The sequence below is a fragment of the Thalia democratica genome, chromosome 1 (assembly GCF_965202585.1).
Source record: "Thalia democratica chromosome 1, ktThaDemo2.hap1.1, whole genome shotgun sequence".
NCBI lineage: Eukaryota > Metazoa > Chordata > Thaliacea > Salpida > Salpidae > Thalia > Thalia democratica.
In genome coordinates, this window is record NC_139165.1 from 60,094,257 (window position 1) to 60,210,765 (window position 116,509).

The 116,509-nt window shown below is 25.8% G+C and overlaps 2 protein-coding genes across 4 annotated transcripts; one reads left to right on the top strand and one right to left on the bottom strand.

Moving 5' to 3' along the window:
* Window positions 1–8,855: 8,855 nt before the first annotated feature.
* Window positions 8,856–35,926, bottom strand: LOC145834108 (negative elongation factor A-like). Its single transcript, XM_082941459.1, has 13 exons — window positions 35,647–35,926; window positions 33,164–33,332; window positions 32,411–32,572; window positions 29,679–29,799; window positions 26,375–26,456; window positions 23,177–23,305; window positions 19,438–19,576; window positions 17,096–17,144; window positions 14,410–14,459; window positions 12,852–12,973; window positions 12,193–12,354; window positions 10,267–10,401; window positions 8,856–9,053 (listed from the first exon to the last, which is right to left on the bottom strand). Exons 1-13 carry the CDS (start codon window positions 35,845–35,847, stop codon window positions 8,916–8,918), a joined length of 1,659 nt encoding a protein of 552 aa, XP_082797585.1. The 5' UTR covers window positions 35,848–35,926; the 3' UTR covers window positions 8,856–8,915.
* Window positions 35,927–55,250: 19,324 nt separating this feature from the next.
* LOC145830662 (uncharacterized) lies at window positions 55,251–116,205 on the top strand. Of its 3 annotated transcripts, none has more exons than XM_082938282.1 (21): window positions 55,251–55,505; window positions 59,206–59,286; window positions 62,198–62,344; window positions 64,116–64,250; window positions 74,372–74,533; window positions 74,794–74,937; window positions 77,883–77,969; window positions 79,191–79,262; window positions 85,752–85,913; window positions 86,405–86,553; window positions 91,363–91,492; window positions 97,931–98,094; window positions 98,501–98,618; window positions 100,681–100,854; window positions 103,266–103,446; window positions 105,531–105,685; window positions 106,492–106,556; window positions 108,960–109,153; window positions 109,612–109,696; window positions 112,478–112,645; window positions 115,341–116,205. In XM_082938282.1, the coding sequence occupies exons 1-21, from the start codon at window positions 55,336–55,338 to the stop codon at window positions 115,721–115,723; spliced, it is 3,126 nt and encodes a 1,041-aa protein (XP_082794408.1). In that variant the 5' UTR covers window positions 55,251–55,335; the 3' UTR covers window positions 115,724–116,205. The 3 variants fall into 3 exon arrangements, with proteins under 3 accessions (XP_082794408.1, XP_082794409.1, XP_082794410.1); XM_082938283.1 differs by having other exon boundaries at window positions 115,352–115,518; XM_082938284.1 differs by having other exon boundaries at window positions 112,478–112,671; window positions 115,341–115,448.
* Window positions 116,206–116,509: the final 304 nt, after the last annotated feature.

Here is a 116,509-nt window from a genome sequence, read left to right on the forward strand (position 1 = left end):
TTATACAACTAATAACTAATAGCACACGAATAAACCTTAACGATAACGATTTGTATTTACTCACAACAGTAGTTAATCCACGGTATCGACTTGACTTTTTCCCTGCTAATCTCAAACAGAAGGTTGTAAAGCTACTGAAATAAGAAGTAACAAATCATAGTTGTCTGTTAAAATGGTCAAGCTTCTCTAGTACCGCCTAATAAACCTAAAGCTCAACTACCTATACATTTTATTGTTGTTCTATTCAACGGTTATGTCGGAAATAAGTGCAACACTCACGAAAGTGAGCAACAAGATTTAGTTGATCAAGAGATTGAGATAGAAATTATTTCTTTTTTGGCTGAAAAAAACTATCTGCTGAAGAAGTTGAAATGCTGAAGTCTTAGTGGAACTAAAACAAGAAAAATAAACATATCTTGCCAGGATTGCAAGAAGATATCTTTCAGCACCACCATCTTCTGTATACTTTCACAAGCGGGTAACTTGTACGAACAAAAGCGAAATCGAGTGCTTTCAAAAACCGGCGAAAAACTTTTATTTCTTCATCACAACTTGAAAAAGCAAAAATAGGTTTCTTTGTAGCTTATTGGCGTTGATATGAGTAAATGTTGTTTTCTAAATTACTTACTTTAACTTTACATATGTAAACAGTTGTCAAAGAAGTTATTGTTCATCTTATAGTTGGAACTTTTGTGGAAAAAAGTATAAGGTAAAGCATGTCATAAAAAAATTAAGTTCCATATTTTTTGAAGCATTGTAACATTTAATTTCTTTCATGTCATACAAGGTAAATAATTCAAGTTTAGTCGTATATGTAGCTTGAAATTTAATATTTAAACACAGGTTTTGTTTAGGTAATATTTTTTTTACAACTTTCTTTTTCCTAGGTTTTAAATGAAATAATTAGACAATGACATTGTGTTTTTTTAACAAGATATTTGTATTAAACAGTTTACACCAATTAATGGTATTATAATTATAAAACTTTATAAGTTGTTCTCTATTGAAACTACACAAAGCATTTAGGATCCGACCGGATCCTAATTTTTAAATAAGATCCGGATCTTAAAAGAAATATCCGGAACCTAAATAGAGATTCCGGTAGATTACTACTTATAACTTAGAGTGTAAAGTTTAGAATTATTGTACCTCTTTAAAATAAGTTGGGCATAAAACATTGCATTAGACATTTTTATTTGGCTCTGCTCTAATTTAGCTCTAGGTTTCCTCTTAATTTAATCTATATTGAGTTATAAAATAGGTTTATATTGACTGCCTTTACATGGGTATACTAACATTTCCAACCCGCGCTCAATTCCCACCCACACGATTCCAACCCGATCAAATCCCACCCAAATCAATTCCAATCCGATCAAATCCCACCCGAATCAATTCCCACCCGAATCAAATCCCACCCGAATCAAATCCCACGCGAGTCAATTCCAAACCGATCAATTCCCACCCAAATCAAATCCAACCAGATTATTTTCCACCTGAATCAATTCCCACCCGATCAAATCCAACCCGAATCAAATCCCACCCAAATCAAGTCATTAAATTCTTTTGTTTCTGAAATTGGTTAATAATGTTTATAATTATAAATCATTGGTTAATTCTCATACTACATTCTTAATGAAGAAAAATTTATTGAAAGTACTTTTAACATACATGTTTAAAAATCAATATTTAAAAGTCCTATAGCGGTAGATATTAAGTTATAATATTTTTTAGGAGGTGTTTAAAAAAAGCATAAAAGACAATTGATAAATATGCATTTAAACATACTTTAGATTATTTTGATTTTAGATTATACAGTAAGACAAATGTATTTTACCCTGTATTATTTTAAACATTTACATCAGTCTTTGTGTAACTGTAAGTTTTTATTAGTTGTTTAATTTTTTCTTTTACTCATAAAATTTCACATAAATAATAAAACATATGTACATATAGTACAAAATTAATTTAGTTGGTTTAAAAGCTAAGACTTAAAGAAAAAATTGAATAACAACCGAATAAGAACTTTTTTAAATAACAAATATTTTTTTAAAAAGACCAATTTTTCTATAATAAGTTATTCGCGCCACAGGCATAAAATACTTAATATTGTTGTAAAATTAAACTTAGGAAGTATTGTTTAAAAAAAGAAATACGAAACATTAAGCTTAATAAAACAGAATATTTTCCAAAAATTGCACTTAAAAAAAATTATGCCGAGCAATATTAATTTATATAGGTGTTACAAAGGTAGATTTAATTGGACATAAATCAGTCAGCGTAGAATACTTTGTTATAAAAAATAGTTCGGATACTAAAAAAACTTGAACTTGCTTTGAACCTGATTTGGACTGAATTGTATTAGCCGGAAAAGATAGGCCAATTTTCCTTGCCGGCCGTAATTACTTAAAAAAATCTAGTAATCAACGAACAAAAGTAATTTAGGTCTAGAGTTTAATAAGATAAGCATTAATATAATTTTCAAATTCTAAAGTTCTTATTAAAGAAAAATATGTTGTACAGTACTATATTATTCTTTTGTTTTAACTAAAATAAAATTAAGTGTCAACGTCAATTGTTCCAACTCGTACAAAAAAAAAATAACTGGACATAAATTAGTTACCATGATAGAAAACGGTTCCAATACTTAAAACTTATTTATTATTAAAACCTGATCTGGATTAAACTTTAGTAACAATGATAGCATTTTACAAATAACAGTAAAACTTTCTGTTGCTCGCAAGTCGTAATTATTTAATTATCGTAGTTATCAACAAACAAAATGACATTAAACTAAAAACATGATAAAATAAGCAATAGTAACAGTTTTAGATTAAATAAAAAATTCGTTTTTACCTACTAATTTCATATTTCAAATTATTTTTAAAAATACAAAAACAAAAGTTCTAATGTGAATTCCAAACGTATTAAATTTTTTAATTCGTACAAGAATAAATATAATCGGGTTTGATAATATACTGGGAATTGAACGGGTAGGAATTATGTGGATGGGAATTGACTTGGGTGGGATTTGATCGGGTGGGATTTGATTTGGGTTGGAATTGATTGGGTGGGATTTGATTCGGGTGGGATTTGATTCGGGTTGGATTCGATCTGGTGGGATTTAATTCGGGTGGGATTTGATTCTGGTGGAAATGATCGGGTTGAATTTTATTCGGGTGGGATTTGATTCGGGTTGGATTTGATCGGGTGGGATTTGAATTGGGTAGGATTTGATCGGTTGGGAAATGATCGGGTGGGATTTGATTTGGGTTTGAATTGATCGGGTGGGAATTGTGCGCGGGTTGGAACTGAACGGTTCCCCTTTACATGACATTAAATCAATGAAAATGCAAGTAAAAAAAGTTTAATTAATGAAAGTAATAATTCATTAGTTACTAATTAAAATCTTCTGTATACTTTTTTTTAGTGTAAAAATAATGCAATTTACGTTTTATATTCTATTAAAAATGTTAAAAAACTAAAATTTAAAAAAACCTATGTTTTTTCAAAACTTTGAAAAATTCCAGTTATTTTGGCCACCTTGCAGCAATTTTTGAAAAGTTTTAATTTGAACTAAAGTTATACTTAGATTTAAAATTCAATATCTTTTTGTAAACATAGAGTATTCAACTTTTACTTGATAGCTTATACTTAACATTACTTCTTTATAATATACTTTTTTTCGTTAAACAGTTTTCATTCAATTTTTCTGACGATACTTAGTTGAAAGCAGTTGCGGCGCGTGGTCTTTTTGTTATGGGGCGCTGCAGATTGACAAATATGAAGAAATAAGCTAATTTTTAAGAAAGAAAAATTTTAATAAATTTGTTAAAGTAAATCTTAAATCAAACATAAATTTACTAAAAAAATCTCAGTCCTGTATATATCTTCACTCTTTCTTACATCTATAGCTACTTTTATTAAAAACCATGATATTCACATTATTTGCTGAAAAATAATTTTACTAAATTAAAATTAACACTTAACTAACTATTATTTGAAAAAAATATTTTATGAATAAAATTAACACTTAACCAACTAGTACTAAAATAAAATATTTTATGAATAAATTTAACTTTGTGCAAGTAATTTGATATATAAAAAATGAGGTTATTAAAATCGAATTGAAAAAAATACTTATCTAAAACATTTTTTATAAATAACAATATAAAAGGTAATGAATTATAATTTCAGACTTAACATTATAAAAAATTGAACGATGGTTTAAAATCTACAAGTTTATTGCATACTTTAGTTTAAATAGATTTCGGACAACAGTCTTTCTTCAGTGAACTCATTATTATGGACTTTACAATATAATTATACTTTTGTATGTAAAAGTAAATCCAAATGAAATGAATATAAAAACGAACCTTATACCAATATAAACTTTAAATTAAAAACTATCTTAGTAAGGAAGTGTTTGGTGAAAGTTAGTGTTAATAAATAGTTACTGCTATCGGTGAAATAAAAACTTTTCCCAAACAATACTTAAAGTAATTACAGAACCTGTATTAATAAGAAACTGTATCTTACAAACTTAACATAAATAATTTTAAACAACTACAGGTAATATAATCTAACAACGAAAAATTATACAAAAATTTCTAAGTTTTTTTAAATAACTTATAAAATACTAAAAAGTAATGATTAGTTAGTCTTAGCTTTTAATGTAGATAATTAACAAATAAAGCAACATTTGTTAAAAGGTCTTTGTTTGCCAAACTAAAATAACTAAGTATTGTAATATAACTTTAAAAAATTTATATCTATTATCAGGTAATATTTACCCGGAACAACTAACTTTTACTACAAACAAAAAATAAAAAGTTAAACCAGAATTAGTATTAACATACAAAATTAACAAACAAAACCAATCTATGTAATAGATTTATAATAACTTATTATACAAATGATTTAAAATCAACAATACAGTAATCATGAAGTAATATAAAAGTTCTTTAAAAATATAACTTTTAGTTGCTTTGATCAGAATTAAATAAGTACTAAGAATAAAACTTAGTCAACAAAAGGTTGTTTATGCTTATGTTTTTAACAGAAAAAAAAAGACTATCTCTATAAAATCCTACCTTTTCCTTCATTTTTAGTAATCGTAAACAAAGTTTTTCAGCAAAATATTTAAGATTTGTAAAGTTTTGTAGGAACAGATTTTTTAATTATGAGTAATTTTTCATTTTAAAGAAAAGTTTTGAATAACTTTTGTCATAATATTTTCAAACTAAGTCAAGAAAACTATGAAAGAAGAGTATACTATTATTTCCTACCCGCGCTCAATTCCCACCCACACGATTCCCATCCGCTTAATTCCCACCCGGATCAAATCCCACCCGAATCAATTCCAACCCGATTAGATCCCACCCGATCAATTCCCACCCAAATCAAATACCACCCAATCATTTCCATTCCGAATCAAATCCCACCCGAATCAAATCCAACCAGAATCAATTCCTACCCGAATCAATTCCCACCCAAATCAAACCCCAACAATTCCAACGCGAATTATTAACCGACCAAATTAAATCCCACCCGATCAATGCCCTCACGTTCAATTCCCATCCAGGTAAATTATCACTCGAATGAATTCTCATTCGACTTAATCCAGTTCATAAATATTTCAAATAAAATAATTATCAACCTTTATATATGTTATACGGTTAGTTCAGATCAATAGTTTTATGCATAAATTCTAATCCGTTTAATTTTTGTACATGTAAAGTTTAGAAGAAAGATTGATTATAAGTTTCAGTCAAGTTCCATTCTTTTTAAGTTTAAAATTTCATTTTACCTCATATATTTCGACCAAAACTTTTTTTTTTAATAACGTTTAACAATTTATGAAAGAGCAAAAAGTCAAAGCAATCAAATCGAAAGATTGAACTCGGGTGAACCTCATAAAAAGAAACAGAAAAATACAAAAACCTAGACGAAAGATTAAAATTGATTGTAACCGGGCGCAATCAAAGAACTGTTATGGAATTCATCAGAGGTATTGCACATAACCTTAATTGATTATCATCTGTATTAGTTTTCGTTTATTTTTCGTCTTAGATTCTTTTTTTTACAAAATAGTTTGATAATTATTTTATTTATGAATATATAGTAATCTTTTCGTTTTTATTAATGTTGAAATATAGTTGTATTAAAAATGTAAAACTTTGTAAAAAATATTTGATCGTTAATGCTATGATCAAATTGAATCAATTTTTATAAGAGTCATTTAAGCCCATAACTTTAACTTATAAGTATCTGTACAAGTTTTTGTTCGTTCAGAAATTCTTTTGTTTACAAAGTTTATTGATAATTTGTCTGGTTACTAATACATATTCAATTTTTCATCTCTACATTTTCAATTATGTTGATATTTTAGTTATTTTAAAAATGTAGAACACAACGTTAAAAAATATTCTAAGTTCTTTAGTGGGATTGATTCAGTTGAATCAATTTTTATATAAGGCATATAAGCCAATAACTTAAATATTGTAGTTTTTGTTCGATATTAAATTTTTTTATTTTTAAAATTGGTTAATAATATTTATAATTATAAATCATTGGTTAATTCTCATACTACATTTTTAATGAAGATATTTATTGAAAGTGTATTTAAGATACATAATTAAAAATAATTTTTTTAAAGTTCTATAGCGGTAGATATTAAGTTATAATATTTTTTAGGAGGCGTTTAAAAATAGCATAAAGACAATTAATAAATATGCATTTAAACATATTTTAGATTATATTTATTTTAAATTATACAGTAAGAAAAATGTATTTTACCCTGTTTTATTTTAAACATCTACATCAGTCTTTGTGTAACAGTAAGTTTTTATTAGTTGTTTAATTTTTTTTAACTCATCTGTTTTTACGTAAATAATAAAACATATGTTTTAGAAAAAAAAATTTAATAGTTACAATCAAAATAAGCTCATTTTTAGGTAGACTTAGTACACAATTAATTTAGTTAGTTTAACAGCTAAGACTTAAAGAAAAAATTGAATAACAAATATGAAAAAAAAAATTCTATAATAAGCTATTCGCGCCGCAGGTATCAAATATTTAAAATAGTTGTTAAATTAAACTTAGAAAGTATTGCTTGAAACAAGAAACATTAAGCTTAATAAAACAAAATATTTTTCAGAAATTACACATAAAAAATTATGCCGAGCAATATTAATTTCTATAGTGGTTACAAAGGTAGATTTAATTGGACATAAATCAGTTACCGTAGAATACTTTGTTATATAAAATAGTTCGGATACTAAAAAAACTTGAATTTGCTTTGAACCTGATTTGGACTAAACTGTATTAGCCGTAAAAGCATTTTACAAAACAAAGGCCAATTTTCCTTGCCGGCCGTAAATACTTTAAAAAAAAACTAGCAATCAACAAAAAAAAATAATTCAGGTCTAGAGTTTAATAAAATAAGCATTATTTTAATTTTTTAATTCCAATTTGGGATTTGATTTAGGTTGGAATTGTGCGCGGGTTGGAACTGAACGGTTCCCGAAAGAAGAGATAAGTTTTATAACTTATTATTTTGTTTCCTCCTCCAATAAGAGTCTCTTACTTTGACTGGATTTATCTAAATGGTTTATTTAAATTTTTAAAATGAACTTGTAGGCTAGCTAAAGATTTGTCAATTAACCTCAAAAAAGTTTTTTACCACCCCACCTTAATAAATAAAAGGTTGTGGATATCAACTTTATTTTTTACATTAAATTTATAATACTAAGTGAATGCCAAACTTGTCTATGACGACTATTTTTCAAATTTGAAATATTATTATACACAAATTTTATTATCAATATAGGGCAAATGCATTTTAAAGTTTCATGTAACTTGTTTGCTACATAGTGCTTATTTCAATAGTAAAATTATCAAAAAACGTTATTAATTATCTTTAAAAAAACTAAGTATCATATGTAAATGAGATCGGTAGCCTTGGTTTTCTTTTAATTTTAAATTTATCTGAAATAATTTAAAAAAAAGATATGTGAAAAAATTGGTTAATTTTTATTATGCACAATTACTAAAATAATTGTCAATAAAATAGAGATAAAACTATAAAGTTTTGTAATTTTATTAATACATAATGCTTTTTAAAAACTTGTTAAAACTTTTGACTTTGATTTCTTTTTTCGTATATATGTTAACCACTTGGTTTCGCTCTTGCAACATTCAACTCAGAAACTAAACTTTACATTCAGTATATCAAGTTTGTTTACATTTAGTACTTTTTCCAATATATTATGTTCAAAAACTATTTTAATTCACATAGTCCTGTAATTCAATGCAGCTCCAATGCTTTTTTTAAAAACTATAAGTATGGAAAATTGTATCTTTAAAATGCAGCTGACACAGATTGAGCTTGCAGCGACATTTTACCGAATACTTAAAGATTGAACGTAAAACTTGAAAAACAAACGAATTTATCTTTTAATTCAATAAAAAGCAAAAACTGAAACTAATGGAATTTTTATTTTTTATTCTTTTTTAATTTTGAATAAGTGGATCAGCAGCTCAATTGTGCCGCCCCACGCGACGCCCCTGGTTGAAAGTACATATATAAGTGTTGTTGTTTACCATGCAGTCTGTCATTTTTTAAGTTTGTATGACTATAAAACACTGGCATAAATCTGCTACTATGTCTTTATGAGACAAATATTTAACTACCATCAATTTTGGAAGTCATAAACTTTTAAATAAAAAAACTTGTTTTAAAATAATCGAAACAATAATGACTTGCCTTGTTAGTAAATTAAAAACTAGTTACAACTTAAGTATAAAATTGATTGTTCTATTTTATTTAATATGTTTATTTTTAAATTAGCATGACAAATGGTTCGATTTAGATTACATTTTATTTTTTAGTTAAATTAAATGTTCATGATATAAGTTTATTCACTAGGAATTTGTCTTCTTTTTGTTAGCATAGATCCAGTTTCATAATGAAGTTCAAGTAAAGTTTGTAAAATTGAATTATTATTTTTACCCTCTTCTATATTGCTTTTTACTCGTTCTTCGTTAACAAGAATCTGTATCAAATTTTGATAAAACAGTCTATTCAAAAAAAAACATTTCACGTAATTTTGATTAGAATATTTTTGTTAGAAAAATGCACTTTAATTTAATAAAAGTTCTTTTCACATAGTTCATGAATACTCAAAATTTTAATTAATTATGTATTAGTCAAGAAACACTTTTCTACAAAAATAAAAGGTAACACTTTTAGTTTTACTATTAAAAGGAACACGGGTTTATGGCTACGGTATGATTAAAACTATCTAAAAGAAAGATTAATAATAGAATATCAGTATAAAAATCGTTATGTAAAACTACGTTTAAACTATAAGTCCTTTTAAATTTTGAATATACTAGTACTAAACAGTAAGAGTAAAGCGCACATTTAACTTAAAGTTTAGTAGCAACAATAAACGTCGGTATATATTACTTGTTGAACTTAAAATTAATAAGATCAGGGTTTCTCAAACTTTTTTTCATAAGGCCCCCTTAAAAAAATACAAAATATATATGGCTTCCTCCGACAAGATTTTTCATTAACTACCCTAAAACACGCCTGGGACCTTTTTTGATCTTCATCATTAACTCTAGGATATCTAGTGTGAGTTTCAAATTAAGACCTTTTGGCTCCCCCTTTTGCAGCTTATGATTCTCTAAATTTGTGAAAAATTCCCATAATATCCAGTATAAGTTTGAAAACTACTTTTTTTTGCTCTTCACAATCAACTTTAGAATAAATATGTTTCAAACTATGGCTCATGGTCCCTATCACTACTATGAATATAAGGTACAATTAGCTTGCGCCAGAAACAAAAAAGAATAAGGACTTGAAAAAAAAACTCAGGATGAATCCGGGTAGTTTTTTTTTGACTTAAAGAGTGACAACCCTGAATTATTTAAACTGAAAAAAAGTCTTTTTAATATATATAGGAAAGCTTCTAATATTTTTTTAAGAGTTATTTTTATTTACACAAATCTATAGTTTAGCAATCCAGGCAGTTTATTTAGCGTTTATTTAACAATTAAGGCTCTTGTGTTTCATATATCTTATTTGTCTAAAATATATAAACAAAATAAGTTGTTAGTTTTTCTAAGAAAATTCTTACTTAATCAATAAATTTCCGATTAGAAACTCTTAAGCAAGCTGGAATACAATCAAACACTTTTACTTAGAAGTATATATTAAAAGAGAGAAAAAAAAATACAAAATATTAACTTAAAACTAACAGTAACAACACTGCCTTGTTCAGGATAAGGATTTTTTCTACTGCCAGCTATAAATCCGAGAACAACTGCCTTTTCAGGTCTTGAAAGCTTGTTAGAGTGTTGAAAAATTTTTCGAGCACTTTCCATTTGCTCTTTCTGTTAATTGAAACTGACTTTTATAAAGTTGTAAAAAATTAGTATATAATTTCAACTAAAAGTTGTAAATGATTTTGGATAATTTGTTCAATTAACATCTAGTTAAACTGTATTTTATTTTTATACAAATTCAAAATTCTATGTTAATATATAACTTATCAAATTGCATTTATAAAAAACACCTAACTAACTTAATTTTAATAATGTAAGTATTGAATCTTATTATTAGCTTTAAGCTTACATATTTCTAATTTAATTGTACTAAGTACATCTTTAGTCAAGGAATCGACAAACTGCGGACTATGAAGGGTAGAAGTGAGACAAAGGAGCATGCAAACTGGCCCGCAAAATAACTTATAAAAACTAAATTATATATTCTATAATAAAATAAAAATAATAAATATAATTAAGTGATCCTTTTTCTATGCATAAAAGTTTTATTATTTATCTAATTATATAAAAACTATAATTTAAACAGCTGTTTCACACATTGAAATGTAAAATTCCATGTGATCATCAGTAAGTTACAGTTTATTATAATAGTGAACAGAAATTTCGTTTTTAAAATTTTTATAATAATTGTGACGTAGTAATGGTACAGTTTATTGTACGATTAGCTGAATTTGAAATACGCTGTGAATGTTATTTTTTGCTTTTTAGGAAAGTTTAAAAAGGTTATTTTGGAAAAATGTTTTAAGCTATTAGAAAAAATTTTCTAGACTCTTGGGAAAAATGTTATAAAATACTCGTGTTTGCCGCTTCGATTTTATTTTGTTTTAATATTTAGTTGGTTTTAATTTTGTTAAAAAAGTATTTTTGATAATGGATGCATATGTTTTGTCTTTCGCTTTTCTTGTTTAGTGTTACGTTCTTATCTGATTTTTCGATTTCTATTTTTTCTAAGTTACAAAGTTTGCAGCCAAATTTAGTATTGAATTTTAATTTTGTCCTGTTTAATATTTCCCATTTAATTTTGTAGTCTGTGTTGTTATTTTTTAAGTTCCATATGTAATTCGCTAGTTCTGTTGTGTGTCTTTTGTTAATATTGTTGAATGATGATTTGTGGTTGGTCAACAATATTAACAAAAGACACACAACAGAACTAGCGAATTACATATGGAACTTAAAAAATAACAACACAGACTACAAAATTAAATGGGAAATATTAAACAGGACAAAATTAAAATTTAATACTAAATTTGGCTGCAAACTTTGTAACTTAGAAAAAAAAAAAATCAATTAAGGACGTAACACTAAACAAGAAAAGCGAAAGACAAAACATATGCATCAATTATCAAAAATACTTTTTTAACAAAATTAAAACCAACTAAATATTAAAACAAAATAAAATCGAAGCGACAAACACGAGTATTTTATAACATTTTTCCGAACAGTCTAAAAAAAATTTCTAATAGCTTAAAACATTTTTCCAAAATAACCTTTTTAAACTTTCCTAAAAAGCATAAAATAACATTCACAGCGTATTTCAAATTCAGCTAATCGTACAATAAACTGTACCATTACTACGTCACAATTATTATAAACATTTTAAAACCGAAATTTCTGTTCACTTTTATAATAAACTGTAACTTACTGATGATCACATGAAATTTTACATTTCAATGTGTGAAACAGCTGTTTAAATTATAGTTTTTATATAATTAGATAAATATTTAGCTCCAATTTAATTTGTCGTTCACTATCGATCAGAACTTTTTATAAAACCTTAAATAAAAGTTTTATTATATATATTTCTCTGCTGTATATATAGAAAATATAAATTCATCTTACCGACAAGCTTAGCCTTTGCTGAGGCTCTTCAACTTCGTTGGCAACTGCAGAAGACTTTGACTCATTTTGTAAAGTTTGAAGATTATTTCTTATATGGTGATGATTTGCACTAATAGTTGCTTGAAAATATTGCTGTTCGTTTAAAACTTCGTTGGTCTGAATCTAAGTACAAATTTCAAACGTTTAAGTTCATGAAGAATATTTTTATTAATTTTAACTTAAGGTACAAATTTAAAATTAAAATAAGTGATTATTAAATTTAAAATTATTTTCAACTTCTACAAATTTTAAACTTAATTTTCTAAAAAAAAAACTCTTATTTTTAAATCATAGAATAACTTGTTCACTTAGCATCCACTTATTTCACGCTCGAATTTATTACAAAATTATGTTGTTCTTTTCAATTAATTGCATCCGAACTTTTTTGAACTCATAGTCCGACCGGATGCAAACAAAAAAGACTGCATCCGGCAGATCAGTAGAAGAACAACAAAAAATTAGAATTGAGATATTAAAAAAAATGACAGGTGAATAAGACTGTTTTAATTCAAATTAGGAATTACTTATGTGAAAGGAGCACAGTAAAGGTTAAAGTTTAATCATTTCTTAATCTTTATTATGACAATTCACGTTTTTTTGTTTATTAAAGTCAGACTTACAGGAACAACCAGACGTTGTTGTAGATCGCTGCTATTGCCTGCATACTCTATCTCATTTTTTGTAGTTCCTTTATATTTTGATGTAACTAACACATTTTCTTGGCTTCTAAATGAAGTAGTTTCTGTGTGTTTTTATTATTGAGCATTAATTTTTAATGAATGCAATATGTAGAAAATTTTTCAAACTTTATTTAATTACTTAATCTATGTTTATACCAGTCCATCTTAAATAAATGCTTATAAAAAGCAATCAAACCACTTGTTTCGCACCATCAATAAAAATTTGGGTATACTCCGCTAAATAAAAACAAAAAAAAAAAAGAAAGTAGTATCATAAATATGAAACTAATATCCCAATTTAAGTAAAAAATTATAAGAATCTTAACTTAAAACTGATTGTATATTAAGTTGAAATTTTATATATTTTATTAATAATCGTGTGCATTCTCTGGAGTTCTTTGTTTTAGAAAAATTTTATAGGTAATTAAAAGTTTAAACTAATACATACTGAATGATACACAACGAAACTCTTATTTTTTTAGAACTTCTTTTTCAACAGAATTTATTTATAAATTATAAAAACGTTATCTGAATTGCAAAAGGTTTTTTGTAATTTTTCCAGGTTTTTAAAAACAAGTTTTTTGGTAAATTCTTAGTATAAATCTAAATTTAAGTAAAAAACTGTTTTAAATGGTAAATCAACATTTAAAAAATACTGTTAAGCTACATTAAATGTATTTTTTAATATTTTTTTTTTAAGATACAAATATTTAATTATCTTTATGATTGATACTTTGTATCTAATCGAAATTTAGTTACTTTACAAGTAAAAGTAGTTTGAAATTCCATATTTTTCCAAGATTTTTTAGCCTATACTGTCTAAATCGAAGTTTTTTCAGGATTTGAAGTTTTTAAGGCACCCCTGGGTTATGCATAATGTTTGAGTTTTCACAAAAAGATAGCGTGATAAAACAGTAGCCGTATATTTAGCGTTATTTGTGTTCAAACTTTAAATTTATATCTTAATTTAAGCATGTTCATGCTAACTTACTTCAATTTTCTAACGTACTTAAATATTAAATTTGATCAACAAAAAAATTACTAATAGCGACTAATTATTATGTTGGAAATGTAGAAATTATATCGTAATTTAAATTATCATAATTTGAATTGTTAAATATCCAAAACATATGAATGCACTGAAAATTTTATAAAACAGATTATTAACATTAGATAAAATGGAAGAAAAAATCAGAAAAAATCTGACATTAGATTTAGTTGACAATAAACTTTAATATTAATAAAAACGTTATACGTTATGATGTTTTGAAAAACAATAAACAGCGATCTCTACTTCAAGAGGAGAATCAATACAATTTATTATTTCTAAATTCTATTTGAATTAGATTTTAGCATAAGTACTGATGAGCTCATTGAGCAAAACTTTAATTACTGATTAAAATAATTGTTTTATTAAAAACATTTTAGATTTTAATTAAAACTAAACTATTTTTTGGAAAACTACACCAACTTAAAACTTAAAGAACGATAAAATTACCTGTAAAATTGTTTGAATGTATTTTCTCCGCGTTACATGTTTGATTTTCACTGTCAAAAAGTATAATGTATAAATATGTAATTAAACTACAAGGTTCGACATTAAAAAAGTAATTCAAACTCAATTCAACAAAATTTATAGCTTAATTGGTAGTTGTTTTTAATGGTTATATTTGATTAGATGAACAACTTTTTATGTTAGTTTACTTTGTTATTTTTTTAAATTTTGCTAAAAAGTTAACATTTAGAGTTTTTTATTCAGGGTTCTATTAAAATTTTTAGGCAACTCAATGGAAAAAAAAGCAAATTTCTAGGAAAAATTATAAAGTTTTTTGTCTATTGGATGGTGTCAGAGAACAACTGTATTGAGCGCTTGATTTATACTCTTTTTTAACTATATTTTAATATATAATTATATGCTGATATTACTGTACTTCTCATCAAGTTATTAAAATTCCCTTTTATAGAACAAACGGAGTATGATGTTTCGAAGCCTTTATAGCTATTTAATATAATTCATAGCTTAAAATGAAAAGTATATGCAATGGGCAGTACTGAAATATTTGCAGAAGTAGTATTTTAGTTGATCAATATAATAGTAAAGATATAAAATGCCTTTAGAATAGTTTTAAAAGGTGCGTGTAAAAATTGACACAAAATATTACTGTTAAGTCAGTTGATTAATAAGTTAGTGTAAAAAACATTTAAAAAGTTGATTAGTTGTCAACTCTGTGTTTTGTTTCAGGTTTTGCCAGCTTTGACCTGCAGATTTGTGCCTTTTGATCTGAATTTTGCCATTTGGATTTCTGTATCAGACACAATTGGTCAATATTTCTGATAAACATTTTATATTTACTTTACTATACGTCCTACACCGTCTTAAATCTATTTATTACGCCAACGAGATCGGCTTATACAGAGATGACGGCCTCGCAATTATAGAGCAAAAAAGCAACCAATTAAAAAAAAAACAATTAAAATATTTAGCGAATGCGGTTTTTAAATAACTATCGACGTTGGCAAAACTGTATGCAATTTCTAAGACACAACTTTAAACCTGACTAATAATGAACACAAACTATACCGTAATTAAAACTCTGAACTAATATATATATATAACAAATTAAACCATCAAAAGTTATCAAAAGGAACCTCCCACCAATGACTGAGAAGAGAATTTATACACTTATGAAAAATGAACAAATATCAACAACTCAATATCCACATACCAAAACGCTTTAAACGATGCCATTTTCAAACATACACTAAAACACATTAAAAAAAGACTCAAACCTAAAAGAAAACAAACCGAACAAAGAAAACCATTTATTTTAATCGCCTCTTCTGCCAGTCTGTAAAACTAGGCAAAGCATTTTTTTAAAATATTTCTGAAGACAAACAAAATGTTTTATATTAGGCAAATTATTAAAAAAAGTATTACAAAAATATTTGTTAACTGTCTTACAGCTGTATTAACAACATCATAGTCATAATACAAAATAGTGACCTACCGAATCCGAGTCTTAATTTCAAATTAGGATTCGTAGATCACTAACAAAAGCATAACAAGAAAATGTGAAATAAAACCAACAATACAATAACACCAATATCCCACCCTGTAACTGTCGTTCTAAGAATGTATGCCCCCTTGATAATAAATGTTTAATAAAAATGTAATTTACAAAGGCACAAAATCATCTACAAAGGAAACAAAAAAATACATCGGATCAACAGAAAACACTTTTAAAAGTAGATGGTACAGTCATAACAATAGCATCAAAACTCATAAAGACAACGGAATCGAACTAGCAAAATATATTTAGCATTTAAAAAACAACTAAATCAATTACGTCATCAAATGGAGTATACTCCAACACATCAGGGAAATAAAACCATATATAACATCTATAAGATCTGTATTCTAGAACAAATGGAAATATACAGAGTTATTATAGTGGAGGTAGCCGCAAGGCCAATCATTTTTACTCGTATTGAAATCAAAACTTTAAAACTAATATACGTTTAACTGTAGAACATGTGGTAGTTAAAAAAACAACAAAGTTTTGAAATAACTAAGTACAATCTAATTTCCAACAAAAACTAGACAGAGTTTTTCAAAAACAATCAAAGTAGCCTGAATGCGTGACAAATCACTTAAACTGCATACGGTTAAAAGAAGCTTTGTTGTATGAAGTTTGTTTGGTTTTTTATTGATTGCTATTTATAGTTGTTAAAACTTTTTTTGGAGGATTTGATTGACCGTTCACATTACAGTATTCGAATTTAGTTTTATCAGATAGAAAATACTTTTATATAAAAATAATGTATTTAAGTTTTAAAAACATTTTGCATAAGTCCTGCTTCAATTGTAATTTCAAAACGTCAATTGAAGAGTAGTTTTATAAAAAGTATATTATAAATTTATATTAATAAAATACTACGGTTTTTTCTGGAATGATTGTTTCACTATTCTGTAAAACAGGATAGATCCTTAGTCTGTTTTTTAAGTAGATAATAAGTTAAAACAAAAGTACACATCAAAATTAGCTAAAACTTAAAGCATTGTAACGTCATTAAATGAATCATTTTAACAATTAGACACGCTAAATTTGAGTTAACATTTAAAATTATTTAAAATAACGGCTAGAAACTTTTACAATTAATAAAAACTATAATAAATAACTAACCTTTGGTTTAAATTGACATAGCTGCCATAGAAACCTGACTTCTTTGTATCTGTAATTTATGCTAAATTAATAATCCAATAGAAATCAATCAATCGAAACAAACTTTGGCATGATGCATGTATTTTTTAAGGTTACCACTTTTTTAGAGGCAAAAAACCAAGCCTGATTTACATCAATTTAGTCTAAGTTTATGAAAAAATTGAGAAAATTAAAATTAAATAATAATAACTAAACAACTTAAAAAAATAAATAATCAAAAACTAGCTCAAGTTTTGCAAAAAAAAAGTCAAATAAGCCAGAGTCAGCTTGAGTTAAAAAAAAAATTTAAACTTGCCTTAGTTGGCATAAGTTTTTAATAAATTTAAAACTAGCCGGAATTATCCTGAACAGTATAAATAAATGCAATCCTGAAATTTGTGTAAGTTAAAACATATAATGAAAAATTTATTGCGAAAAGTTATTAAAATTTAAACTAGTAATTGAATCTAGTAAAAATTTACAATTTACATTAAAATAAATTTATGAGAAAAAAAAAAACATAAATTATTAATTAACTACACTTCATTTAAAAATTAATGTCAAATAAATACTTGAAACAGTAGAATTTATTATTGATCATACTGAAAATGTACAAATATTTTTAAACACATCTAATTTCAAAGGGGATAAAACTTAAATATATCAAGGTTGCCACGCAAAATTTTATAAATTTAGCCAGACTTTTATTTTCCTCTTGGGTACGCATTTGAATACACTTTTCTACTTAAATATGCATTTTGGTTACGCATATTTTGACGAGTACGCATATTTAAAACAAAATAAAAACTTTCTGTCAGGTTTCTTTTTTATTTAGACTAGAAATTTTTAGCTACAAACATTCTATTTAGTAGTTGCTGTGTTAAGAATGTGTACTTTAGCGGAAGATAATTGTGTTAAGTTAAGTAACTGTAAAAAAATACATCAGAAAGTAAACTACATATATCTGTTATATTAAAATATTTTCTTGTACCATACATCTAATATAAAATCTATGACTTTGAAAGTTGATAACAAAGAAATCTACTTATTTTTTACTTAAGTAATTCTACATAAAAACTACAACAAGTTAACTTAACCATATACCCCTTATATATTACTTTCTCATATCACTTATTATAAAACTTTTTAACTGAAAAATCAGTATTTAATAATATACTTTTATTATTCATACAATCTTCAGTATTTTTACATAATATTACAAATAAATAAACTTAGCCATGCTCTGCTATACATATAAAACCTTAAATTTATAAATAAACAAACATACTCCTACTTCTACAAACTAATTGATAATTGTAAACAGGTAAATCATGATCATAAACTTAATGCAAAAATACTTAAATGAGTGCTCAATTATTAAGAACTTAATAATTTACTTATACAAAAGAGTTAAATTCTTAAATTCTGCAAATTAACATTTGTGCATACTGCAAATATCACAGTTTTACTATGGAAGTGTCCTTGCCACAGATCATCAATAATAAAAACCATAGAAAAACTGCTTGTTCCAATAGGGTAATTGTTCAACACGTTTTTAGGAAAAAAAAATCAGTTTTATTATAACTTTATAAAGGTTCTTTTTATCAACTTCTAACATTTTTAGGCTTTAGAAATTAAGGAATTTTGTAAACTTGAACTGAAAAAATCTGACATTTTGTTATTTTGATCCAAAAAACAGACTTTTGACCATTTTGAATCTAAAAAACTGACTTAGCCTGACCCGTGGTAACCCTGTTACATATTAGCTTTTTATTTAAAAAAATTACTTAAAACTTTTATATTAATAAAAATTACTAGATTGGTTCAATCTATAAACTTTTTCTTTTTAAAAAAGTTAAAAATTTAAAGTATTATGAGATACACAGGTATAAAGTTCTAAATTAAAAAATAAAAAAGCTAGAAGTGAAAGTTAAAAAAACAAAATATTTTAATATTCATCAAAACATTTTCAATTTTTCAAGGTTGCCAAATGTTTTTGGCAAATTTTCCCCAGGTTTTCAAAATTTCTTCCAGGATTTTTGTTATTAATTAAATATAAATTGAAAAAGAAAATTTAGGTAAATTTTTATTTCCTGTAAATCGGCTATTTTGTGTATAAATAATGGAACTAACAAACAAATTTTATCATTAAAATAGTTGTACTAATGTTTTATGCATAGAAAATAAAATTAAAATACATATTCAATTTAACAACTTGTTGACAAGAGTATATAAAGTTATAATTTAAAATAAAATAAACGGGTTGTTTGCCGAAATTATCTTTTCATTTGAATTCCTTGATAATTAAAATTAAATTAGTTTACTTCTCTCAAAGTAGTCTTCATCACTTTCATCAGGAGAATCCCTCAAATCATACTTAACAATTTTGCTTTCGTCAGCATCTCCTTCCTCTGTATCAAGTGATTTCTCTTCAGAAATATGTACTTCTCTAGATTGGGGCTTCTGAAAAAAGTTGTAAGTTGTTGTTCTAAATTTAAAAGCTTATGGTACAAAAAAACTAACATAAATTACTAAAAATTTAACCAGCTTGTCAAACAAACTACAAAACTGGTTTCAGGAAACGAAGGATTTCTATCAAAGGACGTTTATGAACTTATAAGACTAACAGGGTCACAAAGTCCTAAACTTTATGGACATCTAAAACCACACAAAAAAAGGTTGTTTGAACAGACCAGGGTTTTCCAAACTCGTTTTCATAAAAGCCCCTTTTTTAAGAAAACTAAGAAATGATCGCCCTTACTCATCACAAAACCTTAAAACATCTAATGTATGTTTCAAACCTGCCCTAAAATTTTCTTAACAACTTTTTTGCTCATTAATAAAAACCCCAGAGTGCTTAGTGTAAATTTCAAACCTCCCATAAATTGTACTTACGATTTTTTTGCTCTTCAATACAAAACCCAGAATATCTAGTGTAAGTTTCGAATTTATCGTGGCAACTTAAATTCTGAACTAGACCAATTCTAGATGTGATCAATTGCCCACATTATCAAAAAGCAAAATTTTTAATCTCTGTTTTACAACCATTTTCAAAATATATATAACTATTTTATTAAATATTGCTTTAGTTTCGCTGATAACCTACTTAACATATGTCTATTACCGGATAAAATGTTAATATTTTAAATTTAAAGTGTATTCACAACTGTGCCTCTTGAGAAAACCATAAGTATCTGTTTAGAGCAAATGTAAAACTCAGATTAAATTCCATTAAACATTATAAAGCATGTTGGTCGTAGTTTATCAAGTATGTCTGGAATTTTAAACTTAGATTTGATAAAAATATGTATAAAAAAATCGATGGCGTGGCGATAGGCAGTCCTTGAAGACCAGATTCAGCTTATATATTTGTAGGTTGTTATTAATGACCAACCAGACTCTTTTTTAGGCTTAGGTTTCAGGTTCAACACTTTTTTCTCATTCACTTAAACAGAACATTGTTTTCATGGGATGCACTTAACCACATTGATTGTCTGCAACCATAGATGGCCTGGATAATGAACTAATTATTGAAGAGGACAGTAAAGCTATTACTGATATGCCTACTTGTAAAGCACCAGGAAGTGTCAATCCGACTTGCTATAAGTCCTATAAATTATACTTTTGCATATTACCCCTTCTATATGAATTTATAGTCAAAAGTAGGAAAAAAGGTATGGTGTCACTAGACATGTGTGATCAACATACTTGAATAAAATCAAGGGTTCTCTTCTCGGTCGGATCGCAACAACCACAAGGAAATTTCCAGTATAGCTTTTACACGTGTAGTTTTTCTTTGATTGTAAAAGCTGGCAGAAAGATTTTTGTTTTTTTATTTCTGTTTAAGCGCGCTTTTGGATCAGTTATGGCGTTTTCGTCAGCATGCTCAGATTTAAGCCTTAAAATTAGCCATAAAAACTAAGTCCTGAGTCATGATCAGATCTTCTACCATTTTACATGGTAAAAAGGGGTAGCAGTCAAATTTGCACGAGCGTACAAAATTGCACGAAGGGACAAAATTTCACAAAGGCAAAAAATTGCACGAAGGGTCACTTTAGCACGAGCAGGCAATTTTGCACGGAGACATTTTTACATAAAATTTTAAAGTATAGTTTTAATTTTAATTTTTATCGCTTGTTTATTTTAGATTGTTTCAATTCTAGCGAGTTTTATTAGTATACCAAATGTCTCCGTCCTTAGTTAATTTTTAACATTCGATTATTACGTCATTTTATATTTTAAAACTTTAAACTACAGTATGATTTTATTTCAAGTTGTATTCATTCTAACTTAGTAAGAAATAATTTCTGATGAGCCTATTTACGAAAGTACTAAAATAAAATTAAGAAGAATTAAATGTAACCTGTTATATTTTTAAAATATATTTTTTGTATATTTTTTGAAACAGTTTTTTTATTATGAAAATTTTATTATTATTTTTTTTAAATTCTTTCCGGCAGAATTTTTCAAATAAATCAAGGAACACTTCCTAAAAATTTGAGGTAGTTATCTCAAAATACATAGGAGCAGATAGATTTTAAGTGAAATAGTCTATTTTTGCCGTTTTAGTTTGCGCCTTCCATAAGGAACCTATTGTTGGAAATGTGAAAAAAGTGTTTTTACCCCCATATGCCCTTAACATCTTTAAAAAGTTCACTAAATGATTAAATTTATCAGGTAATCTGATAAAAGAAACCTATACCAGTGGTTCTTCTATTGTTTTACATATTCTTATAATTCAAAATAAATTTTAGACATTTATTTAAACTAAATGTATAAACACTTCCATATTTTATTGAATACAAGTTAATTTAAAATTACCTTAAATCTTTCCTTCCAGCACAGTATATTTTTCTCTATTAGATTTCTTTTTCTTTATCGTAATTAATTATTTTTAAAGTTGTACTCTATTATTTTGTAGATTTTTAAGCAAAAGTATTGCAGATTTCTTTTATAATTTTAGAAGTACAACTTCCAAAACATATTTTATTTGAAAATAACTATTTGTTAATATTATATATACAAGTGAACTTGTTTTACTAGGATCATTATTAGCAAACGCTTAAATTTATATTTTAAAAAGTTGTTTGAATTACTGTAATTTGAGTAGTCAGAATTTAAAATAGTGTCATTTAAACCAGGGTCGGTCAACTGCAGTTTCAGCAAAAGAAATACTTTTTTAAACAGTAAAAAATATGTGGCAAAAATATATAAATTTGTCTAAAAATTTAGCAATTACTTATTACTCTATTATTTCTATTTCATCAATTTTTTGGTTTCAAATAGTATTTTTATATCGATTAATAAAACTATTTAGAATAACTGCGACCATCAGAAGATTTTTTTATTCGTTTTCTTTCTATACTAAATTTTCTAGGAAATTTGCCCCAAGAATTGTAAAATGCTGCCGACCCCTGATACAAACTGTCATATTATGGAAAAACAGAATCTTAAGCATTGAAATTTAAGTTGTCACAGTCAGATTTAATTGATATAATTTGCAACGTCGTTATTTGAATGTAAGGATCTTAAACGACGGAACTTGAAGGATTGGAAATTGAATTGCCATTAATCCTGAATAATATTGTAACACCGATTTGAAACACATTTAGCAAAATACAATACTATTAAATCAAACTTTCGTTGCCCTAAAAACAAAAGACAACTAGAAGAAAATAGCAGGTTTGACATCTATTTTTACTTATAGAAAGTAACAAACATTTTTATCATAAAAAAGGTTCTGCCACCAGGTGCGACGAGTGATGATAAAACAAGCTAAGTAACTTAACTACCTTATGTCTTATTATTTTTTTATATTTATGACTGCAGCTTAAAATAATGATTCGAAAATTTTTGCCCCTTAACTATTGTTTCCCGACTTATTAATATGGCCCAAAAGGAGATATATTGCAATATTGATCTTTTTGGAAACCTTGCTCTATAATGTATAACTTTTCAATTATTTTCATAAAATATGATAATAAAATAAAACTTAAAGCCAAATATGATGTATAATCACATCACTTAGTTAAAATAATAATAGCTCAAATAAGTTAAACAAACATCCTCTTTTTGCAACTTCATCTGAATTTGTTCTTGCTTAAGTTTTTTTCTTCTCTTCGCTTCCCTTTGAGGTACATCATGAACAGCCACTGGTTGCTCTGATATATCTAGTAGCTTCGTACCTCTTTCCTAGTTTTAAAACTCGATAAATACCATCAAATATAAACTAATCATAAAATAAATTGTTTTTTTTAATTAAACTGCGTTTATGGCAGCAGGGGGTCTCACATAATTTTTAAAATTGGTCATACCATGTAGAATTTTATCTCAGATAAAAAAAAACTAAACTAAAAGTAGTTTTTGAGATTAAAGATGAAGATAGGTTCAAAATGTAAAACACACACTAAAATTATTAATTCCAAAACTTATTGTATTAAAATATTTTTTAAATACTTCGAAAAAATCAACAAAGATTAAATTTTTAACTTGTTATTATTGCTTAAAGTACTTTTTAAAAGATCGTCAGCAAGCAGTTACTGTTATTAATTAAACTAATAACTGTTATAAGAAAATTTTTCGAGCATTAAAACGTAGTATGACATGTTTGTTGTTTGAATACTATTTTTATATCTAAGACCTCAAATGTACTTTAGAAAAATCCAAGTTTTAAAAAGTGTAACTTTAACGTAACAATATTTTTGCACAACTTAACTAAAATACGAATACTTTATTTATATAAAACTTTGAAAACTAATAGAAATATTAGAGTTTGCTGAAAGTTATAGTTTAAAACTTAAAGAATAAAAACAAAGACAAGCAAGTAATTAAACTAAAATTGTAAAATTTTGAGTTAAACGTAATAAGATATTTTGAAATGAAGAATTGAAAACTTTAAATATAACAGCCCACATTATAATTAAATGGCCCATTTGAACAGAAATTTACAATTAATTCTGGCAAAATTTAAACAGTAAATTAAGTTTCGGTCAAAGACCTCGTCAGTACTTATTACACTAAAACCTGGAAAGATATGTTTAAAAATTATGGAAAACACTAGAACGTAGAGAATATAAAAAAATTAAATAAAAACTAATCTTCACTTAAAAAAAAACAAATTCAAATTATTATTTTCAAGTTATAACTTTTATCTTAAAGTTAAATGTATGGTAAAATTTTAACTGAGTTAAGTTTATGCTTAGTAATTAATAGTCAAAAAAATGTGAAGTTAAAATTAAAATCAAATATAATAAAAACCTAGATGATGGCTTCTTTTTTTCATCTTTCAAACTTTTAAAATAAACTATGTGTTATTGAAATAAAAGTCTTTCAAGGTATAACAGTAATATTTGAAATAATATTTAAACGTGCTGACGAAGTCTTTGACCGAAACTTACTTTACTGATTAAAATGTTTAAATATTAAATTTTATTGTTTTTCATCTTGAAGTAGAGATCTGTTTATTGTTTTTAAAAACATCAAAGCGTTTAATAATAACGTAGATAAAATTACTTAATGAAAATAATGTTCGAAACTGTAATAACTAAATCTAGGGTTGCCACGCAAAATTTAGTAAATTTAACCTGACTTTATCTTTATCTTAAGTACGCGTTTAAGTACACACTTTTAGTTAAAAACGACTCTGGGTACACATACTTTGACAAGTACGCATTTTAGTACGCACTGCTTATTCAGTACACTTTTTTGAATCAAAATAAAAAAATCCTGTCAGGTTTCTTTTTTATTTAGACTAGTAATTCTCAGCTACAAACTTTATATTGAGTAAATGCTGTGTTCAGAATATGTACATCAGCGAAAAACAACTGTAATAATAAATTATTGGAATACAAAAATGAATAATAATATTAACTTAATTATAAAAATTGTTGTCTTGAACTAGGTATACTATGTACTCTTTACAAACTTAACTAAATATGAAAAAAGGTATAATCATACATCTGTTATATAAAATACTACACTTTACACTTACTACGAAATCTTTTTAATAAAAAATCATTAAGAAAAATGTACTCTTACTAATTGGTATTTAAATATTACAAATAACTTAACTTAACCATGTTATGTTATATAAGTTAAATACTTTCTCACATCATTTAAAATAAAACCTTTAAATTAAAAAATAAATAATTAGTTTTCTACACTTACTTACTTTACAAACTTAATAATAATTATAATAAAGTAAACCATACATCTGTTTTATAAAATGCTTCCACCTATTATTTGTTATGAAATCTTTAAAATAGAAAAATAAATAACAAAATCTGCTCTTACTTATTTTTTAAATTTAAATAATTATAAAGAATATAAAATATTATAAAGAGGTAAACCATGCACATAAACTTGTTACATAAAATAAAACTAAGTGCTTAATTATCAAGCTCTTAATAATTTACTTACACTAAAAACAGTCTGATATTAAAACTTTGAAAAATAAACTTTTGTGTATATATCAAAGTTTGACTATTGAAGTGTCCTTGCCATAGATCATCGATGCTAAAAAAATTACATACAACAACTACTTGTTCATATAGGGTAGTACTTAAACATGTTTCTAGGTAAATTTTGCAATTTTAGTCTGATTTTATAGAGAATTTCTTATTTAATGGATTGAATTTGAATTAAATTTAATTTTTTATCCATTTTGAAATTTAATTATTTTTTGTAAGGAAATTTCTAGGTAAATTTTGCAATTTTAGTCGGACTTTAAAGGATTTTTTGTTATTTTTTTTTTATCTTTAAGACTTTAAAAAATTAGGAATTTAGTAAATTAGAACTGACAAATTCTGACATTTTGACTTATAAAAACTGACATTTTGCCATTTAAACCTAAACAAACTGACTTTTGGTCATTTTGACCCCATAAAAACTAACTTAGCCTGACTAGTGGCAACCTATTCTAACCAGCATGAGTTACTCAAAAATGTCTAACTAACCTGAGTTTTAAAATTTCATACTAGACTAAAATACTCGAGTTGATTAAGTGAGGTAAAACACTGTACTACTAAATATTTTTAGTTGATTATGGAAACCCTAATCTGAATAGATGCGTTTAGTGTGTATAAAACTATCTTTATTATTAGTAATTTGGTCATAAAATTTGTTTTTGTAAAATTACAGTACAAACAGTTTAAATAGACTTAATTTACAAATAAATCATTAGTACCACATTTCTATTAAGTATTACAAACTAAATTTAGTAATAAGTTAAGTTAGTAATTTAAAAAGTTAAAACAAACTTACTTGAACTCTATGACGTTTAGAAGCAATTTGAGGGATTAAATTGACATTTCTCTTCTCATAATGATCACTTTTCATAAAGAATCTAAATAAATTTAAATAATGATAAAACATCAACTATGAGGTTTAAAAGATAAGTCTCAAAACAAAACTAACTAAATCTATAAGGATAACAACATAATAAGATGAACTTCGTTTAAAATTATACTAAATCAGAAGAAGAAATCAATTTTATAAGTTATATTCAAAATAAATAACATAAAGTATAAATATAACATATTCATATAAGGGGAACAGGTGAAAATTGCACGAGGTTACTAAATTACACGAAGTGTACAAATTGCACGAAGAAAATTTTGCGCCAAGGGTCAATTTTGCACGGAGTGTCAATTTTGCACGAGAGTAAAAAAGACAGAAAAAATATTTATATAAAACTAATAAAAAAGAATTATACAGTAATCTTTCTTTATTGTACCAACATATGTTTCTGTGTGTTAAGGGCATAGGGGGTCCACCTTGATTTTTACAAGTTTATCTTATCTAATAGTTTTATCTGAGCTATCTTAATAGTTTTATCTAATAGTTTTATCTGACTTTAAGCTATATTAACTGCTTATAAAAATTCTAAGTAATTTTTGAGATATGAGCGATCAAAGTCTGTGACCTCAATAGGTTCTTAAAGGAAGGCGCAAACTAAAATGCAAAAAAGACCATTTCACTAAAAATATATCTCTTCCTTAATTTTTTAAGAAAAATTCTTCAAATTTTTATAGAAAGTGTATTTTTGAAGTTTAAAAAGATTGAATGTAGGATTTTTTTTCATTTTAAAAAATAAATTTTGAGTAAAAAAAAATTTTTTTTGTTTTTTTAATCTAAAATTCTTATTTATTAATGTTTTTAAAATTCTTAACATTCAAAGTCTTCTAAACTATAAAAGGAACGTTTCTGGAAAGTTTGAGGTCTCTAGCTCAAAAAATGAAGGAGAAGATAGATTTTTAGTGAATTTTTAAACTTTGAAGAAAATAGACCCCAAAAAATTTGCGGTTCATATGTTTGTATCAGAGACTTTTTATAAATATTACAACATCTCAAAAGTTACATAAGATTTTTTAGTTCTATAAAAACTGGGTTGTAGTTTGTATTTCAAGCTTTCATATAAGATCCAATGTTATTTTTAGTAAAAAAAAATCCTCTTATGCCCTAAACATTTTGTTAACAAACACTTAAATTTATATTTTGAATAGTTATATATAAAACTAAACTGAAAAAAAAAACTAAAACATAAATTAATAAAAAGACACAAAGAAAAAAAGTTGCTGACTGAGGGTTAGGGGTAATTGTGATAATTAAAAAAAATATAAATAACCAACAAAAATTATTATTTAAAAAAAAGGAAACTGAGTAAACTAAAATAAATTAATTAAAAAGAAAAAAAGCTACCGACCAAGGTTAAGGGTTAGGAGTAACAGTGATAATAATAAAAAAACAATTTTAATAAAAAACTAAAAATCTTAAAAAAAACTTAATTAGTAAAACAACAAATTAAATTAAAATAAGTTACCGACTATTTAAGTAAGGATTAGGTGTAACAGTGATAGTAAATAACATAATAGAAAAACAAAGTTTAAAAAAAAAATTAAAATTAATAAAGAATTAAAAATAAATAAAAAAATTCAACCCGTGCAAAATTGTCTGCTCGTACAAAAGTATCCCTTTGTGTAATTTTGTCCCCTCGTGCAAGAGTGTCTTTGTACAATTTTATGCCCTAGTATAATTTTGTACTTTTGTGCTAATTTGACAGCTACCCTCATATAAGATATAAATAAGGTAATAGGGCATTAAATCCTAAAATCAGAAATCATTGGAAAATCAAAACATTTTCATATTTTATGAGCAGCAAAACTCAGTAAGTCACTAAATTGTTGCATACAAAATCAGTTGTTTTAAAATCTTCAAATAATAACAGTAAGAATATTATAGTTTTAAGTATCTCAAATCTTCCCTTGGTTGTGTTTTGTTCTTCGTAATTTTTTGTCTTTATCAAAATCGTTTTAAATAAAAAGAGTTCTCATATAATTGCCTACTGAAGACGAATTTTTTGAAAGTACTTTAGGCAATGTAACGAGTACTTATAACTTAGTAGATTTTTTTGTAAAATAAAAAAGACTTTTTATTTAAAACAAATAATAACAGAACAAACGCTACTACCAATAAAAATTTTAGTTACAACTAACTTAGAGAAAGTACACTATAAATAGGAGCCAAAATATAAAGTAACATTTTTTTAGGTGAGTTTATTTCTTTTCCTTACAAGCTTTTTCACGTTTATAAGCAGGATGATCACAGAAATATAATAATGTAAGACAATGAAAAGTTATTATATAAATTAAAATTTTATCATTTAGTAATTTTGATCTTAATAATTTTATATTTTATTTTTTAATTCGCATAGAGGGTTATTTTTAAATTTCAATAATATTTTTTTGCGGATTAGAAAAAACAATACAATACTATAGTAATCTATAAGAGATTTTCAGTTGTTAATTATATCTGAAAAAAAGTGATAAACAAATTAAGGCCATAGGGGGGGTCCACTTTGTTTTTTACAACTTGATCTTATTTTGTAGAATTTAATCTGAGCTATCAGACACTTTTAACCGCTTAAAAAAACTCAAAGTAACTTTTGAGATATAAGCGATCAAAGAAAGGGCGTTCAATAGGTTCCTTATGGAAGGCGAAAACTAAAAATGCGAAAAAAGACTATTTCACTAAAAATCTATCTCCTCTTTCATTTTTTGAGTAATCTTTCTCAAATTTTTAAAAATGTGTATCATTAAACTTTAAAAAGATCTATTGTAAGAATTTTTTTAATTTTGAGTAAAAAAAAATTATTGTCAAAAAACTACCCTTTTTTTAGTTTTTTGTGGATAAATTTTTTATTTTTCAAAATTTCAAAAATTCCAACATTCAGATTCTTCAAAATATTAAAAGGAACATTTCCTGAAAATTTGAAGTCTCTAGGTCAAAAAATGAAGGAGGAGATAGGTTTTTAGTGAATTTTAAAATTTCCGAGAAAATTGACCCCAAAAAATTTGCGGTCCATACGCTTATATTGGAAAATTTTTACAAAAAATTAAATATCTCAAAAGATAAATTATATTTTTGAATTCTATAAAATCTGGCTTATAGTTTGTACTTTAAGCTTTCATATAAAAGCCAAAGTTATTTTTTGTAAAAAAAAAGTCGGACCCCCCCCCCTATGGCCTTAAGTTTACCAAAACTTAAAAATTTTAAAAACTTATTATACCGATTCATGGAAGGTTTCATTGTAGTAATTTCTTTTCTACGTTGTGTAGCATCTCTTTGTTTAACAGAAGCTAATTTTTTTAATCCATTGTTTTTCTTTATTTGTAATTGTGCTTCTTCAGCTGTTTTAAATTGTACTCAACCTTATAAAAACAAAAATTTAATAAAAGTAAAAGAAAACTTTATTTTTCCTAAAATATTTGAGGGTTACAAATCATTTTTTCAAATTTTTTTTTAAGTTTTCCAAATTTATTCCAGGTTTTTCAGATTTTCTTCCAGGTTTTTGAAAGCACATTGTTTATTAACAATTTTTAGTAGTAAGTTGTTATTTAATTTAAAAAAAAACTGCTGTTCAAAAGATATAAATTACTTAAGAGTTACTGTAAGTATTGTAATTTATTTTACTATGTTGGAACCTGTACTAAATTCTTTTAAGATAGTTGTTCAAAAGCAGTTATGTTGGTTTAATACAAATAGCTAAAAGTCTACTTAATTTTTTTTTTTTTGAAAGTGTTACCTTTTATTAATTCTTGTTCGACTATTTATTAAATGATTATTTAAAACTTTATTAGTTGCAATAATTAGTTAAAATATTATCATTTTTAAAACAAGAACGAAGTCCTAGAAGTAAGTGCTAGAACTTTAAAAAAAATCATTTTTAACTAAATAAAACAGCATGTGAAACTGCTATTTCATTAAAATATACATAGAATGTAACTAACCTAAATAATAATTTTTAAGCTCTATAATATATGTTTTTAATTTAAGAAAAATTAATTTGTCTTAAGTATATTAAAATCATCTTGTGCTAAAATTGAAGAATGACAACATACAAAATGTGCATTGTTTAGTTTACTATATTTTTGTTAAAAAAATTTGAAAAGTTTTGTGTTTACTTCATATTTTTTTGTAAAAAATTTGTAACATTTTTGTTACAAGTACAAAGTAATGTTTTTATTTCTTTTCTAATGACTTCCACTTACTAACAATATCAACAAAAAGTTAATGTAACAATATTATTTCCATAACAACAAAGTTAGCTAAAACTACAGATTAAGAAGTCATAAAAACTATAAATATTTTAATTTTATCTATTTTATAAAAATTAACAAAAACTCAAACAAAAAATTTCAATGTAAAGTGGCAACCCTGAATCTATTCACAGTGGACCCAATAAGCATTAAACTGGAAATAGCGAATAGATTTTATTAAAAAATCAATATTTGTACATCTTAAATATTATTTAATTTTAAGTAATCTAATGCTGTGTCTATTAAACTTTCCAAACTAAATAAAAATATTCCTAATAGACCAATAGTTATCAGGCTTTAAGTAGTGGCTCCTACAAAATGGTTTTGCCCTATACATTTTCTGTACTAAAATGTCTTTGTTTAAAAAAAAAGGAAATATAACACATATTTAATATAAATTTGTTATTTAACAGCTTATATATGTTTAGAAGAGACTAAAAAAGTTTTAAATCAAAAAAGATAACTTTTTACTATAACAATCTTCTCAAACCTTCAAAGATAGGGTGTTTTCGAAGATATGTTGGATAATTCTTTCTAAAATGCTTCTTTGTTAATAAAAAATTGCATACTTGGAGAATTTTTTGTTAGTTTATTTTTGGTCTACTAAATTTAAGGATTTATAAATATATACATTCATTTTTCTAGGTGCGCTGAAATTCTTCAACTGTAGAAAGTTTACTAGGATGTGGATAAAAAACATGCAAAATATTCATATATAATTTAGTCATTTTCTACAAAAAAATATTCAAAATTATTAATAAAAATATTTGATGAAATTATTAAAAGAATTTTTAAAATAGAGTTTTTCAAACAATTATAATAGCAATAAAATAGCTGTATAATAGATAGTATTTTAATAGTTATTTATCTAACTGTTGATTTTCAATTTCTAAAGACATCAAATTTAAACTGATCAAAAACCATTCAAATTGCCTATTAAAAATGGCACAATCTTTGTTATAGATGGAAGGGTTATAATATGTTTTTGAGAAATTTCTTCCAGGTTTTCTGATTTTCTTCCAGGTTATCAAAAATACAAGTTTTTGGGTCTATTTTTATTATAAAATTAAGTTTAAGGTAAAAATATATCTTGAATAGTTAAAATCATTGAAATGATTATGTATAGCTACTTTGAATGTGTTTTATATTTAAAATAAATTTATGATGGCAAAAGTTTTTTATCTATATGACAGATTCTTTATGTCAAATCAAAATTATTTCATTACTTTACATGGAAAAATTATTAAACGTTACAGGTTTTATCAAAATTTCTCGAATTCCGGGTTTTTCCAGGTTATTTTTCTAAATTGTCAAACTCCAGGTTTTTTTAGGACTTCAGGTCTTTTTGGAAACCCTCAGATGGAAGTTTTTTGTTTAATTTGAAGCATTAAATGTCCTTCCATCTAGGAATTTTACCAACTCATTTTTAAACAGACATTCTTTTTTTTTTTCTAGGTATATATATATATATATATATATTTATTTATATATTTTATTTATCAATTTTAAATAAATATTAAGCTCCAATTTGATTTGTCGAGCACTATCGATCAGAACTTTGTATAAAACCTTTAATATATATATATATATATATATATATAGTTCACTGTGCTATTCTTATTTAACTTTATCTAATTTATATTCATATAAATTTTGTTAATTTTTTTTTTATTTACGACAAAATAATTCATAAAAATCTAACATTTTCTGAGCAATTCAGCACGAAGTGTGTGACTTTTTGGCTTTTTAATTAAATTAAAGTGAGTAACAGGTTGAGGTATAACACCAACCATATTCTTTAGTGAAGACTTGTTTACAATCTTGCACTCTAATGGCAAGGTAGAGTAATGGTGTAACATCGGAACTGTAATTTGTTTTCATTTCTTACAAACAAGCAGATTTTATATTTGAAAAAAACTATTAAGTTTATAATCTTAGGAATGTAAGTACTATTTAAGACATTTTAGTAGCTAACATAAATGCTTTACTTAATAATGAAATAACGATATTATTTATCATAAAACTAGTTTATTTGTACAAAAAAAAATTATCTAAAAAGCTTAGATTTTCTTAAAATATTTACTCAACATACTACAAAAAAATTAGAGCTCATAAAAGTAATTAAAAAACAAATAAGATTAATTGTTAATTTATAAATAAAGTCATCACACTTTATCGCACAATACATAATAACTTGAAAACATTTTTGACAAACTAGTTATTGTATTGTATCTAAACAATAAAACATATTAATTAGCACAGAAATTTATTCTAACTATCATAATTGTTTTTTTGTTATAGAGATATAAAGATGTTTATGTTATGATAGATTACAAAAAAAAAACAACAAAATAAAAGCTGATACATTTTCAAAACATTAACTTTATTTTATAATTTATTTAAGAGGTAAAAATAGTTTAAAAAAGTTTAAATATAAACTTTTAACTTTCATAACCTTTTTCTTCAAGTTGGTTAATCACATTTTGAGCTATCTCATTACAGTTTAAGTCTAAGTTAAGATTAACAGTCAATGGATAAGTTTTGACCATATTTGCTACAAGTTGCACCCACAAATCATTATCTTCTAATGCCTTTTCTATCATGCCGTCAATAGTGTGCTTCATCTACACAAATAGATTTTGCTAGTTTTAATACTTTGTAAACAAAAAAGTTTGTTTTTCAAGGTTTTTGGTTAAAGCAATTACAACAAGTATATCTAAACTAGCCAGAATCTATGGGTTTAATGATAAAAAAGTAAAGCATTTTATTTTATTATATTTTAAACCTTTTAATTTCTCAAGCAAGACAATAAGGGGACATTTCTTTTCCAATATAATTACAGATCATTATTTGAAAAACTTAACTATATACAATAAAATAGCGTTTATAAAACAAAAAATCTTTAACATTACTCAGGGTTGCTTAAACCTTTAGCAAACTTTCTTCAGGTTTTCAAATTTTTTTAAGGTTTTTATTGCAAATAAATAATTAATTGAGAAGTTTAATTGCATTTGTCACAGGTAGGTGTGTACAACAGAACTTTACTTAAAATTTATCAATTTTAAATGGAATAATTACTCAAGTAGAACTTAAAATGCTTGTTTTTGATTAATTATAGGCCAAACAGATCGCAATGTTATTTTTTACCTGCTGCATATTTACGAAATGCAACTATTTGAGTAAAAAAAGTCTTGAGTCATCTGGAATTTTTTTAAATTCAAAAAATAAAATATAAATTTCAAAATTATTTAAAATCAAATTCTTGATAAAATAATTATTAAATATCTTAATGTTGCAACTAAATCTCAATTAAAATCTAAAAGATCTGTACTAGATTTTTAAAAACCTTAAAAACCAATCCTGAGGCTTTATAAAAAACAACCTTGAGTCAGCATGAGTTTTAAAAAAATCAAAATATTCTGAATTATCCAGAGCTGTTCTGAGTATCCAGACTGAGTGGTAACCCAGATATTTATTTTAATAAAAATAAATAAGTTATCAAAATAGACCTAACGTTTTCCATTTCCATTTTTAAAAAGAGTTATTAACTTTATTAACTTTCCATTTTCTACATTCCAGAGAATTCAAATCAAAATTGGTCAATGTTTCTTGGTCTGATATCAGAATTGCTACTCTTTAGTCAAATAAATTTGTCCTGAATGACCAAAACCATTCTGATTGACTTTTAACTGTCTAGAGTCATCAAAAGTTTTTTAATATCTTTAAATAATACATTTACAAAATTAATAAAAATCAAGTTCTTTAATAAAATTGATTATAAAAAAATTATATATTTAAATTAATATCAACTATATGACATTCAAAATCTAAAAAAATCTGTACTAATATTATTTTATAAACCCAAACCAATACTGAGTTTATTACGAAAACAAAAATATTCTGAGTCAGCCTGAATTTTTTTTAAACTCAAATTTTTTGGAGTTTACTGAGCTATCCTGACTCCTGAGATTCTCAAAAACTTCAAAATATCATGAGTTATCCTCAGTGTCCTGAATATCTTTAGTGTTTGCAGGGTTGCCACTCTTTGAGTCAAAAATTTTTCCTGAGTGACCAGAAACTTCCCTGAGTTTCCCTGAGTTTTTTTTTTGAATCCTCAAAAAAAATTTATGAATTAACTAAATAAATTAATTTAAATCTTATGAATATTAAAGAACTCGCCGCACGACTAAAAAAATTCTAAATAAGCACTTGAAAATAAATAAAGTTAATTTTTTTGAACAATATATTGAAAATGTATTAACTAAACCGCATCCTAGAATTTCCTAGAAAAATCCTAAAAATTTTTAAAATTATAAAACTTCCCTGAGTTTCCCTGAGTGTGTGGCAACCCTGTGATTTATAACATATGTTGCAACAGTTGCACATAAACTGGTAAAATTTGTTATATTGTTTCAGTTTTGTTAACATAATTTTCGAGTTATGGGAATTAAAATGGAGTGTTTAACTCTAGCTAAAAAAAAACCTATAGTATGAACTGTTTTGTCCAAATTGTAATTGAATTATATTAAAAGCTTATTAAGTAGTTGAAATGATAATATTGAAGAAATTACTTATATATAATATATGTAATTATTCTACTCAAAATTTCCGGAAATATATTCTTAAGTCTTTAAAAACTAAGGTTGAGGGTAATCTAGTGTAATTAATTAAAAAATCAGTGAGGTTAAGTTGGCATTTGTGTTGTGGATTCAAGTATTTTATTCTAAAGTCATGTTCATTCCTTAGTTACTTTTATGTTATTACTATAACTGTTTTTGAAATAATAATCTTTTTCAAAATTTAAATGTGTTTTCAATAGCTACTTTTGTAATAAGAAACCTGTACATGTAAAAATAATTTTACTCTACAGATCATAAATAAATTTTTGAAATTAAAAAAAAGTATCAATAAAAATATATTGTTAAATTACTTTATTACCTCATCTAAGTTCCTTCTTGGCAAATGAAGTATTCCAAGAAGCAACTTTATTTTTACAGTTGTTGTAAGAACATGGAAGCATCTTAAAATATTGTCTATTTTGGTAGTCTTGATTATACCACTTATACTTGATGGAACCCATAGTTCTAGAATAGATCCCAACTTATTTTGCAACCAGGTAGATGTACTGGCTTCATGCATTTCCAACTTTACTTATGAAACTCAACTAATGTATAAAATATTATAAGGAGGTTATATACTGTTATCAAATTGTAGTGTTTATATAACTAATCTTTGGTTATGTTTAATTTCAAGTGCACATGCTTAGGTTCAATATACAGCAACTTTTCAGCTTTATTTTCAATGATTTTCAAATTCAGTTCAAAAATATTTACATAGGCAGGGCTTTGCCGTGTTTATGTACTTATATTACTGAATGTAATTTTAGCTAGCACCCTAGGTGTCTCTTCAACTGTATGTCATAGTGTCGTTTCAACAATGCGACAATAAAACTTTTTGCATTATCTAATTATTATGGTTTACGTATTTTACATAGCGCTGTGAAATTAGTATAAAAGTTAACTCGTTTGTTAGGCTTTATCTAACTCTAACGATAGTGTCATTACTTAAATTCATTTCAAATTATATTTTAGATTATTAGATAAAATAATTGTTTCTGTACTTTTCAATAACATTACCATCGTAAAGCTAAAGACAATATTTATGAAGGAAATTGTCATTGCTGCAATGAAACAACACAAAAATTGATGTCATTTCAATTTTCTGAAAATTTTCCTTGATTCGCAATATTTTATAAATAAACTATAATATGCATTTAATTACTATATCTAATAAAAGTTTTATTGTTTTTTTTTTTGTTTTTTTGATTATATATTATTTAAAACAAAACCTTAAACAGTATTAAAGTATCTTTAAGTTGAAGTGAAAAAAGACGTATATAGAATAATGTAATTAGTTTATGAATTCTCTAGCTGTATGTTTTTTTAATAAATTGCAAAAAAAAAGTACTTTTATGTGAACTTTAGAACTAAAGCTTAAGTAATTTATTTTGCTATATTGTACGGGCATAGATTTTAAAAGTATTTAAAAATCAGTATAAACAACTAAATTAAATTTAAAAAAAATGTGACTTGTTTTACGTGTATGTTCTTATTTAAAACTTTTAACAAATTTAATCAAACTTTTGTTAAATAGTTGTCATTTAGATGTTATTCAACAACATTTAATCGTATGTATTTACAAACTTCATCAATCATCACTGTTTTTTTAAACTCTTTACCTAATTTCTTAATATACGATTTTTATTGAACTATTTTGTCAAAAAATAAATTAAGTTAAATTTATATGCTAGTATCTAGTTATGTATAGAATAAAATAGGTATAAGTTTTTTGAGCGATTTTATTTTTTTCGTTCAATAAACAACAACTAAGAGTTTTATATATTAAACGATGTTAGAATAAGACTATTACATTTTTGATATAGAAAAAAAACTGCTGTATGCTAATAAATTGTTTAAAAAATTATATAAGTTTTAGTTTACTTTTTTAAAACAAATCAACTCTAACATTTGTACCTTAGTTTTAAAAAATAATTATTATTACTTGTTTTAGAAAATATACCTAAACGAAATAATAAACAACCGAAAAAACAAAACATACTTTTTTTCTATGATTTTTTTTACCTTTAAGCATAATGCTCCCCATAAAAAATCAATTTCCGTTTAATTACTAGAAAAAACTTTAATTAATCAAAATATTTAAACAAGTTCTTAATTCAAACTGTCTAATTTGAAAAAAAAGTACTTTTCAACATAACTATATAATTTGATTACAGTGAACCTTAATTAAAACGAAATAACAGAAATACATTTGTAAACTTAACTTTGTTTGTACTCAAACAACAGTTTACAGCATACGTAGTTAAGTTATAACTATAACGATAATTAAAATAAAACTATTGAAAAATGTTTTATAACCAATTAAAGGTATTATTTAATGATTTGTTGTATACAAAAAATCAAAACTATACTTATTTCCTTATTAACACTTCCTCTAAAAATGTAAATAAAAGATCTTCGCTACTTAACTTGAGGATAACATGAAAAAAAGAATTATAAAGAACTTTAGACAAAATTCTTTTAGCTTAAAAAAAAAGAAATACTTTTTAAACGAAAATTTTATACATACAGTTCAAAAAAAATCAAGGATCATTGATGTGCCGGCTCAATGGAAAAGCTTTGCAAGCCTCTCTCTATGAATAAGTGATGAACAGCCATCTCATTATGTCGGTGTAGAAAGAGGTAGCGGTACACATGTCCCTCAACATTGGTGTAAAAAAAAACTATCTTACTATATAGTCTTTAAGGTCCCCCCCATAGCCTTTAAATAATCTAGGTGTTAATCCAGGGGTTTCTAGATTCAACAAACCCGACTGCATGACTAACCGTTTGATGGATGTAGTTAAACGGTTGCATATTATCATTAACCAAATTCGAAATGTTGCTATAGGCACGCCAGCAATCGGAAATTACTCTCGTCCCTGGCAAAATATTTCTCAAAGCATCTTTGAAACTATTTATAACTATAAAACGATAATTAAGAAAACGATTACCATTAAACTATACAATAAAAAAATTAAAAAAGTCTAGTATGTTAAATGCATTTTTAATGCTTATATAAACTAATAACTTTAGTTAGCAGGTTATTTTTTGAAATGTGTGTTTTTTGGACAATCTTTGCGAAGTAAACTTTAAGTTAACTTATTTCTTGTTTTATTGTCCTTTCAGAAGTTTTTAAAGCTTAAAATTATAAAAAGAAGATGTTATTTAGCCTAATTTAGTTTTTTACTTGGTCCTCAAGTATTTAACTCGTGTACCTTATTTGTTTGTACTTATAGAAATTGTAGTTTATTGTTTTAAATATTTTAAAACTTTTATACATTTTCTATCTTAAAACACTATGTCTTTAGACTTTTTTAAACATGACTTTTGATATTATTTTTATTTGGTTTTATTAAACCTGTAATTATTTGCTTGGAATTAGTATTGTTTATCTCCTTTTATAATCTAATTTAAAGTTATATACATTTTTTATTTCTTACGTTACAAAACAAGTTTTAAAGTACGTTTTTAAACACAAAATTCAGTTAATTTTTGTTTAGTTTTCTTTTTTTTCGTTTCATTTAAAACATTATTTTATTGTTAAAGATTTAAACTTTAAGATGATAAATAATTACGTGTAATAGCTCGTAAGAAATTGTAAAATCATATGATATGGTGTATAACCAAAAGCTTTTTCGTACACCAGGTCCTTAGACCAAGCGTTTTAAGCGCTTCATATCGTTCAATATAAATACTAACTATTGTTTGTGTTTTTTGATATTTAAAATTAATATTAAGTAATTTTTTGCAACATATAAAAAAAAACACTTTTAACTGTTTGAATTCTATATAAAGTCTTTTTTGATTTTAACTTAAGTATACTATGATACTGTTTATAAATTTGTTTTAAATGGTTTATAATTAGAAAAAAAAAATAATTAAATATACTACATAAATACATACTATAGTTTATTCATAAAATATTACGAATTAAGGAAAATTTTCAGAAAAATTAAAACGACAACAAGTTACATCTTGTTTCATTGTTGTAATGACAATGTCCTCAGTAAATATTGTCTTTAGCATTACGATGTTAATATTATTGAAAAGTACAGAAGCATATAACTGTTGCAACATAAACATTTATCTAATAATTTAAAATATAATCTGAAATGACACAAACTTAAAATGACACTATCGTTAGAGCTAAATAAAGCCTAACAAACGAGTTAACTTTTATATTAAGTTCACAGCGATATGTAACATACATAAATCACAATACTAAAAGGTAAAAAAATTAAAAAGTCGCATTGTTGGAATGACGCTATGACATACAGTTGAAGAGACACTTTAGGTGCCAGCTAAAATTACATTCAGTAATATAAGTATATAAACAGGGCGTAGCTTAAGTCCTTATTTTCAAATTAAGTTTGAAAATCATTGAAAATAAAGCTGAGATTTTCGCATATTGAACCAAAGCATGCGCACATAAACTTGAAGCATAATTAATTGCTGTTTTTCTAGGTTTTTAGGTAATTAACTAGGATGATGTCGCACCAATATTAAGCTGAAAATATTTTTAATAATATATTAGTACTGTCACTAAACATAATATTATACTTAAGTTACTTAATACTTATCTCTTTCAATTTTGTATAAAATTGACATAAAACTAATTGCTTCACTTAAGATTTTTTAAATTGTAAGTTATTTTTTATTACAAATGTTTGTCTTGCAATTTTGTCGTGTTTTGAAGATTTTCGATTTTTAACCTAATAAAGTTTTAAAAATCAAGTTTTGTCGTATAGATTTTGTTATGTCAAAATAGTTCTTTATTTTATTTTGTTTTATATGTGTAAGGTTAGTTTTTCGCTCTGGTTTAAAAGTATTAATATTTTTTTGTTACTGTGTATCTGAGGGAATTTTTCTACTAGTAGAAATCTGAAACTAACATTTACATTTAAGATTTAGATTTTAGAGTATGGAAAGGCACTTTTAGGGTTTTATTTTGCCAATTGCCAGTTGTTCCATTTTCCTTCTGGTTTTTACTTTCTTCTATGACTTTGAGACTTGATTTTAAGATTTAGGATTCTATGTTAGGCCTACATGAATAGCTTATTTTAATTGTGTTCTTGTTGAGAATTTTATTGAAATAGGCATTCTGCTGATTATTTGTCTAGTTCTTTGATTGATCATGTCTATTCTAGTTTTGATTGTGAAAAGCTAAATGTTAATGTTGTGGATTATGATATATCTAATCATATGCCTGTTATCTGTGAAATTGAATGCAAAAAGTCCAAAAATGAGTATTGTGATCTGAGGTCCTTTCAGGACTTCAGTAAGTTTGAAGTTGGAGCTTTTCTGAATGACTTGAGTGTGAAATTGAGAGGCATGAACTTGTGTGCTGAAAATTGTGAAGATGTTAATAAATGTTGGGATGAGTTTGAGAGTATTTTTAGTGGGACGGTATTTGATCATGCTCCAGTCAAAATTTTAAGTAAAAAAGAACAAAAACTAAAAGCTAAACCGTGGATAACAAAAGGTATACTTATCTCAATTAACTTTAAAAACTTAATGTTTAAATTTGCTATTAAAGATAAAACAAAAAAATTTTCTGTTTGTTTTAAAAAATATCGAAATATACTAAACAGAGTAATAGAATGTTCCAAGCGACTTTATTATAAACAACTAGTTAAAAAGAATAAACAAAATAGTAAAAAGTTATGGAAAATTGTGAATAATATCGTTTCCACTAAATCTACATCTAGTTGTAAAATAAAAGGTGTGCTTGATGAGTGTGGTGAAATTGTGAATGACCCAAAATGTGTAGGCAATCTAATGAATAAAAATTTTGTAAATATTGCTGACAATTTGTTAAAAAAGAGAAAAGATGTTGTTGATGTAAAGAATGATGAGTATTTGTCTGGTTCAGTTGAAAATGATTATGTCTTTAATGAAATTTCTGATAGTGAGATTCTGAATTATATTAAAACTTTAAATCCAAACAAAAGTGTGCGTTCTGATGTCCCTAATATTCGTTTTGTGAAGCTCAGTGCAAAAATAATTTCTCCTTATCTTTCTAAATTGTATAATAAATGTGTTGAGTATGGTGTGTTTCCTGAGTCGCTTAAATATGCAGAGGTAATCCCTATTTATAAATCTGGTAAAAAAAATTACATTAATAACTACAGACCTATTTCTCTTTTATCCCCATTTTTGAAAATTTTTGAGTTTTTAGTGTGTGAGAGATTGAAAAAATTCTTTTTGTTGAATGAGGTGCTACATGAAAAACAGTATGGGTTTAGAGAGAATAGTACGACTGAACTAGCTGTGAATCAGATTGTTGATGAGTTAATTGAGGCTGGTGAGAGAAAATTAATAAATTGCTCTGTATTTTTGGATTTGGCTAAAGCATTTAACACGGTTAATCATAAAATTCTAATATCTAAACTTAAAAATTATAATATAAAAGGTTCAATGTTAAATTTACTTAAAGATTATTTAAAAGATAGAAGTCAATCAACGGTCATAAATAATGTTGTGTCTGAGCGTGAAATTGTGAATGTTGGAATACCACAAGGTTCTTGTTTGGGTCCTTTGTTGTTTCTTGTGTATATTAATGATATTTTTTCCTCTACTGAGATAAATATGAGATTGTTTGCGGATGATGCCTGCTTGAGCTACCAACATAGTGATCCTGAGTATTTAAATGAAATCATTAATAAGGAGTTGGTTAAAGTTGATAAATGGTTGCATGCTAATAAACTTTTTATTAATTATTCAAAAACTAAATATTTGCTTTTTAATAAAACTTCAAAAAATTTTGAATTTAGTGTCAAGGTTAATGGTTTTCTTATTGAGCAGAGTGATAGTATAAAATACTTAGGTGTGGTTTTGGATGATAAGCTGAATTGGAAGAAACATTTGAGTTCTCTGAAATCGAAATTGTCTAGGAGTTGTTATGTTTTGTCAAAATTGAGATATTATTTGGACACATTTACACTTAAAATGGTATATTATAGTTTGTTTTATTCGCATATCCAATATTGTATATCTGTTTGGGGTAGTGCTGCTGACTGTTACTTAAAACCAATTGTTTGTATGCAAAAAAGAGTGATCAGGTATGTTTGTCGTGTGCCTGCCTTGACAACAACAAACCCTTTATTTAAAAAAACTGGTGTGCTAAAATTAAAGGATGTGTATAAATTGCAAATTTGTAAGTTGATGCGTAATACTATAAAAGGGTTTGATGTAGAACACAATAGATTTACACTTGCTAGCTCTGTTCACACACACAACACAAGATTTTCAAAGAAAATGAATTTTGTAACTGAAAGACCTAGAACAAGACTTGGCCTAAACTGCTTTAGGTATTTGGGTCCCAAGTTTTGGTCTAGTGTCCCTGAAACTTTTAAAAACTTAAAGAAAGATCCTTTTAAATTTAGATATAAAAACTTTTTGTTGAATAACTACATGGAGTAGATCTAGAGTGCTTCTACATGTATGTTTTGTTTGAGTTGAAATTTGATTTATGTTATTTTGGCATCAGATTGTGATGTGTAGGTCTTTACTTTATAATTGTCCTGGTAATGAAAGAGTGATTGTTATAAATTATTGTAATAAATTTGCTTATTGTGAGTAATCTTACTTGTACTTATTTTGTTATTGTGTTAGATTTAAGATAGTTTTTTATGTTTTTTATTAGAAATTAGATGTATAAGTATAAATTTGATTCAAAATATTTTTATTTTTTTATTTTTTTAATTTAATTTTTATTTTATTTTTTTTAAACTTTAGTATTTTTTTTTTTTTAATTTTATTTAATATTTTATTTATTTTATTTTTACTTATTTTATTTGTTTATTTTTATTTTATTTTTATTATTATTTTTTGAGTTTTGTACAAACTTAATACTTACAAATTTTAAAAACTCTTATTATTTATTAACTTTATTGTTGATATATATGTATATATTATTATCCATACAAGTAGTATTTTTTTTTTTCATACTACAGTATTTCTTTATTCTAGTTAGTTTTTTATGTTTTTAGAACTAAATACTTTTAATTAGATATTTGTTTATTTGAGTTTGCAACAGCTGATTGTGAGTTCACACTGGTGGCAGTGATCACATGATTGGATTGTTGAGGTGTTTTTTGTTGTAGCGTCGGCAAATACTTACTTGGGGATTTGAGCTTCATGATTTTCCCACACTTTGTGGTTTTTAGTGTTGAGATTTTAACCTCGTGAGTGTTTGCTAAATGACGTGTCACCAAAGGTTTTTTTTTCAATAAAGGGTTAGGATTAGTTTTTATTTCAGTTAGTTAAATTTTTTTTCTTTTATTATTACATAGACATTTTTATTTTTAGTTAAAAGGTAATTTTTTTTCTTAGTAAATTTAAAGATAGGGCAGGTAGAATAACATGTGATGAGCTCAAACTCACTTGCTTGACCTTCAGAAAACGTTTATCGTTGCAGAGGGGAGAGTGAGTATTTTCTGATGTTTTTCTACCTTTAAAAAAAAAAAAAAAAAAAAAAAAAAAAAAAAAAAATGTCCCTTTTTAGTGAAATGTTTGTCTACTAACTTTTGAAATTCTTTACCTATGTTTGTTTTTAATGTTGATCTAAAAGGTTTTGTAATATTTCTATACATTTGTTTTGCACAAGTTATTTGCAAGCTAAAAAAACAGATAGGCCTGCAGATTGTACAGGGAGATAATTTATAATTAGCTGAATAATAAACATCAGGACTAGATAAAAAATTATTCTAAATACTTAATAAATGTTTGTCTAAAACCATCGTTTCTTTGATCCTTTAAAACTAAGTTTTAATATCAGAATTAAATAAACATAACACTTTACTAATTCCATCAATTTTCAAGAGCTATTCAATTTAACATTTTAATTAACATTTTTAATATTAATAAAAATATTTTTACTTTAGTTTAACTTGCTAAATATCTAAATTTTGTATTTATTTGATTTTTTTCATCTGTCATAATTAAAATTTATATTTTAAGCTGTTCACTTACCAAAATTTTTTCAAATTTCATTTAAAATTTATCACTTGAGAATGAAACTCATATAGTTTTTAAAAGCTTTGTATAATAAAAAATAAAACTAAATGAATAATCTATTGATATCAAGTTGCAAATGTTATATAAATACGTTTTAATAAAACATTTTGTTTATATACAGCTTTTTTTATAGTTTTATATAAAATATTCTTAAATATATTTTTTTAGATGTGTATTGAGTACTAGTTATTTAACTTTTTGTTGTAATGTGCAGATTGTACAAAATAACTGAATTGTAGTGTTAGAACAAATATAAAAGCAAAATTATAACAAGTAGTTTTAATGAGCTATTTTATCAAAACTTTTTACTCTATAAAATATTTTTAAAACTTCATTAAGCTTAGGTATAAACAACATGTAAAACTTCTCGCAGTGCAAAACTGAAAAAAGTTATAAACAACTTATATTTGGGAGCTAAATTATCAATGTAAAAAAAGAACTGAAAAATGCTTGTATTCAACTTAAATTTTACTGTACATGTCAGCAACAAAAAAAAACATACAATTTTTAATCAGTTAAGAATTTTCACACATAATACATTTAAACTTTTTAGGTGGCTAAATATTTAATCCATCACATTTCATGTGAAACCATCATCTACATTTTGTAACCTCAGACTGAATCTAAAATAATGTTAAGTTTAAGTAGTGTAACAATTAGTTGATTTATTTTTTTTATTAATGCAATAGGGGAGGGGGTAAGACTCTTTTTTTTACAAAAATTAACTTTAGCCTTCAATTGAAAGCTTAAATTACAAACTATAAGCCAGTTTTTATAGAATTCATAAATATCATTTAACTTTTGAGATATTTTATTTTTTGTAAAACGTTTTCTATACAAATGTATAGACTGCAAAATTATTTCTGGTCAATTTTCTCAAAAATTTTAAAAATCACTAAAAATCTATCTCCTCCTTCATTTTCAAGCAATCTTCTTCAAATTTTCAGGAAATGTTCCTTACATTATAAGAAAAAACGTTATTTATGAATTTTGATAATTTTTGTATGGCCTTAACTAACCCATGAAAGACGTTTCTTTTTTGTAGTTTTTATGTCATCTTCTCCACCTGCGAAACAGTAATCCAAGGGTAGACCTTTGTTTAGTGGACCTAAATTTTACATGTATTTAGTTATTATTTGATAACATTAAACAAGTTTAAAAAGATTTTCTTATAATGAAACCATATTTCAACCTCTTATTAAAAGAACTTCATTTGCAAGTTAATTTCTTTTGATATTCAGTGCTTCTTCACTTGAGAATTTCAGAACAGTCTCATCATTATTTAAATTTTCCACAAGCTTTTCTGCAAATGGAAATTAAAAATTTTGTAAATTTAACAAACATATTTTTAAGAAACCACTCACTTCATACATAACCAAAATAGCTTTTTTTGATTTTGTTGCAAAATAGTGTAGTTAATTTTTTTTATATTGTAAATTTACAGAAACTGTCAGTTCTTAAATTCTTTCCTTAAGGTCCTCGTTGAGCTTTTCTTGTTCAAACAGGGTCAATGTTTTTAATTTAGTTTACAAACTAAAAAAAGAAAAATAAGTCGTATGAAATGAATGCTTCAATAAATATCAACTAACTATTAACTTTGGTTGCAGTGCCTAAACAAAAAGGGTACAAAACTTTCCTTCTAGTAAGTTTTCTGCTGTTTTTACATCCAAATTTAATAATGCTGATCTAGACATTATGTCAAAGTCATTAAAACAGCAAACACTTCCCACTATAAAAATATGTATTTTCATAGAATTTGCATGAAAAAATATATTAAACTTCTAAACAATTTATAAACTTTAAGTAGTAATATGTTTTTGACAATTTAAAAAGGCTTTGTTGTATAAGTACTTACATGAAAAAAACTTATACTTTAAAATAAACTTTACAGTTTGTTCATTAGCCTTATTTCCATGCTTTAGAAATTGTAAATCTTGCTAATCTAAACTTGATTTTTTACTTTCAATATGCGCCACACTAACAAGTATAGTTAAGCTCTTTCTACTCCACAAATATTTTCTCTATATAAATGATTAAATAAAGTACACTTCTTGATAAACAATAATAAAGTAAAAGTAAATAAAGAAATAAGAAATTATAATAGATAGTCAAAACCTCAAATCATTATTAACAAATTTAAAAAGTTGAAACTAACATCAGCTACTACTGCACATTCGGTATAAAATCCATTGTCCACTTTAACAAAGAAAAAATTGTGAAAAATAGCTTGACTTTCAGATAGAAAAAATATTATTTGTCAGCTTTTATTTTTAATAAGAGTGAAAGATCTCGATTATACAAAGCACAAGGAATTGTTTAAGATGTCTTTTGTTCAAATTCAATAAGAATTGCAAACGTGATTGACTGTATAAGAAATGTGTCCACTTAAACAAAGAAAAACAGGTGGAAAATAGCTTCACTTTCAGATAGAAAAAATATTATTTGTCGGCTTTTATTTTTAATTAAATTAAAAGATCTTGGTTCTACAAAGCACAAGGAATTGTCTAAGATGTTTTTTGTTCTAATTGAATAAGAATTGCGAATGTGATTGATTTTTCAAGTTTTAAAACCATGCTTTTTATGGTTATTTTTCATTTCTGAGGCTGAAAAGACTGCAGTGCAAAGTTCCCACTTCTCTAGATATCTGTAGATATATTTAAAAATTGTGAAAATCCCTATATTTACCTAAATTTTACATTTTGTGCTTAGTGCTGGTAATTTTTGTAATAAAATATCAGATAATTTCTTAATTTAATAAATTTAAATAAATTAGGCTAGTTTTATTACTTTTTCTAAGTCTAAGATTATTTTTTATATAAATGAAATCCTTTTTTTTTAAATTATGATTTTACCAAGTCTTTTTGTTATTAGTTTGGTGTTTTAGGTTTTTAAGCTTGATTAAAAGAAATTATTTTAAAAGTTATGCTCATTTTTTAAATTTCAATTTTCTTATAACTCAGGCCATCTTAACCTAACTTGAAACAACTCAGTTTAGTTTTTGCTTACTAGGGCTGGATTTTTAGAGAGTAGCAACCCTGGTTTTAATATGTATAATTATTTATATTCAAATTTTAAGAAATAATACAAAATAGTTAAAAAATATAAAATCTATTAAATCCTCATTTAGCTACTCATCTTGTTAAGATCTTCATTAAGAAGTTGTTCTCTAGGACCATTTGGCTGAACTTTTTTTGAAAGTTTCTCCATATTTTTGCTATTTTCTATGAATTTCCCTAGATATTTTTTCTGAAATTTTGTGGGAATCCTAAATAGTTATACGGCTCATTCTACTTTTTTAAAATTTTCTGCTGAACCAGGTTAGTTTTTATTTACTCAGGCTGACTCTTTCATGATGAGTGGCAAATTGAGATAAATTACTTTCTTATGCACAGGTTAAGTATAATAAAAATAAATGTAATTTTTTTTTCTATTCTAAATTAATTCAAACTCTACTATCTGGTCCATTTTATTAACTTTGAAAGGCTTTTTAGCATTATAACTGTATTAAGTAACCATATAAGTAGCTGTATAATAGTTAAGTGTTTCAATTTATTAAAAAAAATTAAAGAGTTGATAATTAAAAGGATTAATAAAAAAGAATACAAAATACTATTGTTAAATTATAAGGGGATACTTTAACAAATACTATTAGCTACTGCTTCATATACATGCAGTACTTTACCAATGCACTTGAATTTTATTTATTTATTTTATTTTCAATCCTTATTTTTAAAACCTTACCTATACATACCTTTGAGTCAGATTGTAACTCTAACCTTTAACACATTCTTTTAACAAGGTTTTATTAAATCCATAAAATAAATCAATTAAATTCAAATGGCAAAGAAAATGAATTGCTCAACATTAAAGAAGATGATAGAAAAATTGATAGGAGTCCAAAAAAATTCAATTAAGTGCAACTCCTAATGAAAGGCAGAAAACAGGGTGGCAAAAAAAACTAGTAAAAACCTGGAATTTGACAAATTAGGCATGAAAATCTAGAATTTAAGAAATTTTGAAAAAAAAAACCGGGAATTTTGTTTAAAAACTGTAAAAAACCTGGAACTTTTTTAAATTTTGGTTTTTCACAATAATGGTAAATAAATATTATAAATTTTATAATTTTTAGACTTAAAATGGTGTATATTTTGTATTTAATTTAAATTAAATTTTTAAAAAGTGTATTTTTGATTAGTAATTGATAAATAAATTATTAAATTTTTACTTTAATTAAATAAAACTGCTTTTTTACTGCATTTCCATTGTTATTAATGTCATGTAAAGTCACTCAAAAAAACCTGTTTTTGACTGATGGAACTTAATATAGTTTAGATTAAGAGAAAACTAAGAGCAAGAGCAAATTAAGAGCAGAGCAAAATAAAAATGTCTAAAGCTGTGTTTTATGCCAAATTATAGAAGCTATAACAAATCTTAGCTTTATAGTATAAGTTAAAAACTGTTAGTTGTGCCTAGTTTATTTTAAGTAGCTATAAGAAGTATCATTTAGTTAGTTTAAATGTTTTTATTTAATTGTGGATAATAATTGTGATTAGGACTTAAAAAACCATACAAGTATTTTAACTAATCAATATATAAATTTAAGTGCTTTTTGATAAAGATCCTAGCAAAACAAGTTCACCAGAGTAATAATAATAAAAAAAGATAAACAGTGTTCTTTCTTTATTACACGAACACATGTTTCTGTGTGTTAGTGTAATATATAAAGAATACTGTTTAATTTCGTTATTACAAGTTTTTTTATAAATTTAAGTAATCTAATGTTTCTGTGTGGTTATAAGACTTCTATTGTTACCTTTTGTTGGTTACCTCAACTTTTTGGGTAGGTGTTTAATATGCATGAAGGGTCAAATATGCACAAGATGCTTTACAAAGAGACATTTGCACAAAGAGAATTACGCACGACGTCAATTTTGCATGAATGGTCACTTTTGTACAAAGACACTTTTGCACATGCTTAAATTTTTTTTGAAGTATTTTTTACTTGAATTTATTATAATTTTTTTAATATCACTATTACCCCTTACCCTCTTCTGGTATTTTTTTTATAGTTGACTTTTTATTCATTTTTGTTTATTTATTGTTTTTTTTTGATTTGTAGTTTTTATATGGTACATATATGTTTTATTTTTCTATCACTGTTACCCCTTACACTCAGTTGGTAACTTTTTTTTTGTTTTTTATTAGTTGATTTATTTTTTTAATGTTTTTTAAAATATTTTTTATTAATTATTTTTCTTTTTTATTTTTACTACCACTGTGACCCCTAACCCTTGGTTAGTAACTTAAAAAAATCTTTCTTTTATAAAATTTAATTTTTTTACTGTTGTGCAAAAAATGACTCTTCAGCAAAAAATTCTTTGTGCAAAAAAGTCCCTTCATGCAAAAATGTCTTTGTGCATATTTGACTCGTTTTCTATCTTTTGTCATCTATACATTAAACAATTAAGACTTGATTGTTTTCTTTACATAAATTCTCTTATTTGAGCAAAAAACTGTAAGTTAACAGCATATAAATCATAAGTTTATAAAAGCTTTAACTAGAAGTAATTGTTATTTAAAGCTATAAATACTTTAGAGAGGCAATCTTTAAAGACATTAAATTTTAAAGATTTTAAAGAAATTGATTTAAAATGGTTATACAGGTTGCAATAGAATAAAACAAAGATTAAAAAACATTAATACGTTTGTTGTTTAAGTAGGTTAAATATATCAAAAAAACCTTTTTTTAATAAAGATTAGTTTACTACTAAAAATGGTCAAAAAAAAGATGTATTTTTAAAAACCTGGAAGTAATTCTGCCACGCTGAGAAACTTTAAGAAAAATTTGTAAATCAGGTAGAAGTCAATACTCCCTGTATGAGGCACTTGTTTTTTAAACAATCAGTTTAAAGAAATAGTCAAGAAAATATCATGATGTTAGTTCAGGGGTCGGCAAACTGCGGCCCGCGGGCCAATTGCGGCCCGCAAGCACGTTATTTTTTTGAATGGAATGCGGCCCGCAAAAGAAAATTTTGTGGCCCGCAAGCATGTAAATGTGGCCCGCTGAGCAAAAATATATTTCAAGTTAATTTTTTTTCGGTATTTTGTTTTAATTTTATCAGTTTGGTTTTAAGTCTCTGTATAACATTTAAAAATAATTAGAAGAAATTACTGCTTTAGTTTAAAAAAGTGTAGAAGACATTTTTAAATGTCTTTTATTGTATTCTAACTGGATATTTTTCTGAGTTTCATAATAACTTCTTTTTCACAACAGCAAGTTATTATCTGAAAAAAGAGTGTACAGAGTGCTTGAATTTAATAAGTTAGTTATGTAATACCTATTTATTAAATAAACTAAGTGCAAATGTTTTCCATTTTGTACAAAAATAATGCACAGTAATTAAATAAAGTGTCATTTCTTTATAGCTTAGATATTCTTATTCAATATTATTTTCACCTAAGTTTCTTTTATAGATTTTTTGTTTGTAAATGTTATATTTTAGTATTAAAGGATTTAAAATAACATAGTAATAAGAAATAAGGTTTATTTAATTTTTGTTTTGCACACTTTAATTTTTTAGAAGTCTTCTTTGCACTTAAATTAATTTATATGCACACCAATTTAAAAAGATGCTCATATTTTAAACCACTTTTTATTTAATACTTTAGTTAGTTTAAGTTTAGTTTATGCATAATTTTCTAACATTGTTGTTTATGTAATATCTAAATTTATACAGACACGTTTAAAACAATATATATGACATAAATTAATAAAGTTTTTGTTAGGCATACATTTTAATTTTTCAAATATTGTTTTTGTCAAACTAAGTTAACTTTTATGCCTTGCATATCAAAACACACATTTGCTATTTTTTGGAGCTACAGTGCTTCCTCGCTAATCTGGCCAAGTTGGGCAAGATTTTTTGAAAATACGGCCGGATTTGCCTTTGGCCGGATAAGAACAAAATATTGCTTTTTTTACAAACTATGTACCTTAGTTATATTATCAATGTATATAACAAAACGTACTATAAAATTTCTGTTAATTTAATTTGTTTTACTTTATTCAAAGAAAAAAGAATTTAAACAGACAAAACTAAACGAAACAAAATTTTATAAATTCAAAATTAATGGAAAAAAACTACACTGTTAACACTTTAACTAAATTAATATTTTTTTTTTGAAAAAAGAAAGAATAGAAGATTGTTTTACACTGCTTTCTTGTTTCTTAGCAGAAAACTCACGAAATTGGATGAGTTTTGACACATCTTCAGGTGTGGCTTCTGGTTGGCAGAAAACTCATTTATGAATTTATTAGCAGCTGAACTATCTGCACTTAATTTTTCGCCACATATTTTAAGATTACTTAAGCCAAATCTCCTGCAAAACTTCCATTGAAACCCCGTACTTGCTGAAAAGGGCCTTGAGTGTTCACCGTAAATTAAACGATGGAACTTGAGGCTTTTTCTAATAGTATTGGGCCAGTTATTGGACAACCCTTTTCACATTCCTGACAAAACCAAATGTAAAGGGCGCTGTCTAGCTTGTCAAAGACGCCTCCCTCTACTTTTTTGCGGTTTTAGCAGCTCCAATTAGTCCCAGCTTCTCCTTTTTGGCTTTAAACTTTTTGAACTTTTCTTCGCCTCTCAAAATGTCATTTAAATTTGACTTACCAATGTTAAACTGGCTCATTATAACAGCCTTAGGCACATTATTGTTTGCCATTTCGCAAACTTTTAACTTGTTTTCATTTGTTAGTTGAACGCGTTTTCGTTTCTTTGCTGTCTTATCCATTTTTTAACCAGATGTGTTGATTGTAGTATATTAAAGTGTAACTTGCTTAGCAAAGACAGAAAAATTGCAAATGAATAATAAACAAGTTTGTTACAACTGAGTGGGAAAAGTATGAAAAAAAACTTAAGATTATACAAATGATACTTTATTTTGACGTAACAATATATTGCTTGCTTACTTATAAAACGTAAATTGAATACTTTTTCGAAGTAAAATGAAATTAAACGCTAAAAACGCTAAAGTAAATAAGTCAACTCCGTCCCTGGGAAGGAAACAAAACCCGTGCAAAATTGACCCTCCGTGCTAAATTGTCACTCGTGCAAAAATGACCCTTAGTGCAAAAGTGTCTGCTCGTGCAAAAATATACCCTTGTGCAAAAGTGTCTTCGTGCAAAAGTGAGCCTTCGTGCAATTTTGTTTACGTGCAATTTTATCTTCGTGCAATTTTGTGCTCTTGTGCAAATTAGTCTTTGTGCAAAAGTATCTTCGTGCAATTTTGTGTTTTTGTGCAATTTTGTCCCCTTGTGCAATTTTGTACGCTCGCGCAATTTAGACACCTACCCGTGGCAAGGACACTTCCATAGTGAAACTGTGATATATATACAAAAGTTTATCTTACAGAATTTTAGTATCAAATTGTTTTATGTTCAAGTAAATGACAGGGTTCGTGCGCGTCAGGCTAAATCAGGCTAAGTCAGGCTAAATCAGTTTTTTTGAAAAAAGTTGAAAAACGTCAGGCTAAATCAGTTTTTTTATTAAAAATTTGAAAATATCAGTTTTTCTCAGTTCAAATGGTTCAAAATGTTTGATAAAAAAAAGTTGATAAATCTTTTTAAGATCAAATAGAGATGTGAATTTATTTCTAAATAAAATTTAGTTATTAAAGATAAAATCAGTCAGTATTTGTAAAAATAAATGCTTAAAACCTTTTGTTGAATCTTTAAAAAAAATTTAAGAATCTTCATTATTTTAATTTAAGTATATTTTATTCGTCATAATTATGAAAGTTCAAAAAAAAATACAGTTTAAACATTACAGTTTAGTTTAATAACTTAGATCTTTGTTTTAATTCGTTTACATCAGCTATGTATTTCATAGCTTAGTTGGTTGAACTGTTTTAATTTCTAATTTAAAGGCTTTATACCAAATATTTTTTTAGATTAAAACTCTTAGCAATTTACTCATATATTTTACTGTTTGTTTAAAGTTATTAAAGATACTCATAAGACTAAAACCTAGCTTTAAGATATAAGTATTAAGTTTTGTGGGAGTACAAATTTTAGGTACAATTCATTTTTCTTTACAAGAACAAAATACTAAAGGTTTTTTTTCAATTTAAGTGTAAGCTTTTTAAGTCTGATATGACATCAACAATCACTGTATTTATTTAGAGTTGAGGATTTATATTTATTTATTTATTTTAAGTATTAGTCAAAATACTATAATAAACATTTTTTACTTATTTTAATACTCGTGTAAGCGTTTCATTTTAAACTTAAAAAAACACAACATCGTTTTATTATAAATCTTCTGGTTATAATGTTTTTACTTAGTGCTTAATTAAATTGAACACTTGTGTTTAGTAATATATATTAAATTTTTACACTAGTAATAGATTAGATATAACACTTATTTTAAAACTTATCACTGAATTTGTTATCTTAAGGGCATAAGGGAAGGGTCAATCACCTTTTTGACAATTTAGTCTTGTTTATTGAGTTGTAGCTAAGCTATGAGTTGCTTTTTGCAGATTTTTAAAGCTCAAAATATTTTTGAGATAAAGCTGGTTGAAGTCGGAGACTACAATAGTACTAATCAAGACCCCTTAATACCTAAAACGACTTCTAAAGGGTATTTTCTTTACTTTGAAAAGATGTCAGGCTAAATTGGTCTCAGTCAGGCTAAATGAAAAAAATTTCGCGCACGAACCCTGAAATGATTAAGTTCTTTATTATTAAGCCCTTAGTTTAGTACTTACTGTAACAAATTTATGTGTATACTTTACCTCTTTATGATTTTTTCAAAGTTGTTTAAATTTTAAAATAAGTTATAAACGACAAAAAAAAACTCCCAAAAAGTTTGGTCCATGGACCTGGTGTACAAAAAACCTTTCGGTTATCAAGTCATACACCAGAACAGTTTAATGTCATGCCCAGAGCCAATAAGTATCATTATAAAAGAGGTATATGCCATGATTAAGTTTACTTAATTGTAATTTTTTGTAGAATAACTAAAGTTTTTAAAATAAATAAGAGTAGATTTATTTGTTACAAATTTTATTCTAAAGGATAAGAGGAGATATAAAATTGAAAGCTTTATATAGTTTCAAGTGTTTGATTATGTATTTTAGAATAAGTTTATATTAAGAAATCGATTTAGAAAAGTCAAAAAAATGTTAATAAAATGTCAGGAAAGATTCAAGAAAAGTCAAGAAATTTTTCTTAGCTTGATTTGTGGTAATCTTGATTTGATCAAACGGGAATTTTTTTACCAGAGAGTTGGCATTATTGTCTACTAGTTTTAGTTATCCTTCTATAGAATAACTACTGTAAATAATACAAGATATTAAGAAATTAACTAGGTCAACAAAAAAACAAAAGTAAATTATAGCTATGTACTTGGAACAGCCTGAAGTTTGAAAATTTAGGCAAAATAGTCTGAAAAAACCTGGAAATTGATACTTTTTGAAAAAACTTAAAAAAACCTTCAATTTTGACAATTTTTGTATGCAAAAAATGAAATTTGATTAGATTAAGATATCTAATATGGACGAAAAAAACGTGTAATTCAGGTTTAGTTAATTACAAAACACATTTAAAGAACCATTACAGTACCTTTTCTGTAATTTAAATACATTTTTAACCTGAAATAGATTTTAATTCTGTACTTGAATGAAACAATGAGACTTGTACTTTTAAAAACCTGGAAGTAATCAGCTAATCCTAAAACATCTAAAACACCAGTAGTCACTATGAAGTAAACATAAAAGCATAAAAAATTAAAATAACGTTTTTTTATATGTATTTTTGTATTGAAATTAAGTTACAAAGCAATTTATTTATTTTAATGACTAAAAAAGTTAAGAATAAATCAATACAAAACAACAGATGGTTAAGTTATTATTGTTAATGTGTGGAATTAAATGTATGTAAAACTAGTAATTTTTTTCATCAACAACTCCAGAAATTTTCCTTACCATGTTACTGTGGACTATTTTATTTTTACATGGATTAATGATGTCATCTGTTAGAACAACAAACATATGCCCCTTAAGGTGCAAATGTGAATTCAAGCTGAAGTTGGTCGACTGCAGAGGTAGAAGTTTAAGACAAATACCAAATGATTTTCCTTCATGGACTGAACACTTGTAAGTTTAATCAATAGATTTGGTTATTTTTAGTTTATTTGTAAATTTTGAAACACGTTGAAAAGAAGATTTCAATATATTTTAATAAAAAAAGAGTCTGAAAATTGTTAAGTTGGTACACAAATAATTATAAACAGAAGAACTTAAATAATAACTTCTTAAACTTTATTATTTTTTGCAATTATTAAGTAAGCTAAAAACTCTCAAGGTCATTAGCAGTTGGTTTTCTCTAATTTAAATGATTTTGAAATGTAAATTAAATCCTCTATTGTCATTACCTATTTTTTCTAAATCAGTTATTTTTAATATTAAGTTCATAATAAAGTCTTCCCTGAAAAGACAAAGTTAACCATCAAGCATAAACAAACTAACAGTGTTATTACATTTACAAATTGTGATTAATGTATATTGTAGATCAACAGGTATTTACATTTTTCTCATTGAAGGGTAGCCAAAAATCCTTGAAACCTGGAAACACCTGGAATTTTGTACAGAAATTGTGAAAAAACCTAGATAGACTTAAATAATAATATCAGTTCAAATCAAATAATTTATTCACTACCAGGTTTCAGTAGCAAAAAAAAAACTGACCTTATCAAGTATAATAAAATTGTAAACTGCTTTTAACTATAATGTTTATCTATAACGGTATTCAAAAACTTATTTATGCATGAAAATAATTTTTAGAAAAAAAAAAAAGTTATACTACAAGTTTTTAATTAGTGATTGATAAATTATTACTTAAATTGTTACTTAAATTAATGAAACTATTTTTTTACTTGCATTTCAATTATTTTGAATGTCATGTAAAGTCAGTCAAGAAGAACCTATTTCTGACTGATGCAACTTATAGAGTTTAGATTAAGAGGAAACTAAGAGCAAGAGAAAATTAAGAGCAAGAGCAAAATAAAATTTTCAATGCAATTTTTTATGCCCAATGTATTTTTAGCAGCTACAATAAATGTAAAACTTATAGTATAAGTTCTATATCATTAGTTTTGCCTAGTTTATTTAACGTAGCTATAATAAATATTACTGGGTTTGGTTAATTGTTTTTATCTAATTATGTTTAATAGTTTGGATTAAGAATATGATAAACCCATACAATTTTATTTTACATTTAAGTAATCTAGTATTTATGGCTATAAGACTTTTTGGTTAAGTATTGAGACATAACTGACCATTAATTATACAATAAGGTATACAAGACACTAAAATTCAGTAAACTAAATAAGTTTTGAGCAGTTCTCATTAGTAGAGTACAAAGCTAGCAAGAGATAAGATTTTACAAACTTATATAGTAACCAAGGAGTCATAAAGTAATCAAGAGAGTAATAAAAGATAAAATTAGTAACAAGTAAAATAATTCAAGCTTACTTATATTGTGATTAAACTACAGTAAAGCTATACACAGGATTGCAAAAAAAAAACCTGGAATCCTGGAAAAACTTGAAATTCGAGAAATTTTGAAAAAACCTGGAATTTTGATCAATAATGGCTAAAAAATCTGAAATTCTAAATAACTTTTACATAAGAAGTAAAGTTTAAATTTGACACAAAGAATCTATCGTATAGATAAAAATTTCTTGTTATCATCAAATATTTTTTTATTAAAAAGCACATTTAAAGAAGCTTAAAGATATCTTTTCAAAGCCAATATACTATTTTATTTACCTTGAAATTGAATTTAAATTGAAAATAGACCCTAAAAAGTGCTATTTTAAAAACCTGAAAAAAATTGCCTAAAACAGTTAGCAACCCTGTAATATATAAATATAATGACAATAAGACGTCTTATAAAGTATTACAAATTAAAATCAAATTGTTTTTGCTTACATAATAAAGGTTTCCTTAATAAAGTACAAATAGCTTCTATTTTAATTAATTTGAAAACATTTATACAGTTTTTAATCATTTTAAATCTATTAAGATTATAACTGTTTGCACACGTTGAGTTATTCACCAAATTTTCTACAATAGACGAACGTTTTGAAGCATTTAGAACCCTGATATACAATCATTCTTTTTGAAAAGCAAAACTTCTCTACACTCTTTGAGACTTGCTGTTTTATTATTTCCCTTAGATGTCTTGTTGTTAACCCAACATAGCTTGCTTTCCAACAGCTGCTGAATTAATATATCACCATACTTTTATTTAAGTTGGATATTGGATCTTTACCACCTGGTTTTATTAGTAGTTTTTATGTGAAGACAATCCTTGGGTTTGCTGCATAATAAGTATTTTTTATCAAATGTTTGTTTTTATTTTCTAACATTTCTTAAGTTTTATTAATGAATGGGAGTTTCAAAGTATCTACACGTTTTTCAGGTCCTATTTTTTTTTATCCAAGTTTTTCAAATGTAAATTAATAGTTTTGTTAACTAACTCTTGTGAGTACCCATTTTTGTTTAATAACAACTTGATCTGTTTGATTTCACTTGGCGAACAAATTTTATGTTGCTTGATGAAACAGAGTTCTGAGTAAATTCACATTTTTCCTAACTACAATTGGATTGAAAATTCAAATAACAACCTGTAAAGGTTTTCTTTCTATACACCAATATTAAAAATATATTATCTTTTCTTTAGATTTGTACATCTAAAAAAGCAAATTTATTATTTTTTAATTTCTCTTTTCTATTGTGAAACTTGAGTTATGAGCATTATTATAAATATTAAAAAAATCATCCATAATTTTCTCGCGTTGACTAACACAAAACAATCATCAGCATACCTGAGGTACAATAACTTAATTTTTAAAGCAGGAATATTTTTTGACTCAACATAACCCATAAATATGTTAGCAAATGTTGGTCCCAAGGGGGATCCATGACTATCCCATCTTGTTTTTTTTGATTAAATTTTTTTGTTAGCTTTTTTCAGTTCGTTTAATTTTTAAGTTTTATTTCATCTATACTTTATACACTTTAGGCTGTATTCTTTTCTTTTTATAAATATTACTAGTTGAACAAAACACTTTAATTTAACAAAGTATACATCATAAGTTTATCAATAATGTTAATAAATTTAACATTTTGATCAGCATCTATAGTCAGTAGTAATAGTAATGTATAAAACATTTGTTAAGTCTAATATAATCTTAAGTAAAATGTAAGAAATATGTCGTTTACCAAGGTATAAAGTATTACTTTTTGGATGCATAAAGCTAACATTTATTTCATAGCAGCATTAAATACTGAAGTTTGTGTTCGACCCCCGTATGTTGTTCATTTTTCTTTCATTTTAAATTTAAAATCATGAAGGTTATTGTTGAACTAATTTCTTAAGATAGTAATTACTATCTAAAAATAGTATAAAAACGTTAAGTTTAAAATGATTTGGTGATAAGAAAGCAAATGTTCTGTTATAAAATTCATTAACTTTTTGTTCACCTTAAAAGTACAAGTAATTATGCATAGACTGCAAATACTTAATAGAATTGAATTAAGAATAGTAGTTCTTGTAGTTGCTTTTTAAATTTAATTTAGTTGAGTTGTTAATTTCTTCAAGGGATTTTAGTTTGTTTAACTATTTAATTTTTAGTTGAGTGATGTTGAGAGATAGCAAAGGAAATTAAAAATATTACAATAAGTTCATAATAACTGTACTTTTGTTATATCTAATTACTACTCAAACTTTAATTGTTAAAAAAATTGTTTGTTGCATGTCAGAGTTTCATACTGATGCATTTTTTTTCAGGAATTTAGGAAACAACAAAATATCAAATTCAAATCTGAACTTGACGAAAGTCCTTGATGGTTTACCTAGATTATTGACTTTGTTAGTTTGTATAACTTATTATTTGTAGTGATTTTATTACATATAATGTTTAATTTAAATAAATGCCAAATTTTTTGGGTGTTTTTTACTATACATAAATTTATTAGTTTTGCCAATTTTACCCCAAAATGTTTCTATTAAGTTACTAGCTGTTAATGTCAAAACAGGCGTTAACTATTATCACATTAAAAATTGTCAATGCTAAAGAAAATGTTGAGTTCTGATAATCTAGTTGCATCAACTTCTAAACTCACTACAAACAAAATCTTTAGTGAGTTGTTAAAAATGCAGAAGCAACCAACCAAAAAACTAGAGAGTTGCGACCTTTGTTTGTTGGCAGTAGGTGCCTACTGCAGGACCAGGGTGTCGCCCATACGCGTAAATGGAACAGTTGTGGAGTGGGGATGGATGTGATTCCACATGATAAGTTTGTGGTGAAAGTTTATGGCTTAGGGAGACTGAATCAGAGAAACATAATTTTTTTAAGGGTGTTCAACCCAATGTTAACTAGTATTGAAACAAAAGCCTTCCATAGTTGATGCGGAAATCTACCCAGCTTTAAAGAGGGCAATGTACGTCATCAACGTCCTGATTCTCCTGAAAACGGTACAGAAGATTCCAACAGTGCCAATACTGGTGAAACAAGTGAGGTTGAGAAAGAGCACACTCCTGCTCCTATATTTCCCTTAAAACATAAGGTGCCACTTGCCTTGCGTAGGAAAAAAATATTTCAATCATCAGGTAAGCTTGCGAAGTGATTACTCCAACGAAGAAATCAAATTTTCTGAAGTCTCTTTCTATGTCTTTTGATGCTGAAACTTTAATTGCTGCTGTTTGTGATAATTTCCAAGTCAGGAGGGATTTGGACAAATTTGAATTGTATAGGATTTTCTGTAGTGCGTTTGTTGTAGTTTTGTTTTTAAAATAAATTCATTGTTTAAAACCTTTTAAAGTTTAAGTCAATTAAATTTTGTTAATCTAATTTAGTTTCATCTTAGTAAATATTAGTTTTATACTTGATGAATTTTATTATTGCCTAAATAAGCTGGAGGAAATGTACAATTATTCAACTGTTGTTCAATTTAGTGTGTTCATATTTATACTTTTTTTCGTTTTGAATTTTTCATTGCTATAAAAATGTTGAATAAAATTAAAAAAAAACAAAGAGTTAATCTTTAACTAGTTTGACTTCAAGAGCTTTAAAAAAATAGTAAATATTGTTATTTCAGTTTTTTGATCTTTTAATGATTTCTAAAATATAAAACCGCTTTCTTAGCTGGTGCCCAAAAATGTGAGTATTGCGGTTTGAACTTTTAGCTATATAACTTAATTACTATAGAATATTGATTCAATTTTACTTCTGAATATGAGATTTTATTTATAATCTTGGCTTAACCTGCATATTGTAGAAAAGTTTTATGTACTGTAAAGTTTTTTTTAGAACTATACTGAAGAAAAAAAAAAAAACAGAGAAAAATCGTTTTTACTTTGTAATTGGCTAGTATTGAGGCCATTGGGGGAGAAGGTTAATGTTTTTTTTATATCTTGATCTTGTTTTATAGAATTTTTACTAAGCTAAAAGTTGATTTTATCAATTTTTTTACATATTTAGGCTTCATAGATATAATTAGAAGAGTACGACAGGATCTCTAATGGAGATACAAGCTAAAAAGACGAAAAAAAAAGACTATTGTTAAATCTTACTCCTATGTATTTTGAGAGAAAAACCTGATATCTTCAGGAAATGTTCCTTGAAATATTTAGAGATTCTTTAGCAATAAGTTAAGAAAAATGTATGTATTACGAAGAAAAAACAAAAGAAAAAAGAAAGTTTAAAGTTTAAGAGCATAGGGAGGTTAACACCTTTTTTTGGTTTTTGATCCTATTTTATATAGTTTTTACTAAGCTACAAGATGCATTTTACAGATCTAAAAAATTCAAAATAACTTTTGAGATATAGCCGGTCAAAGTCGGAGGCAACAATAGGTTCCTTTTGGGAGGCGCAACTTGAAACGTCAAATAACTAGAAATCACTAAAAATCTATCATTTCCTAAGTTTTTTGAGATAACTACCTCAAATTTTCAGGAAATGTTCCTTGATATATTTAAAAAATTCTGTTAAAAAAAAATTAAAAAAAATTAAAAGTTAAACATTTTATATAAAAAATAAACAAAAAAAAACATTTTTTTTTAGTTTTTTTGTTGTAAAGTTTTATTTTTTTATTTTTTTTAAATTCTGTTCTGACAGAATTTATTAAATATTGCAAGGAACATTTCCTAAAAATTTGAGGTAGTTATCTCAAAAAACTTAGGAGAAGATAGATTTTTAGTGATTTCTAGTTATTTGCCGTTTCAAGTTGCGCCTCCCATAAGGAACCTATTGTTGCCTTCGACTTTGACCGGCTATATCTCAAAAATTATTTTGAATTTTTTAAATCTGTAAAAAGCATCTTGTAGCTTAGTAAAAACTATATAAAATAAGATCAAAAACTAAAAAAGGGTGTTTACTATGCCCTTAACCATTCGCCTTTTTTGCCTTTTTAATTTTTGTCTCCCAGGAACCTATAGTACTCTTCGACTTTAACCGGTCATAAATCAAAAGTTCTTTAAATATTAAAGTTTATTATAGCAACTTGTAGCTTAGTTAAAAATCTATAAAACAAGATCAAGTTGATTTACCTTTTCCTCCCCCAATGGTCTTAACTTTTATTTTTCCTGGCAAGAAAATCTCAATAAATTAATTTTGTAGGTAAGAAAATCTTGATAATTTCATAAGTTTGTTTAACACTAGAAATAATGTGAAAATTAGGAATAAAAACATCTTTTTATTCTTATTTTAAATTTTTAACGGAATTAATCAATTAGCATTCTAGTGAGTTTAAAATGTATTTTGAAAATCTAATATTTACAGGGATTTAAGCTTCAATGAATTGTTGACTGAATTGCAATTTTCAACTACTAAGAATTTTCATCCTCTTAGGGAAATTAAGGTGAATAATTGCAATCTCAAGAGCATTCCGAAAAACAAAAACCTTCGCCTTGTCAAAAAAATAATTCTGTTAGTTTTAATTAGTTGTAATATTGATTTTTACAAATATTTCTTTTAATAACTTTTTACAGACATATACAGGGTTGCCACTTTACCTGGAAAAACCTGGAATTTGACAATTTAGTTAGGCTAAAATAACTGGGAAAAATCTGGAATTTGAGAAATTTTGAAAAAAAAACCTGGAAAAACCTGGAATTTTTTATAGTTTTAACATTTTCAGTTGTAAAATTTTGATTTGACACAAAAAATCAATCATATAATTAAGATTTTTTGTCATCATCAAAATCTTTTTTATTAAAATACGCATTTAAAGTAACTTTAAAGTATATTTTCAATTTTTTTATACTATTTAACACAGTTTCTTAAATAGAAATAAACTTCAATCTAAAAATAGACCCAAAAATGTGTACTTTTAAAAAGCTGGAAGAAATTTGGAAAACCTGGATAATAATTTGAAAAAACAAGTGGCAACCCTGCATATAATTAAATACCAAATTAATGTTTACTTAGGGTTGCCAATCATGCTAGTTAATTTTAGAAAAGTTCAGTCCAGTTTAAACTTTTAAGAAAACTGAAAGTTTTCAGCTTGACTGAGACTGGTTAAAAATTAAATATTTGCAAGCACAGTTTTGTTTAAACTAAAAAAGGTAGGCTAGCCTTTCTTATTTTTTGTGTATTGAAAAACCAATATTTGAAATTACAGTAACCTCTCGCATCTTTACGCACTTATGACGTTACGCACTCTTTTTTGTTACGCATTTCAGAATTCTGAAATATTCAAAAAATAAAACTTCAATTTTTTTCAATATTGCTTAACATAGGTTTATTGTATATTTTTAATTTCAAATATGTTATTAAATGCTAACTCATCTCACTATATCTTTAGACTTTGTAAACTTATGTTCCTTGACTAATTGATAAACATTTAGTTATACCTCCATATATCAGAAATTTTTACAAAAATAAGAGATTAAATTAAAATTCTGAAAGAAATATGACTGTGTTGAATAATGAAAGTATAATGAAATAATGAGAGTTTAAAACACAAATAAATAATATAGCACTCTTGCCCTATATATTAATAAACATTTAAAAAAGAAATCTAATGAAACTACCTAGCAAAAAGTAGCAGTGATACTTTATAAATATAGAGCTTACAATTAAGACAAATCTCAATTGTTTTTTATAGTAAAGATATCACTAATTTTCATTTGACGTTTTTTTTTTAGATTTAGTTCTTTTTCTGTAAACTTGCTTTGCACAGCAAGCGTTAAAATTATTATATGAATAGTTATATCTTTTATTTTCATATCTATAAATAAAATTTACAAATTGTTAAAAGTGGGAAAGTCCCCAGTCTGCTTTTAACTAGAAGCAATATCAAAAATCAGCCATTATAGTAAGTATATTTGGTACCTCTCGTATCTTTACGATCTTTCGTATCTTTACGCATTTTTTCTGTGGACACAATGTGCGTAAATAAGCGAGAGGTTACTGTAATGGTTGTTTTGAAAAATCTAAAATTTTTATTGCACAACATAAAGTTTAAATCGTTTTGAGATTTATAATACGTCCTCAATAAACTTTCAATGATATATTGTTATATCATACACATGATATATCTTACAGTCTAAAAAGAAATGAATCAGCTAAAATTTAAGCTTTTTATAATTTTGATAAAAAATAACTACTAGTAAAATGTTTTTTAATGTAATTAAATTGATACTACTTGTAATTTGTTTTTTACGTGCAAACTAATAAATGTTTTGTATATTTTAAGGGAGGCGAATAAGATAGCAAAGATTACTAATAGAATTAAAGATTGGGAATTACTTGAACATTTAAACCTTAGTTGGAATCGAATAAGAAAACTTCAAGAAAGTATATTTTCTTCTAACCGTAAATTAATTACACTGTAAGTAAAACTTTTTAGTCTATGATACATTTTAAAAACTAAATTAACTTTTAAAGTAATTTTTTTTTGTGGTTGACTGTGTTTAGTGCTTTTTATGTACCATAGTTTGTTATACATAGAGATAGTTTAAATTTCAATCAATTAGAATGAATTAGGCATGTTTTAAAAAATAGCGTTGTATTAGTTTAAGAAAGTCTGCTAATAAATAGTACATAAAAATATGCTAAATAATATGTTTTTCATAAAGTGGTTTAAAAAAAAGTTAGACTAAACTATTTTGTCTTTTGATGGGTTTTTATAATTATCAAATTAGTTAGAGCGCCTTTGTTAAGAAACCAGTTAAGGCCATAAAAGGAGGGGGTGACAGTCAAAATTGTTAAAAAAAATTAACTTGATGACATAAAGTTCAATGAAACTTACAAAAAAGCATAGAAATTACCTTAAATCTAGAAGTTATTCCATAAAACTTGCTTTAAATCGTCTTAAGTTGTGTACAATGTGTTTTTGTGATGATTGCCTCATGTAAACAAAAATCCAGCTAAAAAGTCTAAGGTCGTATTTTTTGGGTTCCATACAGTTTGCATTGGGTTGTTTCATAAAATCGAATGAAGCCAAGGTGAAAGTTTCTTCAAATCATCTTAAATTTTGCACTGGATGTTTTTAAGGTATTTGACAAATGAGTTTTTTTTCAAATAATATCTATTAGTTTTTCATCGTTAAATTTGTTATATACACAAACATAACACATGTAGCTTAAATATATTTCTTTAATTTTTTCGTTATCCTCATTTGATGCATTGTATTGTAATTTTCATTTTGGTTTTCCAATTTTTTGATTGTTATACAATTTTTACATGTGTTATTTTTCAGCTATAATTGAAAGCTTGTATTCAAAAACAGAAAAGACCGTGCTTTTATGCTTTATAGAAAAGTAGCATAAAGTTAAGTTACAAGCCGAATAAACGTTTAAGACAAAAACAAACACTGGGAAAGGGTCAAATATGCACGAAGAAATTTTTGCACGAAGGGACATTTTCGCACGAAGACGTTATGCACAAAGGGTCATTTTTGCACGAGAGTAAAAAAGTAAAAATAATAAAAAGCAAAAAAAAAAAAAATTGTAAAAAAAAAATAAAAAAGTAAATAAAAAGATTAATTAATAAAAAAAATACCCACCGAGGGTAAGGTTTAGAAGTAAAATTGATAGTAAAAAAAAATTACAAAAAATAAACTAATAGAAAACCATTAAGAAAAAAAGGTTACCGACCAAGGGTAAAGGTTAGGGGTTACAGTGAAAGAAAAAAAAAAGATACAACTAATAAAAATTGTTATTCCAAAAAAAGCAGAACAAAAAACATACTGACCGAGCGTAAGGGTTAGGGGTAACAGTGATAGTAAAATAATTATAACAATAAAAATTTAGGTATAAAAAAATTAAATTTTTTTCAACCCTTGCAAAAGTGACCCCTCTGCAAAAAAGAACCTTTCTGCTAAAATGAAATTCGTGCAAAATCAGGGTTCGTGCGCGTCAGGCTAAGTCAGGCTAAATCAGGCTAAATCAGTTTTTTTGAAAAAAATTGAAAAACGTCAGGCTAAATCAGTTTTTATGTTAAAAAATTTGAGAATCTCAGTTTTTGTCAGTTCAAATGCATGAAATTTTTTAAATTAAGATCAAATTGAGATGTGAATTTATTTCTAAATAAAGATTTAGTTATTAAAGACAAAATCAGTCAGTATTTGTAAAAATAAGTGCTTTAAACCTTTTGTTGAATCTCTAAAATTATTTTAAGAATCTTCATTATTTTGTTTTTAGTAGATTATATACGTCATAATTATAAAAATTCATAAAAAAGTACAGTTTAAACATTACAGTTTAGTTCAACAACTTAGCTGTTTGTCTGAATTTGTTTACATGAGCTTTGTTTTTCAGAGCTTAGTTGGTTAAACTGTTTTAATTTCTAATATAAAGGCTTTATACCAAATACTTTTTAGATTAATACTCTTAGCAGTTTGTTAATATATTTTATTTTCTGTTAATTCAAAGTTATTAGAGATATATTCACAAGGCTAAAACTTAGCTTAAAATATAAGTTTCATAATTAGTAGAATCATATTTTGCAAGTTAATGAGTTGATAGTAATTTTTATTTTACTCTTTTTAAATGTTTCAGTTTATTATAACGCTTAGATAATTTTACGTTTACTTTTCGTTCAAAGACATTTATTTATTATAACAGTTTTAAATATAAAATTATTTTTAATATAAATGTTTTTTTATTCATTCGTTTATAAAGATTTTTTTGTATAGTTTATGTAGTAACATAAAAAGCTTAAACTGTTTTTTTAGTTTGAGTAGTTATTTTAAAAATTATGTTGTTATTGAAAAGATAAGTTTTAGAGTCCAGATCATGTGTTTAATACTTATCTTTATGTATTCGTTTTAAATAACTTATGTGATATCATGATTATTTTAATTAGTTATTTTAAAAATTTAGATGCTTTAATGATAACATAAAGTTTTTGAGAGATGTGTTTAATTACATTTTGTTTTTCTTTTACAGACTTATTCACATTTCTGTTTTAATAAAAGCTTATGGTCCAGTCATGTAACTTATAATTGACGAATTCAAGTACTAATTGACACTAACCCTGTATATGGGTGATAAGCGGTGGATGTAACTAAGCCCCAAAATTTAATAAAGGTATGAATTCATTGAAGCAGAAATTATAATGACCAGTTTAAAAATATTCAAGTTGCTGGGTAAGCGATTGATAGATGTTGAAAATAATTTATTTAAATTTTAATTTTCTTCAAAAATAGTGTTTGTGAATACTTTTATTGCGCTAATTTGCTAATTAAGACCCTCCGATACCCAAAATGCCTTCTGAAGGTGATTTTTTCTACTTTGAAAAAATGTCAGGCTAAATAGGTCTCTGTCAGGCTAAATAAAAAGGAATTTCGGGCACGAACCCTGCAAAATGCTCTTTGTGCAAAAAAGTCAACATGCATATTTGACCCTTCATGCAAAAGTGTCCCTTTGTACGTAATAGACTCCTACGCACAAAATTTATCTATACATTTAAGACAGCCTACAAATTTTTGTATGTTATTTTAAATGATTTTTTAGTTTGCAATTTTATTATATGCTTTATTTTATTTATTTATCTATTCTGTTTGTTCCCTTATTATTTTTTCTTTGTTAAGTTGAATAATAATGTGAAAATTTAATATTTTATGTACTACTAGGTTTCAGTGGCAAAAAAATACGACCTTTTTAAGTATAATGAAATAGTAAACTGTATATAACAATGTTGTTTATTTGTAATTTTATTTAAAGACTTATTCACGCATGAAAATCTAAACAAAAAACTAAAATGTTACATGTTCGAAAATTCAAGATTATTTTATTATCAAATGTATAATTGGGTAAAAATAGAACTAATATTAGAACAAATTGAATTTAATTAGTGTAATGATTCAAAAAAAAAATGAATTATGAGCTTTTTTTTAAATAAATATATACCTTGAAATTTATCTAGTTGGAATTAAAAACTATCTGAAAGTGGAATTTAAACCAAGTATCAACAAAACATTAGCAAAAATAAAAGTCACTGAAAATTTTAAATTATAATTTGTATTAAGTTAATGTAACAGTCAAAATTTAAATTGATTTAAGAATTGTCTAAAAAAGATACAGCATAAATTTCTAAAAAACTATCTTAATTGAATTTAAACCAAATATCAACAAAACTCAATGGAAAAGTCAAAAACCTTTTTTCTACTAGTATTATATTCTTATTTTAGTTTTATCTGCTTTCCAGTTTGTTAATAAAAAATTGTTTATGTGCCTGCATGAGTTCATTAATTATGTTCATTTGTTGATGCAGTTTGTATTAGATTCAAATATTAATAAAGCTTAATTTAAGCACGACCTGCATGTTATTGTTCCTGGTTTAGATTTTTTTCCCTTTTTAGTATTATCCAACCTAACTTGTAGTTCTTCTTTTATTTTTTGATTTGTGAGTTATTTTGAAAGTTCAGTTGCTTGTTTGTACTGGAGGTAGTTTTTGTCGTTTGGTTCGCTATTAGTTGTGGTATTGTAGGGGTAGGGAGTACACCACATTTTTTTGGTCATGTTGTAAAATTTATATTTTTCTTTTTGATTTAGATGTGTTTTAGCATCATTAAGAAGAATTTAATATTAAAATATAAAAATTGCCAAAAAAAAAAATTCCAAACCCAAAAATTGATTTTGACCCCAAAAATCACTTATTTTCATTATTTTTGACTTAAATAGTATTAAAGTCACTTATACATGTCCTATACTTATAGTTTTTATCTTAAATTAAAGTTTACAGTTATAGGCAAACATTTAAAGACATTTCAACTGTTTTTGTTACATTATGATGTCATAATCACACAAAATATGTAAATGTTTTCGATAAAATAGTACTTTTTAAAAATTTAATAAGCATAGCTCTATTTAAAATTTTTTATTCTAAAAGTAACAGTTACTTTAACATTTTAAACAAACTTCTTACTTACCTTTAAAGATTCAAATGATGTGGTACTGGTATGTATATTAGCGTGATGTTTGATGTCATAATTCATTTAGTCATAAGTGTTTAAAAAACTCTTAGATAATTATTCAATTAGTATAACAACAAAATAAATAACCAAACATTAAAACATTATAATGTATTATGGGCAAGCCATTGTATATAAAGCCATTGCTGCTTGATTTTCATGTTGCACAGCCTTAAACTGCTTGTGATCTGTTAAGGTGCGTGTGCTTGGAAGAACAAACTCATAGATCTTCCATTCTTCAGTAGTGTGCGGAAGGTTTTTAGCAGCTTCAGACAAGGTGAAAGAAGACAGTCTACTACGTTTGGGAGGTTTTATTGATAAAGGAGAAGATGATGAAGTCGACAAAGAAGTTCTTAAATCTAATTCAGATTGATTTTGGATGGCTTCATCTTTAGATAAAAAATAATTATGACCATAAAATGAGCCACAAGCGGTTTTAAACGCAAGCCTAGATGCTTCTAGTGATAAATTACATTTTACTGAAATTTCACACAATGTGTTTTTTATAGTATCAGTAAAATTTCTAACTGTTCGAACTGAAGGACGATTAGAAAGACAACACTGGACAGCAAAATGTGAGTGGTTTTTAGCTAAACGCACTAATCCAGAACGATTAGTGCTAATGATAGTACTTCTACCATCATTTGAACTGGAAAATGAAGGTTCAACATCAACTTCCGAAATGTATGACTCCTCACACATGTCTCGCTTCAGAGCTGCTTGTGCTAATTCTAACTCAGTTTGCTTTTCAGTTACATATTTCAAATCAACATCTTCACTTATACGGCCACAACGGGAACTTAGTTGATCAGTATAAAAACATGCCTCATCTCCAGTAAGAGTATCCATGTTTTTGCCTATGTCAAACAACTTGTCAACAACTAGAGGTACGTTTTTATGTCTACCTGTAAAGATATTAGATTGTCTCCATTCTTTGTTGAGCTGCCTCAAACTCTTTTTGACACCTGATTTATCTCGGGTCTGCTCCTTATACACTTTACTAAAGTAATTATTTACTACAGTTAACAACTTTGATTGTACTTGTTTTATTTTTAGAACATATTCTTCACCAAATGCTTTGGTCCACTGTAAAATGAGAGCTGTTGCATACGCCTTAACACAATTTTTCATCTTTTGTGATTTTGGGTTATAACAAATGTTGAAATGTTAATAGCAACATCATAAGTTGTTGGTAAGCAATCTCCCAGAATTATACTGAAATTACTACTATTATTCATCTGTAAAAAATTAACAAAAACTGTTTTTTTTAATCTTTAACAGTATAGTGAACTTTATAAATCTTTAGTACAAAAGCAACTAAGAAGTAAGTAATCAAATTTTTTTGAGTAAACTATAAAACACTTGAAGATCTTGTAGATATCTAATACTTATCAAACCACTTAAACAAAAAACAAAAAATTAAATAAATTTCTATCTAGTGTGTAATAAAACTATAAAAAATTTAATAACTATTAAACTTTTAAAATAAATAAATTAAAGCAGATAACATATAATTTAACTTTAACTTTTTATCTAAAACTCAAAACTAATATATTGATGATTTGTTGCACTAGCCAGTTTTACTGCACTGATAAAATAAAACTGATAAAAAGTTGCATCATTGATTCTAAACTTCATTTCTCATAACTGCAACAAGCTCTAAATATTCTCTTGAGTTCAACAATGAATGATGCAAGCATTAGTTCATTACACTAATGTAAAAGCACAACAGCAGAATAAATTAGCTCTTTTTAATAAAATGTACCCTTACAGTCAAAATTTACATATTTTGTGTGATTATGACGTCATAATGTTACAAAAACAGTTAAAATGTCTTTAAATGTTTGCCTATAACTGTAAACTTTAATTTAAGATAAAAATTATAAGTATAGGACATGTATAAGTGATTTTATTACTATTTAAGTCAAAAATCATGAAAATAAGTGATTTTTGGGGTCAAAATCAATTTTTGGGTTCGGAATTTTTTTTTTGGGAATTTTTTTTTTTTAATATCAAATTCTTCTTAATAATGCTAAAACACATCTATATCGAAAAGAAAAAAAAGTCTAGCAAACATCACCCAAGTACTCCCTACCCCTAGGTATTGTGTGTTGCTATACGTTTTTTAGCTGATTGGCACTTAGTCTAATGTATATTTTTGATAAATTGTCTGTTTTTATTGCTGCCTGGTAAATGAAATTTTCTGCCCGGCATTCTCCTTCTTTCAGGGGGCATGTTTATTTATATCTGCATTTACATGATTTATCTTTGTTTATTTTATTGTTCTTTATTGTTTTTTTTTGTGGTTTTTTATTATTGTTTCAATGTTTGTCATGCAGCTGTAACTTAATTTTATGTTGTTTTTGTTTAAATATCTTTATAACATACTATTTTCTCTAAAGTCTTTGTTTATTATTTTTAGAAACTTTTTACCTACGTTTGTTATTACAGATTTGCAATATGGGGGATTGAACCATATACTTTTTCTTTTTATATTTATTTTTTATTTTTGCAATATTCTGTGTAGTTATTTTTTCTATTGTATCCGCTTATCTTTAAAGCATCATTTTAGTCTTATTTTATGTTGTTGAACAGTTTTTTGTTACTTGAGTTTTTAGAAAGTCTGGTCTCTATAATTTTAGGATTTGTTTGAGTATGGTTGGTGGATTGTTTGATTTTGAATTAGTATAATTTATTTTGTTGTTGTCTTTTCAGTATGGGTAAAATGTATGGTCAAAGTATAATCTAATTAGTGAATATTCTAAGAGGGGTTTAATATAATTAAATTTATTTCTATGCTTTTAGAAAGTTTGTGCATTTTTTCATATTTTTTTCTATTTCTACATTGCTTAATTTCTTTTCTATAGCTATCAGTTTGTCGTCTCTGTATAATCCTATAATTAAGTTGAGTAAGATATTTTTTAGTCCCAGGAGAATGTATACCTCAATTAACTCACATATTTCTGCTCCTTGTTTTCCACCCATTGTAATGTCAAAAAGTTGGTTTTTATCTTTGTTTTATCTTTTTATCCATACTTCTTCTTGGTTATATTTCACAGATTTTGTTGCGTTAAGGATTATCTTTTTTTCTTGTGTTGTTATTTGTGTAGTTTTGTTGGCAAAATATAAAGCATTTTTTAGTAAGCTTTTTGTTACAATGGATACAAGTTTTCTTTGTCAAATTTCATTAGTTTGTATTTATGCATTTATAGATTATTTTACCATTTGATTACTTCCTGTGTACTTTTCCATTGGTTAAATTGGTTAATTTTTCGTAAAATGTTGATTTTGTCACCTTCGTTAATTTTACTTACTTGTCCTATGTCAATGTAATATGGATTTATTAGTCTAGTTTTTGGGTTATTGTTAAAGTCTACTTTGTCTTGTGGTCTTTCAAAGTTATGTAGCATTGTTTCTTTGGTAAGTGGTTTATTATTTTCTTTTTTAAGTTTAAGATTATTTACAATTTATTTTGCTTCTTTGTTTATGTTATTTATTATATGTTTATCACTTTTTTGGTATGCTTTTCTTATGGATTTTAGCAATAGAATGTTAATTTCTTTTTATTTTATCAGCAGGTACTATTATGCTTATAGTTTCACAAATCATTTTTAGATCATTTGTTAGTTTATTTTGGAAGCTGTCATTTATTTTTCTATATTTTACTAGTTTAACTAAATTGAAAATTAAATTTTTAAATTCTGTTAGTTTTTCTGTGAGTTTCGGAATATATTTGGATTTAAAGCCAGGTGCCTCTTTGTTTTCATCTAAATTTATATTATATTCTTCATCAGTACAAAAATAAATTTTTATTCTTACTTTTCTGCGAAAATTTCTATTTTTTTTTCAGGAGTTTTAGTTTGTATTCTGTTTTGTTGCTTACTGGTATATTTTTTTTGTGAAATGTTTAACTAATTATAAACTGCCTTTGTTGTTTAGCCAATTGAAGGTGACTCAACCTATATTGAAAGCCTTGTTATGAACAAATATGCTCTTTACATTTTAGTAAATCGAGCAATTTTTTTAGTTAAAACAAATAACTATATGTCCTTTATAGGTTATAAATATAAATAATTTTTGTCATATTTTAACTACTTATTTTAAATAATCATTCATGAAATAAATTTACATTGAGTATGTTATAAGCCAGGTGTTGGGGAATGCATTTGGTAGTTGCTGGCCGAATTTACAAAATGAAAAATTTTGCCGGTTGTAGTTTTAGTTAAATAGTTGCTAATTTTTTTCAAATCTCCTACCAATTATACCTGTGACCATTTTTAACTCTGCTTTCCAGTACTCAAAGTATCTAGTGCAGGGGTTCCCAAGAAGTCATATTGTTCATTTCAAAACTTTAAGAGTCCACAAGCTGCAAAGGGACCAAGGGGGCGCGTGACTAGTAAAGGGGCCGTAGGGGGTCATAATGTAAAACTTTCACTAGATGTTCTGGAGTTAATGATGAAAAGCAAAAAAAAGTTCTTAAGCCTATTTAAGAGTAGTTTTGAAACTTACACTAGATATTCTGGAGCTTATGATGAATAGCAAAAATATTTTAGGCGTATCTAACGGTAGTTTTGGAACTTACATCAGATGTTACAGGAAATTTAAAACTTACATTTGACAAAATTACAAGGCTTACCAAAGTGGGCCATTTAAAAACTTAGGTAGGCCGTGAGCTGCTAAGAGGAGGCATAAAGGCATTACTTAAAACTTACACTAGATATTCTGGAGTTGGTGATGAAGAGCAAAAATAAAAAGTTTTTAGGGGAGCGGGTCAGAATAGCACGGCCTCAATATTGCACGGTGCTATACTTTAGCATGGTATGTCACTTAAGCACGGGGTGCACTTTAGAACGGCATCAATTTAGCACGGTGTGTCACTTGAGCATGCTTGGTCATTTTAGCATTAAGCGTCACTTTTGCACACTGTCACTTCAGCACAAAGCGTCATTTTAGTAATTTTTTTGTTCTCATGTTTTTGCTTGGTGCGTCTTTTTTTAACAGTTTTTTTTTTGCACTGAGCGTCATTTTTGCGCATACTAAAACTTACAAGTGAGCCATCGCTTTTTTAGTTTCTTTAAATAGGGCCTTATGAAAAAAAACTGGCCATGGTTTTAGCACTTATGATCAATGTTCTACATGCGAAGTTTCTTGACAGACTACTGTACATTAAAAGCCGTTTAGTTGTTATTTATACATAAGTACTTAAATTTATTGTATGTAATTATGTTTATATTATAACATTAAATATATTTTACATTTATTTGAACATAATTACTCTAGTTTACTTGAGATATGGTCTGTTTTTTTTAACCAAATTAGTAAATTCCCAATATTTTTCATAAGTTGTTTCAGTTGTTTAGCTTAATTTTTCTATGTTTACTCAATTTTATAACTCTTATTTAGTTATCGATGTATAGTTTTATTTTCTATAAGATATATAGTTTTATAGTCATAGTTAAACTTAGGTAGTTTAATTGTTTGTAATTCAAAACTGTTGAGTCATATTTGTTTTGAATTTTGGCTTATTTTTTTAGCGACTTGGAGGGCAACAGACTTACACAGGTTACAAAAATGCATTTTCATGGTTTGCTCAACTTGTCTTATCTTAATTTAGGTAAAAATTCTATTAAAAACGTTAACGACTTTCAAAACTCAAAGCTTGGATGCAATCAAGTTTTTCCAAACTTGAAATACTTGTTAGTAAACTTTGATTTTAATATAAAAGCAAGTTTACTAGTTGTTTAAATAAATTTAAGTATAAATGTTTTATGCTAAAACATAATAATAATATTTTATACACTTTAAATGAATAGAATAATTTATTTAATGTTACAATAATTCAACTCAACTAATATAAAGTAAAAAAAAATAAGCTAGAAACTTATTTTGTTTTATAAACTTATCTTATATTTCAAAACAAATGGTTTCTTTTTCTAATAATAATATGTTATCACAGAGATTTAAGTTGGAATAAAATTTCATTTATCTCTTATATGAATTTTAATGGAATGTGTGAGTTACGTACAATAAATTTAAGAAAAAACTACGTAAAAGACATGAATGATGGAGCTTTTTGGGGAGTCACCAAGCTTAATACTCTGTAACTTTAAATTTATTTTTTTTATTACAAGTATATTAAAAAATTTAAACATAACTCACTCATTTTCGAAAAAAGTTTATTAATTAATTTCGTTTAGCGCATCCACAGAATAATATTGCTAAAAACTATTAATATTATAGCGTAATTTTAGTTATATACAATGAATTTGAAAAGTCTAGCTAAAAATAGTTACATCATAAAGTATAAAAGTCTGTTTAGAAAAAGTTTAAAAAATAGAATTGAGTTGTACTAAGCTAATTTGAAGTAATTTATAAGACAACATTGCCAAAACAAAAACATTTGAAAATTAGCTTAGTACAACTCAATTCAATTTTTTAAACTTTATCTAAACAGACTTTTATACTTTATGACGTAACTATTTTTAGCTAGACTTTTCAAATTCATTTTATATAACTAAAATTACGCTATAATATTAATAGTTTTTAGCAATATTATTCTGAGGATGCGCTAAACGAAATTAATTAACTTACTTTTTTTCGAAAATGAGTGAGTTATGTTTAAATTTTTAATTAAAACCAGTACCAAAACTAAACTATTAAAAGTATAATGATTGCAAGATAATTACAAACTTTTATGGTTTCAGTAATAAAATGATTTTATTTTTAGTTTGTACAATGCTATATTTTATAAAAATATTTACACGCATCATTTCCTAAAATTTGTAGGTCTTTAGTATAAAAACCTGATCAGATTTATTTTTAAATGATCTACCAGATCCAGGATCCGATCTTGATTTCAAAAATGAGTCATAGTTTGAAAGTATTGGTACTCATTTTTTTTGCTGAATAAAAATATGTTATTATTTTGTTGATTATGCAATGTTGGACTCAGTACCAAGACCTGAGCTATTTTGACAGGACAAACAAGAATAAATAAGAATAAAATAGATTTATATTCAACAAATTGAGATTATGGTAAACATAAACAAAAAATTAAACAAATTTAAATTTATAAAGAAAAAATTAAAAGTATAATTAATTTGTTTAATACAAAAGACGAATACTTGGTACATACAAAAAAGAAATGATAAAAGCATACTAATAAGAAAGTGCAACCAAATAGATGATTTTCCAGAAGCATTGTTTATAAGACATAATACATTTGTACAAAACTAATAAAAATAAATGTAAATAGTCTGTTTGGGGAGAGGCGTAGGGAAATAAAACTATTAATATTAAAAATAAAAAAATAAAGAATCAGTAGTTCATTTAGATTAGATAAAATATTATTATTTTTTCATTGATTTTAATGGAAAACTATTGAATATAAGCTAGTCAAAGTAGTCCACCTAGTCAAAGTAGTGCTACAACCTTAGCAGAAAATATAGAAGAGGTTTTACAAAGAAGGTTTTATAATAACAGAAAACGAATAAACCTTAATGATAACGATTTGTTTTTACTCACAACAGCTGTTGATCCACTGTTGACTTGACTTTTTCCCTGCTAATCTCAAACAGAAGGTTGTAAGGCTATTGAAATCAGAAGTAAAAAAAACATAGTTGTCGTGAGACTGGTAAAAGTGGTCAAGTTCCACTAGTACCGCCTAATAAACCTAAAGCTCAACTACCTAAAAATGATGTTCGTAAAAACTTTATGTCGTTCGAAAAGAAGTGCAAACACTCACGAAAATGAGCAACAAGATTCAGTTGATCAAAGATTGAGACATAAACTAAGTTTTATTTGGCTGAAGAAAATTTATTTGCTTAAGAAGTTAAAAAAGCTGAAGTCTTGTTCAGGTTGAACTCAAACAAGATAAAAAAACACATCTCGCAAGGTTTGCATGAAGATATCTTTCGGCACCAACATCTTCTGTTTATTCGGAAAAGTTATTTTCAGTAGCTTGTAAAAAAGTGAAATCGACTGTTTCCAAAAACTGGCGAAAAACTTTTATATATTTTTAACAACTTGAAAAAAAAAGAATATGTTTTTTTCTAGCTTAATGGCGTTGATATGAGTAAATGTTATTTACTAAATTACTTAGTTTTATATATGTAAACAGTTGCAAAGAAGTTATTGTTCATCTTATAGTTCGAATTTTTGTAAATAAAAGTATAATGTAAAGTTTATCATAAAAAGAAAAAAGTTTGTTATTTTTTTAAAGCATTGTAACATTTGATTTCTTTTACGTCATACAATATACAAAATTCAGTTTAATCGTATAAGTAGCTTGAAATTTAACATTTAAACTGAGATTTCGTATATTTAGATTTTTATTTATTACAACATTATTTTTCTTAGTGTCCAAATAAAATATTTAGACAGTAACATTGTGTTTTTTTTATAAAAATATTTGTTTTGAAAAACTTTTAATAGTTATGTTGTTATAATAATTAAATTTTATAAGTTTGTTCTGAATTGAAACTACATAAAACTTAAAACGTTTAGGATCCGGATCCGACCGGATCTTAAATTGAAAAATAGATACGGATCCGGCCAGATCTTAATTTGAAAAAATAGATCCGGATCCGGCCGGATCCTAATTTAAAAATAAAATCCAAATCTGGTTCCGGCCGGATCTTAAGTTAAAAGATCCGGATCCGGTAGATCACTATCCCTAATATAGATCACTGTCCCTAATATAGATCATCAAGCTTTAAGGGTAATGTTGGATTTTTTAACCATTTTATACTTACTTCAGGATAAATAAAAAAGTTAACTTTTCTTTACTTACAAAGTATAACGCATAGGTTTATAAGTTTATAAAACAATAGCTTCAAAAAATATGCAACGATTTTTAATTTAAGTAGTAAAAACAATGTAAATATTTTGAAATTAACATTCTTGTAAACCTCATATTCTCTTAATAACCTTTGTTAGAATATTATTGTTTAAATTATGACACACATAATAAAGTTTAATTTTATGTATGAAAACAGTTTTTAATTGGATTATTTGTAATATAATGTATATTATACAAACTAATAGGCTACTGGATGACAACTTGCTGACTTCTGTGAGAAAGGGTTGGCAATTTATTGTAACCAATAGTGAAAGAAGTCCGCTAGAATATCTGTTAGTTTTTAATTTTTGTAGTTATGAAAACAAAAAAAGTTAATATAAATTGCTTTAATTTAAAAAATGTTGCGTATAAAAAATTAAAATAATACATTTCTTTTTTTTAGTTTGAATTTAGTTAAATCCGTTTAACTTAGTTTGAAATTTAAATTTTTTAGTCACTTTAAAAGAGAATATACATAGCTAAATATATAAACATATTTCAAAGAAGCTTAAAATCTTTACTTTTTCAACTATTTTTTTTGTTTTTTTTTTTTTAATAAAATTTTTTATTAAAATTTTGTGTCCTGAATGCTTGAAAATGTTGTTTTTATTGCAATTCAGAGTAACTTAACTGTTAAGAATCTTTTATATTTAAAAGTTAAACAGTTCCAATATTCTAGTTGAGTATATATCTGAAAGTATAGAGTTTTGTAAGAGTATTAAAAATTTGAAGTTTGTTAAGTTTTTAAAGTGTATTTCTACGTAGAGTTTGTTTCTGCCATATATCTTTGTTGTTTGTGATTTGTATGTTAAAAGTTGAACGAGGAGTTTAATTTTCGGCTAATTTAACAGAAGACAAAAATAATCATATAAAAATAGTAATATAAAGAAATAAAAAAAATTAGATTAAATTAAATTTTTTTTTAGAAATTTTAAGTACGAAATTGTTATTAAACTTAAAAAAACACGTTTGTATACGACAAATTTAACGAAGTATAGATATAAAAGTTAAACAAAAGTAGTAAATACTTCTGTAGTATGTATATTGTTATAGACAAAAAATTAAGTAGGTAACATAATATATGGTAAAAAATTTTAAAGAAAGTTTCAATAGTAGTTTAAGTAGGTTTTCTTGCCAAAAAATTGTCCAAGCTATAAAACCTTCACCCTCATTACACAAAAAACAGAAATAAAACATTTTTATAAATTGTTTTGTAAGTATCTAACGACTACTATATTAATTTATTTGAACTTAAATTGAATTGTTTCTAAAAGTAGAAATATATATAATTTAGATAACAGAAAATTAAATTATATTGTTGTTGCTTTTAGCTATATATTTTCAAGTTTTTAAACTTTACTAAAATGTCGTATACTATTTTAGTTTTTTATGTTAGTAAGATAGTATAATGTTTATATGTACAAAAGCTAGCCAATTGCTTAGAACTTTTATATCGTTTTTTCAAAAAGAATGTTGTTTAGTCTATACTTTAATTTTTTTTCTTGTTTGAACAGATCTCTTGCAAACAATAGAATTAAGAAAATAGAATTCAGAGCTTTTTCATTGTCAAGGAATCTTAAGTTTTTGTAAGTTTTAACTTTGTTAAATGTAAAGAAAAAGCATAAAACTAACTTAGTAGTCTTCAAGGCTGATCTGTGCACACTAAGCTGAATAAAAAGGTTATCCCAAGCTCAAAACTGCCTTTTTTCTCTTCATTTAAAACCCCAGAATATCTAGTGTAAGTTTTCGAACGAATTCGTGTACCCCTACATTTATTTCGTGCACACCAAAATGAGTTCTGTCTACACCGTGAAGATAACTATAACCCTCAGCTCTTAATACTTACATATTTAGTTCGTCTGAAAACATCTTCAGATATGTTGGTCAGCTCAGGATTACATGCTTAACTATTTTTACTAGTAAAAACCTTTTCAGCCGTAAGGCTAGCGGCTGACAAAAGTATGAGCCACTTGCTGCTAGTGCTCATAGTCAGTATCAGGAATTATTACCACTGATCGAGTCAAATTAAATAGTGTGCACTTAAGCCCACTTTAAGCCTTACTATAATCTAGAATACTAAAAAAGTTTGAGAAATATTGCTTATTAGATTAACTAGATTAAATTGTGTTTAGTAAACAAATGCGAATACCACTCAAAATTTGTTTTACACTAAACAATATACGATCTTAGAAAAGAATGCTGGAAAAGAAAATAATCAACTTACTGAACAAAAATCAGTAATGCGCGCTTATCGACGTAATGTCGAAAAACGCTACTATTTAAAAATAAATAATTAGCAGTTTAAGTAATAAGATTTTTTTTAAATATTGATTTGTGCGACCATTGTAAAAAATGGAAATATTTGTTGAGTACTTCTTTTAAATATCCATATAAACTATTTAATTCAATTATGAAACTTGCGTACTTTTTACTTTAGAGATTACAATAAAAGTGCTCGACTTAATTATAAGAAGAAAAATCGCTTTAGATTTATAAACTTTATTGTCAAAACAATGTTTCACTCGTTTGAAATAGTTCAAATGAGATCCTCAGTTGAGTAACAAAATCTTATTTTAATATAATATTTCTTTTATTTTCTTTTTTCTGTTTGAACAAGATTTTATTAAACTACTAAGGATCTCGTTTAAATTATTTTAAACGAGTTAAACATTGTTTTGACAAAAAGTTTAAAAATTTGAAGTAAATGTATAAGTAAAAAAAATTCAGCTCCATTTTTATTTGTTGAGCACTGTTAACCAAAATTTGATAATAAAACGACAAATATAAACTATTTTAAATATTTTGTTGTTTAGTTAAATCTTATATACAATACTTAATACGTTGTGGTGAAAGTAAAGCGAATTATGTATATTGTTTTATAAAAAACAACAACTTACAGTTGTTTCTTATTTGAAGTATATGCACGAAGGGTCACTTTTGCACAAAGGGATATTTTTGCACGAAGATACTTTTGCACGAAGATACTCCTGCACGAGTTGAATTTTGCTTAGTTTGTTTTGTTTTTAATTTTAATTTAACTTTTATTATTTTTACCATCATTGTTACCCCTAACCCTTACCTTCGGTCGATAATATTTCTCTTTTTTTTTGTTATTAAAATTTTTCTTTAAAATTTAAGTTATTTTTTATATTAAAAAATTCTATTAGTTATTTCTGATTTTATTTTATATTTGTACTTTCACTGTTAACCCTAACCTTTAATTTATTTAACTTTGTAACGTTTTTTTGTTGTTTTCTAAATTTAATTTTCATTATTTTTTAATTATTTTTATTTATAATTAATTTTATAAGTTATATTTTTTTATCATTTTTAATGAATAAATGAACACTCAAATTTTTTCTTTCCAATATATTTCGTCAAATTCTCTTCAGGGAAATTACAATTGAAACAATACAATAAAACACAACAAGTATATATACAAAAATTTAACAAGTTAATTAACTAATCAATTAAGTAAACGTGAATGTAATCAACAAAAATGTAACCAAAAAAAACTTAAATAATCAACACAAAATGGTCTTAACTAAATAAGGCTAAGGTGTAGTCAGTCAAATTCTTTCTTTTTAAAAATAATTTTAAAATAGATAAATTTGGTTTATTTAAATGTATTAAAATGGCTTCAAGTCTAATTAATTCCAATGTATTTGAACATTGTCGCATTACACTGAAATTAGATAATGCAAACTTTTTCCACAACTTGGATTAATCATAAGGTGTTCTGCTATCGCAGATTTTTTTATTGCATTTTTGACTGCAATACTCTTCGTCTTTTTTGTCTTTAATATACGAAGTGATACACTTTGGAACATGTTCCTTTATTCTAGTTGTGAGGTGTCGAGAAGTTTGACCAATGTAGCTGCTGTCACAGCAGCATTTAAACTTGTAAACTACAATACTTTTTTCTTCAGTTCAAATTTTTATAAACAGAAAACTCGTTAGAATTAAAACAATCTAAAATAAACAAGCGATAAAAATTAAAACTATACTTTAAAATAATTTTTGCTTGTTTATTTTAGATTGTTTTAATTTTAACGAGTTTTATTAGTATACCAAATGTATATAGCATAAGCACTTAGTTAATTTTTAACATTCGATTATTACGTCATTTTGTATTTTAAAACTTTAAACTACTGTATGATTTTATTTCAATTTGTATTCATTCTACCTTAGTAAGATACTATTTCTGATGAGCCTTACTACGAAAGTACTAAAATAAATTTAAGAAAAATGAAATGTATTCTGTTATATTTTTAAAATAAGTTTTGCACCGGAAAAAAAGCTGTTCATGTTACTTTTTATTTTAACTATCACTATTAAACCTTACCCTTGGTCGGTAACTTATTTTTATACTTTTTTCAACTTATCTTTTTGTTTTTTGTTTCTTGTTTTAAAAAGTTTTGGTCAACAGTGCTCGACAAGTTAAGTTAAAGCTAAATATATATTTAATTATATAACAAACAATAGTTTTATACAGCCGTTTCGTATATGAGATTTTTTTATGTCCTATATCCTTAGTAAGGTAATGTTTATTAAACATTTTACAGAAGTTTATAATTAATTTTTTTTTAAGTTTTAAGACGTAGTAATAATGAAGGTTTTTGTGCAGTTAGCTAAATTTGAAAAATACGCTGATTTTAGTTTTATTACTGGTTTAAGAAGCATTTTGAAAAGGTTTTAGTGATAGCTATTTTGCTAAAAGTTGCCACATGTAAAAAAAATCCAGCTAAAGACTCTAAGGTCGTATTTTTGGGTCCCATATAGTTTCTATTGGGGTGGTTTTCAGAAAATCAGTTGGTGCCAAGGTGAAAGTTCTTTAAGTCATCTAAAACTTTGCACAGGATGCTTTTGTGGTTTTTGCCAAATGTAAAAAAAAAGCTGAAAACTCAAAGGCGCCGTTTTTGATAACACCCTATTGTATACATATATTTGCAGGGTTCGTGCGCGTCAGGCTAAATCAGGCTAAGTCAGGCTAAATCAGTTTTTCTCAGTTCAAAAGCTTAAAAATTTTTGATTAAAAAAATTGAGATGTGAATTTATTTCTAAATAAAAATTTAGTTATTAGATTCAAGATCAGTCAGTGTTTGTAAAGATAAATGCTTAAGACCTTTTGTTGAATCTCTGAAAAAAGTTTAAGAACATTTAATATTTGTTTTGGGTAGATTATATACGTCATAATTATGAAAATTTATAAAAAATACAGTTTAAACATTACAGTTTAGTTCAACAACTTAGCTGTTTGTTTGAATTTGTTTACATCAGCTATGTTTTTCAGAGCTTAGTTCAGGGTTGCCACTCGGTCAGGAAAAGTCAGGAAATCAGGAAAAGTCAGGAAATTTGATAAAATTAAAAAAAAAAGTCTGATTTTATCAGTTTAAATTTACAAAATTCCTTGTTTTCCAAAGCCTTCAAATGGTAAAAATTAATTAAAAGTCCTTTTAAGTTAGAAAAAATTCCAAAATTTCCTAGAAATTTACAAAAATATTTGATTTTGTTTCCGATGCCTTCATCTGGTATAAATTAGTAAAATATCCTTTATAAAACTGCAAATTTTTTTATTAACATATTAAACAAGTACCCTACTTGAACAAGCAGATTTTGTAAGCTTTTTAGTATTGATGATCTGTAGCAAGGACACTTCCATAGTGAAACTGTGATATATACACAAAAGTTTATCTAGCGTAATTTTAAAATTAAAGTGTTTTTTGTTTAAGTAGATAATTGAGTTTTTTATAACTAAGCAGTTAGTTTAGTATTTTATGCAACAAGTTGTGTATACTTTACCTCTTTATAATTTTTTCAAAGTTTAACTTATAAAATAAGTTATAAGAGAGGTATATGCCAAGATTAAGTTTATTTATTATTTGTATTTTTTTTAGAGTAATTTAAGTTTTTAAAGTAAATAAGAGTATATTTATTTGTTTTAAATTTTATACTAAATGATAAGAGGAAATATTTTATAAATGAAAGTAAAAATAAATGAGTGCCAAAAGAAAAGAAATGAAGCCCACAAGTTGTGGCTTGATTTAGAGAAAAGATTCTCTTCAACAAGTGTAGGGGAAGCAGATGAGAGCGATTTAAATAAAATGAGGCAAATGATTTTAACTGGCAAGAAAATGAAGCGGAATGCAGTTCAGATGAAGGAAACCATATCTTCATTAGATGAAGAGGTTGAAGTGCTAATAAAAAAATGGAGAAAATAAATTTTAGTACATACATTAAAAAAAAGTGTTTGATTAAGTTCTTTATTGTTTTAAGGTTTGAGTTGTGGAAGTTCCTTATTGATTTAAGGTTTTAATTGTAAAATTTCCTTATATTTCGTTTGTTTATCTAGATACATTTATGCTAGGAATTCCTAAAAAAATGTGTCTTTTTCAGACAAGCTGTGTTTATAAGGTAATAATACAAGTATTTTGCTGATAGAGCTGTTTATTACAAACATCAATCATACACTGAAAAGTGATGTACTGGAAGTTTAAGTGATTTACTGGAAGTTTGATGATATAATTCAGCAAAAAAACTGTTGTTTTTAACCTGTATTAAAATTAGATTGAAAGCTTTATATAGTTTCAAGTGTTAGATTATGTATTTTAGAATAAGTTTAATTTAAAAGTTTGATTTAGAAAAGTCAGGAAAAAGTCAGAAAAAGTCAGGAAATTTTTCTCAGCGTGATCAGTGGCAACCATGTTAGTTGATTAAATTGTTTTAATTTCAAATTAAAAGGCTTTATACCAAATACTTTTTAGATTAAAACTCTTAGCAGTTTATTCATATATTTTACTGTTTGTCTAAAACTATTAGAGATATTAACAACACTAAAACTTAGTTTTAAGATATAAGTACTAAGTTTTGTGGGAGTACAAATTTTAGGAACAATCCATTTTTCTATACAAGAACAAAATATTTAAGGTTATTTTTTTAAATTTAAGTGTAAGCTTTTTAAATCTGATATGATATCAACAATCACTATATTTATTTAAAGTTTAGGATTTATAATTATGTATCAATTTTAAGTACTAGCTAAAATACTATAAAAATATTTTTTTACTTATTTTAATACTCTTGTAAGCATTTCATTTTAAATTTTAATAAAACACGACAATGCACGTTGTTTTATTATAAATCTTCTGTTTATAATGTTTTTACTTAGTGCTTAATTAAATTGAAAAGTTGTGTTAAGTAATATATATTAAATTTTTACACCAGTAGTAGATTAGATATAGCACGTATTTTAAAACTTATCACTGAATTTGTTATGTTAAGGGCATAGGGGATGGGGTCAATCACTTTTTTTCACAATTTAGTCTTATTTTATTGAGTTGTAACTAAGCTATGAGTTGCTTTCAGCAGATTTTTAAAGCTCAAAATATTTTTGAGATAAAGCTGGTTGAAGTCGGAAACTACAATAGTACTAATCAAGACCCCAAATACCTAAAATGACTTCTAAAGGGGATTTTCCTTACTTTGAAAAAATGTCAGGCTAAATTGGTCTCAGTCAGGCTAAATTAAAAAAAATTCGCGCACGAACCCTGTATTTGTTATTCTGTTGTTTTACTGTTAGCTTTAGACCTGTCTATTTTTCAATAATTATTTTTTCTAACGTAAGTTGCATCAGTTTTTTAAGTTAAATTTTGATTTTGTTTTATATCCCATTTTTGCTGTAATTTATCACAAAAAGTTTATTTAATAAATATTTTTTCAAGTTGAGAAAAGAAATATGCCCAATACACAGCTTAATTTAAAACAAAACTTTGTGGTTATATCATTAAACTATGATTATATCAAATGACTTGTAATAACTTAAAAAATAAATAGTATTTAAATTAAGAAGTTTGTTATTTAGGTCAAAATATAATAATTTAAGTTTTATGAGTTTTTGTTTTAGTTAAAAATTTTTTAAAAATTAACCCATAAATTTATATACTTCAACAAAATGTCAATTTTAATTTAGTTTTATTTTAACTAATTCTTTCACCTTTGCAGTATGCTAAGTTAATAAATAGGTATAATTTTTTGTAAGGTGTTTTTATTGAATTTAAAATTTTACTAATTTACAGAAATTTAAGTGGAAATTCTCTTTCGAGTGATATGTTTTACTCTAGCGAACAGAAATTTGTGTTTCAAGACTTGCATATGTTACAGCAACTTGATATTAGTAGTAACAAGCTTGCTTTTTTGCATCAGTATGCTTTACACGGACTGCATAGTCTAACATATCTGTTAGTGATTTAGATTAAGTAAATAAATTATCTTAAAATAGGGTAACTTTGCGTAAGTTAAAAATTCTTATTCAATTTATATCGACGTAATATTGACTCAGCTTTTTTATAGTAAACATCTTAAAACTATATTTCTTATATAGTAACTGTACAAGGGCATGATTTTAATAATATTTGGTTAAGATATTAGTTAAAAATTAATTTATTAATTTATCTGCACAAAATAAATTTAAATACTTTTAGTTGAAGCTGTAAATTTAAAGTGACATGTATAGTTCAAGTTGTTGTGCATCAAAATACACATATTATAGATATGTTTTGTATAATTGTAAAGTAATCTTTTTTTTTTGTTTACTAATAGTCACAATAATTAATTTATTTTTAATGTAAATGTAATAAGAATTAAAAATTTTGTTGATAAGTAATGTTTTAATAATGTTTATATAATTAATGATTAGATATTTTAGTTTTACATTCTTCTGACAAAACAGGGATTTATCAAAAAATTTTATTTCTTTTGATTCAAAGCAAGCAGTTGAAAGCAGTAGTAAACAGTTTGAAAATGAAAGTGTATTCGTTGAATTATCAAGACTTAAGTACCTCAACTTAAATAACAACAAAATAACTAGTTTGCCTGATGGTTAGTGTACGTAGAACTATTTTAACTATCCTTCTTATATAAATTATGTAATATTAACCATAACATAATTTTCTTAAAAGCTGTGCAGTAGTCTACATGTATATAGTTTAATTTGTATCTACTAAATTTGCTGAGGTATATTGTTTTTTACATGATATCATATACTATAATTATACTTGTTTTAAATTGTAAATTGACATAGGTTTTTTTTAATACACATTGAAACATACAATTAAGCCAAAACAATATTCCTTTTTAAAATGAGTATAAAATTTAGTAATCAGCTGTATACAATTTTTTTTACTAATTAGCTTTCTACAAGTTTTTTAAATATTTTAAGTACAATTATAAGTCTCTTTATCTTTACTTTTAGAAAAAAAAGTTACTAATTCTTGTTGAATAAGCTTACTTGTAGTATTTTCTTTACATCATAATACTTTTAGTAGCAAAGCTGTACAGATTCTAATAACTAGTATAAAATTATGACTTAACTATTGATATATTTATTTACCAAAGCTTTTGTAAACCTAAACACTTGACTATAAGTAATTCGTGACATGATATCAAAAGCTTTCACTTAGCAAACGGTATTTAACTTACTAACGCGCTATCAAAAGTCAAACACCAAGTTATATGCATTCTAAAGATTGCTACCTCTCTAGATACAATCTTTATTAACTTTTTTTAACAGTTCACAAAAACTTCAAATGATGTTTATTTGCTTGACTATTTTTAGCTTGATTTGCATTGTTTTAATTTTTTATATACAAATCAATTTTGCTACAATTAGAAATCATAGTTTTTAAAGAGCTATCTGCAACTATACTATTGCTACTATATAAGTTTTTACCTTGGTATTTGAGGAATAATCTCTAGTTCTAGGTCTATTATAAGAATTATTTATGTATTTAAGATATGTATTTATATTTAAGCTAACTACTTTAAATTCTGCACTCCGTTATAGTTAATACTCGATATAATAAAACTTTATAAAACTCTAGTAGTCAGCGCTTATTTACAAATCAGAGCTTATAAGTCATAGAATGGGCTTATTAAACTATTTTCTAATCTCAGTACCGAACTAAGCGCCTTAAGACCGACTTAGTGTAATAATAAAGATTACTCAACACTCGAGATATGGTTGTTATAATATTAAAAAAAAATCTAGGTAATTTGTTCTAAAATCGGTCTTCAGACTCAAGAAGCAGTCTTTTTAAGCGCATATAACGACCTAAGACGAATTTAGTGGAACAATATTGCAGTTGTTTCCGGTGCATAGCTTAGATATACATTTTACAGAAGACAATGTATAATAATTGATTTATTGTAGAGATCTTTTATCCAAGCCTTTTCAATACAGTATTGTGGAGGTTTGGTAAAAAAATGACTGCTATCTAGGATAAGATAAAAGCATGTCTTTACTTCCAACGAATTCTGCTAGATCATTTTTTTCTCTTTTCATTAGCACAAACAGGCAGTTTAGGTAATTTATTCTTCTTTCTAAATCAGCAGTTCTTAACCTGGGGTAAATTTCCTTGTTTTAAAAGGTAAATTTTCTTTATTACAAGTTATGTAAACTAATGTTTATAATTTAACTTTAGTTTATAACTTAGTGTTTTATTTAAACTTTTTTCAAAGTTAAACATACGGCTTTAAATATCACAGCTTTTTATATCTAATAAGCTTAAAATTCAAAAATCTAGGTTTTTTACTTAAAACTTGTTTGTAAATTGGGGTTAAATTTGGTAATAACCTTCTAAAAAGAGGTAAAACATGAAAAAAGATTAAGAACCGCTGTTCTAAATAATGTGGGCTGATCCTGTTTTATTTAATAATTTACAAAATCCTTAGGTTTGACTGATAGAGTGGTATCATTATTAAACAAACTCAAAGAACCTAGTTCTTCAACAAAGTATCAGAGATAGTGATTCGTGGATTTAGGTTGCACAAAATAAATCAATACTTTTGAATTTTGAAATCTGTGTATTAAATCCAAGTCTTTGCCCGGAGCTGCTGAAGTTACAGTAAATTAATCCAATAGAAATCATAGCAGTATCACCAAGAGGAATGTCAGAAATTTCTTTACTTGTCATCACTGATGAGCAAAATGATTCTGATATTTCCTTGCCTACTTATACTTGCGTTTGTTAATTCTACTAAATTTTGCTTTATCTACAGAGTCATAACTAGCTACCATGTCCAGTTTTTATGCTATCAAAAAATGCAAGTCGGTATTCAGGGAATTTTTTTTTCTGAGATTTAAAACGTTCTTGGTGATTTTTTTCATTTTCTTTTCTGTATCTGTTGGATAAAAGCGCATAATTTTGTCCAAGTCTATTCAATTGCCTTGATTACCTTTCTTTAATGACTTATGATGCTTTGCCCCTTTTTCCCAAAATTAATGTCTATAGAAAAACTATAATGGGGATTTTTCCACATTGCACGCCAGTTGCGGGATTGTCCATTTAATCTATTATTATCTAAATTTTTGAACTAATTTGAATTTAAATGTCTTTAAAAAATACTCTCATAAGAAGCTTTAATTTCAATAAATATGGTTTTGTTCAAAGAAGCGCTTTCGTGTTTTAAACGAGAAGAGATTTTAAAATCTAAGTTCTCTACAAAAAGTCAGTTTCATTTTGAGTAAAATTTTACCATTGAAATCTAAACAATTTGAGTTATTTAATAAGTTAACTTAAATCTGTTAAAACTAACAATTTTTAACGCAATCTTCCTATTAAAATAACAAATTTATTACAAAGTTTGATAAAAAAATTGACAATAATCCTGTCGAAATGATACTACACCTGCACAAAACTATAATCAGGGTTGCCACATGGTCAGGAAAAGTCAGGAAATCAGGAAAAGTCAAGAAAAATTAAAAAAAATGACAAAATTCAGGAAAAAATGGGAGGTTTTGAAAAAAAAGTCAGGAAATTTGATAAAATTTAAAATAAAGTCAGACTTTGTCAGTTAAAATTTACAAAATTCCTTATTTTCCAAAGCCTTAAAATGGTAAAAATTAATTAAAGATCCTTTAAAGTCAGAATAAAATTCCAAAATTTTCCTAGAGATTAAAAAATTATTTAATTGCCAATGCCTTCATCTGGTATAAATTGGTAAAATATCCTTTATAAAACTGCAAAATTTTTCTATTAACATACTGAACAAGTACGTTATTGTTTTAATATTTTAGTTGTGAAAGTTTGTTATCAATTTAAGGTTTTAATTGCGAAAGTTCCTTATATGTCGTTTGGTATATTTAGATACATTTATGCTAGGAAATGCTAAAAAATTGTGTCTTTTTTCAGACAAGCTGTGTTTATAAGGTAATAATACAAGTATTTTGCTGATAGAGCTGTTTATTGCAAATACATCAATCATACACAGATGGTTCAAGTGATGTAATAGAAGTTTGATGATTGAATTCAGCAAAAAAACTTTTGTTTTAAGCTGTATTAAAAATAGATTGAATGCTTTGTATAGTTTCAAGTGTTAAGTTATGTATTTTAGAATAAGTTTAATTAAGAGTTTTATTTAGAAAAGTCAGGAAAATTATAATAAAAAATCAGGAAATTTCTCTCAGCTTGATCTGTTGCAACCATGTATAATATAAAAACAACATTAGTGGTAAACGTATACTTAAGTTAAAAAAATCGCAATCATGTTTAACACAAAAACAAATTAAAAACACTTGTTTTGCAACAATAAAATATAAATTAAATAGTTAAGGTAAGACACATGTAAGTAAAATATGTAAAAAAAGACATGTATAACTAATAATGTAAAATCCGCTGCTACTTTAACCCAATAGAAGAATTCTTGGGAGCTTTTAAAATGAGTGAGTAATATTATATATAAAAAAAGCAAATGAATGGTAAGCTTTTTTGTTGTTAAATTTAACCAATCTATTACTAAAAAAACCTTATAAATGCAATAGATTACGCTTTCAATCGACCATTTTTTTTTTCAGTTTGATAATGATATAGTTTTTAATTCGTGCAGTTTTTTACTTTATCTGGTGATCATGTATAGAAGAAAAATAATATCGATAGTTGTTTCGATATACAGATGAGAATTTTTCTTGGTGCAGAGGTATGCAATCTTGTGGGTTTATATATTCTCAATTGACTCAAAATTGTTTTTCATAGTTGTGGATTGTTTAAAGGCATTAAAATCGGTGTCGTTGAGATTTAAAAAAATTTCAATTTTAGATAAATATAGGCAATTATGTAACGATTTATACAAGTGTAAATTTTGATGCGGATCACAAAAATCTATTAACTAAATAAACGTATAACTTCCGCATTCAAGTGGCGAAGTAAACTTATTTATTAGTCTTGTTTTATAAAGTTTACTTTAATTTTTCGTTACTAGGTTCTTTTAGCATTTCAAAGTACTATTGTGATCGTTTAAAATCTAAAGTAATTATAAGATGGTTTAAAATACAAAACAAAAATTAAGATTCTGGTTTAATTTATCAAAGACCACGTTTTTGCTGATTTAAAATTTTTGTTCTGTGATCAAAGTGCGATCTCAAGCGGCAAATTACTGTACTACGAAATTAACTTTTAGATAAAAAAACAAAACTAGGTTTGAAGGATACCTATATGATAATTTTTTATGTTTTGTTTTTAGAAAAAGTATGTTATACAATCTATATATTAACATTCATTAATAACTATCGTAAGTGATTAAAAACTCCACGTAAACATTAATGGAAACGGACTTTTTAACTCTTTTTTAAGTTTAATTTCAAAAACTGTATTTATAAATGTATATTAAAGCTATAAAACTATTTCGATAAAGGTTTGCTATTGGAACAAACCCAGTTAGAAGTTGTAGATTTGACCGGCAACGAGTTGACTTCCTTTGGAAATCGTTCTCTCCCTCAACTAACTAAGCGTTTCAATATTAACGTCAGAGTGTATATCAGCACGTAAGTTTGAATTTTTTTTAGAAACTGCTCATTATTTATTTTTGTTAAAATATAGTTGGTGTGGTTGATTTTTGTCTAAAGAAAATCTATAATTAGATAAAAATACTTTTCGAAGTTTTTATTGTTTCGAAATTCATATGTTAGCATTTTTTTTGAAACTCTTGAATTGAAACGTTTCTATGAATAGAATCTCCAAATACTTTTGATTATAACTTTTCTCTATATTAAGTAGCTTAATTTAAATATAACAATCAGAATTCTCCTCTTGAATCCAAGCAGATAGTACAAACTTATCAATTCACGCATTTTTTCATAAAACTACTACAAAAAATAAAACAATAGTTTAAAAATTTACAAGTTTATTGCATACTTTAGTTCAAATCGATTTCGGACAACAGTCCTTCTTCAGTGAACTTTAAACTAACAGCTGTTTAGTTTATAGGTGCTAATTTAAAAATGTTGAAACTTTTGCTTTAAACTACACCTAACTTTTTTTTTCAAATTCCTTTATCAAAAAGGGATGAAAATTTAAATTTTGATGAGCAAGCATTTGCGGTTACAATGATAAACTTAATTTTGAAACAACGAAGCAAAAAAACAAAACGACCAATAAAAGTAAAAGAAAGCGAAATATAATTTGGTATAATCCCCCATTCTGTACTTCAGTTGAAACAAACATCGGCAAAGAATTTATAAATCTAGTAAAAATACATTTCAACAAAAATAACCCAATGTCAAAGATATTTAACAAACATAATATGCGAATCAGTTATTCATGTATGGCGAATTCGGAGAGATTAATTAAGTCACATAATCAAAGGATTTTAAACAAAAGTAATTTAATCAATAGTCAGTGTAATTGCGCTGGTGGCTGTAAATATAATTTGAAGGGGGGCAATTGCCGGTCCGAGAACATTATTTACAAGGCAACAGTTAACTCTGACCTTGAGAAGAAGTTCTACACCGGCTTATGCTCCACTCAATTCAGATTTCGGTATGCTAACCATAAAAAATCCTTTAAAGGTGGTGTATACGAAAATGAAACTGAGCATTCGAAGTATGTTTGCGGCCTTAAGCGTAAAAACATTGGTTCTAAATTAACTTGGGAGGTGATAAAAAGAGCACAGCCAATAGCAGATGGTAACAACCCTGTTTGTAGGCTGTGCTTAAAAGAATCAACAGCCGTTATGTATGCGTTAATAAAGGAAGGTTGTTTAAATAGGAGGAGTGAATTCATATCGTCTTGTCGACATATGAAAAAGCTCCTCTTAAAATACAAGAAATTTTGAAGTATTTTATAGTCAATTAACTGTTGTTTTCGTTAGTTTTAGTTGTTTGATTAGTTAGATGGTAGATCGATTTTTGTACTGAATATTTGTAATGTACAATGTTCAATTCTTACGACATATTGCTTTTGTTTTTTTGGAAACTTTTGCATCTTTGTTTACCAAAGTGCTTTTTATTTTAAGTTTGAACTGGCTGAAGATTAGAGATAACCTTTTTTGTCTTTATGAAACATATGTTCCAGTATTTTTAAAATTGTCATTTCAATAAATTATATACATATATATATATATATATATGAAATAAGGTTAATGTTTAAACGTAAACACTTTCAACTGAGCCCACTTGAAGGGCTTTTAAATAATTTATTCAAATGGAGATTTTAAAAATTCTGGAACATATGTTTCACAAAGCTTTAATTTTTCATAAAGCTTTGATCATCAGCCAGTTAAATTCAAAATACAAAAATTTTCGTTGTAACAGTATGACGTAATATTTAAAAGCCCTTCAAGTGGGCTCAGTTGAAGGTGTTTAAGTTTGAACATTAACCTTATTTTATACATATATATATATATATATATATATATAAAATAAGGTTAATGTTTAAACTTAAACACTTTCAACTGAGCCCACTTGAAGGGCTTTTAAATATTACGTCATACTGTTTTTTGTTTTTTTGCATAACTTTTGTATCTTTGTTTAGTACAGTGCTTTTTATTTTGAATTTAACTGGCTGATGATTAAGGCTATATGAAAAATTAAAGCTTTGTGAAACATATGTTCCAGAATTTTTAAAATCGCCATTTGAATAAATTATATATATATATGTATATATAATTTATTGAAATGACAAGTTTAAAAATTCTGGAACATATGTTTCATAAAGCTTTAATTTTTCATATAGCCTTAATCATCAGCCAGTTAAATTCAAAATAAAAAGCACTGTACTAAACAAAGATACAAAAGTTATGCAAAAAAACAAAAAACAGTATAAAATACAGTAATTTTAGTTGTTTGATTAGTTAGATGGTAGATCGATTTTTGTACTGAATATTTGTAATGTACAATATTACGTCATACTGTTTTTTGTTTTTTTGCATAACTTTTGTATTTTTGTTTAGTATAGTGCTTTTTATTTAGAATTTAACTGGCTGATGATTAAAGCTTTATGAAAAATTAAAGCTTTATGAAACATATGTACCAGAATTTTTAAAATCGCCATTTCAATAAGTTATATATATATGTATATATATAATTAGAATTAAGTTATTTAACTTGATAAATTAAATATTTCACACTGAGCCCACCTTAAGGGCTTTATTAATAAAAAAGTTTATTTCAAGATGTAAAATTTAAAGGACTCGAGTTTCGTGCCTATGCACTCATCAGCTTCAAAACAATTTTAAAATAGAGCAAAAAACAAAACACACAAATGAAAGTTAAAAAAATTAGTATAAATAGATTATGACGTAATTCTGAAACTATCATAAATCATGCAAAACGGCTTGTGCAAAAATTAATTTACCCAATTGACATTAAACTGGCAAAAATTCATAAAACTTCAGTGAGTAAATATATATTACGACAGATAATTGAAAGAGATAAAGATAAAATTAAGGTACAAGGTGAAATTTAGACTATTTTAAGATGAAATTAAAACTTGTTAAACTTTAAAAGCGTTTATTTATATGTCTACAAGACGATACAAACTCGCTTCTTTTATTTAGGCATCTCTTGTCTTTCAGTGCACATACAACGGCTGTTGCTTCTTTGAGACACAGCCTACATATTGGGCTATTGCCGTCAGTTATAGGCTGTGCTCTTTTTATAACTTCCCAGGATATTTCAAAGTGAATGCCGCTGCGCTTTAAGCCACAAACATACTTCGAAAGTTCAGTGTCATTTTCTTATATGCCGCCTTTAAAAGATTTTTTATGATTGGCATCGTCTCAACGCCAGAGTTAACTGTGGCCTTGTAAACGATGTTCTCTGAACGGCAGTTGCCCCCTTTCAAATTATATAAATTTCAAATTATATAGTTTAAACTCAGGAATTCGAAGTCAATGTGGCTGCGCTGGTAGTTGTAAATATAATTGTATGTCTAAGATATATAGGCCAACCAGTTCGCAAGTTTCTGCGCCATGGAAGCTTCCCATCGGTACATCGAAGCTGTTCTTGTTATGATTTTTCGACCAAAGTTCGTGTTTACAAATACACTAAGTTTTCAAATACAAAAGCTCTTCAGTTTGTTTATTGTAATGATATCTTAGAACATAAGTCAAAATGTACATAAAATTAAGCAACAACTTTAAGGAGTTTTACGTCACTAAATAAATCATTTAAAAATATAAGACACACCAAGTTTGCGTAAGCGTTTAAAATTAATTAAAATACTTGCTTGAAAAATGTTTACAATTACTAAAAAGTTCATTTCGTTTATTTAAAGCTAGGTTTGAGTTTAATTTTGAGATATCGTGTTTTGCATATTGCAGAAAGTGCAGCCATGTTTTAAATTGAATTTGTTTTTTGTTTGTACTAAAATTTCCCAGTTAATTCTAAAAACTTTATTCCTTTCTTTAAAATCCCAAGTATATTTCCTAAGTATATTTCGAATGCGTAGTTTTTAGTCTGTATTTACTGTTGTTAAAAAAACATTTATGCCATGTATACTTTCTTCTAAGCGATAAAGCTGATGATTAAACATACTGTTTACTTTTCTCTGATGTTATTACCGTCGCTCTATAGATAACATTTGTTAATAAACAATTGCCATGCATCTATCCTGCAGTTGCATTGCTTTCGTTCCTCTGCCATATCTTCCAACATTTTGCGATTACGAGACATTATCTGGATGTTTAGCATGCACGAGTACGAAATTTTTCAACAGTTTTCTATTCAAAATTTTATGGTACAGGTGCGTTTAGCCAAAGTTTCGGCTAACAATTTCCAGTAACCGTTTACCGATTTTAGTCTCTACCGACAAACAAAATGGTGGCGTGGAATACAGGATGTTTTTTCTTTTCCTTTTGGTCTTTTTATCGTTACCAGCGTTATATTTCAAATCGTGCTTGTGATCTCCTTTAACTAACGCTTCTTGGTAGTGCTGTTTCGCTCTACTAAAGTATGCATATATATGATATTTAGTGTTTATTTTTATAGCTACTTTTGAGTTTCTGGCTTGAATTTTTTTTTTTTGAAAATATCATAAAAATACCCTCTCAAAATTTTAGATGATATGAAGAAACTTTTCTTTTGCATCATCCGATTTTCTAAAAACCACCCCAATGCAAAATGTATGGGATCCATAGAATGCGACCTTTGAGTTTTAAGCTGTAAATTATTTAACATGTGGCCAATTATCACACAAACACAATGTGAACTACTTAAAACGATTTAAAGACAGTTTTATGATGGCATTTTTTGTTTTCTGAAATAAAATAAATTTCAAGATAACTTACAAAAAGTGATGAAAATTGCATAAATCAACAAATACCACTGTCCGCTTGCAGGGCCTGGCATCCACGACGGAACAGATACTGCCTCTGAGTAACTTGAGATCATCTTAAAATACTGTTACTTACAATATTAGGCAATATTAGAATATCAGAATATCAAATATGCATATCAACATAGGGAATATAAATATATGGAATCAATAACAATAACAAATACTAATAATAATCTGAATATTTAACAGGATCTAATAATTCTAAATTATTATATATAAATACAGATAACTTAAACTACCACTAATATACTAAATAAATCACTAGTATATTATAAACAACTAATTTTTACTAAATTTTATTATTAAACAAATTAGAAATGTTGACTTGCAATTAAAGATGATAAAGAGAGATAAACAGTATTTACAAAATAGCAGTTCTCTGAAGCCTTAACATGTTACTTTCAATACATATAATGTCAACTCCAGCCCTATCATTCAACTCTGCCATTTAAAAAAGTGTCTTCAAAAAACAACAAAACTTATCTATTGTTACATAATATCTTTTGATTTTAGCGTTCTTAGAGATAAATAACTTTTTTGTACTTTTTCGAATAAGCCTAACATTACACCACCATAAAACTTTCTTTAAATCGTTTTAAATATGTTAGTTATTTTTAAATAACATATTTTAAATCGTTTTGAAGTAATTTATTTACAAAATTTCTATCTACTAAATATGCAATTGAAAGAAACTGTTGTGAATCAATACACAAGTAAAAACTATGAAAAGTATCAACGATAGTAAAGATAGAGAAACGACTAACAGTTTTGAAGAATTTAGCTTTTTATCGGCGTTTGCTTCTTAGACCGATACTGCTAAATCGGTTAGCTACTTCACTAGATGTAGAACTTCATCTAATGATGTGTATGCAATACTACTTCTTTGGGACAGTAATGTCTTTTTTATCCTAAAAGCGACACACATCATAGTGGGTTGTATAAACTAACGCATATTTCAAAGACTAATGTTGATATAAACGCATTTAAAAGAATGTTAACTTCTTATGATAAAAACTTTATTTGTTTTTTAATCAACTGGTCTTAAATAATTTCAGAGAATGATTATTTTTATTTCTATTTTTAGTTCAAAAATAGATATTTTCTAAAAATCATAAAATAAGGCATCCCATCGGCACAATAGCACATTTGAAAACTACCTTTGGTATATTAAAGCTCAATGTTAGTTGATTTGCACAAATAACTTTGAGCTATAGAGTACGTACAACGACAGAGGGTTTTACTTGTTTCAACAAAAAATGGCAATTATTCGTTTCAAATGATTAGCTCATGTTCTATTTTTGGATATTATATTTCAAAACTCTAGATCTACCCGATCTTAAAAATATAATCCGATTAAAACCGGATGTGATTTTGTAATTAAAATCAAATCAAAAACGGATCCAGATACATTTTTAAAATTAGGATCCGGCCGGAACCGGTAGATCTCTAGTGCAAACCAAACTTTAACAATAATACTGTAATTATACAATTATTCTCAGCTTAAAGTTGTTGTTTAAAATACTTTATGTTGAGTTATAAGCTTGTTAAATTAATGTAAATCTTAAATTTTAATTTGAAATACCTAGTATATACTAGTTATCAGTTGATTAAACAAATTTAAAGTTATTGTAAATTTTTATTTATAGTAACAACTTGTTATGTGATTGCAAGCTATTCTATTTTTCAATGTGGAGTCTTAACTACTTCAAGTTAAGAAATACATCAGAAGACGTTAGTGCTTTTTGCTCACATCCCGAATATTTAAAGGGGAAGAGTTTGATAGAAATTGAGAAAAACAAACTAAAGTGTGGTCAGTTTTATGTGTATTGCCATGTTTTTAAATTAATTTATAAGCTTAACTTCTTGCTTAAAAATTCAAAACTTAATAGTATCACTACATGATTTGAAATAGTTTTTATAGATATTTTACAAAAAATAAAGCTGTTTGCAAAGTTTACTTAAATAACTTCTATCTTAAACTGATAACTAAGATTTTGTTTTTATTAACATTTCTAAAATAACTTATCTACAAAAAAAAAAAAAAGAAAACATTTAACGCTTTTAAAACAATCTTTTATTTTTGTGATATTAATAGTAAGCATGTACAACCTGCTAAAACTAATTGATTAAGTAATGAATATTTTAATATATTAGATTTTGAACAAATTTAAACATTGTTGTAGCTTTTTTATTATAGCATTATTCTACAAACGCAGGTAACCAACCAGTCCCATACCTACTTGTGGAGCCACCTCCTCGGTATGCCGTAAGAATAGGAGAAAATGTTACTTTAGAATGCACTTCTACTGTTCTTTTGACTTCTTTAACCAATAGGTTATTTAACTTAAAATTTTTCATTAAATTATAGTATCTTTAGTTTTTTAAATAATTTTCTATTTGTTCAATGAACAGTTTATATTTGAAGTTTATACAGTATACTGAATTCTTAAAAAAATATTCTTTTATTATATTAAAGATTTAAGTATAAAATATTGGTTAAATTTAACTTAATTTGTAGTCTCAATTGGTATTTGGTAAAATTTAGTGTTGTAAATAGTCTAAGTTATGTAATTTTACTATAAATTGTGAAATAAATAAATTTTGTATAAAAACTGAATAGCTTATTAGTAATATAAACTGTTGTAAATCACTACATCAGTAATATATGTAATAAGTATTAGCTATAGTAAAGATAGAGAAACGACAAACAGTTTCAAATAATTTATCTGTTAAGAAGGAACTCCGGCGTTTGCTTCTTAAAGTCGATTATGGGCATAGGGGGGTAGGGGGAAAAACACCTTTTTTTGGTTTTTGATCTTATTTTATATAGTTTTTACTAAGCTACAAGATGCTTTTTACAGATTTAAAAAATTCAAAATAATTTTTGAGATATAGTCGGTCAAATTCGGAGGCAACAATAGGATCCTTATAGGAGGCGCAAACTAAAACGGCAAATAACTAGAAATCACTAAAAATCTATCTTCTCCTAAGTTTTTTGAGATAACTGCCTTAAATTTTTAGGAAATGTTCGTTAATATATTTAGAAAATTCTGTCGGAACAAAATTTAAAAAAACTAAAAAATAAAAATTTATAATAAAAACAATAAAAATAAAATGTTTTTTTGTTTATTTTTTATATAAAAAATTTTTAATTAAAAATTTTTTTTTTTTAACTGAAGTTTTTAAATATATCAAGGAACATTACCTAAAAATTTAAGGCAGTTATCTCAAAAAACGTAGGAGAAGATAGATTTTTTTAGATTAGATTTTTGCCGTTTTAGTTGAGGCCTCCCATAAGGAACCTATTGTTGCCTCCGACTTTGACCAAATGTATCACAAAAGTTATTTTGAATTTTTATAATCTGTAAAAAGCATGTTGTAGCTTAGTAAAAACTATATAAAACAAGATCAAAAACCAAAAAAAAAGGTGTTAATCCCCCTATGCCCTTCAGTGTAAATTAAATAGCCACGTCACTAGACGACGTAGAACTTCATTTGATGATTTCGATACAATATTGATTTTTTGACAACGATAATATCTTCTTGGCTCAAAAGAGATATATCACAGCGGGTCATATAAACTAACGCACATTTGAAAGACACACGCCGATATATAAGCATTTTAAAGAATTTTAATTCATTACTGTAAAAAGTTTTATTTATTTAGTTGGCTACTCGTCTTAAAACACTTCAAGAATGTTTACTTTTATATCTTATTTTAGTTGTGAAATAAATTCTTTCGGAAAACTATAAAACAATGCATGCTATTTGCACATTATTATTTTAGTTGTTGCCAATGTGAAAGTATAATTTTTACGTATATAAATAACTTAATAAATCTTCATCAAACTCTTCTAGAAAAAGAATATAGGAAGTTCTTTAAAAAACTAATAGAAACAATTTTAAGTAATAAAATGTTTTTTAAGACTATTTATAGTATTCCAGTGCTAAAGCTTTAAAACAAATTTATGACAAGGTCTTTTAACAACTTAATTCAACAATTTAATAAAGCTATTGTTACTAAATAAACAACATTTATCTTAAGATTAAAAAAAAGATAAACTAGGTACTAAAAAACTTGTACTTTAAAAAATATGGAATAAAATCAGAAAACAGGAAAGCAATTAAAAACCTGGTAGACACCATAAAAAAAAGTTCTATAGGAAATACACAATATTTACATTAATTTTTTTTGTAAAACCCAAAGTATAGTTTTTATTTTGTAAATTAAAGCATTATTCCGATTTGTATATACTTGTCTAAAATTTAATTTAAGGGCAAAATTCAGGTTATACAGTTTTGTATTTGAATATTGCTACGTTTTTAGAATAGCTGTATAATTGAGATTTCATTTGCTCCAGCAAAATAAAGTTTTTATAAAAATATTTTATGATAGTCAATGGATTTGGGATGAAGTATCTATTAGTACTACTTGGTGGAAAGAAGACAAAGTTTTGAGGGGTGGAGAGACGCAGGTATCACATGACAATCGCACTTATGATGGGCGTCAAGTAACTACATCTATGCTTTTCATTAGAAATGTAGGCTTTGAACACCAAGGAAAGTACAGGTTTGTTTTAAAACCTATTTTGTAACTAATATATACAATTAAATAACTTCAAAAAGAGGTAATGCCCACCTAAGAGAACCGTAGTATTACTTTCCTCAGTAGTTTCTAATTAATTCAATGGCTATCAACAATATTTTAGTTAAAAAAATGTTCTTAACTATTTCTCAAGCTGAATCTAGATTTTGATGACATGTTTTAAGTGTATCAAGTAGAGGTTCAGCCTACGTTAGGTCCGACATCAGTTAAGGGGAAATCCTTAAGTAGTTTAAACGGATAATTAATAATTTATTATTTTTGAGAATAAACAATTACTCAGTTTCACCGCAGAGCGGATTTTCAAATTGTAAATCTTATTCAAATAGAATCACTTTGTCCTATTTATTTGTTCTAAACTCTATAGTTTAAATGGATACCCAAATACAAAAATTTTTAATGTCCCTGAATATATAATGTTTTCGATATAATGATGATTAGTGAATTTTTTACTATTTTTTAGACCACATTTTCAATCAAAAATGTTTAGTAAATATTTTAATTAAACTTGAAATTTTTAATGAGTATAAGCATCTGAACTTAAGGGACGATGTGGTTATTAAGTGGAGTATAAAGATCTTTTATACTGACAAAAAATTGCGGAAGTCTATCTCGTCTTAAATTAAGGTAATACTGAAAACTGGTTTCTGTAGCTTTACCTCATGTGTCAACGCAATTAACTTTCGAATTTAAAGTGTTATAACAATGGAAAATAACTGTAGAAAATTCGGTTGCTACCCATGCGGTTAGTCCATAATTTTCAGAACGAGGATTTACTTAACGGATCAGCAAAGTGGTACAGTCGAGAATTGTCATTATTGTTAGCTTTTGGAATTACACTACGTACAGTGACTGACCGCCTTCGTGACTTCTTCTACAGCTTTTTTTTGTGGCTTTTTCTATTCAATTAAGTACCTCTATCTGGTACTAAGACTTATCCTTGTACGAGTTTCCGTAGGGTCTACTCCCGAGTTCTTAGCTCCTTTAAGACTATCCACAAAGATTAGGAGAATATTTTTAGTAGGTGTATGAAAGTCAGCTTCAACTTAAAATGATGAAAAAAAATATTTCACAACTTTCCGTTACATCTTTGCGTTGAATACGCTTATCTTACCCGTATCGTTCAGGTTTTAGTACTTTTATTTCCACGCAAGTATAGTTTATAATGAAAGACAAACTGTAGGTTCTATGTTAGCATGTTTAAGTTGTACTTACTTATACAAATAAGTTAATGATATAATATTAATATTTAGTTTAGCAGTTTACATTATTATATTACAATTTCACTCTTGCATTAACCTCGTCTTTTGAATAACTTCATACTTTTAACATTGAAATGTTTTATTCTGTTTTATTTCATATTATAAATCAATAGAGAACAATAAAAAAGTGTAGGATGTTATAAATTTAAAATATTAATTTACTCTCTGTACAACTTTTTAGGTTAATCTATTCTTTATGTACTTGTTAGTAATGTATATTAGGGTGCACTGCTGCCCCTCAAAAATGAAAATTTTGGAATTTCACTTAGTAATTTTTTTTTGACGTTTGGAAGCCACATAAATAGACAGCACAAAAAAAAGCTTCCTAGCTTTAAGCCTGCTAAAGCAAATTACTTTTGAAAGTTTTGCTTTATATTGGTATATTTAAAAAGTGGAAAAAAGACTGTTTCACAAAAAACTTATTTTCTCTTACATTTTTTGAGATCATTACCTGAAACGGTTAAGAAATGTTCCTTACCATGTTTAGAAAATTCTGTATAAAAAAGTTTAAAAAAATTTGAAAAAAAGACAGTTTTTCTTTGTTATTTTTGCATAATATTTTTGTTTTTCATTTTTTAAAACTTTTGTTCATACAGAATTTTCTAAATATGGCAAGAAACTTTTCCTAACCGTTTCAGGTAATTATCTCGAAAAACGTAGGAGAAAATAAGTTTTTTGTGAAATAATCTTTTTTCCCCTTTTTAAATATACTAATACAAAGCAAAATTTTCAAAAGTAATTTGCTTTAGCAGGCTTAAAGCTAGAAAGATAATTTTTATGTGCTGTCTACTTATGTAATTTCCCAACGTCAAAAAATTTTACTAAGCGACATTCCAATTTCGGGGCAACAGATGCACCCTAATGTATATGTAATAATTATTTTGGATCATTGTTACCCAAAATTTTTAGTTTAAATACTTACTCTAACATATAAATAATTGTGCTATTGATCAATTTAAACTTAGTAACAGTAAATTCAAACAGTAGTCAATAGTCTTAACAGTAGTATTGCAGCCAACGTATTGAAAATTAACTAAGTTTGTTATTATTAAATGCCTTCCCAAAATATACATTCTAAAAGGTTGAAAAAGCAATTAATGAAAATTAAATGTCTAGGTGTTTGTCGAAGAACAAATTTGGTACAGTTACTTCTACTCAAATAAACATGCTTATTGTTAGTGAACCTCATATAACTAGGCACCCACCTAAATTGCAAATAGTCGTCAATAACAATAGTGATGTCGAACTCCTATGCGAGGCAGAAGGTGAACCCCGCCCTGTGCTTGGATGGAGCAAGGCTAGTTTAATAGCTTGTCTTAAAAACTAAGATTATATTATCGTTTTATTATACGTATGTAGAATATTGATCAGTAAATACATTACTTTTACAATTGCCTAGTTTTTAAAAACTCAGATTAATTTTTCAAAATCAGCAATATTTTTTCTATAAACCTAGATATTATCTAGTTTTACTTAACGTAAAATGTTTTAAATACAGTTATGTTCTTCTGATTAATATTCCAAAAAATGTTTTGGATAAAAAGATTAATAGCTTAATTCGGTCAGTCCGAAATGTTTAAACAAAATATATTACGTTTGTAAGAGGAATGTATCATGTTCCAAAAAAATATGAAGCTACAATTAAAAAAAAGTTACAACTGTATATATTATTAAAATCGACAGTAAAGTAACGTTGTATAAGAATTTTTAATAAAAAAAACACATTTTTTTGTTTTTTTTATCTAAAATTTTTTTTTTTGAAAAAAGTTTAAATCGCAACATTCAAACCACTCATTAAAAAAAAATTATTGTCATCAATCAGTTGAAATATTTTGATTTGAAACAAAAAATCTATCATATAATTAAGGTTTTTTGTCATCATCAAAAATTTTTTTATTAAAAACACATTAAAAGTAACTTAACAGTATCTTTTCAATATTTTTATACTATTTAACACAGTTTCTTAAATAGAAATTAACTTAAAACTAAAAATAGACCCAAAAATGTGTAGTTTTAAAAACCTGGAAAAAAATTTGAAAAAACGAGTGGCAACCTTGATAATTAAAATTGCTTACTTTAATAATCCTACTTAGAAGAGTTAAAAAAATTGTCAAATTATTTAGTAAATTGTATTAAATAAAAAATAATGTCTACTAAAGTAGAATGAAAAAAAAAAGTCAAATAATAATAGTTATTTAAAGTTATGTTAACTTAATACTAACTAATGCTAAAATTATATTTTACGTAACACAATAAAATCCTTATTCTTCTAATAAAAAATAAAAACACCATTTTATTAAGAGCTTTGTAAGACTAGTTTGTTTTCAAATTTTATCTAGATTAAAAAAATACTGATTAAGTTAGAAACGGTCTGGTTAGAAATGATCAAGTTAAATCGGGTTAGAAATGATCGGGTTTGAAATAATCGGGATAGATTTGATCGGGTTAGATATGATCGAGTTAGAATTGATTAGGTTACAAATGATCGGGTTTGAAATGATCGGGTTAGATATGATCGGGATAGTTTTGATCGGGTTACAAATGATCAGGTTAGAAATGATCAGGTTAGAAATGATCTGGTTAGGTATGATTGGAATAGATTTGATCGGGTTAGATATGATCAAGTTAGAATTGATTGGGTTACAAATGATCGGGTTTAAAATGATCGGGTTAGATATGATCGGGTTAGATATGATCGGGATAGATTTGATCGGGTTAGAAATGATCAGGTTACAAATGATCGGGTTAGATATGATTGGGTTAGATGTGATTGGATTAAAAATGATTGGGTTAGAAATGACCGGGTTAAAAGTGATTGAGTTAGAAATGATCGGGTTAAAAATGATCGGGTTAGAAATGATCGGCTCCCATAAAATCAACTAACTAAAAAAGTTTTTAAAAAGCTCAAACTGTTATGATAATTTTTTTTGGAAATGAAATGAACAAAAGTAAATAAAAAAGTTCTTTTTACATATTTTTTGTGTCTTTTGCAATTTTTTAGGATGTATGTTTATCAAACTTAATATCACCAATCTTTAAAATAACTAAATTTGTTTCAACCTAAAACGTTTCTCGTTATCACACAGTTGTGTAGCGAAATAAAAAATATTTTACAGTAATGTTTTGTTTAATTACCACAAGGAAACGTCAATTTTATCAACTCAGTACTGTAAATGATTGTTGTTATTGTATTTCAACAAACTACTTGATTCGTCTTGATATCTTAACATTTATCAAGTTATATAACTAACAGTCCATTACATCAAACTTTGTATTAGTTTTGTTACTTTTGTTGTCATTTATATTTTGTGTTTGTTGCTTCAATGGATGGAATAGATGAAAAGTTTTTACTCATTAAAAAATTTTACTCATTTATTTTAGTTGGATGGTGATTTATGGGCAGTGAAAGAGACTCCTTCAAGATTAATCAATATGCAGCAGTTAACAGAAGAAAATATATTTGGGTACACTAATTATCTCTCAACAGTCACCATGAATGTTAAAATTCTGCATGTTAAACCTAAAGATGCTGGAAGGTTAAATAGTTACTATTCTAAAATCGTTTATACTTAAGCTGTTAATTAATTACTAGACATCTCTCAGTAAAAGTTTTTTTTTATTGATATATATGTGTATACATAATTTATTATAAAAAATCAATTAGAAAAAACAGAACATACGTTTCATGTAAACGATTTTATTGTTTTTAATCAACGGCTATAGTTTGAAATAAATTGTACTCTGCTAAACAATGTTACAAATGTTAAACAAAAAATACTATGACGTAGTTATTAAATATTGTACAGTACAAATATTCAGTGCAAAAATTAATCTTCCATCTAAACAAACAACTAAAATTCATCACACTACAATTAAATGATTATGAAATACTTAAATAATTGTTTTATTTTCAGAGGATCTTTTTCATATATCGACAAGACAATATGAATTCAATCCTAATATAATAGATTTTAAAGTTATTCATAGTCACTTAATTATAGTTTTGTGTAGTAAGCTAAGTTTGAAAATGCGCTGTATAAAATTGTACAAATTCTTAAACCAATAACAAAACTAAAATCAGCGTATTTTTCAAACTTAACTCGCTGCACAAAAACCTCCATATTACTACGTCAAAATACCTATATGTTTTTCAAATTCTAAGTTTCTAAAAATTTAGTTTCTTTTATAAAGCATATGTTTAATAAACTTTAGCTTTACTGAGGAATATATTACGTAGTAGTATCTCATATACGAAACGGCTGTATAAAACTGTTGTTTGTTATATAATTTAATAAATAATTATATATGTATATATTTATTTTTAAAAAAATCCTACAAACAGATATCAATGCAAGGCAAGCTCAGAGTTTGGTGAAGATTCCTTTATTGTTGATCTTAGAGTTCAATGTTAGTCCTTTTTTTAAAACTATATCTATATAACTAAATTAGAGAAATTTTTTTGTACTAACTAAATTCCAAAACCCTTATCTTGAACTTAAAAGTATAACTAAAAATGCTAAGTGCAAACTAAGAACAAAAACTGTTTTTTTTTGATATTTTTGGATATTTGATTTAAATGTGGTTGTTTATAAAATAGGTTCAAGTAAATACTTATTATGATAATAAGTGCATTATTGTAACTTTGTAAAGAGAACCAAAGTTCTTTTCTAATCCTAGAAGATTAACAGTTGTCAATATTTAAACTTATTGAAGTAGTTTTGTCTAGTTTTGATTTCGAAAATATGTAGACAATTTAATACTTGTTTTCAAAATATATCTTTAATAAACTTGCTGTTTTATAGTATATTAATAAACTTTTTAAAAAGCCACTGCGTTAGATGAATTAAAAAATAGGGTTAATAGCACTTAAGTAGCTTGCCTTTTTTAATAAAGAATTGATCATTTGAAGATAAAAAAATGATTAAGAAACCAATGAAAAAGACTGTCTCAATTCTTAAAGTTAAAATTCTTAAATGGAAGTTTTTTGTTTAACAAAACATTTTAGTTCTGCTGAAAAATACTTACTTATAGAGAAATATAATAAAGTCTTAATAAGATATTTTTAATAAGGAATAAAATTCGGATCTAATAACAAGGTGGCCAAAAAACCTGGAAATTGACAATTTAGGTTAAAAATCATAGGACTTAAAATAAATAATTGAAAAATAAACTTCGAAATACCTGGAATTTTGAACAAAAACCACTAAAAACCTGTAAAATCTGGAACAATTTTTACATGATAAGTAGTAAAATTTCGATTTTACACAAAAATCTATCAAATTGGTAAAAAGATTTGTCATCATATTTTTTTTTTCTTAACACATTTAAAGAAGTTTTATAGCATCTTTTCCATATTGTTATACTATTTAACACAGTTTTACCATATACTTAAATTTAAATTAAAAATGAACCCAAAAGCTAGTTCTTTCAAAAACCTAGAAAAAATTTCTCAAAACCTTGTAATAAACAAATACTTTAAAATTTCAATAAATATGCTACTAGACTGTGGTTTAAAAATGTTTAATATATTTTTAAAACTATTGAAAATTCATAATCTAAGCAAACAAACTATCACCAAATTAAAAATAAGTCATATGGACAACCAGCTTTAAACAGTTTATAAACTTTAAGAAAAATGAACATTTACAGTTACTCTAAGTTACTGTAAACTACAAAAATAATTTGGTGATAGTTTGTTTGCTTAAATTCAGAAATGATTTATTTTTGATTATATATTAATACGTCTTAAATTACAATCTACTATTCAAGTTATTTACATTTTAAAGTATTATTTATTAGGTTTGACCTTTATTTCTTTGTAATAGATTTTGAATAAATTAATGTTTTATTATATTACTCTATAAATAAGTATTTTTCATCAGAATTGAAAACTTTTAATAAACAAAATACCTTTTTTTAAGTGTTTTTGATTTAAAAGTTGAGACGCTTTTTTTCTAAGGTTTCTGAACTTTTTCGTTTCAAAAAAGGTATAATGAATATAACAAAAAAACTATCTTCTTTGTAATGATATCTAGTCTTCTTAAAATATTCTTTAAAACAGTTATATAGTTAGCATAAAAATCTGACAAAAACAATCGATCAAACTTCTGAAATTAGGATTTAGTTTATGTTTCAAATAAACTTTTTTAAACTCTTCATAAACAGTAAACATTAAAAATATTTTAGATTCTGTTTGTAAAGTAATAACGACTAACTTGTTTTTACTTCTCACCGTCTTTAAATTAATAAAGAGCTCTCTCTCTTGATTTCGCCTTGTCATTTTGGATAGTACACCGTTTTTTACTACTGCGTCTACTCCTAATGCTTAATAGGCATTGCTTTTAATCTAGTTTAGTATATATCTTCTCTACTACACTTGATCCAGTTTTGCTACAGTACTGTTGTTAAACTTTAGCTGATTAATATATCATTATATTGATTAAATTTTTAAACCACACATTAAGCTACATATCAACATTTCCATTAAAAACCCTAGTTTTGAACTGTAGAATTTGTTATTTACGAAAAAATACTAAAATTTTAACAGTTTACTAAATTGTTTAGATCTCTATATAGTGATAAAATTTGTGTGTATATATTTATTCAATGTAGAATAGCAACATTTTTTTATCAATAAAAAGTTATTTAAATACTTCTGTGATCAAATTTAGCGTATTTGTTTAAGAAACTTAGCTATCCTTGTTTAGTCTTCAAAGTAGAATATCAACAGATAATTATTATTTTAATGTTTTTAGATATGTTATAATAACTGTAATTTAATAATATTAATATTTTTATTTATTTTGGCAGTTGCTCCTTCGATTAAACTTCCAAAAATAAATGAAGTTAAACAACGTTTGGGAAATACTTTAAGTTTGTACTGCAGTGCCACTGCATGGCCATATCCTTCTATTAAGTGGTTGCTTGGTGAGGAAGATGTAGTTACCTCAATTCGTCATTTTATCACTAATGGTAACAGACAGCTTATTGTCTATGATGTAAATGTAAGTTATATTTAGTCTTAAAATAGTATTCTGTTCGAAAATTAAAAAAATGAGTACTTAATATAGAAAGTATTGTCCTTATGTATGTAAACAACATCAAATTTTACATATAAAATAGTCAAAATTACTAGGCCCATAGTTTTTTAGTTAATGAAATTTCTAGTTTTTAATTGTATTGAAGTACTGCTTGCCATAAAATAATAACTCTTCGTAATTAATTTTAATTAATGATTAACAATAAATAATTTGCAACAAAACTTAACATGAATAAGTAAGGTAATAATAAAAGCTCAATCAATAAAGTAAACTTTTAAAAACATAAGATTGTTTAAATTACTGTTGACAATGTTGAAAAAATTTACGATAAAACTGTTCAATTTTTATTTTTACTGCATTTTTGTCGAAAGATGTTACTTTTTGTGTTTAAAAAAGTTCATTTTAAATTATTTTTTACATAGTACCATGACGCTGGAATTTATTCTTGTATTGCCAGTAACCATCTTGGTGTATCTAAAATACAATTTCGTGTCAAAGTAGTTTCTAGTGAGTTGAATTTTGATTTTATTTAAATAAGTATTTTATTTTGCATTTATTTACTAGTAAATTGATATTAGTATTTTACTGGTCCAAATAATTAAAAGGAGAATTTTTTCTGCTGTAGAAACAAAACGTCTATGTCATAAAAAATAATCAAACCAAATTTAAAACCAGTATTTATTTCGGCTATTATCAACTAAGTTGAGATGTTTAATAATAAATAATGAACTTTACAACACGACCATTAACATCAACATCGGACACAACCTACGACCGGTTTCATCCTTATTTAGACTCTTTTATTTTTTACTAAATTTATTACAAAAAAATCTGAAAAGACACAAATTAAACCATTAAACATAAACAAATCGATATTTACAATATATATATATATATACAATTTAGAAACAAATTATAAACTTTTACAATTTGTGATTTTTGTATGATTTTTTTTATACTTTTATGTTGTTGCATTAAAATTGACAAAATTGATAATAAGACAAGTTTATATTTTTAACACTTACACTTTATTGGTGTTTACTTTTCTTAATAAGTAAAATAAAAGCATGTTAGTTAGGTGAATTATACTAGATTTTATATCTTTTATGGCACACCAATATTTATTTTTGTTTATTTTATGTACAATTTAAAATGATATATTTTTTACTTATAAATCAATAGATTTTATATAGTTATTCAATGTTCTAAGTTAGGGGTAGGAAAATTCACTTGTCGGTGGGTAATATGTAATAGTCTTTTGTACACAATAGGTGTAATTTATAAGGCATATACACTTAAAGTTGCTTAATAATTGAAAATTAAACTGAATATTACTTTTTAATTTGTATAACCACTAAATTATACTTATGTATACATATATGAACACCGCAGTTAATTTACAACTATTTTTTATGTTGTAATTTTTCTAATAAAAGTTTTCATTTTTTTTGTAAAGTACAAACTTTTATAATAAAGTTTGTAATTTTTTAATTTCAAGATTATAAATGTATTGTCAAACTAATGTTTCATTCGTTTGAAATAATCGAACGAGATCCTCAGTTAAATGATAAAATCTGTAAAATCTTTATATAAACATAAAAGAAGACATTACGCTAAACTTGAAATAAAACTGGCAATTATGTGTAACAATCAAACAAAATAAAACTTATAGTTTAAAACTATCAATTTGGCAAAATCATAATACTAACAGGTTAGTTCATGCTAAGGATAGAAAACTATAAGGTACTTAATAATTTTATTAAGTTGAAACATATAAACATATTTGCAATTGGTAAAATTTGAAAACATACAAAATTCTTGTAACTAATACACTAAAATAAATTACACTTTTTTAATTCTTTTAAAAAATTACATTATTACCATATTAACACGTAATTCCAAATGTTGCACAATAAATCTAATAGTATTGTTAATTTAATTAAGATTTGTAGATTTTAGTATTTACCTATACAATTTCGTACAGAAATGTATTTATCAGTTTTTAAATATCAAAACAATTTTTTTTTAAATTGAACACACGAACATATTAACTCGTTCCTTTTACTTAATTAAGCTCCCCCGTCACTGTTATAGGGTTGTCACATAGTAAGAAAAGTCAGGAAAAACAAAAATAATTACAAAAGTCAGGAAATTTGACATAGTTTGAAAAAACATCGGATTTTGTTAGTTAAAATTTACAAAATTATTTATTTTTCAGAGCCTTCAAATGCTAAAAGTTTAATTAAAAAACATTTTAAGTCTAACTAAAATTGCAAAATTTTCCTAGAAATTTACAAAATTACAAAAATTTCCAATGCATTCATTTGGTATAAATAAATAAAATGTGTGCAAAAAAAAGAAATGAAACCTACAAACTGTAGCTAGATTTAGAGAAAAGACTCTTCGACAAGTGTAGCGGCAGCAGATGAGAACGATTTAAATTAAGCGGTATGGAATGACGAAGAGGTTAAAGTGCTAATAAAGAAACAGAGAAAATCAATTTGAGTACTTATAGTAAAAAAAACTGTGTTTGATTAAGTTATTTATTGTTTAAAAGTTTTAATTGTAAAAGTACGTTGTTGCTTTAAGGTTTTAGTTGTAAAAGTTAGTTATTATTTTAAGGTTTTAATTGTAAAAGTTCCTTATATATCTTTTCGTTTATTTAGATACATTTATATTTAGAAAATGCTAAAATATTGTGTCTTTTTCAGACAAGTTGTCTTTATAAGTTTGAAAATACAAGTATTTTGCTAATAGAGCTGTTTATTGGCAATAATATTGCAAATACATCAGTCATACACAGATGGTACAAGTGATGTAATGGAAGTTAGATGATTAAATTCAGCAAACAAACTGTTGTTTTAACCTGTATAAAAATAAGATTGAGATCTTAATATAGTTTCAAGTGTTTAATATGTTCGTAATATGTGAATTCAGCAAACAAATTGTTGTTTTAACCTGTATAAAAATAAGATTGAGATCTTAATATAGTTTCAAGTGTTTAATAATGTATTTTACAATAAGTTTAATTAAGAGTTTTATTTAGAAAAGTCAAGAAAATTTTAGTAAAAAGTCAGGAAATTTTTCTCAGCTTGACTTGTGGCAACCCTGCTGTCCAGGTAGATAAGCTTAGCTTATCAGGATCTATAGGATTTAATGCTTTTTAGTGTTACATCTTATATTTGAAATATATATTTTAAATGTTTTATTTATATGATCTATAAACTGAAATTTTGAGACTAAATTACTGTACAGACATAAATTATCTTTCTTAATTGTGTATTTTAGATTGGAACTCGAGTTTAGAATGGATAAGTAGTTTGGACGATAGTGTCATCAACTATTTAATCGGAATGCTAGTTGTTGTAATAGCCTTACTAGTTTGGTTATGCGTTCTTTGTATGTATAGAAAAAGAAGATCGAAAATGAAAAAAGTCAATGCTGATTCTGCGCAAGGTTAAAAGCTAGCTTACTTTTGCAAAGTAATTTTGAATTGAGTTGATTGTATAACAACCAAAGTTTTCATATTAGGTTTTTCAAAAACAAAAACCTTGACATTGATAAAAAGTATTACAGTAATTTTAATTTACAACAGTTTAAATTAAAAACAACCATATCAGATAATTAAAATTACTAAAATTCTAACTATGATTGATAAAGTTCTTATCTGTTTATAAGTGTCTTTAAATAAAATTAGGCTACATATTTTTGAATACAATATTTTAGGCTCATACCATTTGACTTCTAAAACTAATAGTTCTTTATCGAAACAACTAAAAATCTGCGGGTAGGTTGTTTAACAATTAATCATAAAGAAACTATATTATTTTATTTTCTTATTTATCATTAGCCAGTATTTATTTCGGCCAATCATCATTTAAATTGAGATGTTTTTTGCCATCGATAATAGACATTAAATTTCACCGCATGACTAACAACAACAGGTTGTTTCGGATGCTGTTGTTGTTGGTCGTGCGGTGAAGTTCATTATTTATTAACTTATTATTAGTAACTTTTTAGTTTTCCAATCACAGTAGCCTAGGAAAATGTAGTCAAAATAGACTTTAATATCTTATGTATATTTCAAATTAAAAAAGAAAATTACATGCGTGTTTTTTGAATTTAAAAAGTTTTTGACTGAAAATTTTTCATAAGTAATTAATACATTATCATGAAAAAGAATTGAACAAAATAGTAGTTTTTGCAAAAATAAATTCAGAGCTATCTTTATAATACTAAATTTACATTCATAATACGACAGTATTGAATTAATTAATATCTTTATCTAAAAACGTATATATATACTGTTTTAACTTAGTGCACGATTATTCAAATTCTAACAATTTAAATTCCGAAAATATAAATCGTTCCAGGGTTGCCAAATAAACTGTAATTAGAAAATTTTGAAAAAAAAACTTGGAACTTTGATCAGTTTTTACATGTAAATTGATAAAATATTGATTAGATACGAAAAAAACTATCATATACAATAACTTTTTTCTGTATCATTTAAAGTTCTTTTTAGTATAAAAAATTATAAAACTCTTTTAAAGTATCATTAATGTACCTTTTTAATATTTTTATACTACTTAAGACAGTTTTTTACCCTAAATTAAGTTTTATACTAAAAATGGAAATTAAACTTGTCTTTTTAAAAACCTGTGTAAGGTATGGAATTTGGTACACTTAATTTATTCCTACTACTCACCATAATTAAATCCTACCTTGTTTGATTACTATCTAATAAATACTAGATTATATTTGAGAATAATTTAAATAAATCACACAAGACAGTTTAGGTGATATATCTATTATATAAAAGAATCACAAGACACTATTATAATAACACTATTTCAAATATATATTTTATTTTTGTAAATAACTTGGAATGAATAAAATTTTAAAACAATTTAAGTTTAAGTGAAAAATACTTTAAAACTTTAAATAGTGTGAACTATAAAATGTTCAAAGAACTCTAAAACAATCAAATATTGGTCAAAAAATAAGTTTTATATTAAGCTATAAAAATACACTAATAGATTTACATGCACTTATAACTATACAATATGTATCTAATTATCGGTCTCTAGGTCTTATCAACAACAATCACAACAATAAATGTAAGTAGAGAAAACTATTCAATGTTATGCTTGATTGCACAATTCCAAATATGGTTATTTTGTTTACTAAAACTACATATTCAATCTTCAATATTTGAAATGCAAGTTAACGCAGCAGGTTCATTACCCCTGGAAGTAATTCAAAAAAAAAAAAAATTTTTTTTGGAAACCCTGTTATTCTTAGATACCCTTAATTTTCTCAAGTAATAAATAAATTTTAAAAAAAATGAGTCATAATCTTATAAATAGACCAACATAAGCATGTTTTTTTCAAACTTATGTTCTTATATAGGAATTTGAGTTCAAGTTAATAAAGTAGTAGGTGTTATGATTAATCTTTTGTTAACTCGAGATTCTCTTGTGCGTATGTAAGTCCAGGATTTGGTTCTTATAGACTGTTGCTGATGTTTTCTTTGAAAGAACTTAAATTATCAATTATAATCTGAGTAGTTATGTAACTGTTATAGCTATATCGTTGAATCTATATATTCTGAGTTCTACATGTTCTAGTAAGTCACAGGATATTCACTGTTATTCGGCTAAAATCTAATAGAAGGCTAGTTAAATATTTTTTTAAACTTAACCGATATTTAATAAAAAGTATTCAAATACTAAGCAAAACTTTCTATAAAATTTTCTTTAAACTTTCTACAAAAAACTTTAAATAAAACCTTGAAACTATGGTCAATAAAAACTAAACAAAGGATAAAACGAAACATTAGTCAAATACTAAGCAAACATGTTTCGTTTTATCCTTTGTTTAGTTTTTATTGACCATAGTTTCAAGGTTTTATTCTTTTATTTCTCCACATTACCAAAAAAGTTGTTTATAGTTACTTATTTACATTATATGAGCTCAACTTACATCTCTGGCCAGTTTTTCTTGGTTACCAAAATAGTTTTAGTTATTTTAATAAAGTAGCAAAAGGTAGTTTTTTAATTTTTTACTGATAGTTGTCATAATAAAATTTTTATTTTTTTTAAGAATTTAAGTTGTTATTATCTCGAAGTAGTTATTTTTTACTTTTTAGGTACAATTAAGATGACCTCATTGCTTCAAAAATCTTCAAGTGAAAGTTTAAACAGATGTTCACGAACTGATGGGCAAGTAAAAAGAGAAATTAGTCCTAAAAGCAACAAGACTGTCGTAGAAGTTTCTACAATGAATAGTTCAGAACCCTTTTCAAATTATGTAGAAAATTGTAAATGTTTAAATCATAAAATTTACAATGACTCAGTGGTTGAAACTTCTAAACTCCAGTTAACTATAGATAATTGTAAGAATAAGCATACTCAACGTTGTATAAATGATAGTAAACTATTTCCAGCAAAAAACTATAGAAAAAATACGAACAATAAAGTTAGTAACTTTTTTAAGTCTGACAACATACAAGAATGTAATAAAACCAGTTAATGCTTTTTTGTATAGTTTATATTTTAATAATTACACAATCATTTCTTTTCTTCTAAATCATGCAAACGTTTTATTATCGATAAAGTTTTAACTTTTGTACTAATGTTTTTTTGCCTTAAATATTAAAATAGATACTTTTTAAGCAAAACCTGCTGTTTAACTAAAAGATCTAAGTCTGGTTAAATTGTATTTTGTTCTGATTTTACAGAGCTTGTAGTCATGTCGAAGTTCATCTAAGAAATTTTAATAGCAATCTAAAATTAATAATAAATTAATTAAAAGCAAAATATTTGCACATAATATTTTTCTGCCTTTTACTCAACTAGCTCATTGTTTTTATAATTTTCAACGCTGCATTTAACGAGTTAACATAACCCTTCAATATATTTAGAGTTATTTTTTTAGCCATTTTGTACTACGTTTAAAACTTAATGTGTTACTCTATTTAAAAAGTAATTTAAAAAATCGTTTTCATTTTATCTCAAAGCTTATTTAAGTTATTTTTAATGTTGAACTACTAATTCTGTCAAAAAATCTTATAGATTTTTTTTGTGACAACAGCTGAATTTTCTTAGTTAGTTTTTAATAAAGTATTGAAATTAAGGCAGCTTATTATAACTTAGTTTTAAATTTTTTTTAAGTTTTTCAATTGCTACTTTTCTTTGTGTTGTTTTATATTTGTAGTTGAGTAAAATTATTTATATATACATATATAAATTAGACGTATGCCATTTTATTTGTTTAGAATTTGTTGTAATATCAATTAAAATAAAAAATAATCAGTTA

What these genes read in the sequence shown, in the direction of transcription:
- LOC145834108 (XM_082941459.1), bottom strand. Translation starts at nt 35,847, where the DNA reads ATGCATGAAGCCAGTACATCTACCTGGTTGCAAAATAAGTTGGGATCT. An exon ending in AGCAAAGGCTAAGCTTGTCG is followed by an intron (nt 10,402 to 12,192) that starts GTAAGATGAATT and finishes TTCAATTAACAG; the next exon opens with AAAGAGCAAATGGAAAGTGC. An exon ending in AACAAGGCAGTGTTGTTACT is followed by an intron (nt 9,054 to 10,266) that starts GTTAGTTTTAAG and finishes AATTTGATACAG; the next exon opens with ATTCTTGTTAACGAAGAACG.
- LOC145830662 (XM_082938282.1), top strand. Translation starts at nt 55,336, where the DNA reads ATGTTACTGTGGACTATTTTATTTTTACATGGATTAATGATGTCATCT. An exon ending in AACCGTAAATTAATTACACT is followed by an intron (nt 64,251 to 74,371) that starts GTAAGTAAAACT and finishes TTATTTTTTTAG; the next exon opens with CGACTTGGAGGGCAACAGAC. An exon ending in TTGACTTCTTTAACCAATAG is followed by an intron (nt 98,619 to 100,680) that starts GTTATTTAACTT and finishes ATTTTATGATAG; the next exon opens with TCAATGGATTTGGGATGAAG.